This window comes from Macaca nemestrina, chromosome 1 (assembly GCF_043159975.1).
Source record: "Macaca nemestrina isolate mMacNem1 chromosome 1, mMacNem.hap1, whole genome shotgun sequence".
Classification (NCBI taxonomy): Eukaryota; Metazoa; Chordata; class Mammalia; order Primates; family Cercopithecidae; genus Macaca; species Macaca nemestrina.
Genome location: NC_092125.1, coordinates 19522270 through 19642623, shown reverse-complemented (window position 1 = coordinate 19642623; position 120354 = coordinate 19522270). Strand labels below are relative to the sequence as shown.

At 43.7% G+C, this 120354-nt stretch overlaps 2 protein-coding genes across 6 annotated transcripts; one reads left to right on the top strand and one right to left on the bottom strand.

The window, feature by feature from the left end:
• Positions 1–29995: 29995 nt before the first annotated feature.
• On the bottom strand, positions 29996–63622 carry LOC105499145 (TATA-box binding protein associated factor 5 like). Of its 3 annotated transcripts, none has more exons than XM_011771616.2 (5): positions 63092–63199; positions 51254–51398; positions 47003–47107; positions 39069–39793; positions 29996–31973 (listed from the first exon to the last, which is right to left on the bottom strand). In XM_011771616.2, the coding sequence occupies exons 2-5, from the start codon at positions 51393–51395 to the stop codon at positions 31176–31178; spliced, it is 1770 nt and encodes a 589-aa protein (XP_011769918.1). In that variant the 5' UTR covers positions 51396–51398; positions 63092–63199; the 3' UTR covers positions 29996–31175. The 3 variants fall into 3 exon arrangements, with proteins under 3 accessions (XP_011769918.1, XP_011769917.1, XP_011769919.1); XM_011771615.3 differs by lacking the exon at positions 63092–63199 and adding an exon at positions 63385–63622 and having other exon boundaries at positions 29997–31973; XM_011771617.3 differs by lacking the exons at positions 29996–31973; positions 63092–63199 and adding an exon at positions 63385–63622 and having other exon boundaries at positions 39063–39793.
• Positions 63619–103767, top strand: LOC105499146 (URB2 ribosome biogenesis homolog). Of its 3 annotated transcripts, XM_011771619.3 has the most exons (10): positions 63619–63837; positions 65094–65232; positions 69922–70098; positions 72559–75889; positions 80895–81055; positions 83184–83294; positions 84869–85111; positions 88712–88799; positions 91732–91871; positions 96570–103767. In XM_011771619.3, the coding sequence occupies exons 2-10, from the start codon at positions 65107–65109 to the stop codon at positions 96765–96767; spliced, it is 4575 nt and encodes a 1524-aa protein (XP_011769921.2). In that variant the 5' UTR covers positions 63619–63837; positions 65094–65106; the 3' UTR covers positions 96768–103767. The 3 variants fall into 3 exon arrangements, 2 of the variants coding, with proteins under 2 accessions (XP_011769921.2, XP_070930659.1); XR_011610543.1 differs by lacking the exon at positions 88712–88799 and having other exon boundaries at positions 96570–96706; XM_071074558.1 differs by lacking the exons at positions 63619–63837; positions 65094–65232 and adding an exon at positions 71218–71365 and having other exon boundaries at positions 69979–70098.
• Positions 103768–120354: the final 16587 nt, after the last annotated feature.

The window sequence follows — 120354 nt, the reverse complement described above, 5'->3', positions numbered from 1 at the left end:
TCACAATCCTGCCTCTCTTCTCTCGCTCTAATCCCAACCCTGAAAACTATTTACAAAAACTGCAGCAGCTGCCATTAGTTTGGCAGCTGGAAAATGGGAAAGAGAAAGTAAGAGGAAGATTAGATTTGGGTTAAAGTTGTCACTTTCTCTTCAACTGGAGAGTATCAATCCTTGATGTTTCTTTAGTTGGGCTCAAAAAGGAGGTAGCAGCCGGACGCAGTGGCTCACACCTATAATCCCAACATTTTGGGAAGCCAAGGCAGGCGGATCACGAGGTCAGGAGTTCAAGACCAGCCTGACCAACGTGGTGAAACCCGGTCTCTACTAAAAATACAAAAATTAGCCAGGTGTGGTGGAGTGCGCCTGTAATCCCAGCTACGCAGGAGGCTGAGGCAGGAGAATTGCTTGAACCTGGGGGGTGGAGGTTGCAGTGAGCTGAGATGGTGCCACACTGCACTGCAGCCTGGGAGACAGAGCAAGACTGTCTCAAAAAAAAAAAAAAAAAAAAAAAAAAAAAAAAAAAAAGAGGAGGTAGCAGCTGGGCGGTGGCTCACACCTGTAATCCCAACATTTTAGGAGGCTGAGGCAGGCGGATCCCTTGAAGTCTGGAGTTCGAGACCAGCCTGGCCAACATGGTGAAACTCCATCTCTACTGAAAATACAAAAATTAGCCAGGCTTGGTGGTGCATGCCTGTAGTCTCAGCTACTGGGGAGGCTAAGGCAGCATAATTGGTTGAATCCAGGAGGTGGAGGTTGCAGTGAGCTGAGATGATGTCACTGCACTCCATGCACTCCAGCCTGGGTGACACAGCAAGACTGCATCTCAAAACAAAAACAAAAAAAAACAAAGAGGAGGTAGCAAGATGCATGATGAAAACAATCCCATTTCTTTTCAGAAGTCTCCTCATAAAACCTGACTTTTAAAAAATTTTCAATTAAAATAAATTTTGCATTATTTGATTAATGAGACTTTTTAGCACATCTTTAAATTTTGTCCCCAGTAGAGTGCCTTAAGTATATGGTCCTGGTAGGTAAGGAGTGAGACGGGGAAAGGATCGATAATAGAAAGCGTGGGGTTAATCGGGCCTTAAGTGGGCCTGTGAAGTGAGCAGGAAGCATGTAATCGTCTAAAATCCAACCTCTTAAACCCAGGGGACCTGGAGTCTCGCCTCCCTCCCCCGCACCCCCCTCTACTTTCCTGCCCCCAAGGTGACTACAATTCAAGCTAGTCTCATCAGTGCAGAAGTTCTAGAATTGCAGGTGTAGTGTGAAATCTGCTCCACTGATATTTATGAGTAAGCATGTTCCTTTTAGCAAATATGTTATGCAGTGACTTCTGAAAAGAAGTGGGATCATTCCTCATCATGCATCCTGCTACCTCTTCTTTGAGCCCAGCTGAAGAAACATCAATGAACGACACTCTCCCAGTTGGAGAGAAAGTGACAATTTTAACCCAGACCTAAGCTTCATCTTTCTCTTACCCACTTTCCAGAAAACTCCTGCTGCTGCCAGGGCCGGGAAATGTCAGACTGGCTTTCCCTTCCTGCCTTCCCCGGCATGGCATCCCACTGTCTTTTTCTGCCATTGCTCTCTGAGGCCTCCAGGCAATAGAAAAATAACTCATGTGTAGCTGATTAAAAGACAAAATTTGGCCAGGTGTGGTGGCTTACCCCTGTAATCCCAACACTTTGGGAAGCCAAGGTGGGAAGATCATTTGAGGCCAGGAGTTTGAGACCAGCCTGTGCAACATTGGAGACCCCCCCCCCATTCTGTACAAAAACTAAAAACGTAAAAATTAGCTGGATGTGGTCATGTGTGCCTGTAGTCCCAGATACTTGGGAGGCTAAAGTGGAAGGATTCCCTGAGCCCGGGAGGTCAAAGCTTCAGTGAGCTGTGATCGGGCCACTGCACTCAAGTCCGGGCAACAGAGTGAGACCCTGTCTCAAGGGAAAAAAAAAAAAAAAGCCTGTAATCCCAGCACTTTGGGAGGCCGAAGCAGGTAGATCACCTGAGGTCAGGAGTTTGAGACCCGCCTGGCCAACATGGTGAAACCCCATCTCTACTAAAAACACAAAAATTAGCTGGGTGTGGTGGCAGGGGCCTGGAATCCTAGCTACGGGGGAGGCTGAGGCAGGAGAATGGCTTAAACCCAGGAGGTGGAGGTTGCAGTGAGCAGAGATCACACCACTGCACTCCAGCCTGGGTGACAGGGCAAGACTCCGTCTCAAAAAAGAAAAAAAAAAAGTCAATGGCTCTTAAAAGTACAATGGGGGCCGGGCGCGGTGGCTCACGCCTGTAATCCCAGCACTTTGGGAGGCCGAGGCGGGCGGATCACAAGGTCAGGAGATCGAGACCACGGTGAAACCCCGTCTCTACTAAAAATACAAAAAATTAGCCGGGCGCGGTGGCGGGCGCCTGTAGTCCCAGCTACTCAGGAGGCTGAGGCAGGAGAATGGTAAACCCAGGAGGCAGAGCTTGCAGTGAGCCGAGGTCGCGCCACTGCACTCCAGCCTGGGCGACAGAGCGAGACTCCGTCTCAAAAAACAAAAAACAAAACAAAACAAAAAAAGTACAATGGGGGATGAATATTAGCAAAAGGATCACCTGGACCTATATAGCCATCATACCAAAAAAAAAAAAAAAAAGAAAAGAAAGATGACCTACTCTAAAATATATATATATGTTTATATAACATACATAATTCATATATATGAATTATTGCCTTGTATTTCTATGACCATCTCTTCTCACTTGAAAATAAGAATACCTTCACTGCCTCTTTTTTTTTTTTTTGAGACGAAGTCTGACTCTGTCGGCCAGACTGGAGTGGAGTGGAACAATCTCGGCTCACTGCAACCTCCACCTCCCATGTTCAAGCAATTCTCCTGCCTCAGCCCCCTGAGTAGTTGGGATTATAGGTGCACACCACCACGCCTGGCTAATTTTGTATTTTTAGTAGAAAAGAGGTTTCACCACGTTGGTGAGGCTGGTCTGAAATTCCTGACGTCAGGTAATCCGCCTGCCTCGGCCTCCTAAAGTGCTGGGATTACAGGCATGAGCCACCGCGTCCGACCCTTCACTGCCTCTTTAGAAATTAGGATAAAGTTCCTAGGCCTCTGAAAAAAAAGAAGAAAAAAATGCTCTAAGGGGTGTTTGGAAAAGAATAAAACAAGCCAGTTAGATGTGATTGGATTAATAAAATACCAGAGCAAAATAAGAAAGGGCTGTGTATTAATGCCAAGAGAATAACAAACAAAAGTTTAAGTCCTGCCCACAAGAAAGACACAGAAGGCTCTTGGTGGAGGTGTGACAACCAAGAGGTAAACTCTGGCCCTCTGAATAGACTCTTAATAGGTTTAGTGGCTAATAGGTATTGAATTCTAAAGGGACTTCTTTTGATGTAACTTGAGAGCTGTTGGGATTATTTCAAGAGCAATTCCACCTGTGGGTGCTTGTCCCTCTCTAAGTGTGGCAAAGGAGGGAGCCCATGTGGACAGCAGGAACGGTACACGATAGCACAAGAAGCAAAACAAAGGCTCTCTGGTCGGAGTTTGCAAGCTGATTGGGGGTGTCATTTGACCCTTATTGGTACATTCTTTTTCTTTCAACTCAAGCCTGCAGCTCATCATGTCAAAGGTAGGGTGTCAGGACTGTGGCGGAAGATGAAGCAAGCAGCTCAGTAAAGCATGCACAGCAAAGGCGTGGAATCCACATGGGGCAGGAGTGCTTTGTAAATTCCTCTGAAGAGGTTAGGATCGAAGCTTTTGGTAACTCACCTGTACTGTGTGATTACAGTGAATGCTGAGGCTGTAACCTTAACCTCTTAGCTCTATGACTTAGGCAGCTGAGTGCACTGTAGATAGAAGGCTTCAGCATCTTTAGCTTTTACATTTCTTTCACCTTCTCCCAAAAGAGCCCAAAGAAAGGTTGATGTGGTTTGAATTGTGTTCCCCCAAGTAAGATATGTTGAAGTTCCTAACTCCCCAGGACCTCAGAATGTGACCTTATTTGGAAATCAGGTCATTGCAGATATAATTAGTTCACATAAGGTGAGGTCATATTGGAGCAGACTGCCCTTATAAGACAGCTATGCAAAGACAGACGCACACAGGGAAAACGCCATGTGATGAGGAAGGCAGAGGTGGTGGGAGTTATGCAGCTGCAAGCCAGGGGGAACGCCAGGGATTGCCAGCAAATCCCCAGAGGCTACGAAGAGACACAGAAGGACTCCCCTGCAGCCCTGCTGCTAATACCTTACTCTCTTTTTTTTTTTTTTTTTTGAGACTGAGTCTGGCTCTGTTGCCCAGGCTGGAGTGCAGTAGCTCACTGCAAAGTTCTGCCTTCCGGGTTCACGCCATTCTCCTGCCTTAGCCTCCTGGGTAGCGGGACTACAGGTGCCTGGCACCACGCCCAGCTAATTTTTTGTATTTTTAGTAGAGACGGGGTTTCACCGTGTTAGCCAGGATGGTCTCGATCTCCTGACCTCATGATCCACCCGCCTCAGCTTCCCAAAGTGCTGGGATTATAGGCGTGAGCCACCGTGCCTGGCTGCTAATACCTTAATCTCGAACTTCTAGCCTCCAGAACTGTGAGACTTTTTTTTGTTTGTTTTTGTTTTTGTTTTTTTTTTGAGACGGAGTCTCACTTTGTTGCCCAGGCTGGAGTGCACTGGTGCCTCTTGGCTCACTGCAACCTCCGCCTCCTGGGTTCAAGCGATTCTCCTGCCTCAGCCTCCTGAGTAGCCGCGATTACAGGCCTGTACCACCACGGCCTGGCTAATTTTTGTATTTTTAGTATTTTGTAATTTCGTATTTTTAGTAGAGACCGAGTTTCACCATGTTGGCCAGGCTGGTCTCGAACTCCTGACCTCAGAGGATCCACCTCAGCTTCTCAAAGTGCTGGGATTACAGGCTGAGCTACCCACTTGTTTTTTTAAGCTATCCAGTTCCTGGTACTTTGTTATGGCTTATGGCAACCCTAGCAAACGGATACAAAGTCCTGACATCAGTATCTTGAATAATACTGCAGTAGATGTTCAGTATTTGTCTATTTACTCACCTTTGGCCAAAAAAGCAACTGAGTTACTGAGGGTGCTTTGGATAGTCAGTTTGCTGATCATATCTGTTACAATACTTACCTTCATTTTACCGCAGGTATGTTCAACAGCCATCCAGATTTCAGACTACACAAAGAACCTTGCAGGATGTAATGAAATGTAGCTCAGGACTCTTCTACTACAGACAAGACAGTGAGCCTGCTTCTATAGGTTTTACAATATTTAGATACATAGCGGGGTGGGCGAAAAAAATTAGATACAGTATTCTTTCATATGTTAAGAGTCTGAGGTTGGACTCAGACAAATAGAAAAAGCGTCCATACCCTATCACTTGTTTGCTTTTTAAATTAATGTTATTTTTAATTGACAAGTCATAATTGTATATATTTATGGGGTACAGTGTGATGTTTTGATAAATGTATACAATGTGAAATGATTAAAAGCAAGCTAATTAACATTTCCATCACCCCACTTATTTTTGTAGTGAGAAATTTGAAACTTACTCTTAGCTATTTGAAATATACAATACATTATTATTAACTATAGTCATATTGCTGTGCAATAGAGCTCAAAAATTTATTCATTTCTAAGGGAAACAAATGTGTTCACCTTGAGAGTGTCATACAGAGCAGTTGCACTGCCCTAAACATTCTCCCTGCTCTGCCTATTCACCCTTCCCTTCTTTTTTTTTTTTTTTTGTATGTATATGGATGTGTATATATATATATGAGATGGGGTCTTATATGTAAACCCCTATCTATGTTGCCCAAGCCAGTCTTGAAATACTGGGCTCAAGCGATTCTCTCACCTCGGCTTTCCGAAGTGTTGGGATTACAGGCACGAGGCACCACGCCCAGCCCTTCCCTTCTTCTTAACCTCTGGCAACCTTTAATCTTTCTACTGTCACTATGGTTTTTTCTTTTCCAGAATGTCATACAACCGAAGTCATATAGCCTTATGAGAGTTGCTTCTTTTACTTAGTAATATGCACTTAAGTTACTGCCATGTCTTTTTTTTTTTTTTTTTTTTTGAGACGGAGTCTCGCTCTGCCGCCCAGGCTGGAGTGCAGTGGCCGGATCTCAGCTCACTGCAAGCTCCGCCTCCCGGGTTTTCGCCATTCTCCTGCCTCAGCCTCCCGAGTAGCTGGGACTACAGGGGCCCGCCACCTCGCCCGGCTACTTTTTTGTATTTTTTAGTAGAGACGGGGTTTCACCGTGTTAGCCAGGATGGTCTCGATCTCCTGACCTCGTGATCCGCCCGTCTCGGCCTCCCAAACTGCCATGTCTTTATGTGGCTTGATAACTAATTTTCTTTTTAGCACTGAATTATATTTCATTGTCTGGATGTATCAGTTTGTTTATCCATTCATCGACTGAAGGACATCTTGGTGACTTTCAAGTTCTGGCAATTATGAATGAAGCTGCTATAAACATCTTTGTGCAGGTTTTTGTGCGGGCATGAGTTTTCAGCTCATTTGGGTAGATTACATGGAGTGCAGTTATTGGATTGTATGGTTAGTGTGTATTTAATTTTATAAGAAACTACCAAACTGTCTTCCAAAGTGTCTGTACCATTTTGGGTTTCCACCAGTAATGAATGAGAGTTCCCTGTTGCTCCATATACTCACCGGCATTTGGTGTTGTCAGAGTTTTGGATATGAGTCATTCTAAAAGGTGTGCCGGCTGGGTGTGGCGGCTCATGCACCCTCCCAAAGTGCTGGGAGGCTGAGGCAGGTGGATCACCTGATGTCAGGAGTTCGAGACCAGCTTGGCCAACATGGTGAAATCCTGTCTCTACTAAAAATACAAAAAATTAGCTGGGCGTTGTGGCAGGCACCTGTAATCCCAGCTACATGGAAGGCTGAAGCAGGAGAATTGCTTGAACCCAGTAGGCAGAGGTTGCAGTGAGCCAATATAGTGCCATTGCATTCCAGCCTGGGCAACAAGAGTGAAACTCCATCTCAAAATTAAAACAAAAACAAAAACAAAAAGTGTGCCACTTCTAGGAATTTAAGGTACATTTAAACTCCCACATGTGTAGAATGATAAATATATACAAAGAAACTTTCTGTAATATTGTTGGTAATAGCAAAAGACTGGAAAAAGACTGGAAACTACTTTCCAGCATTAGTGCATTAGTTACGTAATTTGTAGTATACCCAGGCAATGGAAGACAATGCAATCCTCAGAAAGAATGAGGCAGCTATACATGTCCTCACTTGGTACCATACCCTAACATGTACAATGAAAAAGCAAGGTGCAGGATTGTGTGTACAGCATGCTGTATCGTACACACAGGATGAATAGGCAAAGCACATACTATATTTGTGTAAAAAATTAAAAATGTATCAATGTACACATACTTGCACTTATATTCATGTGTTCATTGAATATCTTTGGGAGGATACACCAAGACCTCTGGGGGGAAGTAAATATCTGAAGTATAAGGGTACGTGTTCCTTTGTAGCTTTCAAATTGTATACCATTTATTCAAAAATAAATAAATTTACTGATTAAAAAATAAAAACTAATAAAGGATAATCTCCTATATATTATAGTAAAAAGGGAAGAAAAGTGTAAAGATATCAAAGAATTGCTTGAAAAATACAAAGATTCCTAAATGCCAAGAGAAAATTTTAAAATAGAGCAAAGAAAACACATCACATGGGCGAAAACAAAGCAAACAATCATGTACACAGTAAAATTTTAACAAAAAATAAATGGGAATGGATTTAATCTATGAAATGAAAATATTTCCAATTTGGGTACAAAACAAGGCCAATTATATTCTGCATGTAAGAAAAAGGCTAAAAATAAAGGAATGGGGAAATGAAAACAAACGCTGTGGTCTTTTCTGGCGGGGAGATGTGGGGAACAGGGTCTCGCTTTGTCACCCAGGCTGGAGTGCAATGGTGCGATGACGGCTCACTGCAGCCTCAACCTCCTAGGCTTACGTGATCCTCCTGCCTCAGCCTCCCAAGTAGCTGGGACTATAGGCACGCACAACTATGCCTGGCTACGGTTAGTTTTGGTATTTATTTTGTAGAGATAGGGTTTCACCATGTTGCCCAGGCTGGTCTCGAACTCCTGGGCTCAAGTGATCCACCTGCCTCAGCTTCTCAAAGTGCTAGGATTACAGGCATGAGCCATCATGCCCGGACTCTGCTGTGGTCTTGATATTAAAGTAGAACTTAAGCCAAAATGCATCAAATATGAAGAAGTACATGTTTTAAAGCTAAAGCCACAATTACCAACAACGAGTACCTTTGGAAGGAAAAAGAACAGGAAATGCAAGGAGAAACAGAAGTATGCCAACAACAGCATGCTTTAACATGTCACTCTTACAAGACAGACCAAGGTCGACTAAACGTGAATGAGGACATAGAAAATCTAAACAACAAAATCAATAAGGTGGAGTTTATGGATATATATATTTAACTTTATACCCCAATATAATAGAGATTCAAGTGCAAATGATCACAAAAAATAGTCATATGTTATGTCACTAAAAAGCATAAGTTTCATAACAACACACTCTGATTACAATCCAATATAATTCAGAATTAATAACAAATCAGAAAATAAAAGCACACTTAACAGCGAAATTTTTTTCCAAAAAAACACGTTTCTATTAAACAACTCTTGAAAGGGAAATTATGAATAAAAATTACAGAATTTAAATAAATAAATTGTAATTTAAATACAAGTTGAGCATCCATAATCCTAAGATTTTAAATTTGGGCTAGGCATGGTGGCTTGTGCCTGTAATCCTAGCACCTTGGGAGGCTGAGGTGGGGGATCATCTGAGGTCAGGAGTTTGAGTCCAGCCTGGCTAACATGGTGAAACCTCGTTTCTACTAAAAATACAAAAATTAGCTGGGCGTGGTGGCAGATGCCTGTAATCCCAGCTACTTAGGGGTTTGAGGCAGGAGAATCGCTTGAACCCAGGAGACAGTGCACATGAACCCGAGAGGTGGAGGTTGCAGTGAGGGAAGATGAAGGGAGAGGATTGCTTAAGCCCAGAAGGTTGAGGCTGCAGTGAGCCATGACTGTGCCACTGCACTTTAGCCCAGGGAAGAAAGCAAGATCCTATTTAAAAAAAAATTAGTAAACAGACTCTAATACCTCATTAAGAAAATAATGCATCATATCCAGATACCATTTGATCCTGGAATGCAAGGTTAGTTCACTATTTAGAAATGCATTAATACCATATACTATATTAATAGATTTAAGAAAAAATACGATTACCTCCATAGAATCTGAAAAATAATTCAACACATTTCTGATTTTTGAAAACATTAAGAAAATAAAAATTGATGTATACTTTTTCTTTCTTTCTTTTTGGAGACAGAGTTTCTCTGTGTCACCCAGGCTGGAGTGCAGTGGCATGATCTTGGCTCACTGCAACCTCTGCCTCCTGAGTTTAAGCAATTCTTGTGCCTCAGCCTCCCAAGTAGCCGGGACTACAGGCATGCACCACCATGCCCAGCTAATTTTCTTTTGTATTTTAGTAGAGATGGGGTTTCACCATGTTGCCCAAGGTGGTCTTGAATTCCTGAGCTCAGGCAATCTGCCTGCCTCAGCCTCCTAAAGTGCTAGGATTACAGGCATGAGCCACTGTGCCCAGTCTGATGTACCCTTTCTTAATGTGCTAAAATACATATATCTTAGTTCCTTTTTTTTTTTTTTTTTCCAAAACAAGGTCTGGCTCTGTCACCCAGGCTGAAGTGCAAGCGGCACAATCTTGGCTCACTGTAACCTCCTAACCTCCATCTCCTGGGCTCAAGCCATCCTTCCACCTCAGCCTCCCGAATAGTTGGGACCACAAGCGCATGCCACCATGCCTGGCTAACTTTTGTATTTTTTTGTAGAGATGGGGTTTCGCCATGTTGCTCAGACTGGTCTTGAACTCCTGAACTCAGGTGATTCACCCACTTTGGTCTCCCTCCCAAAGTGCTGGCATTAAAGGAGTGAGCCACTGCATCCAGCATATATGCCTTAGTTCTAAACCAGCATTTTAGAGAGAAACGCTAGAGGCATGTTTATTAAAATCAGGAACAGGAAAGGGCACTGAGTGTCCATGAAGATGAGCCCATGTGTGGCGTCCATCTCTGGCAATATGGCCACTCCATTTATGTGCCTATGTTTCCCCTCGTGGGGTGGCTGATGACAAGGGTTGGTTAATGTCAACAGGGGGAGTCATTTTGTCTGTGCAGTTATCGGTGCGTCTTCAGAAGTGGACGCTTTCCACTGAGCACAGCATGTACTTCAGAGATCATCCCTCTTTTTACCCATTCCCATATGCCCACCCAAATGCCTTTTCCCCAGACCTCCATGGCCTTCCAGGTCCCTGACACAGGTCACTTGCTGCTTCCCATGAGTCCAGATGTGTTTTTATCTTGGGCTGCTTTTCTTTCTACACAACACACATACCCAGGTGCATGCTCAATGTTTTGCCCATTGGGAAGGGTTCCTCTCTCCACTGTCTTTCAAGGTCACCCCCGAGTGTGGCTACAGTGGTGCTGCCATCCATCTGTGGCTTGAGCCAACCCAAGATAAGTCAATTTCACGCATTTTCTTCCTGCTTCAAGTGGTAGTATGAGGCCCTCCCCTCTTTGCATATATCCATTAGTGCGAGTTGAGGGAGGGGTACTGGTGGGACCATGGTGGATGACCAACGTCTGGCTACCTGCTCACGTGGCTCACCTGTACCCTGTTGTCCTGCTTGAGCTCAGTCCAGATGTATGATTTCCATTTTATGATAGATTGTCTCTCGGCTTCTCTGATCTTATGATTTAATGAGTTTGTCAGAAGCCAGAAGTCATGACTAGCAGTTCTGGATTCACAGGCACTTGCTGTTCCATGGTCAAACATTCAGTCTCTTCCAGGGCCCAGTAACAGACAAGATATCCTTGTTCCAGGTCCCCTGAGCCTGCACTGTGACTCTCCCTCTAGAGCTTGGCATCAACTCCTCACTGAATCTCCTCCACTGTTGGTACTTCCAGCATCTTTAGGCCTGCCGAACCATATGGTCCAAAGCAAGGCTTCTTTGCCGGCAGCCTGGGCCTGCTGCAGAGCTCCTTCCTGTCTAGGCCGCATTCAAAGTGAGGAGTGTGCTGTGTCACTTGGCATGTGGACTGGAAAAGTAGTCCTGAGTGTGGATCTGTTGCCTCCAGGATCCAGTGAGGCTTCATTCCTTGTGGTGAGGGATGCAAGAAGTAGCAATTTGTCTTTTGTTTTGCAGGAGTATCTCAGTATGCCCCGGACCGCCATACCTCTCAATACCGTATTGATGAGGCAAGCCCCTCAATCTTTCTATGGTTTATCTCTCACCTTCCAAAGCAGGTCTTACAGAGACCTTACAGCATGCCTCCAGCATGTTTGCCACTTCTTGCTCATCCTGCTGGGAGCAGCATGATGTCATCATTTTAATATACCAATGTTTTGAGGGATGTAAAGAACTCTGCTGCAATCTCTTTTAAGCACAGACACTGTTGTTAGAGAGCACTTTAGTTAGAGGATGAATTATGTCCCCTGCAAAAGTTCATATGTTGAAGTCTTAATTCCCAGTACTTCAGAATGTGACTGTATTTGTAAAGGGCCTTTAATGAGGTAATTAATGTTAAATGAGGCCATTAGGGTGGGCCCTAATCCAATATAACTGGTATTCTTATCAAAAGAAATTAGGACACAGATGCACACAGAAGGAAGCCCATGTGGAGACACAGGGAGAAGACGGCCATCTGCAAGCCCAGGAGGGAGGCCTCAGGAGAAACCACCCCTGCTGACACCTGGATCTCAGACTTCCAGCCTCTAGAACCTCTAGAACCTCTAGAGAGAATAAATGTCTGTTGATTAACCCACCCAGTCTGTAGTGCTTTGTTATGGCAGCCCTAGACTAATATAGTGCTGATTACAATCATCAGGCAGCAGAAAAAAAATCTTCTTTCAGTGGATTACTTAAGAGACAGCATTTAAAATCACAAACTTAAGAAAGTACTGATACTATGTATTGTTTTTTATATATTTTTGTTTGTTTGTTTTGACATAGCGTCTCACTCTGTCTCCCAGGCTGTAGTGCAGCGGTACCATCATAGCTCACTGCAGCCTTAACCTCCTGGGCTCAAGTGATCCTCCTGCCTGCAGGTGTGTGCCACCATGCCTGGCTAACTTTTAAAAAAACTTTTAGCAGAGATGAAGTCCCCCTTTGTTGTCTAGGCTCTGATACTGTGTACTGGAATAGAGAAAAAGCGACGCCTATCAGTTCTTTGCTTGTAGTGGTGTTATTTATAACCAGACACTTTGATTATAGCTGAAATAGACTTTAGACATGATTGCCTAAACTTTCCAATGCACATGTGAGGAAATGGAAGCCCAGAGAAGTGACTTTTGCTGGAGTGATGCTATCAATGGTAATTTACTGAATGCTTTTCATAAGCTAACCCATTATATATCTAATATAATTTGTTTATTTTTTTTTCTTTTTTGAGACAGGATCTCTCTCTGTCACCCATGCTGGAGAGTCTCGCTCTTTCACCCAGGCTGGAGTGCAGTGGTGTGGTAATAGCTCACCATAGCATTGAGCTGCTGGGTTCAAGCAATCTTCTGCCTCAGCCTCCTAGGTAGCTGGGACTACAGGTGTGCACTACCACACCCTATTATGACCCAAGTGTGACCCCCATCATCCAGGCATGACCCTGTCATTTTTTTTTTTAGAGACAAGGTCTTGCTATGTTGCCCAGGCTGGTCTTGAACTCCCAGCCTCAAGTGATCCTCCCACCTTGGCCTCCCAAGTACTGGTATTACAGGTGTGAGCCACTGAGCCTGGCACTAATATAATTTTTATAATATCATCAGCCTGATAATCTGCATTTTACAGATGAGGAAACAGAGGCACAGAAATCATGCGTGGTTTGCTTAAGTAGGTAATGGCCCTGGGATGTAGATGGGTCTGACTCCAGACAAGTGCTGTCAGTCACAGTGCTGCCCCAAGTTGCTCTGCAGTGAGGACCTTGCTCTTCCCACCCCACCCTCCCGCCTTTTCAGGAGCTGTAGCTTGAGTTAGGGAGTTTATAATTTAATAAATGGATTCCTTGAGGCCTTAGGACATTCAAATACCTGGAAAGGTTGGCTGCCTCCTCACTGATTGGGTCAGGCTCATAAAAAGGCAGAAAAAGTGCAAATATCTCCACCATAACGTGTGTTTTTCGTTTTTTTTCTTTCTTTCTTTCAGTTTTTTTTTGAGGTGGAGTTTCGCTCTTGTTGCCCAGGCTGGAGTGCAATGGCACGATCTCGGCTCACCGCAACCTCCACCTCCTGAGTTCAAGCGATTCTTCTGCCTCAGCCTCCCAAGGACTCGGGATTATAGGCATGCACCATCATGCCCAGCTAATTTTGTGTTTTTAGTAGAGATGAGGTTTCTCCATGTTGGTCAGGCTGGTCTCGAACTCCTGACCTCAGGTGATCCGCCCGCCTCGGCCTCCCAAAGTACTGAGATTACAGGTGTGAGCTACCGTGCCTGGCCAACGATGTGGTCTTAAAGCACTACAAGAGTGATTAAGGAAAATATTTGGCCATGCTGATGTTTGGGGCCATATCATCTGATCAGACCACATGAAACATGACAAAAATCAGAGTTACGTTTCAGACTAAGTGATGAAGTTTTCCATAAAACTTGATTTTGAGCAATGTTTTAAAGAAATTGAGTTTAAGAGAGAGAGGAAATTTGTGTATCCTTATTAGTCTAGATCCAGGGCATTAATGTTAATGGGGATTTCTTAAACTGTTGGGCATTTTTATCAAGAAACAGCAAAACCCAAACAATTTATCAGGCAGGCTTAGCAAACCCAAACAATTTATCAGGCAGGCTTAGCAAACATTTCAATTTAACAGATGTCTGAGTAGCTATCGTGTGCAAGGTCAGCCTCTCTGTTAACTGAAAAATGGAGGTACCAATTGAACAAAGCTGCATGTGTGAAATATTCCCTCTCCATCAAATAGGCCTCATAAACTTCTTCCTGAAGTGGGTGCCATCTAGGAACAGTTGGAGGGCTTAGTTGAAGTAGTGCTAAGTGTAACAGCGTTTTATATGCTCTCATAGTTTCTGAACCACACTTAAACACTTTCCTCTTGCCAGGCGCTGTGGCTCACGCCTGTAATCCCAACACCCTGGAAGGTTGAGGCGGGCGGATCACCTGATGTCAGGAGTTTGTGACCAGCCTGGCCAACGTGGTGAAACCCCGTCTCTACTAAAAATACAAAAATTAGCTGGGCGTAGTGGTGGGCGCCTGTAATTCCAGCTACTCAGGAGGCTGAGGCAGAAGAATCGCTTGAACCTGGGAGGCAGAGGTTGCAGTGAGCTGAGATTGCGCCACTGCACTCTAGCCTGGGCAACAGAGACTCCGTCTCAAAAAATAAATAAAAAATAAAATAAATAAAATAAAATAAAATAAAATCTCTCCTCTTTGAATTTGCAGAACACTGCATCTAGAGGCGGGAGGCTATGCTCCACCTCCCAAAGTGATTGCCAGTTTCTCTGCCAGGAGTACTTTGGGTATTCTTCATTAAGAGGCTAGATCCACGGTATTACTGTCCAAAGGAATTTCTTGAACTATTGCAGACACAAGCAGGAGAATGTAGAGCAAACATTGCTGATGTTCAACCTACTAGCAAACATTTCAATTCAATGATGTTGAGTCTCCACTATGAGCAGGGCATCTATTAACTGAAAAATGGAGTTATCAGGTGAACACCACCTCTACCTAACTTATCAACGAATATCTGGTATCTAACACAATGCCTGGCACACAATATGTATTTTTACAAGTGGTAGCTTTTATTATTCCCTGATTTCTTCATTTCTTCTTTTCTTTTCTTTTCTTTCTTCTTTCTTTCTTTTTTTTTTTTTTTTTGAGACACAGTTTCACTCTGTAGCCCAGGCTGGAGTGCCGTGGCACAATCTCGGCTCACTACAACGTTCGCCTCCTGGGTTCAAGCGATTCTCCTGTCTCAACCTCCCTAGTAGCTGGGATTACAGGCTTACGCCACCACGCCCAGCTAATTTTTGTATTTTTTTTTAGTGGAGGTGGGGTTTTGCCATGTTGGCCAGGCTGTTGTTGGCCAGGTGATCCGCCCGCCTTGGCCTCCCAAAGTCCTAGGATTACAGGCATGAGCCACCATGCCCAGCCCCTGATTTCTTCTTGTGTCTACTCCCACCCTCCCTCTGAAAATGTCCCAGAGCCCAAGAATCTATTAGCATTTTACTATAGCTTTGTTTTGGCTTAACATTGATCATAACCTAAGGGCAAATCTGCTGCCACAGTATGGCAGCAAAGAAATGAAGTGTCCGGAAGAGCAGGGGAGAAATTGTGTTTCCTCCTTCTCAAAAGGTTCACCTTTCTATCTCACCTTCATCATTCACAAGAACGTGAAAGGATGCCAGGAGCGAGGAGGATCTACAGGACTTTTGAAAAGAAATGTACTGACCTTTGGCTGTAAAAACTGTGTCATGAGAACAGAAAGCCTTGGGAGAATAAGTCAGAAAATAGAGAAAAGGGGAAGGGAAAATAACTCCTGGCCTGCCTCCAATTCATTTAAATATTGCTCAGAGCTCAGCAGAGTGGGATGAGAGACACTGGCAAGAGGCTGTGCTGCAGTTAATGAGAGAATCTCAGGTGTCCTTATAATGGCACTGTTCTGGATCGCGGCTTGGATGGGCACTTCACATAAATGCAAGGCCATTTCAGGACTCCCCAGCTGCAGTCAGCAGGCCCTCTGTGTGCTTTGGCGTCTGCAGCTGGAAGGAAGCCTGCACAGCTCCCTTCTGTCCTCTCATTGTTCACAGGACAGCCATTCATGGGATCTATGGTGCACTCTGTGCTAGGGCAGAACGCCAGGGAAGAGCTGCCTGTCTTCAGTGCCCTTGCTGGGAACCACAGGCCAGAACCCGACCTTGCCATGCTTTGTGCTTCAGGCAGCAGGACCCCACCCCTAACAGAGTCTCAAGTCAGACACTAAGCGATGATCACGATTTGGGAACTCAACAAGGAAAGAAAAGACATACAGCTTGAAAACAATGTGGGAAATGGCCGAGAAAGAGAGGAAGATAAGAAAGAAAGAGGGCTCTCCAAAGAGTGAGCTGACCTTTGGTTGTGACAGGTTCTCAACAGCACCAAAATCCATGAACTTCTTTTTTTGAGGATTCAAAAAAGTTTATAATGAAAGAGAAATGTTTCTAACTAAAGAGACAGTTTTCTGTCCTTGGGAGACGGGGTTTGTTTGTTTGTTTGTTTTTGATTTCTCTGTTGTGCCTTTATATAACTAGCCCTTAGCGAAGGTAATAATCGTGAAGTAGATTACTACGTGTACAGCACACTATGCTTCTGGGCATTTACTTATAGCTTGATATCTCCCCAAATTGCTTTACCTTTTTCTTCTTAGCTTCAGCAGAAATTGCATTATCTTGTCCCTTGTTATACTTACCTATGGTTTTATGTATTTATTTAATTTTTTAGATGGAGTTTCACTCTTGTCGCCCAGGCTGGAGAGCAATGGCGTGATCTCGGTTCGCTGCAACCTCTGCCTCCCAGGTTCAAGCGATGATTCTCCTGCCTTAGCCTCCTGAGTAGCTGAGATTATAGGTGCCTGCCACCATGCCCAGCTAATTTTTGTATTTTTACAAATCCTTTTACAAATGGTTTCGCCATGATGGCTGGGCTGGTCTCGAACTCCTGACCTCAGGCGATCCACCCGCCTCAGCCTCCCAAAGTGCTGGGATTACAAGCATGAGCCACCATGCCTGGCCTATTCTTTTTTTAAAATCTAAATTTTATTTTTAGAGACAGGGTCTCACTCTGTTGCACAAGCTGAAATGCAGTGGCATAATCATGGCTCACTGCAACCTTGAACTTCTGGGCTCAAATGCTACTCCCACCTCTAACTCCTGAGTAGCTGGGACTATAGGCACATGCCACCATGTCTGGCTATTTTTAAATTATTTTATTTTATTTATTTTTTTTTTTTGTAGAGACAGGGTTTCACTATGTTGCCCAGGCTGGTCTCGAACTCATGGCCTCAAGCAATCCTCCCAGCTCAGCCTCCCAAAGTTCTGGGATTACAGGCCACTGCACCTGGTCTGGTTTTATTCCGGGAGGCAAAAGTATTTTACCAACATAAATTTATGAGCCATCAGAACAACTTGTGAGTTAGTTCAGATTTGAACTTTGTTTTATAGAAAGTCACAAACTTTGAGACATTGATAAATCCAGTAATACTGGCTTAATCAAGAAGAGCATTTTATGGCATGGAGTAGGTAGACATTAAAAATTGCCTTTCAAAAAAATTTTGGACACACTTTTAGAAGCATAAGTCTCATTTTAAAAAACATCAAAAGAAACAAGAATAATTCAAAACACAAAAGTTCGTGCATTGAGTTAATATTTGTGATCTTCTTCCAATAAATTCATCCTTAAAAGTCCTACAGGTAGTTGAGTTGAAGTCTCCTCAAAGTCAAAAGGAACCCAGACTGCAGTTTTGTTTCATGAATGAATAGCTATCTTTTGCCATACATTCATTTACTCAATCATTCGATAAGCATTATTGAATTATTGCCAATTACAGGCCATTGCATCTTACTTTTTCAATTTTGGGGGCTAACAACTTTATTGAGGTTGAATTCACGTACCATACAATTCCTCCTCTTAAAATGTACAACTCAGCCAGGCACAATGGCTCATGCCTATAATCCCAGTACTTTGGGAGGCTGAGGCGGGCAGCTTACCTTAGGTCAGGTGTTCAAGACCAGCCTGATCAACATGGCGAAATCCTGTCTCTACTAAAAATACAAAAATTAGCTGGGCCTGGGGGGTGCATGCCTGTAATCCCAGCTACTAGGGAGGCTGAGGCAGGAGAATTGCTTGAACCCAGGAGGCGAAGGTTGCAGTGAGCCGAGATGGCACCATTGCACTCCAGCCTGGGCAACAAGAGCGAAACTCTGTCTCAAACAAACAAACAAAACAGTACAACTCAGTGGTTTTAAATATATTCAGTATCGCACAAATATCACCAAAATCAATTTTCATTACCTCAAATGACCTTCCAAATTTAATGTTTTCTCAAGGCAAAATTGTTGGCTTTCCCATATTTTTAGTAAGAGATTAGACTTTTCACTTACCATTTCTAAGTTACATTATGGTGTCACTTGACTATTAAAGTTTAACCCTCTTAAATGCTACTTCAATTATTTTCTTCCCTCAGACTTGAATTGAATTTTTTATATGATCTAAGGAAGCAGAGGGTTTTACATAATAACTAAATGCATACCTATGAAGGGTGCTTGATCTTTTCTTTAATTTTTTATTCTTGGGAAATATAATCACATAAAAATTACCATTTTAACAATTTTCCTTCATTTTTTCACTTCATTTCTCAAAATATTACAACTCTCCCCACCTCCCAAACCCACGGTCAATTCAGACCGAGCATCTTCTTGTACAGCCAAAAGCAGAACAAAGCGTCAAGGAAAGGAGGGAGCTGGACTGCAGCTTAGCGGAACCAGAGGCCAGGTCCGCTTGTGCTCTTGAATCCCTGCTGCCCAGCAGACCGCCTGACATAGCTGGTGACTAGAGGAGGGAATATGGTGGTGGATCTCAGCCAGGAAGGTTGGGAAGCACAGCAAAATCCCAGGGAGGACCAAGTCAAGCCCAGCAGGCTCTCCTTCCTCCCACACTGTTCTGGCACAGTTCCACCTCCATATTTTGAAGAAGTTACCCCAGATGATTGAGTTATTGTGAGGCAGGAAAACATTAATATTGATATTGAGTATGTGCTATGGGTGGGGCCTATATTCTTTCTGTCATTTAATCTTGCCAACATACCTGGTAGGTATAAATATGTCCACATTCATAGGTGAGCCAACAGGCTCAGGGAAGCCAAGGACTTACCCAATGCCACGGGCACACCTCACTCAAGCTGGAATTCAACAGCACATGTCCCCTGTCCGGCCTTAGCATTCCATACTCTGCAAATAAACACCGGACCCCTCTCCCTGCACCAGCCCAAACTCAGCAACCCAAGTAAAACTCCCTTCCTCCCTCCCTAAAAAGCCCAGCTTTCTTCTATAGATGTGCACATTTCATAATATTTGAATTCAGTGTCTGCAGTGCTACAGAGAGTAAATTGTGCATACTATGGTTTTTCCTAGACCAGATTGACAGCAAAGGCTGCTGAGCTATGAGAAAATCAAGTCCAGGCAAAAGGAGTTAGAATTACTGTGATTTTTATCAGACAATAGCCAGCATCAGTTGAGCTCTCTAGAGCCCATCACACTCTTGTTTTATTTATTTATTTATTTATTTATTTATTTATTTATTTAGAGACACAGTCTCGCTGTGTCACCGAGGCTGGAGTGCAAAGGCGCAATCTCGGCTCTCTGCATCCTCCACCTCCCAGATTCAAGTGATTTTCTTGCCTCAGCCTCCTGAGTAGCTGGGATTATAGGCACGCACTACCACACCTAATTTTTGTAGAGACGGGGTTTCACCATGTTGGCCAGGCTGGCCTTGAACTCCTGGCCTCAAGTGATCCGCCCACCTTGGCCTCCCAAAGTGTTGGGATTTCAGGCGTGAGCCACAACGCCCAACCTACCCTCTTGTTTTAAAAAAGGCTGTTATCAAAGCTGAATGTTGTGAACAAAGCCTGATGCATAAGTATTAATCTGAGTGAACCAAAATAAACCACGTTGACTAAAGTGAGTGTAGACTGAATGGTCTCACAAGCTTATTCTTTTATTTACAACCTACCTCCCTGTCTCTTTTCTTTCCTTCTTCCCACATGGAACACTGAGGAAGAGCCTTGGTAATTCAAGGCCAGGCCTGCCCCCAGGACTTCTGACCCCAGCCTACTCCAATACCAGCCTCTTGTCTCCACTTCCCTCCCCACTATGCACACTGCTTATTGGTGTTCAGCTAGTCCCTACTGCCCTTTCCAGCTTGCACATAATGGCCTCACTAGTGGGCCATGGAATTAATTAGTGGGAAGTGACCAATATTAAAAATTTTACCTCACAGTACATCTCACATAGAAATGGTTTATTTATTTATTTATTTATTTATTGAGACAGAATCTTACTCTGTCACCCAAGCTGGAGTGCAGTGGCACAATCTCAGCTCAATGCAACCTCTGTCTCCTGGGTTCAAGTGATTCTTGTGCCTCAGCCTCCCGAGGAGCTGGGATTACAGGTGTGCACACCACTGTGCCCGGCTAATTTTTGTATTTTTAGTAGACCCGGGGTTTCACCATGTTGGCCAGGCTGGTCTAGAACTCCTGGCCTCAAGTGATCCACCCGCCCCAGCCTCCCAAAGTGCTGGGATTACAGGTGTGAGCCACTGCACCTGGCCAGAAATGGTTTTCTTATATACTACCCTTTGTTGAGCCTCATATGTAATTAAAAATTTGGGGGAACATTTCTGAAATCAGGAGAGGACAGGACTTATAATGGGATGGCATCTTGCCAGAGGGTGGTTGTGACATTTGACGTGGGTTGTTAGTCCAGGTGGCAGGACTGCATCACTCCCATCTTCATCAGCTGGGTCAGAAAAACACTGAATGACAATTTAAGGAAAGAATATAAAGCATGAAAGTCTCTGTTAACACCTTCTGCTAAGATCAAGGTTTTGGGGAGCACAGAGGGGAATAGTTAGACACTGACGACCAATTCAAAAAGTTGGACTTAGTGTGAGGAAGTTTTAGGAACACCAATACTAGTGGATTTCACTTATATCATAAAAACAATGTACGGTCTAAAGGAAAGGACTTTAAATAAGCACAAAATAAGTTGGGTGTGCTGGAGCGCATCTGTAGTCCCAGCTACTCAGGAGGCTGAGGCAGGAAGAGTGCTTGAGCCTCGGAGTTTGAACCAGCCTGGACAATCTAGTGAGGCCTTGTCTCAAAAAAAACAGCAAACACAGACATAAAATAAAATTAACTTCTAAGTGAAGACAAAGCATTCTTCATCATCTAATTGACAGTTTTAAAAAATGGTACATAAGATAACAGTGCATCTTCTAATCAAAGGAGTCTTAGATTCAGTAAACACAGCATATGTGTATGTCAGGACACAGTGTGAAGTACATTTGTTACTGTGGGTTGAAGTCTACAAATGTGGGTTGAAGTCAACAAGTGTGAAAGTCCCTGCTCTAGGAACCTTCATTAAAACAAATACATAAAACCAAAACAAAACCAACGAGCAGACAGAACAATTATTTCTTGCTTCCATGCCACCGTGCCACCTTCAGTAATCTCTTCATCTCTGCTCCCCTCAGCTGCCTGAAATTGTCTGCAACCCCAAAACCTCTCTCTACTCTTCATCTCCTTTTTTTTTTTTTGAGACGGAGTCCTGTTCTGTCACCCACAGATCTCAGCTTACTGCAGCCTCTGTCTCTTGGGTTCAAGTGATCCTCCTGCCTCAGCCTCCCAAGTAGCTGGGACTACAGGCATGTGCCACCATACCCAGCTAATTTTTGTATTTTTTTGATGGATCTGGGGTTTCACCGTGCTGGCCAGGCTGGTCTCGAACTCCTAACCTCGGGTGATTCACCCACCTTGGCCTCCCAAAGTGCTGGGATTACAGGTGTGCGCCACTGCGACCAGCCTAACGTGGTTAAATTTAAATGAATAAAATAAGAAGTTCAGTTGGTCAGTTGTATGAGCAATATTTCACGTGCTCAGTAGCAACACATGGCTAGTGGCTATTCTGCTGGACAGCAGAAGTTACAGAACATTCCCATCCTCATGGCACATTCTGCAGGACAGGACAGAACTCCAGAACATTCCTATCCTCACATCACATTCTATAGGACAGGACAGAGCTGTAGAACATTCCTCTACTGCAGTCACATTCTACACAAAGGCACACAACAACGTAACAGTCCCCTCCTCACGTCACATTCTACAGGAAGGAGCAGACGTGCAGAACATTCCACAATCACAGCACATCCTACTGGGCTTGCTCTCTCTAGACACTAGTTTGCTGTTGCTCGTGTTTTACAAGCATCTTTTCACATTCTGTAGCATGCCTTTTCATTCTTTTTGTGGTATCTTTGAGTAAGAGATGTTTTACAATTGGATCCATCTTTTCCCTTTTGGTTAGTGCTTTTTCGTTTCTTTAAAAATTTCTGGCCAGGCGCGGTGGCCCACACCTGTAATCCCAGCACTTTGGGAGGCAGAGGTGAGCGGATCACCTGAGGTTGGGAGTTCAAGACCAGCCTGACCAACATGCAGAAGTCCTGTCTTTACTAAAAACACAAAATTAGCCGAGTGTGGTGGCACATGCCTGTAATCCCAGCTACTTGAGAGGCTGAGGCAGGAGAATTGCTTGAATCTGGGAGGCGGAGGTTGCGGTGAGCTGAGATCACGCCATTGCACTCCAGCCTGGGCAACAAGAGCAAAACTCCGTCAAAAACAAAAAAAAACCCAAAAAACAAAAACAAACAAAATCCGGGCGCTGTGGCTCACACCTGTAATCTCAGCACTTTGGGAGGCTCAGGCAGGTGGATTGCCTGAGGTCAGGAGGTGGAGACCAGCTTGGCTAATGTAGTGAAACTCCATCTCTACTAAAAATAAAAAAATTAGCTGGGCATGGTGGCAGGCGCCTGTAATCCCAGCTACTAGGGAGGCTGAGACAGGAGAATCACTTGAACCCAGGAGGTGGAGGTTGGAGTGAGCTGAGATCCCGCCATTGCACTCCAGCCTGGGCAACAAGAGTGAAACTCTGTCTCAAGAAAAAAAAAGAAATTTCCTCCTATTTCAAGGTCACAGGGATACCCTTTTAAGTGCCTCATAGTTTTATATGGCCTTCTTCTGTTTTTCTTCCTTTGTTGGCTACTCCTTTCTGACCTCTGAGTTTTAGTGGACTCCACAGCATACGTCTAAGTTCTTATCCCTTCTCTCTCTATCCTGTTATCGTTGGTCATCACATTTATTTGCAAGGCTTCAAATTCCAATTACATGCCAGTGACTCTTGGGGAAGATATTGTGCTTGACTCCAATATTCACTTTTCCCCTAGTATGTCAGGATTGGGGGACCGCCCTCAACTTATGATAAGCCAGTATGACTATACCTTGTCAGGGACTGGTTCAATGACTGAAGGCCTAATCCAAACTGGAGAGGTTTAAGGGGCTGCGCTTAAGAGTGAAGAACAGGAGCTCACACTCTCCCTAGACATGAGTGAGGACTGGCCCTAGTTGCAGTTGGTAGCCCTCTCACAACCATGGGAAAAGCCAGCCACAGAAGAGGGCACAGGTGGGGTACAGAACAGAGGTAGGCTCATAGTGAGTTGCACATGAGACCCTCCTGAGCCCTCAGACTTTCCATTATGTGAACCAGTAAAACTCCTTACTTAAAAAGGCCACCTGGAGTCAGATTTCGGTCCCTCGTAGCAGAAAGCACTCAAACGGAAACAATTCCCAAATGAGCACAAGCCCAGACTTCTGAGCTCCAGGTATGTCTCCCCAAGTGCCTATCTGCTATCTTCACGTGGTTCTCTGACAAAGCATCTCACACTTAGGAAGTTGAAAACTGAACTCTTGATCCTTTCCCCTGAACCTCCTCTTGATCCGTTTCCCTGAACCTCCTCTTTCTGTAGTTGTGCACCATGATACATGGCAACCCTATCCAAGTTGCTCATAACAGAAAGGTGCGGGTCATCCATAATTCTTTTTTCTCCTCCCTTCCCACATTCAACCCTGATACAACGTCTGGCTAATCCTACCTCTAAAGTGCTCATTGGACCTGTCCATGCTCTCCACTTCCATTGTGATCCACATCACCCTTGTCCCTCCCTTTTATGACGATTGTAACCAGTCTCCTTGCTCTCATTCTTATGTCCTCCAATCTACGTTCCTTACAGTTGCCAGTGATTTAAAAAAATTAGTAATTATTTTATTTTCTATAGCATAGCAGTAAAAAGAATGGGCTGTGCAGCCAGATGGGATAGTTATGTATTGCTGCATCTCATCACTTCTGCCTGCCTGCCTTTTTCCTTCCTTCCTTCCTTCCTTCCTTCCTTCCTTCCTTCCTTCCTTCCTTTCCTTCCTTCCTTCCTTCCCTCCCTCCCTCCATTCCTCCCTCCCTCCCTCCCTCCCTCCCTCCCTCCCTCCTTCCCTCCTTCCCTCCTTCCCTCCTTCCCTCCTTCCCTCCTTCCCTCCTTCCCTCCTTCCCTCCTTCCTTCCTTCCTTCCTTCCTTCCTTCCTTCCTTCCTTCCTTCCTTCCTTCCTTCCTTCCTTCCTTCCTTTTGACAGTCTCACTGTTACCCAGCTTAAGTGCAGTGGTGCAATCTTGGCTCAGTGTGGCCTCAACCTCCCAGGCTTAGGTGATCCTCCCACCTCAGCCTCCCAGGTAGCTGGGACTACAGGTGCATGCCACTACACCCAGCTAATTTTTTTTTTTTAAATAGAAACAGGGTTTCACCAGGTTGTCCAGGCTGATCTCAAACTAATGGGCTCAAGGGATCTGCCTGCCTCAGCCTCCCAAAGTCCTGGGATTACAGGTGTGAGTCACCTGGTCACCTCATGGCTTCTGTGGTCAGGGATCTGGGCATGCCTGAGCTGGGAGCCTCTGCCTCCAGGCCTGCCACAAGTCTGCAATCAAGGTGTCAGCCAGGGCTTTGGTCTCATCTGAAAGCTGAAGTTGGGCAGGATCTGCATCCAAACTCACTCAAGTGGTTGGTGACAGGATTCACGTCCTTATGAGTTACTGGTTGGAGGCCTCATTGAGTCAATTGCCCCACGGGCTGCTGGTATCCATCATCAGCTGTGCCCTGACGTGTTTGGCACAGATCAGGCTCAGTGAATGTTGAGTTATCCTGATATTAAAGTGGAATTGCGGTTGTAAATCTGCTGTCTCTGTCCTCCTGTCACTGGTGATACCCAGGGATAGGCTGGATCACATCACTGTCCTCTTCAACATCCTGCAATGGCTTCCATGCCATTGAAGATAAAACCAAACTCCCGCTGGTGCCCAAGGCCCTGCCAACTGTCCAACCTTCTCTTACACTGCCTCAGTCCCACTGGGCTTCTTTGAGTGCACCAGTCTCTTTCTCATTTTGGGGTCTGCACGCCATTCAACTCTGCCTGACTAACTCCTACTTATCCTCCAGGTATAAGCTTAATTACTACTTCCTCAGAGAAGCCTTCTTTGAATACTTAATCTAAATTAGATCCCCTGGTATATATTTCCACAACACACTGGATTGTACTTACTATAGTTTGAAATTATATCTTTATGGTGTTTTTGATTAATACCTGTCTCTCAGCCGGGCTCCGTGGCTGACGCCTGTAATCCCAGCACTTTGGGAGGCCGAGGCAGGTGGATCACTTGTGGTGAGGAGTTCAAGACCAGCCTGACCAATATGGTGAAACCCCGTCTCTGCTAAAAACACAAAAATTAGCCGGGCGTGGTGGTGTGCACCTGTAATCCCAGCTACTTGGGAGGCTGAGGCAGGAGAATAGCTTGAATCTGGGAGGCGGAGGTTGCAGTGAGCCGAGATCGCACCATTGCACTATAGCCTGGGTGACAAGAGCAAAATTCCATCTCAAAAAACAAACAAACAAACAAAAGCAAAAACAAAAACCTGCCTCCCTCTCTAAACTATAAACTCAAGTCAGGGACTATATCAGTTTTGCTTTCCACCATATTTCTACCCACGGATACAATGTCCACTCATAGTAGAAGCTCACATTTTTTATATGCAAATTTCTTTTAGGCTAGGTGCAGTGACTCAGGCCTATAATCCCAGCACTTTGGGAGACTGAGGTGGGAGGATTGCTTGAGCCCAGGAGTTTGAGACCAGCCTGGACAATATAGTGAGAGACCTCATTTCTACAAAAATTTAAAAAATTAGCCTAGCATGGTGTGCAAGTCTGTGGTCCCAGCTACTTGGGAGACTGAGGTGGGAGGATCACTTGAGTCTAGGAGGCGAAGGTTGCAATGAGCCGTGTTCACACCACTGTACTCGTCTGGGCAGACAGAGTGAGATTCTGTCTCAAAAAAAGATTAAATAAATATTTCTTTTAGAGATTTCAGTCGATCATAGCTAAGTTAATACATTGTCCTTCAATTGGTCAAATTGGCAAGAAACATTTGTGTTCCTGGCTGGGCACGGCGGCTCATACCTATAATCCCAGCACTTTGGGAGGCTGAGGCAAGTGGATCACTTGAGGTCAGGAGTTTGAGATCAGCCTGGCCAACATGATGAAACCCTGTCTCTTCTAAAAATACAAAAATCAGCCAGGTGTGATTGTACATGCCTGTAATCCCAGCTGCTTGGGAGGCTGAGGCAGGAGTATTGCTTGAACCCGGGAGGCAGAGGTTGCAGTGAGCCAAGATCATGCCACTGCACTCCAGCCTGGGTGACAGAGTGAGACTTCGCTTCCAAAAAAAAAAGTGTGTTCCTTAAATTTTATAATAGAGACTTTCTGTTTAGCACAATGCAGTTTCAGACTCACTTGCTGCTATGTAGGTGTCAATAATATGAATTTTTGGCCAGGTGCGGTGGCTCATTCCTGTAATCCCAGCACTTTGGGAGGCCGAGGCAGGTGGATTGACTGAGGTTAAGAGTTCGAGACTGGTCTGGCCAACATGGAGAAATCCTGTCTCTATTAAAATTACAAAAAATCAGCCATGTATGGTGGTGCACACCTGTAATCCCAGTTACTCGGGAGGCTGAGGCAGCGGAATTGCTTGAGCCAGGGAGGTGGAGGTTGCATGAGCTGAGATCACGCCACTAGATTCCAGCCTGGGTGACACAGCAAGACTCTGTCTCAAAAAAAAAAAAAAAAAAGAAGAAGAATTTTTGGTCTGGGCTGGGTAGATAATGAATACCTTTCTAAAATATGTGACTGAGAGCCAAGTTGAAGCACAGACTAATCTTTTAATCCGTACACTTAAAACACCAATCTGGGCAATAACAAAATCAGAAGCCTACCATGCTCAAAACATTTTCTTATGCCACCAAGACATTTTAAACATGTAAATAAAACAAACAGAAAGGTGGTAATCATATCCTTAGAAGCTGAATCTTGAATACAAAAACTTTAAATTGTTCCCTGTTTCATCTTTATTCATTGCTTTAATTTTCTTCCATTTGGCCAGTCTCTTGCTAAATTAACATTACAGTCCGATTTTCTGAGTCTGTCATTCTAAGAAATTTCAGCTGGTTATTTTCACATTTTATTAAAAATTTTGTTTTTCGAGACAGGGTCTTGTGTTGTCTCTCAGGCTGGAGTGCAGTGGTGTCATCATGGCTCACTGCAGGCTCAACCTCCCAGGCTTATGTGATCCTCCCAGTTCAGCCTCCCAAGTAGCTGGGACCACAGTAGTGAGCCACCACGCCCTACTATTTAAAAAAAAATTTTTGTAGAGATAGGGTCTCACTATGTTGCCCAGGCTGGTCTTGAACTCCTGGGCTCAAGTAATCTTGCCTCAGCTTCCCAAAGTGCTGGGATTACAGGTGTGAGCCACCATGCCTGGCCTCAGCTGCTTAAACACTTCCTCACCTTATACACATTTCAGAAATTTATCATTGTGGTTCAGAATAACAAAATATTCTGAAGTTTCTCTTTTTTTTTTTTTTTTGAGATGGAATCTCGCTCTGTTGAGTGCAGTGGCATGATCTCGGCTCACTGCAACCTCCGCCTCCCGGGTTCCAGTGATTCTCCTGCCTCAGCCTCCCAAGTAGCTGGGATTATAGGCATGCACCACCACGTGGGCCCAGCTCATTTTTTAATATTAGTAGACACAGGGTTTCACCATGTTGGCCAGGCTGGTCTCGAACTCCTCACCTCAGGTGATCTGCCCGCCTTGGCCTCCAAAGTGCTGGGATTACAGGCATGAGCCACTGCGTATGGCCTGAAGTTTCTTTTAGCCATATATTATTTAGGTCTGTTCTTACTGCCAGGTCCTAATCCTGCTTGTTTCTGCTAGTTTATTGGGCAGAGGGAAGCAAAAGTCTTGTAACTTTGGCCGGGAACCTTTGGTTACTCCTAACCTCAGTTCCGTCTTTACCTGGTACTGCAGGAATGAAGGGAGACAACAGAGTAGGGACAAAAGCAGGAGCTCTGCAGCCAGAATGCCCAGGTTAAAATCTGGCCTTCTCGACGACCAGCTGTGACGCTTGGCAAGTGACTTAATCCTTCAGCACCTCGGACTCCTCATCTGTGAAATGAGGATAAAAATACACTCCCTTCAGAGGGTTTTTGAGATAAAATAAGTTAATTTTCATAAACCTCTTGGAGCAGTTTCTGGCCCATGGTAAGTACTACCTACATGCTTATTAAATATCCTTATTTCTTTTTTGGAGGTTTTAAAAAGTATTTTTCTATATCTATGGCTATACCCTCCTGCTAGAACCTAAGGATACTGAATCTATGGAGCATATTCAAGACCTGTGACTATTCCATGTCAGACGTGGAAGAGTAACAGAGCATTGCTGCGCATTAAGTACGTCGTCTACAAAACGGTGCAAGTCCCAAACGCCTACCCTTTGGAGAAAAGAGTGCAATCTCTAGAGTGTGACCGCACCTTCAAGCACTCGAGTGGACACAGGCACATGCACACATCCCTCTTGATACTTCTAGGAATTTGGGAGAGTTTTGATGGGCAGTCTATAAAGTCAAATTATCCTACATTAAAATATGTTCCTTTAAAAAAACGCAAAGCCCACTATGCGCATGAAGAACTTGAAGTTAAATCACAAGGTATGGACATGACTGGTGAGGTGAAGACTCATCTCATACAGTTTGTGTTTAATGGAGATTCTGCACTAACCGCCCCCCACATACAAAACCTTTCCAAATCATTCTGTCAGAGATATACCTTCACTTCAGAGAATAATTCCGTCCAACTTAGAGATTTTGTTGTTTCTGGTAATATACCACAGCATCTCGCCTAAGAGTTTGCTTATTACAGATCAGAACACATTTGAACACCAGGCTTTACTTGCAGAACACATGGACGGTGATGCCATCAGGCTACTACCAAAGGACCCTTCTTCCAGTGTCTCAAATACATGGATTTTATAAATAAGAAACATTTCTGATTAGTCGGCGTTGTAGGTTCAAGTAAAAAAAAACTGGCTAGAATTCTAGTCTTCCTACTTAATTTCTTAATGATTCTTGGTGTCTTTGTCAGAAAACTGTTTGTTTGTTTGTTTGTTTTGAGACAGGCTTGCTCTGTCTCCCAGGCTGGAGTGCAGTGATTTGATCTTGGCTCACTGCAACCTCTGCCTCCCGGGTTCAAGTGATTCTCCTTGCCTCAGCCTTCTGAGTAGCTGGGATTACAGGCGCCCGCCAGGCTAATTTTTGTATTTTTAGTAGAGACGAGGTTTCGCATTGTTGGCCAGGCTGGTGTCAAACTCCTGACCTTGGGTGATCTGCCCTCCTTAGCCTCCCAAAGTGCTGGGATTACAAATGTGAGCCACTACACCCGGCTGAGAAAATTATGTTTTGAAGTTCACTTTACTTTGAATGAGCCCTTTATCTGGAATTGTTCCATACATAGTTTGAATTTATTTAACAGCCCAGTTCTTATGCCCCTTGGAGATTTTATAGTGGGGTCTTTGAAGGAAGCGGGAAGTAGGATCTCATCAAATGACTCTAGATGGTAAAATACATGTTGTCTCCAGTCAGCAACTATCAATCTTGGATGTACAAATAGCATTAAATGCCATCAATAATCCAAGTGAATACTAAGGGAATCATGATTCAAAGTAAGCTAAACAGAATCCAAGAACAGATAAAAATGCACCTTCGTTGGGGACAGTGTGGCCTAGGTAACCGACGGGTTATTGCCCTGATGAGAGGTGAGAGGTATACCATCCCAGGACGGAACACTCACCCGCCTGTTCTCAGAGTTGAAATGAGATGCCAACACTTTTTTTTTTTTTGAAACTAAATACATTTTAATAGAAAACAAAATACAAAATAACTCTTTTCAGAAAACAGAAATATTTAATCCTTTTTCCACAAATTAGAACTTGCTTTATCCTCAGAGCATAGTTTGATATGCGTGCGTACATACTTACGATTCATTTCACAAAGTGTTCATTAGACTGGTATTGCAGTGCAGGACGTGGGAGCAGTTCATTGCAGGAGAAAAAGACGTGGAAAAAGCCACACCTCTGAATGGTGATTCGGAAATTCAACATTTTTCTAATTCTATCTTGTTACTTATTACTCCAAATTATTCTTTATCATAATCTTTCTTTTGAGGGGAGAGAATTATTAAGAGAAGTGCAGCTATGGAAAGAATTTTTCTTTCCCACCATCACTGCAGGAGCCCAAAATGTTCTCAATCAAACCCACCCACCCGCTTCCAGAAACATGTCAGCCGGAGTGATCAATCTGTCACCCGAAATTTCCCTTTCTCCCAATACACTGTGCTACCAAATTCTCTGAATTCCCTGAACCTCAAAATTCCAAGTATCAAAGCCAGTGCCAGGAGTCAAACCTGAAAGATTAAAAGCAGAGAAGGTGCCCTCTGCCAGTGCTAGGTTTCCTCATCTCAATAATAATAATAATTATAATTATAATAACAATAATTAAAAAAATCCTGGTTCTCTGTAATTACGGAAAAGGAAAGACTATTTGCCAGGATCATCCCCTCCCCTTTCCTCGTTCCCGCCCCGCATCCCTCTGCCAACAAGGACTTCCCTCGCACCCGAGGGCTGGACCACGCGTGACCCCTGTGGCACCGCTTCTCCTGAGGGTGCTCTACAGCCACCCTCTAACCAAACCCAGGCCCAGTCAGATGGGGAGAATGAGGCAGAGACAGGAAGGTGCTCGCATGCGCGAGGTCACGGTAGGATCTTCATGAGGACTTGTGAGTGACCTCCAGGGCATCCTAATTATTGGTCACTCATCATTGCCTCGCTTCTGCCCCCCTCCCCAACCCTGGCCTTCAACACTGTGGGGCTGAGTGATGGGGGACCTGCCCGGAAGGAGGGCCCAGGAGAGAGGGGAGGAGGGGGCTCTTTCACAGTCAATGATTCAATCTCAGCTCATTAAAGGATTGCAACTGGAGGCTTTCCACCGTTACCCCAGTCCGTTCCCACAAAGTTAAAAAATTAATGTTCCTGATTTTCTTGTGTAATTCCAGTCACCAGAAGAAGGTTACAGGCCATGAACTGCACGCTCAGGACGTTGCTCATCTGCCCGGTGTACACGCCCACGAGCTCGCTGGAGGAGCCGTCGGCAGGTGCACTGCCGTAAGTGTTCCTGATGTCCCAGACGCGCACCGAGTTGTCCATGGAGGCAGAGGCAATCAAGCCGCTGTCTGGACTGAAGGTGAGGCTGGTGATATTGTCTGTGTGGCCTCTCAGCTCTTTATAAAGGGTCCCAGAGGCCAAGTCCCACAGCTTCAACCGCTGGTCCTCGCCAGCAGATGCCAAGTACTTACCGTTGGGAGAGAAGGCTAGAGAAAGCACGGGGCCGCGGTGGCCTGTGAAAAGCCTCACCGAGTTCCCCTGCTGAGCGCTCCACAGCCGGACGGTCTTGTCGGTTGAGCCCGTGGCCAAGTAGTTTGAATTAGGGTGGAATTTGACACAGTCCACATCTGCCAGGTGTCCTGCATATATCCTCAGCGGGTACGTCCGATCAAATGACCACAGCCTGGCGGTGCGGTCGTGGGACCCGCTGGCGAAGTACAGGCTATATGGACTGATGTCCAGATCCCACACAGGATAGGCATGTCCTTGGTACAACACAGTGTTGGTGAAACTCCCCAGATCCCAGTATCTGATGGACATGTCTTCAGAACAAGAGAGCAACCCTGAGCTGTCCGCGAGGAACCTCGTGCTGTACACTGGTCCGCAATGTCCCCGCAGTATCTTCATCTCTGTGCCTGCATTATCATCCTCATCATCCTGGCAACATTGGGGTGGGGTGGGAAAATAAACACAAGAAAAAAATGTTCAGTGGTCTGACAAGGAAAACAAGTCCAGGAGAAAAAAAAGCAGAGAACTGAGACTGCTTGGGAAATAGCATCTATCCAGCAACTGACAGTGGCCTTGCCCCAGGAAGATAACTCATAACTGAATAAAAGTCTCTTACGACTTACAAATTGCTCTCCTTAAATTCACCTTGCAGCTCAGACTATATCAGATTAAAAGATGCAGAAATGCAAGGCCATTATAGAGTGATGACTGTGGACCTTACCCTTCGATTGAGGATAGCTTGTATGGTTACTTCTGATGCGTGCCATTTGAAAATGTTTACTTTCGAATTTCTGTGAGGCTCTTAGATTCTTCTATTCTATGGGCATTGCCTTCATCCGTCAGTTTTAGCTGCTTTATAAGCCATACTGCTCTCTGTTTTTACTCCATTTTACTGACAACAATATTTTGTCAAGTCCTGACATTAGTCCCTTACTCCCATGATGGGGGTTAATGATGCATGCAACACATGAAGGCAGATGTGGTATCACTTCAAGATTTTTGTTTTTTTTTCAGACGGAGTTTCGCTCTTGTTGCCCAGGCTGGAGTACAACATTGTGATCTTGGTTCACCACAACCTCTGCCTCCTGGGTTCAAGCGATTCTTCTGCCTCAGCATCCCAAGTAGCTGGGCTTACAGGCACGTGCCACCACGCCTGGCTAATTTTTTATTTTTAGTAGAGATGGGGTTTCTCCACGTTGGTCAGGCTGGTCTCGAACTCCCGACTTCAGGTAAGCCACCCGCCTCGGCCTCCCAAAGTGCTGGGATTACGGGCGTGAGCCACCGCGCACAGCCTCACGTTAGGATTAACACACAACTATTAGTTCAGGCATGGTGGCTCGCATTGTAGTCCCAACACTTTGGGACGCCAAGGCGGGAGGATCACTGGAGCTCAGGAGTTGGAGACCAGCCTGGGCAATATAGGGAGACTCTTTACCAAAAAAATTAAAAAAATTAGCTGGGCATGGTGGCGCATGCCTGTGGTCCCAGACACTTGGGAGGCTAAGGTAGGAGGCGCCCTTGAGCCTGGGAAGTCCAGGCTGCAGTGAACTTTGATGGCACCACTGCACTCCAGCCTGGGGGACAGAGTGAGACCCTGTGCCAAAAAAACCCCAAAACGAAAACAAATACAAACAAACAAAACCCAGAACCATCAGAGGAGTTTAGCCAAAATAAAACCTGGATGTTTTAATAATTAACAGTAAGCTAGAAAGGTACAGTTACTAGTAAATCACAGCCCCCACTGCCTGGTGACCAGCCACAAACTGCTTGGTGTCTCAAAATAAATCAGAATGAAGTTTTTAAAGTGACTTTCTGGAGGGTCTCAAAAAACATTTCCCCCAAAGTAACCAAACAAGGCGTGGATTCAGAAGTGCTTTAAGCAAAGCCAAGCGATTCATGTGATTCTTCGAAATAATTTCCTGTGTGTGAGGACAGAAAAGACGGCAACTAATGGTACTCGGAAAGAGTCCCCTTTCTTGGTCCCCTCCCTACAAGTATACCATCTGTTTTCAAAATTCATTTCCCTTTGTTCCCTCACAGATAAACTCCTCAAAACTACAGCTGTCTCTTCTGTCCCAGAATTCATCAATTAAAATGGGTTTTAATTAAATACCAGAAGAAAGGAGTATGATGAAGATTCCTGAACCAGTCAGCTTTGTTGGTTCATTGCGGCAGCCTTAGGTTCTTGTATAAGAAAAGGGCACCCTTTTTTTTCTACTTGAAAATGGTTAAATTCAAAATAAAATGAATGCCTCCCATGTGTACATATTTAAGAAAAAGTTGAGAGAAAATAAACACTGATGTTCATGAATATTCAAAATGGCTATTCCAAACACTCAACATTAAAAATACATAAGTATTTGGGAGCTGAAGGTTCTACTGAGTGCTACCAAAAATATTAGTAATTTTCCTTTCCAAAGAAGTTACAACAACACTTTAAAATTTCAAGAATGACTCACTGCTCTACACCAGAAAGTTTATATAAAGACTGTGGGAACAAAAATGACACCAGATGAATTAAACAAAGATCCTTTGAAAGTTAACTGTGAATTAAAGGACATGTTACTGCCTCTGAGGGGTAAGTGGTCTTCATTTGGAACAAGAAGCTATGGAAGTGGCCTTCACCTCCGCAGTCGTGAAGGCATCACAGTTGGAGATGGAGAGGTGCATGGGCTAGGAGCATGGGCTGGGAGTACAGCTGGCGCTCCCCAGGGATCTTGATGATAGTCCCGGGCTGGTGGAAACGTGCCCAGCTGACTCTGTAGACCAAGGAATGGAGAAACCAGAATGTTCCTGCTGGCTATCACTGTCAGCCCTCTGCCAGGACCACAGCTTAAAATAACCCAGCCACATTTTCTGTGTGGCTCAACCAGTCCCACGCGGGCCTCAGTGCAGTCAAGCAGCTGAATTACAAGGGCCCAACCCCATGGGTTCTCACTTCTCTCTCCTGCCGACAGGATAATACCATACCCTACGATTCAGCCTGAATATTCCACAGTAATTGGGTATGCATACCAAATAGAAATGTTTAATTTGTAAAGCATATTCATGTAATAATAAATCTTATTATGTACATTATGAAACATACATGAAATAGAAATTTAAAAAGAAAAATAAACAGAAAGAGATCACGTATAATCTCATGCCCTCTTGTGCTGTAGTTTGCTGCCCTTGCTCTGGACTATGGAGTCCCTAAAACCTCAGATTTGTTATGGCTGTCTGCTCCTGGACTCGGTGGCTCCAACTACCTCAGAGCTCACACTCACGTTTCCCCCAGACCAGGGGTCCTTTCTTGGGGTCTGGAATTTAGCCTCCATCTATTCTCTCATTAGCTGTCAGTGGAACAGGAAGACATTAAATTTGGCTGGACTTGTGAGTGGATCAGACTTGGAAGCAAGTGAATTACTGCTACCTACGTGAGAGATGACAGCAGCCTGAACTAGAACAGAAAAGTTGGATACTGGCTAGCATGAATCGACATGTGCTGTTCGTGTAAAATACGTATCAGATTTCTAAAACTTAGGACCAAAAGAGATGTATGTAACAGATTTCATGAATAATTTTTTTATATTGCTTATATGCTGAAATAATTTGTTCATATTAGTTTGAATGAAATACGTCATTAAAATTAATTTTAACAAATTTTTACCCTTTTTAGATGTGGCTATTAGAAAAATTTAAATTACTATAAGGCTCACACCATATTCCCATTGGATAGCATTAATCTAAATGACAATTTTATACACAGATTATAGAATTGAGTATTGATGCTAATATTGCCTTCTTTACTTTTCAAACCTAAATAAGACCAGATTGAGGGGAAAACCACCAGACATATAAATGAATTGCACACAGCTGTTTTATTGCTGAGTTAAGGTGGGAGGTGCTGGTAGTGGTGAGGGTAGCACACATAGCTGAAAAGAAAGAAGAGCAAATCCTTGGTTTGGTATCTCTGTGGTTTTGCCATGTTGCTCAAATATTAAAAATACATAGGTATCAATCAACAGGGGTAAAGGTTGGACATCATTTCTTTTTTTTTTTTTTTTTGAGATGGAGTCTCACTCTATCACCTAGGCTGGAGTGCAGTGGTGCGGTCTCGGCTCACTGCAACCCCTGCCGCCCGGGTTCAAGCGATTCTCCTGCCTCAGTCTCCTGAGTAGCTGGGATTACAGGTGCCCGCCACCATGCCTGGCTAATTTTTGTTTTAGTAGAGATGGGGTTTCACCATCTTGGCCAGGTTGGTCTTGAACTCCTGACCTTATGATCCACCTGCCTCAGCCTCCCAAAGTGCTAGGATTACAAGCGTGGGCCACTGCACCCGGCCAGATATCATTTCTATCTCCATTTCATATAGAACAAAAGATGGAGAATGAAGGTTTCACTTTTCATCTCAGTGTCTGAAACAGGAGGAGGGCTGCTCATACCAAGGTGAAAAGCAAGGGACTGCTATGTCACTTAACACCTTTCCAAAGGTTAACCTAGATGATCTTCGAGTGGGAGACAACAGAAGCTACAGGACAGTGCTGTGAATTCAGTTTTATTTGGCATAATTAACAGAAAATTTTATGCTTACATAGAAGATTTTGGTTACTGTTTTCCTTTTTTTTTTTTTAAACTGAGATATAATTACATACTATATAATTCTTTCAAAGTGTACAATTCAATGATTTTTAGTACATTCACAGAGTTGTGCAATGATCACCACTATCTAATACAGAACATTTTCATTACCTCACAAAGAAATGCCACACCCATTAGCAGTCACTCTTATTCTCCTTGCCCAGCCCTTGGCAACCACTCCTCTCCTCTCTGTCTCTATGGACGTGCCTATCTGGATATTTCCTATGAAAGGAATAACAGTAGGTGACCTTTTATGACTGGCTTCTTTCACGTAGCATAAAGTTTTCAAGTTCATCCATGTTGCAGCCTGCATCAGTGCTTCATTTCTTTTTATGGGCAAATAATATTCCACTGTATGCATACACTACATTTTATTTATTCATTCATCTTGATGGCCATTTGGACTGTTTCCATTTTTTGGCTATTGTGAATAATGCTTCCATGAATATTCATGTACAAGTGCCTGTGTGCACGTTTTCCATTCTCTTGGATATATGTCTGGAAGTGGAATTGCTGGGTGTGAACACCATTTCAAATACTGTTGAAATACTGTATTCACTGATTTATGTAATAGTTATTGCTTCAAAAAGATGAAAGCAGAGAGTGCAAGCTGGCTTTTTAATCTGACTTACATAGTGATTTTGTACTTTCTATCATCTCATTAATCCATGTGGCGTCACCACTTGCTTTTACCTCTTTGGTTTCTCTAGTTATATGAGTTTGTGGCTCCTGTATTAAGAGTCTCTCTTTTTTTTTTTTTAAATATTCAATCTTTCGTTTCAAAATAATAGTCTGTTTTAATTATGCACTCTACAAGGGAAAAAGAAAAGTCCAAATTTTCACTGGAGAAGCATTAAACACCAACTATCACAACTAATTTATGCCTGGCTTCCCCCCCAAATACTTGTCAGAAACCAAAAAGAAAACTTCCCAAATTGCTGTGATAAAATGGGCGGGCATGCAGAAATCCCATGCAGGAAGCCCCTCAACAACAGAATAGGAGAATCTCTGCTTTAGTTCTTAAGTTTAAAAAAAAAAAGTTTATTCTTAAAAAAGGCAGAGGCTAGCTAGCATCTACAGTACTTTCAGTACGAACAAGGATGGAAAGCCAGAAATGCTTAAACAAAACCACCATTCCAATGACATCTTTTGCTCTCTTCTTGATGGGACATCCAACTGTTTAAGCCTGAAACACAAATGTCACCATTGATGCTTCCTCTCCCTTACCCCTACAGTAACCGAATAACTGAGCTCTCCTCTAGTCTGTCCATGTCTCCTTTGCCACTGCCACTACTCTAGTTTGGCTGCCGTAATTGCTCATATAAGACAGTATCACCACATCACTTCCTGTCTTAGCCCCTCTCCTAACTCCAGCCATAACTTAGTTTCTTTCAGTTCCTGGAATTCCGCATGCGGTTCCTCACTTCTGAGTCTTCAGATACACTCCTGATACCCGGAAATACACACAGGACAAGTCACAGAGCTAGTTATCAGTAGTGGCCAGAGTCTTAAAATGTTTTATTTTGGTCTACTGTTATCAGATGTCATAATGCTATCTTCCTTAATATTAATTTTTAATGCACAGAATATCCACTCTGTATCATCAAAGCTAGTAAGGTCAGTATAAATAATTATTTTTTGTATTTACAGAAAATTGAAAGCAAATGCAGGCAGTATTCCTCAGTTTTATCAGAACTCCCAAAAAGAGAACTGTCTCCAAGGAAAAGAGATGTTTGAAAATTCAAATACAAATGTAATAAAAAATATTTTGGAGAGTACCATAAAATTCTAGTAAAGCTTCCACACAGGAATCTAGACTCTTTACTTATCATAAAGAAATCCTTCAATTACACTGTCTTGGTTGCAAGAATCAAAAATTCAAAGGCCATCCTAACTGGAAGCGGACTCAGAGAACAGGAACAGGAAAACACTGGTTTAATTTAGGGTACCCAATATTCTTAACATCCTTATCATTAACTGTAATTTAATTAGACTGATTTTTTTGCTCCTTAATTTTTCAACATTGTGTAAAGAATTTTTCATCCAAAGTAATGTGAGGCAAAGCTACCTGAATGTCAGTGGTGATAAGACAAAAATATTTTGGCCCACAGCCAGTGGTCCTGAAAAAGGACCACTCTGAAGGAAAGTTAATTCTGTGAAGTTTAATTTCTATCTTCCTTGGCCCACATTTTTTCTAAGGTAGTGAATTTTGGTGACCTGAAACCCAAGCTGCGCCTGCCGTTTTCAATGACTGTCCTAAACCGTTACAAGTCAAACAAGATTGAACACTGACTGACGGGGGAGCTGGCAACTCTACTTCTTGTGTTACTTCTCCAAGTGGGGTCTGGGAACACCCTGTAGTACATGAGCCACAGGATATGCACTGGCCTCAGAAAGCCAATACCATCCAGTGTGGTGAGGGTGCAGGAACGCCAGTGTTCTTACTACTGTTGCTGACACTGTGAAATGGCACAACCTTCTGTGGGGAAAATAATATTCATTATAGTTTACAATGCAGGCCCTTCGACTCAGTCATCCTACTACTGATTATTTACGCCTGAGCAAATGTGCACACACATAAGTGTATATTTACTGCAAATCTCAGCTAAAGTCAATATTAGCTAAAGTTCTTTCATTAGGCTTAGTGTTGTTATCCACATTTCACATAGTATAAATACTGAGCATTGACTAATAACATTAAGTTAATGTTGCTATAAATTGTTTTTGCATCTTAGGTTAGGCATGTGCAGGAATTCAATGGCTACAGGTTACATGGCATTAGTGTGGCTTCCGCTGTAGGATGAGGAAAATTAGGAAGTCCATTCTAAGATATGTCATGTTTGTAAGGACATTCTAACGAAATTAGGAAGGCAGGTACAGGGAAGAAAAAAATGGTATTCATACCTCCTCCTCCAGAATATCACAAGCCAAATGGATGCGGGACACGTCTACTTGATGGGGCTCTGATTTTAACTTCTTGGATCGTAAACTCCAAAGTTTTATACAGGAGTTGTCAAACCCAGCAGCAAGCAGCTTGCTATCGGGGGAGATTTCTGCAGTGTTCAACAGCTGCTCTGTGTTATAGAAGGCATAGAAGCAGATGGTAGTAAGGGAGGGAGGCCCATCCTTGACGCGCTTAATGCTCTCCTGTAAGACCTCTAGGGCAGCCTCGTTCTGCAGAATAGGGCTGGGCATGTCAGGGGGCTCCAAACCGTTGTTCTCACTGCGGGAGGAGCTGCCACTGGCATATAGCTGATAGTCTGTTCTCTTGGCAGGCTGCACATCAAGATGGATATGTAAGGTGAGGACTTTGCACAGGGCAGTATTGTTGTCACTTTGGAGGTAGCGGATAAGGTAGTTGTAGCTGTCTTCTTGGAGACGGACCACGTACTTGTTATCTAGGAATGCTCGAAGCTTGAAGTTAGACAGGATGTCCTGGATGGTTTGAGTGGTCTGTAGCTGCTCAATGACATCCTTCTGGCTAGCATTCTGCAGAAACATTCCATGGAAGCGGCTGTAAAAACTTTCCACTGTGCTCTTCGGACTGTTTTGGACCAGGTTGAGATGGAGGTAGACAAAGAGAGGATAGAGGAGAGGCATCACTTCGTGGCTATGCTGGGAATCAGAATCTACAATGAAAGAAAATGAGGGCTTTATAATCAGCATAATCTTACAGAATAATGTGATCCCTCCTGGGGATCACCACCATCACATAATGCTTTCTTGCCAGGACCCCATTTTTAAGAGTACTGATTGAACTATAAGCCCAACACAGGATTCTGGAATTTCAAGGCCTTTTGATTGAAGAAAGAGCATGAACTCTGAAGTCCAGCAAATCAGGGCCTGAAGCGGGGCACAACTCAGGAATTCAATGCCCAGAGTGGTTAAGTGACTTGCCAGAGTTCACAACAATATAGTGGCTTGTACCCAGGTCTTCAAGATTTAGTATTTTTTCCCAATACATTAGTGTTTCTTCAAATTGGGGACCTCAGATATCTGAGGGTACTTGGATATATTCTTGGAAGACTGAGTTCTTCACAATTTTTAACTTGATGATAATGTAAAAAATAATTAACACACAGTATATTCAGAATTATCTGGATGTCCGCTTAACAAGTTAAGTACTGACAAGTGATTTTAGTGCTCTAGTTTGTGTTTTGTAATTACTTTTGGCATCCACTGTCTCAAGTAAAATCAAAGCACTTACTTTAGTGGGTTCATTAACATGTCTGGCTATACAGGCTAGCGTGTCCCATGTTAACATGACAGCCTTTATCCACAATTGTCTCATCAGCATATTCATTCTGATTTTGCTGGTTAACAAATTCTCTTTTGCAGTGATAATTTACAAATAAGACCATTTTATGTCATTAAGACTCAACTACTTACTAATTTGAGAGTTTAGCACCATGAAACTATAAGACAGAGAATGTTATTTAAAAGGTGTACAGCTTGAATTCATGGGTGAATGAGAAAAGAACAGAGGTATATTTGACACCTAAATAAGTGCTCAAGGCACGCTGTGAGGGAGCAAAGGCTTTGATGTGATTCATACACAGTGGGGAGAGAGCAGGGCCTCTGCAGGGCAGAAGCCCCTCAGGGAGCTGAGACCAGCCTGTATGATAGTCACCAGTGCTGTCCTGATGCCTGCTTGCAGCAGCAAGTTGGTTCTGGCAAAATCCATTCGTTACATTCACTCAGTGTTATTTTCAACTTTACTGCTTTTGAAGTTTTGCTTGTTCCTTATCTGTAATGAGTCTGGGTTTCGTAAAGAAATATAACCATAAAGGTTTTATATCTAGTATAATGTTTGTACATATTTAAATAAATCAAAATAAAAATGTTTTAAGTCAGCACTTATGTTTTGGTAACATTTTTTTTTTTTAATGAAAAGACATCAATACAGGGTTTAAGACTGAGGAATACTGCATCAGTGAATCTTGCCCCCTAATGTGATGATAAAAGACATCTGCACGTTATTTCTGCTTAACACCCTATTTCACTTTATCACAAGGTGAATGAATCTGCTGTACAATATTCATAATATGCATTTTAGAATAAATGTATCCCAACTCAAATACATTATTTACAAGATGAAAAATTACCACCGTCCCACTGAACTGGAAGTTAAGACAGCTACCCAGCCACTTTGGGCTCCTCACACCTCTGAATCAATAGGCAAGGAAAGGAGTTACAGTGTTAGCTGGGGTGACTGATCCTGCCCAAGAGGAATTGGAACTACTACACAATGGAGGTAAGGAGGAGTATGTCTGGCTTAAGGAGATCCCTTAGGACATCTCTGTACCCTGCCCTGTGATTACGGTCGATGAAAATGACAACAATCCATACAGAACTGTGAATGGTCCACGCACCTGAAGAATGAAGGTTTGGGTCACCAGGTAAACCATGATCAGCTTGCAAGATGAGTGCAAAGGGAATACAGAATGGGTAGAGGAAGGAGGCAGCCACGAATACCAGCTACCACCATGTGACCAGTTACAGAAATGAGGACTGTAATTGTTGTATTTCTTATTTTGTTATGAATGTTTGGGTGTGAATATCTATATATAGATATACAAAAAGCAAGTATCTTTGTATTCTTTCCTTTCTTGTCCCCTTATCATATAACATCGAATTACTGACTTTATTTTTTTCAGATGGAGTCTGACTCCGGTGCCCAGGCTGGAGTGCAGAGGCGTGATCTTGGCTCATTGCATCCTCTGCCTCCTGGGTTCAAATGATTGTCCTGCCTCAGCCTCCCAAGTAGCTACAGGCATGTGACACCATGCTCAGCTAATTTTTGTATCTTTTTTTCTTTTTTTTTTTTTTAGTAGAGATGGGGTTTCACCACGGTGGCCAGGTTGGTCTTGAGCTCCTGACCTTAAGTGATCCACCCACCTCAGCCTCCCAAAGTGCTGGGATTAAGGGTGTGAGCCACTGTGCCAAGCCAGGTTACTAACTCCATATCACAGTATTTAAGTATTAAGTATTGCTTACCTCACAGTATCGAAATTATAGAATATCATGGAGAGGAGTAAACATCATCCAAGGACTTTGCATCCTCCTCTAGGGAAAAGGTTAGTGTGTTTTTTGGTTGTACACAGGATAATTTTATCAGGTTAGGTGGAAGTATGAACTTGTTATTCTCTTTATTTGGTGATTAAGTATGGAATAAGGAGATGCATATGAGTGTCAAGTTAACAAGGAGTGGACTTGCAAGGTTACTTTTACATGTCAAACTGTGGGTGGGGCGGGGGGGGGCACGGTACACAGTCAAACATTATTTTAAATGTTTCTGTGAAGGTATTTTTTTTCTCTTTTTAAGATGAGATTAACACGTTTAAGTCAGCAGACTTTGAGTAAAGCAGATTACCTTCCATAAAATGGGTGGGCCTCACCCAATCAATCAATCAATCAATCAATCAGTTTAGGCTTTAATAGAAAAAGACTTATCTTCCCCTAGTACAAGGAATTCTGCCAGCAGAGAGCCTTTGGATTTGAACTGCAACACTAACTCTTTCCTGGGTCTCCAGCTTGCTGGCCCGCCCTGATTTTGAAAGTGCCAAGCTTCCACAATTACATGAAACAATTCCTTAGAGTAAAACCTCTATATATCCATCCTGTTGGCTCTTGGCTCTGTTTCTTTGGAGAACTGTGACTAGATTTTGGTATTTCTTTTTCCTTTGTATTCTATTAGGATGAAGGATTGTTCTCAACTCCTTAGAAACAGAATTTCTGGCTCATTTTCTAAAATGAGAGACATTTTAATTGAGTAAGTTTAGAAAAAAACCTAGCTATCAAGAAATAGTGATGTACTACTTTAAAACTTACTGAAATTCACTGTTGCTTCAGCTCATAGTTTCAAAATTGCTTAATTGCTCTCTCGTGTCTGAAGAGAACAGTGTGCTGGGTATAAAACAAAACAATTGATCAATTTGGAAGAAGGTGAGATTCAGAATTCCAACTCCCATTTTTAATTATTCCCTTGTAATCATAACATACTCTATATTTTACTGAAAGTGTACTCACTTAAAATATATATTTTTCTAACTGCAAAAGTAACAAACATATCCTCTGAAAGTACACTTTTTCTTTCTTCTATCTATCCACTGAAATGTAATGAATGCCTACCTGGTGCCCAACTCTACTGGTGGTAAATGAGAGAACAATAGAGTTTTTCACGAGTTCATGGAAATTAGTAGTCCACGGAAATTGTTTAATTTAGTATCTACTAAATTAAACAAAACTAATCCTGTTGGTCCTCATTCTCCTCTACCTTTCTTCAGGGTTTGGCTCTACTGACTGGCACTCCTCTGTCCTTTATTCTGAAATCCAACACTACTTGGTCCTGCCATCACTCCCTTTTTGGTTCCTCTTCCTCCTGTCAATCCTCAAATGCTCATTTCACTCTAAAGAATTAACACTGGGTGTGTGCCTCCTAGGAGGCAGGCACTTTACATTCATGATCATGTTTAAGAGTCACAGCTGGCCCTGGTTCAAATCCAGAGGTTGCTTGACTCCAAAGTCTGTGTTCTTCCCACTACACCTCCTGAAGAAAGGACCTATGGCAACAGGTGAGCTCACAGAATCTCTCATCTACAGACAACCTGTGGAGGAAAAATACATTCAGGTGGATACAGATACAGATACTCTTATATCTTTCCCTAGTATCTTCCTTTGAGATTTTATCATTTCTTAAGACTTTTAATTTGCATCTCCATATAGCTGATGCTACACGTTCTTTATCACAAGTCTTTACCTTTCTCCTAAATCCTAGCCTCAAATTTCTCACTGCAAGCTATGCAGTAGGATGCCACTGTCATGACAATTTAAAAAACATAAACCCTTCTGACTTATATCTTTTCAATAAACCTTCATCTCCACTCCAGTCTTAAAGTCTGAGCCATTGCCACTTCTTCCTCCTTTACTTCTGAGCCTGGGAGATTCCACCTTGGTGATTTAACTATGAAATAAAGCTCCTGCCTTGCAATTCCACAATGCTGTCAAATTCTGGTCCTTTCTCACCTCATTTCTCAACATTGCCAAGCACTTAAATTAACAGTCAGTCTCCTTGCCATTCCTCTTACAAATAATTTTACAAACTGCTTTCAGACTAATATTCATTGATCTTCAGCCTGAAAGTCTTATTCTCAACAAAGCCTTAATTATTCCTGTAGAGTCGTCAAGCCTGCCTTTTTGCTCATGTTATTTCTTACCCAAATCACTCCTCTTCCTTCTCCTCTTCCAGTCTACTGAAACTCAGCCTATCCTTCAACTGCTGACTTAAATCCTACCTCCCGCTCAGGAAAGCCTTCCCTGACTACCCCCAACCAAATCACTTTCTCTTTCCATTCTGAATGCAATTCCTATATAATTCAGAAACCGATCTCATGCTGGTCTGTGAAAATGCTTATGTGATATTCAAATTTTATTTAAAAACTTTTACCTATAGTGTTTTTATGTTAGGACTGCTTCTAAAATAGATTAATGAGTATATCTTATACTTTATCTTGATGTTCAGGAAATAACTATTCATTTGATTTGGTTATAAGCTCTTTAGAGACCTGAGGGTAGAGAAAAATATTCCAGGAGCAGCAGTCCAAAGTGATCAACATATATTAACCCCTTTTAAGTAATGATCCTTTAAACCAAAGGATTAAAGAATCAAATTACAGACAAAATAACAGACAACTTTCTCAGTTCAGAAACAAAGAAAGAACCTAAAGGAAATGGCTGATAGATTATAATCTTTTGAAATGTAAAGTTCCGGCCAAATAATTCTTGTGGTAGTAATTTTTAATGGTAAAAGATAAGTATAAAGTAATCAATATATAAACCAAAATAATACACCTGGCCTTACACACTGAGTTATCCTAGTTTTTATATGGCCCCCATAATGGTTAGCATTTTAAAGCAAAGAATCTATATTTACTATAGTCTACAGTTGGAGAAAATGGTCAAAATATTTCAGGAAATAAGGGTTACAAAATCAAACCCTCTGGGGGGTTACCTTATCAGTTTCACGGTTGTTGGGTGATAGAATTCATAAGTAGAGAACAGTCTGTTTAATAGTTACAAAAACGAAAAATCATGAAAATTAAGGCTTTAGTAAAATAAGTCTATTACGTTTAAACTGAAAAGAAGGAAGTTTCATTAATTCTGCATATCATATCAATGTTAAATATTTCAGGGCAGTGATCAATTTCCACTAAAGATAAAAAAAAGAAAAACTGAATTTATAGTGTTTCTTTCATTCAGAGGTAAGAACTTAGAGATACTTTTTATCATTGGCATTGGTTTCTGAGGCGTTAAGCAATTTTAGGAAAAATTTAACTCAGTTTTTAGAAAGTTATTTTACTCAGTTAAAAAACTATGATATTATTCTCTCTATGACAGATTTATTTTCACCATACTAGTGGTGCGGAAGCTGGTTTAGAAAGAAATGTCTTGGCTGGGTGTGGTGGCTTGTGCCTATAATCTCAGCACTTTGGGAGGCCAAGATGGGAGGACTCCTTGAGGCCTGGAGTTTGAAATCAGCCTGGGCAACACAGTGAGACCCTGTCTCTACAAAAAAATTAAAAAAAAAAAAAAATTAGGTGTGGTGGCGCATGCTTGTGGTCCAGCTACTCAGGAGGCCGAGTTGGGAGGATCACTTGATCTCAGAAGGTCGAGGCTGCAGTGAGCCATGATCATGCCACTGCACTCCTGTCTGGGCAACAGAACAAGACCCTGTCTCAAAAAAAAAAAAAAAAAAAAAAAAAAGAAGGAAATTATCTGGCTTCTTTGAGCCTGTCTCCTTCATTCATTCAGCCTGTATTTATATTAAGTGCTGACTACATGCCAGGGTAGATACTGTCCTAAGATATATTGATATGGTCCCTGCCCTCATGGAGCGTATAGTCTAATGAGGAAAACAGACACAAAGGTAAATCAACAAATGTGTAATTTTAACAGAGATATATTCTGCCTCATGACAGTGAGATGGCTTTTGTCATGGATATGATTTATTTCCATTATGAGTGACACTCAGATGACCCTAATGACATTACATACATTTGTGTATTTTTTAATCATTGAAGCATAGGTATATAATAAAATAAACTCAATCGCATAATTTTATTGTTACAGAATTGCAATGATTTTTGCAGTGAAGTATTAATACACTTGGTTGATTGCTAAAGTGAGTTATCCTGGTGTAAATTTTTATGTTTACATCTCTTTCCCATTTATCTTCTGGGGCTCTTAATGTTTTTCTTCCTAATACGTGGTATAGTATCTTTTTTATTCTTATATCTCAAGTGGTCATTCTGCCACTCACAAACTGGTCTAAATGACAACTTTTAGTATTTTTGCCTGTTCATTCATAAGGACTATTTACTTGCACTTTTGGAAATAAGGGGCAAAGCCCATTGTGAAATGTACTACATTATTAGTAGAGATATAATGTACATTTCAAATGTGCTGTATTTAAGGATGTTTCTCTGCATGGCTGACAGTTTTTACTTATTCAATACAAGTCAAAAGTCACTATGCTGAAGGCCATGAATAAAACACCCAGAGCTCTGCCCTTATAAACTTAAACCTCATGACTGAACTCTTCAGGAATTCCAATAGACCATAAGTTTGAATGCAAGAACTGTGTTAAGAGTACCTTCAAGTCCCTAGTATCTCATACCAATCGTGGAATATAGTTGGTTCTAAGATAAACTTGCATCACTCTATTTTTTTCTTTTTACTGCTCCTTGTGGAGCAGGGCTAACTCATAAGCAGTGTGCCCAGAGTTGGTCTGTATTACTCTGTTTTCTTAATAAGAAAAGGTTCTAGATCTGAGTACTTACCAGTGAGAAAATTCCGCAGTCGTCCAAACTGTACTTCATATTGCTGGGGTTCTGCCTGGCAAGGGGCTGCAGACACTATGTTGGCACAACCAGATTCTGATTGCACTAAAGAGAAGATACACAAGACAGGGCAGGAAACAGAGAGATGATTATTAATCCAGTATGTGGCAGGGCGGAGGAGGGTGTTGTGCACACATGCACAGCAACTGACATTTCAGCAGGTTTCCAAAGTGTGCTGGGTCTTGGTTAAATACGACAGACTGATGACACTTGTTTCTCTCCCCTCCCTCCTGAAGTTCAATAAAATGAGGGCCAGGGAAGGAAAGGCATAAAGCACAGGACAAGGTGAATGAGAGAAGACAAGTACATAAATTCATGAGATTTATCAGGAAATGTTTGACCCTATGTTCTGACATTTCACAGGTGCCTTCGTGTGAGCTCATTGTCAACCACTGTGCTGGGCACTGAGTGGGCCCCTTCAATCTGGAAATTCATGTCTTCTAGTTCTGCGAAGTTTTCTTGAATCATTTTGATAATTCCCTATCTTCTGAGACTCCTACAATTTCAAGGTCGGATCTCCTGAACCAATCCTTTCATTTTTTTCTCCTATTATTCCATTTCTTTGTCTTTTTGCTCTACTTTCTGAAAGCCTTCCTCACCTTTTGGCCCTTCTACTGATTATTTCCCCCTAGATTACTTATAATACCTAATGAGTTTTTATTTTTTACTATCATGTATCTAATTGATAAGTTTTTTCATTCTCAACATTCTTTTTTTTCCCCAAACAGGCTATGATTTTTGAATCCTAAGTATCTGAAACAAGGTATTTTTGAAGTTTTCTTCTGTTGCTTTCCATCTGCCCTTCTTATGAGATATGTTTCTTCTAGGGTTCTATGGCCCCTGGCTGTCTTACAGTGAGGCGCTCTGGGTGGTGAGGCTCATCCTCCAGGGTGACCAGGGTGAGCAATGTCCCAACATCACTGTCTTTTGGTATTTCTTCTTGGGCAAGTTGGACTCCCCAGGGAAGGATCGTTTACTTGCCTTCCTGGAGCATGGGTGCCTGGCTGCAGTATCCCGGGCAGATGAATTGGTGCGGGGGAAACAAGGTTGGAGTCTCAATAGTCAGTATGTAAACACACACTTCATCTCCAATCTGAGAGTTTATGCTTTCTAAAAACAAAAACCAAAAACCATTCTCCTCCTGTTTACAAGAGGAGTCGGGAATACTGGGGAAAGAAGGTGGCTAAAAACCAAGGGAAGCCACCTTTAACCGTATCCTGAATGAAACATGAATGCATTTTGGACAACGGAATGTGGATGGAGAAATGGTGATGAATGCGGCAGGACTGAGGGAGGCATAACAGGAAACAGGTAGAAAGGGAATCACAGGTGAGAGGAAAGCCACCCTACTCCAGGAGAAGGAAGAGAAGCCAGAAACGAGGACCTGCTGCAAGCCTGCATGCAAGGGCGGGGCTCCTCCTGCTCCTTCTTGCCCCCACCTTTAGTTATTCTGTCACTAAATCCTACAGATTCCTAAAATTTATCTTCTCCTCTCCACTCCCATTACCACTTCCTCAACTGAGGCTGTCTTCACCTCTCACTGGACTGTGTCTTGTAACTACTTTCCCCGATTCTAACCTAGGCTGCCTTATCAATACTGCCACTAGACTGATTTTTCTAAAATTCACATTGGAAAACTTGGATACCCTCCTCCAATTTGTTCCCTGGTAAATATCTAATGGTTCCTTTGCAACTCAGCTCACTCCTTCAACTATTTACTGACCCCCAACTATGTCAGGAATCACAAAGCCTTTTGGGGCGCCTTCCTTGGCTTGCCAGCCTAATTTGGATGATCTTTTGTGCTACCACTGAACCTCCCCCCTCACAGAACTTACTATCTCATGCTCTTCTTCAATCACTGACTTACCTGCCTCACTTCCCAACTAGAACACTTAGCTTCTCAGAGCTAGGGTCAAATCATAGCTATCTCTAGAACTTTTCAGCACGTGGGCTACAGCAGATGTTCACTAAATGTCTGCTGAAAAAAGAATTCTTCAGATTACTTAATTAATGGAAAAATCTAGGACAAAATCTTCCGATAATCATATTTCATGTTTCTCACTTTTCCTGGTGGTTTTCCAGCAACACCACTTTGTCCTAATAAGCTATTCTATTGAAACTAAGACAACTTAGATGAGCAAAGTTCTTGAAGACTGTTTAATATTGTTCATTCCGACTTTGTATCAACAGCAGCAAGAATTACTGCTCCCTGGTTCCAAAGGATGCAGGGCAGCAGATTCTTGAAACAGCTGGGATGGCATGTTCAGAAAGAATTACTTTACAGTGGGAGAGAGGTGTTGTAAATGGACTCTCCTATTCGAACAATAAGGTACTCAGTATTCTATACCAAGCTCATAATCTGGCCCCTGTTAAGGGTATCTCTGAGGAGTTTGAAGGGAAGGAAGAACAGGTGGATCTGACCCTGAAATATGTGGCGGCAGGCTGCTGACCAGGCTTCTGTTAGTGTTTCAGAGGGAGTCAGGAACCACTCCTTTGAGAGCGTCCTCAGGTTGTTACTGTCCTAGCACTCTCTTCCTATGGCAATGTCAATGAACCCCGGGTCCTTGACTTTGAAGGTATATGAAAAGAGGGCGCTGAGGTAATTGCTGCTGCTAGGATGGAGAATGAAACCATTAAGAAATGGAGCAGGTGGTGACAGATACTTGGAAGAGCAGAGAAAGTCCAGGAACAAAGAAGAGAGACGAATGTAGCCTGAGCATGTAAGAAAGGGAACCAGGACTGAGCTGCAGAAATCACTGCTAACTCCACCTCCACACACAGTCATTAAAGTAGTTTATAATCACCCTAAAGCATCCCAGCATTTTTTTCCCCCCCAGAATCTCTAGTAAATAAGTTCAGTAAAAGCAAGTCCTGTTATGCTGGGTGCAGTGACTCACACTTGTAATCCCAGCACTTTGGGAGGCCAAAGTGGGAGGATCGCTTGAGGTCAGGTGGTCATGACCAGTCTGGGCAACATGGTGAGATCCCATCTCTAACAAGAATAACAAGCAAAAAAAAAAAAAAAAAAAAAAAAAAAAATTGAGCCAGGTGGTTGTGCATGACTGTGGTCCAAGCTACTGGGTAGGCTGAGATGGGAGGATCACTTGAGCCTGGGAGGTTGAGGCTGCAGTGAGCTGTGACTGCATCACTGCACTCCAGTATGAGTGATGGAGAGAGAGCCTGTCTCAAAAAACAAAAAACAAAAAACAAAAACAAAAACACAAAAAAAGAAGAAGAGAGTCATATTACATAGAAACATGAACTCACAAAATAGCTAACAACTACAGTTGGCCCGCTGTATCTGTGGGTTTCACATCCATGGATTCAAACAACTGCAAATCAAAAATTTTTTGGGGGAAAAAACCCAAAGTCCCAAGAAGCAAACTTTGAATTTACCAGGTGCTGAATACCATGATGAATCCATGTGAATGAGGTGATATGTAGGCATTGTATTAGGAATTATAAGCAACCTAGAGATGATTTAAAGAATACAGGAGGATGTGTGTAGATGTAACCTACTATGCCAAATATTATACCACGTCTTATCAGGAAGGGACTTGAGTGTCCGTGGATTTTGGTATCCATGGAGCGGTCCTGGAACCAATCCTTTATGGATACTGAGGGATGACCGTACTTGTTAATCCAGATGGAGTCAACTCAAGTTTTTCTAAAATAGAATCTGATTTCAAAACATTCAAAAACAAAACCAAATTTAAAAAACCTCAGGAATGTGTCTATAATATAATATTTCCAACTATGGATCCTGAAGTACTAATTCATTCAACAAACCTGACTTCCACATGTGAAGCTCCATGCTGGAGGAGAGGGGACCTGTGCAAGAAGGGGACAGAGGGACACCCTGTCCCTAAAGGTCTTGTAGGTTAATTGTTTACGGAAGGAAAAAGTTGCACATACTTTCAGGTACAGATAAAGTAACTGAATGGTCCTGAGGAAGGAAATGACTTTGGCCAGGAGAACCACAGAGGTTATCAGAAGTGGCATGTGAGCATGGCTCTGAATGACAGACAGGGTCTCTGAGGCCAACATCATTCACTTAACGTAGCTCACTGAGGTTTTTGGTCAGTCTGCTCTCTCTGGCACTGTCTTGAGAAGAGAAGCAATCCCACATGGATATTGACGTTGAGTTCTCCTGCTCCAGGTTCACCCCACCAGACAAACCCCCACCATTACCTGTTAGATTGGCCGCCATCTCTTCAGCAGTCTGTGACAGCCGCAGTCCTTGCTTCAGGGGACCGTCTGAGTCCACGTACTGCCGGCGTTTGAGGTAGCAGGACACTGCCATCTGAATCTGCTCGGTACGCACTCGTTTCATGACCTTCGAGGGAGGCAACCACAGGATGCAGAGACATCAGGGGCCTGGGAGAGCAACGCATCCAACTGCACCATCGCGGATGGGTAGGATACGGAGGAGAGGAAGACCAGCCATGTGGCTAAGTGGCCTAGTTAAGACGCAAATCTAAGTTCCCTAATACCAACGTGGTATACTCTTCCATTTTGTCTGTTTCTCCAATGACAATACAACGAACTTCAATTATAGAAAATATGAAAAGCATTGATAATAAAGTCCTTAGTTCACCCCCAAACGCTGTTTAATACCAAGACTCCAATCAGCCCCATGAAACTTTTCAGTAGAGAAGCTAACAAAGAGCAAACAGGGCCAGTCTGAAATTTAGGGCCTTTGATTTCTCCTGCCTACTCTGTGAGAGAGGTGTTAATTAGCAGTGAACTAGCCAAAAAAGCAGGCAGGAGGCAGTGCCAACTCAAAGACCACAGAAACTGGATAAATAGATGTTAACAAAGTATGAAGTTAACAATGGTGAAGGGGATTGTGATATTTTTGCTTAATAGCCAGGAAAAGGCTGCCAGCTCCAAGTCAGGGATTTGCAAAATGTGTTTTCATTTTAATTGTATAATATTATTTACCTTTTTCATTCTTTATTTTAAACCACAGGTACAGAAAGGTAGCACAACACTAAGAGGGTATGTTTATGTGTTAGCATATGTCTCATAAATTCCTGTAAGAAAGGAAAAGAAAGTGGTAGGAAGTGACCTGAACAGAAGTAAATTATTTTTGAATAATTCAAGCTAATTTGTAGGTTCACAAAAATAAAAAAAGGGAAAAAGAAAAAAAAAAAAAAGAGGCACTGTTTCCTTTGACTACTGAGTTTATTATCAAGAATGACAGGAACCCCTAGTATTGCCATGGCCTCAAACACTACTTTGTCAGAAATAAATACTGCAGTCCAGATGACCAAAGACAGCTGGATGAATTTTGTGGGTTCACTGCTGTCATGTAAAACATACTTTCCCCTCCAGGACCAAAATATTGTGTCCATTTTGGAATGCATTTCATGTACGCATACACACACGATCACCCCAACCAAAGCAACATTCTCTAAATCAAGGTTTCCCAGTTGTTTTGTGTGGGAGATCTGTTTTTGATCATTTATTTGCATGTGTTTAAGTTTCAGTACATCCATTATTATTTTCCTTTGAGAGTTCTTTCATTCTTTTATTTTATTTTTGAGACACTGTCTTGCTCTGTTGCCCAGGCTGGAGTGCAATGGCACGATCTCAGCTCACTGCAACCTCCACCTCCTGGGTTCAAGTGATTCCCTGCCTTAGCCTCCCGAGTAGCTGGGATTACAGGCCCACACTACCACACCTGGCTAATTTTTATATTTTTAATAGAGATAGGGTTTCACCATGTTGGCCAGGCTGGTCTTGAACTCCTGACCTCAAATGACTCACCTGCCTTGGCCTCTCAAAGTGCTGGGATTACAGGTGTGAGCCACCATGCCTGCCCTTCCATTCTTTTTTAAGACGTAAAATTCCACCTTTTCCAGAAATCTATTTATTTATTATATTTATTTTTTTAGTGGAGAAGAGGTTTTGCTATGTTGCCCAGGGTGGTCTCAAACTCCTGGGCTGAAGCAATTCTCCTGCCTTGGTCTCCCAAATTGTTGGGATTACAGGCATGAGCTACCATGCCTGGTCTTATTTTTCTTTAAACATAAAAAAATTATTTGTATCTAATTTTCGTCCAACTGCAGTTTCTTTTAGTGTGTGGTGAATAACTGAACAAATGTTTTGCCTAGTGACTGTAGCTAACACACTGTCCCAATACCATTTGCGAGTAATTATTTGCTTCTAAACTGATTTGTGGGAGCCCTTTAAAAATAATACTCTGAAGACCCACTTTTCAGTTCCCTAAAAGTCATACAACACAGCAAACTGTGAAGGCTAGAGACACAACCACAAATATATACACATATAAATATAAAATGTCAGGACATTTTATGTATATATTAAATCATATGCATAGAAAGATTACATTATCTGTGCATTTTCTTTCTTTCTTTTTTTTTTTTTTTTTTGAGACGGAGTCTCGCTCTGTCGCCCAGGCTGGAGTGCAGTGGCCAGATCTCAGCTCACTGCAAGCTCCGCCTCCCGGGTTCCCGCCATTCTCCTGCCTCAGCCTCCCGAGTAGCTGGGACTATAGGCGCCCGCCACCTCGCCTAGCTAGTTTTTTGTATTTTTTAGTAGAGATGGGGTTTCACCGTGTTAGCCAGGACGGACTTTGTGATCTGCCCGTCTCGGCCTCCCAAAGTGCTGGGATTACAGGCTTGAGCCACCGTGCCCGGCATGTGCATTTTATTTCTAGATCGCCAAAGAGTTCAAAATATTTGTTACAAAGAAGGGGTACTAGGTCTGTGACAGTTAAAAAGAAGGGACATTGTGGTTGTGAAGCAGTGACATAATGAAACACAATAATAAATTTCTAAATACTGAACTCTCTTCTCACTATGAAATTCACCTTGCTTGTGTATGGTGTGTTATTCTCTCACTGCATTGATGACTTGGGTTACTTTTTAATTAAGTTGTTTTATTAAATTGCTAATCCAGGGATTCTGATACTTCTGAGAGTGGGGTCCCTGCTCCCATTCTCTGTGGCCACTGATCAGCACTGCTCTACTAGCGATCCTCCAACCTGGCTAGACATAAGAATCCCGTGAGTGTGTGGACATGTCTAAATAATTCCAGCCCTGCAGATTCTGGTTCAGTGTTATATTTAGATGAAAAAAAGTTAAATGCACACAGAGGCTGTGACAGTACTGTCCTTTCCCGTGTGGCCCAAAGTCAAGACGAGTCAATCCAACCAGTGCCTCTTCCCATCACTTGCTAAAACTGCTTTTCACCTAACTTCAAGAGCTCCTAGTCTGTGGACTTTCCCAAGCCAGCCCAATTCCCTACTCTAGCCGAGACTGAAATCTTTCCGACTTCTACACTGCCGATCTTTTGCTGACTTGGGAATGCATGCACGTATCGATGTACATCCTTGAGCATTCTAGGCAGATGGGCCTGGATCTCTCAGATCACCTCTGACAGGAAAAACCCTTGCGTGTGAAAGACACACAAATGACTGATAGGGAGAACAGACTCTGTGATGACACAGTGTCCTCAAGGTGAGACAATATACCTTTGTGTCTGAGGAGGAAGGGAAAAGATGTGAAGTTATGAAAGAGTAAATAGAACGGAGTAGAATGAATGATAGTCAACACTGACTATATTTAAGATTGCTAGAAGCTAGTTTGTAAAACTGATTCTAACAAATGTGCTTAAATTAGCTGCCCCAAATAGCAGTTTCTCTGAGTCCAAACTACCATTTATGATAAGGGCACTTCCCTGAGTGGGGGTGGTGAGCCAACTGTAGGGCCATGGATCTTAAATGCAGGAATTCTGGCAGTGACTCTCTTGCATAACCATGCTGAACTCAAATACTAGATAACGGCCCAATCAACTTAGCTGGGTTTTCTTCCAATGTACCTATATTTCAAGTGGCATGGATAATTAATGAACCTGAGATAACTCGGTCCCCTCCACCCAGATTGATTTCCAGAGTTCTAATATCCAAAAGAAAAAAACTCTCCTTAAACTAGATCCAAGTCTCTGGAGAGACTCATACATGAGACAAACAGTGCAATTTCATTACCTGCCTAGCTTTTCCTATAATTATAAAATCTTTCAAACTGAAATTGGATTTAGATATAATTATACTCTTTGTTACCATTTCAGAATTTCTCATAATTTTCAATTTATATAAAATACCTAACTTTCAGAGGTAAAAACAGATGTCAAATACTCTGCTCTTCATATCACATTGTTAGTATTTCTGGAAATCAAAATGAGGATTTTGACACAATGTATATCTATTCTCATATATCAACAGTTGCCAGATACTTCAACCAAGTTGCTATATAAAATCCCACACAATCATTTCAATGTAACAACTACGCAGGGAAAACCACAGCCACACTTAACATTCAACTACAGAAATATGGGGAGGTGGACATACATGGACCCCAGGCATTCTCTTAAGATGCTGTCAGTGTGGAACTCTAGTCTGGTCAATCCCTTCAGTGGTTACACGCTGCATCCTATCCCTCCACCCCCACCCCCCTTAGGCTCTAATGTACACAGATGGTAGAGGAGTACTGGGAGGCACCCTCACCCACCACATCACAGGTTCAAGTACTACACAGTTCCATGAAATGCCAAAAGAGTACTACCTGGCTCCCCCATCCCTCCCCTTGCCCCAATAAGGTGGCAGTTTTGAGTAAGGGTGAGTTCAAGATAAATTCAGGCAAACTCACTACAGAATCCTCAAATCAGCTCTTCAACTGAGACTTCTGACTGTTGGCCTTTTTTGAGTAATTGTACTTTTTTCCCAATGGTAAATTTACGCTTATAACAGATGAAAAAAATTATTTTTGCATTTTTTGTAAAGTATCTACTAGGTAACTTATTAGTTCTCTTCACTCACAGCAACTAAATGGTTGTAATATCTATCAAAAGATCAGTCTAAGTTGGACCTAAAACCCTAGCTTTGCATTAATCATGATAAAGTATATTCAATTAGCTTTGTGAAAATATAAATCATAACTGAAAAATAAATGAGCCATAGTACTTTCCGTTTCAGTCATACCTCATATAATTTAAAAATTATGATAGCCTTTCATATTCAATTTTTGCTCAGACTGACAGAAATATACTTGAATTAGAAGCTGTGTTTTTTCCCAGGGTGTCCTAAGAAATAAAATGGCACATGGATAAGGCCGTAGCTGGGTTCAGGATGCAGTGAAGAATGTGGCGTTCTGGTGGGGATGGCAGCAGTGGTAGAAAGTAGGTGGAAATCATGAAATCCAGCAAACAGATGTCATGAGAAATAGATTTTCTCCAACATCAGCTGATGTTCCAGAAGTCTTGTTTCATCAGCTACTTACCCTACAGCCTTCCACCTACGCTATGCTAAACCTTCACCAGTCTCCTCACCCAGCCAGCTGACCCCGCTTCTGACCTCAGCAGGCTACTGAGACTTAGGATTCCTTAACTCTTGTCTGATCTAACCGGTCACTTTCCAGCACCACCCTTCATGATCTCTCAGCTGGATGTGATGCTGCTGAACTCACCTCCTACTTGAAACTCCCTTGGTCCCTCCCACTGCAAGCCTCTCTTGTGGCTCTGCCCTCCCAGTCCCGTCTGCCACTGCTTCTTCACATTCCCTGCTTCACCACACCACTATGCAAGACTTACAGTCAGATCACCTTCCTGAACTCAGTCGATTAACAGACATTTCCACCTGCAATACCTCTACCTTCTCCTGGTTTTCTTAGTCGGCTTAATGGTGCCATTATCCACCATCAAAGCAAAAACAAAACAAAAGAAAACCAAACCCCCAAAAAGCCAGTCATGATGTTAAGATTCTGTTCTCTCTCACCCTTACTTCGAAGAGGCCACCAACTCCTATTCTAAATGGGAATTCTCTCTCAACTTAAAAAAAAATGTGGCTAGTGCAACTCAACCATTTCTGCTGCCCTATCTTGACTGTTTGTTATTTGACAGCACAAATTGCTTCTCTCTCTCTCTCTCTCTCTTTAGAGGAGTGGTCTGGCTATATTGCCCAGGCTGGTCTCCAACTCCTGGGCTCATGATCCTCCCAGCTCAGCCTCCCAAGTAGCTAGGAACACAGGTGTATGCCACTAAGCCCGATTCTACAAATCACTTCTCAACTGGACTATTCCAATATTCTTCCACCTTTAGGCCCTCATCATATGGTCCTTTGAAAAGCAGCCAAAGTACATTTCAAATCTAATGACTACACCCAAGCCTAAATCACCCCAGCCCTCAGGCAGGTTGTCCCCTCTTGCCATCACTCTTCCTCAGTTCCCCTAAACAGATGGAGAGTTCCCTGAGGACAGGGCTTATCTTTGAAGCTCATCTTAAAAATAAAGTGAGTGCTATCTAGCTTCTTGGAATTCTTGAGAGTTTATTTTAAGCTCACGATCTTCTTGAATTTCTACTTTAATACTGTTTTACAGCACAGAAAAATTGCTTCTACACAAAACTTATTAACGTGGAAGGGTGTGGCACAATCTACAGAATGGCTTTCTACACTGCTTACTATGCTTGACTACATAAAGAAAACTTTCACAAATACTTTACTTGCAAACACCACTGCAGACAGAAATAGGCTGTCCTGTTCTCAAAATAAGGGGTAACATGTTTTCCTATGTTTATCACTGTTCCTGAAACTGAATTCAAATGCAGTACATGAGGATTTGGAGATGCTTCATTAAAACATTTATATGTGTGTGTGTGTCTCAAAGTGGATGGAATGATCTTCAATTTTTCATATCAGAGCAGTACTGTCCAAGAGGATTTTTGACAAATGACGGAAGTGTTCTAAGTCTGCACTGTTCACCACAGTAGTCACTAGCCACACAGGGCGACTGGGCAACGAAAATATGACTAGTGCAACTAAGGAACTGAATTGTTTTAATTAATTTTAATTTAAGTAGTCATATGTGGCCAACGATTACTGTATTGGACAACAGAGTTCTACAGCATGACATTACCTGGTGAAACTAATGCATCAGCATCTTAGCTTAAAAAAGTTAATTCACAAAGTTTTGCATAACACTTCTGCTTACTAATGACAAAGTCTCCAAAAGTCAGTATTTTGTTTTAAAAACACAGCTACCTTTTATTATTGCCAAACATTGTAAAGTTATTAAATATCCATTCACCTTGATACACCTTACTGGGGGGCTATCTTCTTTGACTACTAAGCAATTATAAATGGAAGTATTTTATAGTGTTTTCTTTTTTTTTTTTTGAGACGGAGTCTCGCTCTGTCACTCAGGCTGGAGTGCTGTGGCCGGATCTCAGCTCACTGCAAGCTCCGCCTCCCGGGTTTACGCCACTCTCCTGCCTCAGCCTCCCGAGTAGCTGGGACTACAGGCGCCTGCCACCTCGCTCGACTAGTTTTTTGTATTTTTTAGTAGAGACGGGGTTTCACCTTGTTAGCCAGGATGGTCTCAATCTCCTGACCTCATGATCCGCCCGTCTCAGCCTCCCAAAGTGCTGGGATTACAGGCTTGAGCCACCGCGCCCGGCCTTTATAGTGTTTAGAAACACTGACAACATACATCACTCTTCAAATCTTCTTCAAATTAAAAAATAAAGAAAAAGTCAATTTGCATCAGCAGAGAAACAGCAGCAGCTAATTTCTTTCTGTAAAATGTCCCACTAAAAGGTAAGCCCAAACCTATGACCACGTGTCCTTTGCAATAAGAAAATTAAAAAGAACACTTTTTAGTCAACTTTATTTTATTTTTTTTATTTTTTGAGACGGAGTCTTGCTCTGTCGCCCAGGCTGGAGTGCAGTGGCTGGATCTCAGCTCACTGCAAGCTCCGCCTCCCGAGTTCACGCCATTCTCCTGCCTCAGCCTCCCGAGTAGCTGGGACTACAGGCGCCCGCCACCTCGCCTGGCTAGTTTTTTTTGTATTTTTTTTAGTAGAGACGGGGTTTCACCGTGTTAGCCAGGATGGTCTCGATCTCCTGACCTCGTGATCCGCCCGTCTCGGCCTCCCAAAGTGCTGGGATTACAGGCTTGAGCCACCACGCCCGGCCAAGTCAACTTTAATTTAAAAAAAGAGAAACTCTGAGGGTTATAGATGAAAATCAAATGTCTAACTATAATCTCTATCAATTTACACATATCTAAAATATATAAGGCAATATATGAATTCACTAAACAAATTCACTCCAGCTATTCATGAATATTTTAAACACCAGTGTGTGTGATGAATTAAGTCACTATGAATCATCAAATTCCATTTCCAGAGCACTTTACCTTTCCCATCTACTAAATCAGTTACAATAAGGCACTTCTTAAATCCATATGCTGTTGCTGGAAATCTCAACCCAAGCCATCAATGCCTGTTCAGGTGAGCAGAACGTCTTTTCATTCACCATCATATATGTGCACACACACATATATATGTGTGTGTATATATATGTGCATGCACGCACACACGCTTTTTTTTTTTTTTTTTTGGCAATCTGGAAAAATTATGTGTGGCACTTAACACTTGTACTTTGTGATACTCCCTACCCCTATCAGGAATAATGACCTAATCTTTCCTATTTTTTGGTTTCACTTATTTGGTAAGATTGAATAAATATCCCAAACACCACCTTGTTGTTCAAAATAGACTGAGAAAGAGTGCCCTGTAACAGGGGAGCCCCAAATATGAGACTTTTGAGGGAAAACCTTGCTTGTGATCAAGCATATACAATACATACTTGAAGATAATTTTTTTTTTAATTTTATTTTTTATTATTATTATACTTTAAGTTCTAGGGTACATGTGCATAACGTGGTTTGTTACATATGTATACTTGTGCCATGTTGCTGTGCTGCACCCATCAACTCATCAGCACCCATCAACTCGTCATTTACATCAGGGGGGAGGGATTGCATTGGGAGTTATACCGGAAGATAATTTTTAAGAGGGAAGGCTGCCTGGTTTCTTCATGCCTTCTGTAAGTGCTGTCTAAGCTTTGAGATTTGGAATAAAATATCCAACTCTACCGCCATTTTCCTTTTGAAATCATGGGCAGACAGGGAACATCCAAGACTTTTTTAATTTTAATAAAAAATAAAAGTAAAATAAAAGTCTTTTTATCTTGAAACAAGGTCTCGCTCTGTCACCCAGGCTGGAGTGCAGTGGCACAATCACGGCTCACTGCAGCCTTGACTGAGCTCAAGGATCTTCCTGAGTCAGCCTCCTCAGTAGCTGGGGCCACAGGCATGCACACCATCACACCTGGTTAGTTAAGAAAAAAAAAAAAAAATTTTTTTTTTTTTTTTGGTAGAGACGGGGTCTCACTACGTTGCCCAGGCTGGTCGCAAACTCCTGTGCTCAAGTGATCCTCCCAAAGTGATGGGATTATAGGCATGAGCCACCACACCTGGCCCTACTTTCAACATAATACTATACTACTACAGGCACAATCTTTCCAAGGAGCTAATCTGATGTTATCTCTGCTAAGCTTAAAAACATTTACTGCCGCCAGGTGCGGTGGCTCCAGCCTATAATCTCAGCACTTTGGGAGGCGGGTGGATCACCTGAGGTCAGGAGTTCGAGACCACCAGCCAACATGGTGAAACCCCTGTCTCTACTAATACAAACATTAACCAGGCATGGGGGCACGCGCCTGTAGTCCCAGCTACTGGGGAGGCTGAGGCAGGAGAATCACTTGAACCCGGGAGGTGGAGGTTGCAGTGAGCCAAGATCACGCCATTGTACCCCAGCCTGAGCGACAAGAGTGAAACTCCGTCTTAAAAAACAAAACAAAACAAAATACTTTCAAATGCCTCCACTAGTGTGAAGGATAGAAAAATTGAGTGTCTACTGTGTCATTTCCAGGTTACTCTAATCTGCCTTTGTTTACCTCACTGGACCAATCCTTGGTTCTTCTTACTCTACTGGTGGGTCACGCTCCACCTTCTCCCCTCAGGGGCTCTCCAGTAGTTGGAGGCACTGCCACACTGGCACTGCAACCGGGTTTGACTAAATCCCACCCACACTTTGCAGCTCAGCTTAGTCATCTCTTCCTCCCAAAAGCTTCCTTGATCACAGTCCCTTCCACATTCGGACCCAGGGAACAAATCTGTTATCAGAGAACTCAACCCTACTCGTCTGTTTCACACACTATCACTTCGAATACTTAACACTGAGCATACCCGGCGCTAAGAGACTTCGGGCACTTAAAATTAAGTGCTTTACACAGATTGGCTTCTTTAAATTCACAACAAACCTGACGTAGGTAACATTCTTCAGACGGGAAAGCTGAGGCCCAATAAAGTCACACAGTGCCAGGATGGGAACTCAGGCCATCTGGCTGAAGGGTCTGAGCTCTTACCTTCTATAGCATCTTGCTGCTCAAAGGATTCTATATATGACCAGAGGCTTCCTGAGAGAGTACAACAGTGAATGCTTACTAGATGCTTGCTGAGAGAATGATCAGAACACTTACTACCTGAGAAGCCACCAGTCACATACAAAATAGGCTGGAAACTTGACTTATAGTACTGTCCATTGAGTAATGCTGGTTTAACAGATGATCCCTAGAGTACCCTTCCAGCAAAATAAATTAGCAAAAACAAAATCCCCTTTCTTTCCCCAGAGATGTCCTTCACAGGTGCTGACATATTGCTTGCAAAGTCAAAAACCAGTTACTGAGTAGTTAAGTGAGGCCTTTACGTAGTTTCACAGTGACAGAAGCTCACATAAGCCTCACATTTAGAGGCAGGAGCAACAAAACTATTCCAAGATACACTTATCTAATCTGTTGATGACAAAGAAAAATACTCAAAACAACCCCATCTTTTAATTTTCTAGCTTAACACTGATTTTTAAGGCAGGAAGGATTTACGATTCATTAAAAAATTAGCATGTATTCCATTTAACGCAAAAAACTTAGGACTACAGGGAACCTAGAAGGTATCTGGCAAAAAGGAAATCATAATAGCTAACATTTAGCCATTTTCATATACATCATTCTTTTTCTGGGTACCTTTAAAAAGGTTGTTTTTTGGGAGGCTGAGGCGGGAGGATTGCTTGAGCCCAGGCCTGGGCAACACAGACACACCCTGTCTCTTAAAAAAAAAAAAAAAAATTCCACGTTTAAGTTATTCCTCATCATTGCATTTTATAGATGAGGAAACTACAGTTCAGAGAGGTTACGCAGATGGCGACATGGTTTCCATCCTAGGTCTACTGTCACCAAGCTCTATCCACTACATTATGCTGTTCCAAAGTTTAAAGATGTGGCCAGATGCATTTAACCTATTAGGCACAAAACTCCCTTTCCTACTCCCACTTCCAAGTAGAGCTGTGATCAGGAACTGGGGAGCAGCCTCCGTGTCCTCTCCTACATCCCCAACTCAGGTGTTGGCACACTTGAATCGCCTAATGTAAGACATGCTCCGCCCTTACTGTTCCTCTCAGCACAGCTCCCAACTGCTTGTTAGCAGGAGTCACCATTCCGAGATTTCAATCTGCAAGGTCAGTTTAGGTGCAGTAATTTAAGACAGACACCGCATGGGACTGGCACTCACCTTCTGATCCCAGAACCACAAAGACTGCGAGATCCGCATTACAACGACTTTCACAACTGATGGGAGAACTGCATGTAGCGTTCCTGCACTCCACTTCCGCTAAGTCTAAAATGACACCACTGTTTCTAACCATCCACTCACTTCGGACCAACGCCTTATCGAATACATTTTCAAAAGCCTGGCAGCTTCGCGAGCTGGATGGTGAACCCGTCCCACGCCATGGGCGCACCAACCTTACCTTGCTGTCATGAGGCTAAGAGCCCCGAGAGACACTTTGCAGCTCGGCACTCTCCTGCAGCAGCTAGTCTAACTCTGGCTCCCCCGTGTCACACGCGGAGATCGACTCCACACCCACCCACGCACGATCACCATGTGCAAAGTTGAATCCCGACTTCGCCGCAAAGACATTTCCTTTTCCCCTACGTGCAAAGGAGCTGTGGAGCCGTGCTCCCTGCCTGGCTGTCGGGAACTGGGATACCTTCCCCGCGGGCGCCCGCCACCTCCTCCCCGAGCCCGGCATCCAAGCCGCAGGACCCACCCCTGCGCAGGAACGCGACGCCCGTCCAGGTGTAGCCGCCGACTGCAGGCCACGCCGCCGGCCGCAGCCCGCGACTCGGGAGGCCGAGGGCGGAGGCGCGGCCGCCGCGCCCGCGCAGAGCCGCTCACCGCCCCCCCGCCCCGCCTCCCGCGCCCCACCCCCACCGCCCGCCGGCGGGAGCCAAGGCGCGCCCAGCCGAGGCCCCACCGCCCCGGCCCCCGCCCGCCCGCGCGCGCGCGCGCGCGCGCCTCGCGACCCTCCCGGCCCTCCCCGCCCGTGCGCCCAGCACTCACTGAACATCCCAGGCGGCTCCGGCTCCCCCCGCCGCCGCCGCCTCCGGGATCGGGTTGCTTCCGCCTCCGTCGTCTCTGCCGCAGGGTCTCGCTCCGATGGTCGGCTCAGCTGGGCCCCCGCGCCCCGCGCCCCGCCGCCCCCGCCGCCGCTCTGGGCGGCCGCTCCATGACTGACTGACACGGAGCGGGCCGCGGGCTGGGCCGCTCGGGCCTCCAACGCGCAACCGTCTCCTCCAATGGGCGAGGCGCCTCGGCGCTCGGCTGGCGACGCCTGGCGTGCGTGCCGCCCCTCCCCGCTGCGCCGCCGGCGTCGGGCGGAAGGAGCGCGGGGCCCGGTCCCACGTGGTGGGGCTGCGGGACCGGGACAGCAGCCGCCGCCGCCGCTGCCGCCGTCCTCCGCCGTCTACCCGGAGCTGTCTCGAGGTCAGCCCCCTACCGGGCCTGGGTCCCGAGGTGAGTCCCCACCCGCGGTGAGCTCCTACCTGCAGCCAGGTTCCGATGTGAGTCCCCCACCCGGGGCTGGTCCTGAGGAGAGCTCCCTACCTGAGGCCGGGCCCGGGATGGGGGTCCCCCAACCCTGCCCTGTTCCGGTGCCGCCAGCAGACTCTGGGCGAGAGCCGACTGGGCACGCTCCATTCGCGAAGGCAAACTCCCTCCGGGCATCTAGCTGCTCTCCCCTGGTTCTTGTTGCTTGGTGTCTTTCTGCTGGGCAGGGAGTGCTGGCAGGGCTGTGCTGTCCGCCCTGGACTTCGCATTGTCCGGTAAGGGCGGTTGCAGGCCCGGAGAGCCGAACTCTGGCGGAGCTGGGGAGAGCATCTCGGTTGTCTTTGTAGCCAGTTCAGCAAACACCTGTTATGCACTTTGTAGCTGTCGCGGTGGCGGTCTATGGTATTGAACTTAGAAGTCAGGCATCGTTGAATTCGTTTGGGACATTTTGACAAAATAGGAAAACTGACAGCACTTGATGGTTCTTGTTCTCTGCAGTAGAGTGAAGGATAATTTAATTTCTAAAATGAAAACGTCTTAACGTTCCTTTTCTCTATAACTTTTAGGAAACTCAAAGCCAAGTTTACCAGTATTGTAGTAACTGTAGGTGTTTGGTATGTTTGCTATCCCCGAGACCTAACGGTTTTTTGTTTTCTCTTTTTAGTCTTTTCCTTGTGCAAGTATCTCTTGTATCTTTTTTGAAGTGTGTATGTGCGTTGTAAATTTATACGTGACTGAATAAAAGTCTTAGCGGAAGGTTACTGTCGCAGCTGAAATAACAGTATTCCTTTGGGGATTTCTTTTTCACTTGGAGACACATTACTTTCTCCAGATATTGCTTATGTATCTTTTCCTCTTTCAATTTGAAACCATGTATGAATGACTCTTTCCACAAGTAATGTAAACAATGATATTGGCCTTGTTGAATTCCTGCACACTCACCTTTGTGGAAGTGATGTTTGATCACAGTTGGAATACATATAGTCCATCTTCTGTGTGTGCAGTCCATCTTTTGCTTGCTTTTGTCTGAATTTCCCCCAGAAAATTCATGGAGTCAAGTATCTTGTATGTAGATTTACCCCGACAAATCTGTTGATTCATTAAAAACTTTTAAAAGAATACATATTAGGTAAACAATAAGATGCAATATTGTTGGCTTTCTGGTGCCTCCTCAGTCTGACCTTGTTATAGTATTTTTTTTTTCCATTGTTTTTAAATTGTAGATAAAGCCTAGCCATGGCTGCTGTTTATTCTGGCATTTCCCTTAAGCTTAAAAGCAAGACAACCTCCTGGGAAGATAAACTAAAACTAGCTCACTTTGCTTGGATTTCTCACCAGTGCTTTCTTCCAAATAAAGAACAAGTAAGTTTAATGTGAAACTCATATTTTTACAGTCTGTCAAGATAATTATCACTTGTATAATTTGGATATTGACAATTGGTTAAAATAAAAAAGTAGAGAAAAAGTTGGGGAGGGAACTTTGTTGGAAGTTAAATGTAATGACAATGAAAAAAGTAATCAGTCAGGTACTTCATTAATACTTTTTTTTTTTCCTGTTAAAAAACCTCATTTAGGTTGGGGGCAGTGGCTCATGCCTGTAATCTCTCTTTTGGGAGGCCAAAGCAGGAAGATCGCTTGAGGCCAGGAGTTCTAGACCAGACTGGACAACATAATAAGATCTCATCTCTTAAAAAATATATATAAATATATATGTATATAAATTAGTCAGACATGGTGGCATCTGCCTGTAGTCCCCACTACCTGGGAGGCTGAGGTGGGAGCATCCCTTAAGCCCAGGAGTTTGAGGCTGCAATGAGCTATGACTGTGCCACTTTCACTCCCAGCCTGGGCGATAGAGCAAGATCTTGTCTCTTTAAAATAAATAAATGAACCCACCGAATTTAGCATTTCTTTTGTTTGGAGACATTATATTACAAATTAAGTATATGCATTAATGAACACATGGGTAATTAAGTTACAGAAGTTAGGTTCTAAAAGTCCATTGATAGCTGCATTTGCTTATAAATCTAAAGTGATGTTTCATAATCGGTTGGTGGTGCTTTGCTAAAAATCCTCAGGATTGGATAAAAATTGAAGGTTGGGAAGTAAAGAAATGTTAATATTTGTATAAAGTCATTTTAGAAATAGGCTAGGTACCAAGAAAGGCATTGCATTTTGTTAGAATTTCTCAGGCTTTTTAGGCTAAAAAATAGTTGGCATGATAAACACCAGGATGACAAGCTCATGAAATTGGATTAATACACATCCAGTTCCTGTTGTCAAAGAAGACAGCACAGAATGCGTCCAAGGTGGATGACGTGTGAAGTGATGATCAGGTGTGGTGCGGAGAGCAGCGGTCATAGCCAGTGCTTTCTACACCTGGCTGCACGTGGGAGTCATCCTGGCAGCATGGCCATCACCTGGCAAGTCTGCCCAGGGTGAAACAAAGGGGAGGCTCTAGCAGCCAACTGGATCAAAGTTTCTGCCGTTGTTATACTGAGAGATTTTATTCCTTCTGGCATCTGTCACTGTTCATACTGTTATTGACAGTTCTGGGATCATGAGCTGGGGCCTCACCACCTTTCTTCAATGTTTTGTGAATAAGGAAACATGACACAGTAATGGAACCTGTATAGGCACAGTCCTCCTTTTCATAAAGCACTTGTGTGATTTCATATCAACTGTGTCTGTCTCCCAGATGATGTATAATATTAATAGTATTAGAGGTTAAGCTGCAGGCAATGTGGGGGAAGCCAGGACACAAATCCCAGACTTTCGACTCTTACTTGCTTTTTTGCTTTGTGTGTCTGATACATTCTATGGTCGTTCTGAGCAGTCTTTGTGTTTCGAACTTTTAAAACTTAGTTGCATATCTCAGAGATACTGCAGGTTTGGTTCCACATCACCGAAATAGATCACAATATTGTGAGTCACACAAAGTTTTTGGTTTCCTAGTGCATATAAAATTTATGTTTATACTGTACTGTAGTTTATTAAGAATGCAATAGCATTATGCCTAAAAACTGTACATACCTTAATTTAAAAATATTGCCCAAAAATGCTATTGGTTATCTGAGCCTTCAGGGAGTCATCACCCTGGAGGGTCTTGCCTTGATATTGATGATCTGGGTGGTGATTGCTGAAGGTTAGGGTGACTCGCAACTTCTAAAATAAGACAACAGTGAAGTTTGCTGCATTGATGGAGCTTTTCCTTTCATGAAAGACACAGCATTTTACCCACAGTGGAACTTCTTTCGAAATTGGACTTCTTCTCAAAACCTGCCACTGCTTTATCAACTAAGTTTAAGTTCTATTCTCAATCCTTTGTTGTCATTTCAGCAATGTTCACAGCATCTTCACCAGGAGTAGATTCCATCTCAAGAAACCACTTTCTTTGCTCATCTCTAAGAACCAACTATCCATTCAAGTTTTATTAGTCCCGTCTTCAGGCTCCACTTCTAATTCTAGTTCCCAGGCTGTTTCCATTATATATGCAGTTGCTTCCTCCACTTCAGTCTTGAGCCCGTCAAAGTCATCCACGAGGATTGGAATCAGCTTCTTCTAAAATCCTGTTAAGGTTGATATTTTGACCTCTTCACATGATTCATCAATGTTTTTACTGGCATCTAGAGTGGTGATTCTTTCCAGAAGATCTTCAGTTTGACTTTCTCCACATCCATCAGATAAATCATTATGGCACCTATAGCATTAGGAAATGTGTTTCTTAAATAATAAGACTTGAAAGTCAAAAGTACTCCTTGATCCATGGGTTGCAGAATGGATGTTGTGTTAGCAATCATGAAAACAACATTCATCTCCTAGTCCATCTCCATCAGAGCTCTTGGTCACCCAAGAGCAGTAATCTTCTGATAGGAATCGTTTGGTTGCGATCGGTCTCAACACGGGCTTAAAATCTTCAGTAAACCATGCTATAAACGGATATGGTATCATTCAGGCTTTGTTTTTCCATTGACAGAGCACAAGCTGAGTAGATTTAGCATAATTCTTAAGGCCCCTGGGATTTTGGGGATGGTAAGTGAGCACTGGCTTCAACTTAAAGTTACCAGCTGCATTAGACCTTAATAAGAGAGTCAGCCTGTCCTTTGAAGTTTAGAAGCTAGGCGTTGACTTTCTTCTTTAGCTATGAAAGTCCTAGATGGTGGCTGGGCACAGTGGCTCTTGCCTGTAATCCCAGCACTTTGGGAGGCAGAGGCAGGTGGATCACCTGAGGCCAGGAGTTTGAGAACAGTCTAGCCCACATGGCAAAACACCATCTCTACTAAAAATACAAAAAAAAAAAAAAAAAAAAAATTAGCCGGGCGTGGCGGTGGGTGCCTGTAATCCCAGCTATTCGGGAGGCTGAGGCAGGAGAATCAAACCTGGGAGGCGGAGGTTGCAGTGTACCAAGATTGCACCATTCTACTCCAGCCTGGGCGACAAGAGCGAAACTCCATCTCAAAAAAAAAAAAAAAAAAAAAAAAAAAAAAAGAAGTCCTCGATGACATCTTCCAATAGAAGGCTGTTTTTTCTACACTGAAAATCTGTTTAGTTTAGCCAACTTTGTCTGTAATCTTAGCTAGACCTTCTAGATAACTTCACCTGGAACTTTTATGTTATGAAGATGACTTCTTTCCCTAAACTTCATGAACCAACCTCTGCTAGCTTCTAACTTTTTTCTCTGCAGCTTCCTTACCTCTCTCAGCCTTCATAGAATTGAAGAGAGTTAGGGCCTTGCTCTGGATTAAGCTTTGGCTTAAGGGAATGTTGTGGTTGGTTTGATCTCCTATCCAGACCACTAAAACTTTCTCCATATCAGCAATAGGGTGTTTCACTTTCTATCATTTGGTCTTCACTGGAGTAACACTTTTAATTTCCTTCAAGAACTTTTCCTTTGCATTCACAATTTGGCTAAGTGGCTCAAGAGGCTTGGTTTTGGTCTATCTCACCTTTCAGCATGGCTTCCTTACTAAGCTTAATTATTTGTAGCTTTGGATTTAAAGTAAGAGACATGCAGCTATTCCTTCCACTTGAACACCTGGAGCCACTGTAGGGTTAATTGGCTTAATTGCAATATTATTGTGTCTCAAGGAATGGGAAGGCCAGAGGAGAAGGAGAGAGGGGAAAATAGCTGGTCAGGGTAATAGCATTTTGGTGGAGCAATCAGGACGCATAGAACATTTATTGATTAGGCTTGCTGACTTAGAAGGACACAGTTCATGGCACCCCAAAACATTTAGAATAGTAACATCAATGATCACCGGTCACAGAGCACCATAACAGATAGAATAAGAATGAAAAAGTTGGAAATACTGGGAGAATTACCAAAATGTGGCAGAGACATGAAGCAGGCACATGCTGTTGGAATAAAGGATCTGATAGACTTGCTTGGCACAGAGTTGCCATAAACCTCCAATCTGTAAATGCAATATCTGTATCCACAAGGCACAATAAAATGAGGTATGCCTGTATAATCTCAGAAAAGGGGGTAAGACGTGTTAGAGTTTCACCTGAAACTTTTAATTTGCCCTAACAAGACAAATTTGTTTTCCCGTTCTTATCCTTTTTTTTTTTTTTTTTGAAACGGAGTCTCGCTCTGTCGCCCGGGCTGGAGTGCAGTGGCCGGACCTCAGCTCACTGCAAGCTCCGCCTCCCGGGTTCCTGCCATTCTCCTGCCTCAGCCTCCCGAGTAGCTGGGACCACAGGCACCCGCCACCTCGCCCGGCTAGTTTTTTGTATTTTTAGTAGAGACGGGGTTTCACCGTATTAGCCAGGATGGTCTCGATCTCCTGACCTCGTGATCCGCCTGTCTCGGCCTCCCAAAGTGCTGGGATTACAGGCTTGAGCCACCGCGCCCGGCCTTCTTATCCTTTAATAATAAACATTTTAAAATACCTGAACACTTAAGTAATATTACCAAAGGTAAGTTTTAAAGGAGAAGTTCGCCCCCGTGGCAATTGGATTTGGTTATACCTGTAATGTCCCTTTGATGTCTAACATCTTTCTCTCTTAGCAAATAAGTTTATTGTCAGTGTATGTTTCCTTCAAATTCAGGTATTACTTGACTGGGCAAGACAATCATTGGTTGCCTTTTATAAGAAAAAACTTGAGCTAAAGGAAGATATTGTTGAAAGGCTTTGGATCTACATAGATAACATTTTACATAGCAGAAAATTGCAGAATCTCCTCAAGAATGGAAAGACCATTAATCTTCAGATTTCCCTAGTCAAGGTAATTCACTCTTCTGTTGTCCTGTTATGTGTTGCATGCATCTCCATTGATTTCTTCTTCACACTGGAAACTTGTTTTAGTGTCAGTTGTATGAAGATATAGGAAATATTAAGGTAGGGGAGAAGCATGTAATATTGTTGGAATTATAATAATACTGTTGAATGTGTATCATAGGCTGTAAGCATTTTGTTATTTAATATTCAAAAAAAGCTTAGAATGATTTCATAAACCGGTCATTGATTACCTTTTTAATTGGAAAAGGTAGCTAGCAAATTATGCTTCTCTGATTTGTTTTTCTCCTTCTTCACCTTTCTTTTGGCCTGGAGGAAGATCAAAGGCCAAAATCCGGACAGAAATTTCCTCAAAGGTTTTTTTTTTTTTTTTACCCCACTATGGCCTTTGAGCCACAAGTGCCACTGGTGGCTTGGCCGGCAACTTGGGGCCTCCACAGTTTTTGACTGAAAGTGATTTTAAAGTCTCGGATCAGAAGTAGGAACTTCATTGTCAAAACTGAGTGTGTTTATACACCACGAGAATAGCTAGATACGATAAAAACTACTACTAATTAGCACTTAATGTGTGCTAGGCTCAAAGAAGTTTCACTTTCCTAAAGTCACATGGCTAGTTAGTGGCAGAGCTGGGATTTGAACCTCACTCTGCCTGAGTATAAAGCCTGGGCTGTGAAGCCATAACACTGCCTCACCCTCATGAGTGTGCAGGCAGAGAGAAAATCATTAGAGGCTAGTAACGGAGAAGAACGAAGGTTGAGCTGCCTGATGGCACATAAGGCTTAACAGTTCTTGAGATTATGTTCCAAACTGGGTCACTTTTGAAAATAATAAACCAGTGGTCACTAAAGTGGCTTGTTTCGAATGGTCTTTTGGAATATGGGAAGAAAATCTTAGAATGTCTCGTTTAAAAAGCCATACTTAATTTTTATTTTTATGTATGCTTCATAATTATATAAAATGTTAGTGCTGTAGCATATGTGGATAATTTATAAATAAATTACACTTATTGAGTATAAATGCAGGAAAAATCAATGAGTTGTATAATCAGAAATTTGGAGATCACTGTAATAGTGCATTGATGTTTAAGGATTTGTCATCTTTGTTACAGCTTTTCCAGAGTAACTTTAAAAGTCCACGACCAGCAATTACTTGAATAGAAATAATAATACCTATCTCATTGGGGTACCTGATAACTTAGCACCTGGGATAGGTTTGGTTCTCAGGTTCCATAAGGCTGGGAGCAAGTCACCTAACCTGTGAGTGAATGAATCTGCCTGGTTCTCATAATTTCTGGTGTTTGTGAATTTTGGAATTTTGAGAGCAGTAGACAATAGATTTGCTGAATAATAAGCAGTAGCAACATAACCTTTGCTTTCCTTTTAAAAAATTTTTTTGAGGTACAGTCTCTGTCACCCAGGCTGGAGTGCAGTGGTGTGATCTTGGCTCACTGGAACCTCTGCCTCCTGGGTTCAAGCGATTCTTGTGCCTCAGCCTCCTGAGTAGCTGGGACTACAGGTGTGCACCACTATGCTCGGCTAATTTTTATATTTTCAGCAGAGATGGTGTTTCACCATGTTGACCAGGCTGGTCTCAAACGCCTGGCCTCTTGTAATCTGCCTCGCACTCAGCCTCCCAAAGTGTTGGGATTACAGGCATGAGCCACCATGCCCAGCTGCTTTCCTTTTTAAAAGAGTGTCTTTTGCTTTGGCTTTTTTAAATAGAAAAAGTATAATTGACTATAAACATGTATTTTTTTTTCTTTTTTCAGACAGAGTCTTGCTCTGTTACCCAGGCTGGAGTGCAGTGGCTTGATTCCAGCTCACTGCAACCTCCACCTTCCCGGTTCAAGCCATTCTCCTGCGTCGGCCTCCCAAGTAGCTGGGATTACAGGTGTACGCCAGGTTAATTTTTTCATTTTTAGTGGAGTCGGGTTTCACCATGTTGACCAGGCTGGTCTCAAACTCCTGACCTCAAGTGATCCGCCCACCTTGGCCTCTCAAAGTGTTGGGATTACAGGTGTGAACCACTGTGCCTTGCCTGTAAACATGTATTTTGGACCACAAGGTCATAATTTAAGTGCTATTTTCCTTCTGCCTGGTAACATCTAAGCTCAGTTGCAGGTTTAGGGTCCAAGGGAAAGTGATATTTGGCATTTAAGCCCTTTAAAACCCAGCTTTAAAAAAAGGGACAACAAATTTACAAAGGCACAGATCCTTTTCTAGATTTGCATTGGTGGAAGATGGATGTGTGGAGGAATTGAAACAGGTGCTTTGCCTTATTTTGATGCACTAAGCTTATGTCAAGTTTATTGAAATATGGTAATCTGGGCATTTCTTTCTTACCAAGATGAGGGTAAGGGGTGAGTTTGTTGATTTTTTTTTTTTTTTTTTGATACTTTTCTTGTGTATATGGGTTTAAGGTCAGTAATGAATTTTCTTTCTTTCTTCAGATCATAAATGAAAGAATAACTGAGTTTTCTCTTCGGGGTTCCCAAAGAAACATCTGTGCTGTCCTTCGATGCTGCCAGGGCATCCTGTCAACCCCTGCCCTTGCTGTCATCTACACGGCCAAACAGGAGCTGATGGTGACCTTGCTGAGCCAGCTTTGCTGGTCGGCCTGCAGGCAGCCAGAAGGAGCCGTGGTAGCCCAGTTGTTTGAGGTCATTCACCTGGCCCTTGGCCATTATCTCTTGATCCTGCAGCAGCAGGTCAACCCAAGACGTGCCTTTGGGGATGTGACTGCTCACCTGCTCCAGCCGTGCCTGGTCCTGAGGCACTTACTCTCCGGGGGCACATGGACGCAGGCTGGCGAGGGCCAGCTGAGGCAGGTGCTGAGCCGGGACATCAGAAGTCAGATTGAGGCCATGTTCCGAGGAGGAATTTTTCAGCCTGAGCTGCTGTCATCCTACAAGGAGGAGCTCTTGGACCAGCAGCAAGGGGATGTGAAAGCGGGAGCCATGAAGAACCTTCTGGCTCCCATCGACACCGTGCTCACCAGGCTGGTCAGTGCTGGCTACTGTGCAGCATCCCTTCATACCTCTGTTGTGGCCAATTCAGTGGCCTTACTGTATAAGCTCTTTCTAGAGTCTTACTTCAAGGAGGGAAACCAGCTTCTCTGCTTCCAGGTTCTCCCCAGACTGTTTGGCTGCTTGAAGATTTCACACCTGCAGGAGGAGCAGAGCAAAGCCCTGTCCACATCAGATTGGACCACAGAGCTTTTGGTTGTGGAACAGCTACTAAACTCAGTGGCCAACAACAATATCTACAACATCGCTGCCGACAGGATTCGGCACGAAGAGGCTCAGTTTCGCTTTTACCGGCATGTGGCTGAGCTGCTGATAAACCATGCACAAGCACCCATACCAGCCTGGTTCCGCTGCCTGAAGACTTTGATCTCTCTGAATCATTTGATTTTGGAGCCAGACCTGGATGACCTGCTGGCTTCGGCATGGATCGATGCAGAAGTAACAGAGTTTCGAACCAAAAAAGCCCAGGAGACGCTTATTCATACTGTCTTCCAGACTTATGCCAAACTCCGACAAGTGCCACGGTTGTTTGAAGAAGTTTTGGGGGTGATCTGTCGTCCAGCTGCTGAGACACTGAGGCAGCCTGTGCTGGCCTCGGGCCCCTCCACGGTACTGTCTGCATGCCTCCTTGAGCTGCCTCCGAGTCAGATCCTGGACACGTGGTCCCTTGTGCTGGAGAAGTTCCAGTCTTTAGTCTTGCCCTATTTGCAGAGTGATGCTGACATGGCCCTGAAGTCACTGTCACTGAGCTCGCTGCTGCACTGCATCATGTTCAACATGAGGAGCCTGGACAGCAGCACGCCCCTGCCCATCGTCAGACGGACGCAGTGCATGATGGAGAGGATGCTGAGGGAACTGGTGCAGCCCCTGCTGGCCCTTCTCCTGGACCCCCTAGGCCCAGAGCCAGAGCTGTGGCTGCAGAAGGTCAGTGACTCTGCACTCTTGCTTGCTTACACCTGGGCCCAAGTGGACGCTATGTTAAGTTTGAACTGTAGCCAGTATCACTCTATGTCTGGGGCCCTTATAGTTGTTGCTGTGGAGATCTCGAACGTCCCTTCATTGCTCCCAGGTGTAGAAACACAGCATTGGAAGAAGCTAGAGAAGTTTACAGCCCAGTTCAGCTCTCTTGGTAGATATTGCTTGGAACAGCTGTACCTGCAGAAAATGAGAAGGACTTTAATGCACACTAGTTTCCGGTCTGAAGAAGCCCTCCGAAGTTTGAGGTGCGATGCTGCCTTTATTATTGGTTCCAGCAGAAAAAGCTTGAATCAGAGAACGATGGCTTCCTGGGATGGCCAAGTTGGGACAGTGAGTGGACTCACATACCCTGTAGCACACTGGCACTTGATTGTGTCAAATCTCACCATTCTGATATCCTATCTGTGTCCAGATGATGTGAGATACCTGGCCAGTGTCCTGCTGAGAACTTTACCAATGGGCAAAGCCCAGGAAGGCTCAATAGAGGAAGAGGCATACGTCACACTGGAAAAAATTTCCAAAGCCATCCTTCATAGCCCTCTCTTTCCAGAGATGCAGTCCCTTCATTCTGCTTTCTTAATGTGCATAACCGCAAGATGCTCCAGCATTCTGTGTTCTGGTGCCCAGCGTGACTCAGGTCTTGTCAGTCAGCAGCTTCCCTGGCTTTTTGAAAAGGACCACATGGTTGTGGGTCATTGGGAAAACAGATTTGCAAAAGCTGGACCCGAAGGTTTAGAACCTAGAGGAGAAATTGCCAAGAACTTACTATCCCTGGTCAAGAGTGACTTCCCCATCCAGCTGGAGGGAGAGCAGTTGGAAAGCATCCTGGGGCTTTTGGAAGTGATTTCTGCTTTACAGCTGGACAGCCTCTTACCACCATATCATGTGCATTATTTTCTTCTGTTACTGTCCATGGCCATCACCAGACTAGGATGCTCTTGCTCCTCCTCACTGGCTCTCAAGTTCTTGATGACTTGCTACCAGCTTCTTAGTTACCTGCAAAAGGGGAAAAGTGCTCGCTCTGTGTTCAAGATCATGTATGGTAGTGATATTTTTGAGATTGTACTGACTTCATTGTTCAGAGCTAGTGGTAGGTTCCCTATTGAGATGGATGATCCCACTTGGCTGGAATTCCTCCAAGTGATAGGTACATTCTTAGAGGAGCTAATGCAGATGCTCATCCAAATGAAGCTGAGCTTGTTGCTCAATTTTAGAAAAATCACCACATTCCTCTCTAGTTCCAAACCATACATGGAAGCAGCTTCTGGCAAACAATTGGAAAATCAGAACCCCCAGGGCAGGCAGCTCCTTCTGGTGTCTTTAACCAGGTTGTGCCATGTCCTGGGACCTTTCCTCAAAGAGCAGAAGCTGGGCCAGGAGGCCCCAGCAGCACTGTCCGAGCTGCTGCAGCAGGCTGTGCTGCAGATGGGAGCTGTGCTGCAGCTCTGCTCAGTGCGAGGGGCCCAGGGCTGGCACCTTCCCTCTGTCCTCATCTCATCCGTCAGCGCGCTCTTGGAAGCCGACCTCGGTCAGCACTGCAGGGGTGGAGGAGCCAACATTTCCCACGTAACCGACAGGACGCTGCTCTCCCACGCTGCCCTCTACCAGGGTGTTTACTCTCAGATACTGTTGGAGCTGCCAGCTCTTGCGGGACATGATCAGTCTTTTCGGGCAGCCTTGCAGTTTTTGACTCTGTTCTTTTTGGCCCCAGAACTCCATCCCAAAAAGGACTCCGTGTTTACCTCCATGTTTCATTCTGTGAGAAGAGTTCTTGCAGGTAAGATATTTTCTCTTGAGCTAATTCTGTGTTACAGAGGTCTAGTTTCCACTGCTCCCCTTTTTGGAACTGGGAATAAGTGAGCACGTGATGTGTTCAAAAGGTACCACATGTGGACAGTGAGAAGATCTCTCTCCTAGGCCCAGCACGCACGACTTCGTGCCCTCTATTTACATTCTAGGCATACATTAGCAATTACCGCTACAACTAGTTCCCTACTTTCTGTGCAAACAGCAGCCTCCTCCGTATGTTGCTCTGTACCTCAGTTGCTCACTTCTTTTGGAGGTTGTTCTGTGTAAGTTTTTAGTTTTGAAATCTGCTCCTCTTCAGCTTTTTAGCCTTTAACTTGTCCTGGCTGCAATGAGATACATAGATACCTGCATCCTTAGTAGACTCTTATGTATCAGACTTTCAATGCCATAAATTGACTTTAAAAAGGTATAAAAATCTTTCATATCTTTTTAAAAAAGTACAAATCAGAGCCAGGCGTGACAGCTCACGCCAGTAATCCTAGCACTTTGGGAGACTGAGGGGGCAGATTGCTTGAGTCCAGGCAACATGGCAAAACCCCATCTCTACAAAAATTGGCCAGGTATGGTGGCATGTGTCTGTCGTCCCAGCTACTCAGGATGTTGAAGTGGGAGGATCACTTGAGCCCAGGGAGGTCGGTGCTGCGGTGAATCTTGATCCTGCCATTGCACTCCAGCCTGGGTGACGCAGTGAGACCCTGTCTCATTAAAAAAAAAAAAAAAAAAAAAAAAGTACAAATCACTTAATGTCTTTTTTTTTTTTTTCTTTTTTTGAGACAGAGTCTCGCTCTGTCGCCCAGGCTGGAGTGCAGCGGCATGATCGCGGCTCACTGCAACCTCCACCTCCTGGGTTCAAGTGATTCTCCTGCCTCAGCCTCCCAAGTAGCTGGGACTACTGGCATCTGCCACCACGTCTGGCTAATATTTTTGTATTTTTTAGTAGAGACAGAGTTTCACTGTGTTAGCCAGAATGATCTTGATCTGATCTCATAGAGAGTTTCACTGTGTTAGCCAGGATGATCTCCATCTGACCTCATGATCTGCCTGCCTCAGCCTCCCAAAGTGCTGGGATTACAGGTGGGAGCCACCGTGCCCAGCCAAATCACTTAATTTCCAAAGAGCCTCTTACAGTTCCTTGAGGGCAGGACTGTGCCTGCCTTAGTTCACACACACAATCACCCCCACCCCGCCCATATTGGGGTGCTGCCAGGTACAGGTGCTCACTAGACCAAGGCTACCTACGATGTCATCAGAGTGTTTGAGTCTGAAGGCAGCCTTCCAGGCAGCAAACTAGGACCTCATACACAGTCCCAAAGCGAGAGAGCTCATGTCTTCCTGCACAGAGTCGACCTTTACAGCCCCCTTGGTGAAAGGTTAATGGGTTACTAGGCAGCCATTAAAATTAAAATTCTGAAACCTCTTATGAAGACAAGGGCTAGAAATATATAGAAAATATTGTTAAGCAAAAAAAGTACAATATGAAATGTTAAATATGCCACAGTTACAGCTATGTAAAATATATATTCATGCAGAAAAGGGCTAGAAAGGCATCCAAAAATTAAAATAATTATTGCATTAACATGTGTTGTATTAGTGCAGTGTAATAGGTTGTGATTGTTGCTATTTTCTTATTTTGTACCACTTTAATGTTGCATTTTAATAAGAATAAATCAAAATACTTTTCTATGATTTAAACTTGCCATAAGCAGGGAATAGATGATAATGTTTTTGGAGGCCCATTTAGAGTTTGTTGAGGTTTTCCTCTAAATATAGTGAAAGATGATTAAGATTTGTTACCTTTATTAGGGTATACAAATAAAATACACTTTTACTCCTCTCAAACAAACAGTTAATGGAAGAGATTTCTTCTGTTTTAAGATGGCACACACCACAATTGTGGGGGGTCTTTTCTTTTTTGTTTTGGTGGTAACAAAAGGGCTGGGGTCAGGTCAGTCTTTTGAGGTGAGGTCTGCAAGTCAGCCAAATCTGACCCTCGTTAATGTCACGTTAACGTCCGTGTTAAGCACACGTTAAGGTCTGTGTTTCTGGGTGGAGAAGCTGTGATGGATGGGGCCACAGGCGTGCCTTTCAGTACGTGAGGGTTAAATGGGTTCTCGCAGAAAGTAGAGCCATCTGGTCTGCCTGTGCCAGCGCCAGAACTGGAGTGCCACGGGCCAAATCACGCTGCTGTTGTCTCCCTTTCAGTAACTGTCTCTGGCTGGATTCTGGATTAACCGAAAGGCTCTGATTTGTTCTGTCTTACTGAGTCAGGGTGTCTTTTAGTGAATGGTGTTCACCTTCTTAATGGGGGCTAAAATCGAGTCTTTTATTAAGCCTAATTATAGTATTCTAAGTGACTGGCCCAAGAAATGGCAGCCGGTGGTCTGAAGCTCTGCCCTTGTGCCCTTTGGTTAAACAGAATATTGTGTCCTCCTTTTCCTCTTCAACCCTGCTGAGTTGAGGCAGCCTCTTTTTTTCCGAGACAGAGCCTCGTTCTGTCACCCAGGCTGGAGTACCGTGCACAGTCTTGGCTCACTGCGACCTCCGCCTCGCGGCTTTGAGCGATTCTCTTGCCTTGGCCTCCCGAGTAGCTGGGATTATAGGTGTGTGCCACCACACCCAGCTAGTTCTTGTATTTTTAGTAGAGATGAGGTTTTACCGTGTTGGCCAGGCTGGTCTCGAACTCCTGACCTTAAGTGATCCGCCTGCCTTGGCCTCCCAAAGTGCTGGGATTACAGGCATGAGCCACCGTGCCTGGCCGAGTTGAGGCAGTCTTTAAGTCCTAACTGTATGTCCCTGAACTTTTGGTACCTTATTTCCCCAGGGACAGAGCCCCTCGGTCACAGCGTGGTCAGGGTTGGGCAAGGCCAGACTGGTACACTGTGCCCTCAGTTCATGGGCCTGGGGTGTTGCTGTGTCCAGGCCTCTTCCATCTGAGCTGTTAGACACTGTCCAGGGAAGTGCCAGAATTGTGAGTGCTCCGGAAGAAATGCCAAATGAGGAGTGGCCCAAGGCTTTGGGCAGGAAGAGGGAGTGTGAAGAGGGACCGTGCAGGTGCCCCAGCCATGGAGTTCTCCCTGTGTCCTTAAAGGTGGCTCAGAGGTGGGCTTTTGAAAAGAATGCCTTCTGATAGTAGAACAGAGGGCCTGAATTCAATTACAGAAACCAACATTTCTAAAAATGCTTCTTGGCTGGGAGTGGTGGCTGGCATCTGTAGTCCTGCACTTAGGGAGGCTGAGCCAAGAGATCACTTGAGGCCAGGAGTTTGAGACCAACCTGGGTGAAAAAGCAAAACCCCATCTCTACAAAAAACCCGTGCGGGTAGCATGCACCTGTGGTCCCAGCTGCTCCGGAGGCTGAGGCGAGAGGACCCCTTGAGCCCAAGAGGTCGAGGCTGCAGTGAGCCATGATTGTGCCACTGCATTCCAACCTGGGTGATGGAGTGAGACCCTGTCTCCAGAAACATAAAAAAACAATTAAAATGCTTGTATGTTTGAGGCTGTGTCCTGCTCTGGAGATGAGTGAGGTATTGATTTTGGCCTGTGTAATTAAGTAAACAGACATTCGCACACATCACAGGGTAAAGGTGGGGGAGACGCCGTAAAGTGATCCAGAGCTATGGGACTCGGTGGAGAGGCCACATACAGGCCACGTGTGAGTGGCCCTTGAAGCGTAGCTAGGGCAGGTGGAAATGGGAGCCTTTCGTGTGAAGGCACTGTGTTGTGAACTCTGTGGCCTTTTTTTATTTGCCAGCCACAGGAGTTGGTGCTGTTATGCCCACTTCACTGATGAGGGAGTTGAGGCTCAGATAAATCATGGGTCTAGGGTTTTACAGCTTATGGGAGACTTGGATCTAGATCTTTACCTCCCAAAAGTCCACTTTCCCCCAATGCTGTAAATAGTAAGCAAAGACGGGAAAGCAGGACGGTATTCTGGCAATGTGGAATAGGCAGGTGGGGCTGAAGCGCTGGCTGGAAAGATGACCTGGGGCCAGATGATAAAGGGCCTTGAGTGCCCTGGCTTTGGGCGTTATTGTGAAACTGTGGGCCTGAGGACACTGGGGATGATGGGAAACAGCTGGGTGACTTCCTGACCGTCATCCAGGCCTGAAAAATGGAGCTCTCTTAATCTTTATGACTTTCTCATCTGTTTAAAATATCACCCACTCTTGCACCCCTACCGATTTTATAAAAGAAACACAAATAAAGTAGAGAAATAAAATACTGTTGACCCTTGAACAACATAGGGGTTAAGGCACCAACCCTCGGCACGGTAAAAAATTCCATGTATATCCTTCTGAAACAATTCTATTTAAAAAATCTTATATTACTTTTGACTCTCTGGAAATTTCCAAACTACTGATAGCCTACTGTTGACCAAAGCCTTACTGATAATATAAACAGTCGATTACCACGTTTTGTGTATGTATTTATGTATTCTTACAATCAAATAAGCTAAAGAAGATGTTATTAAGAAAATAATAAGGAAGAGAAAATGTATTTGCCATTCATTAAGTGAAGTATATTATCATCAAGGTCTTCATCCTCTTCATCTTCACATTGAGTAGGTTGAGGAGGAGGAAGAGGAGGGGTTGCTCTTACTATCTCAGGGTGCCAGAGGCAGAAGAAAACCCATGTGTAAGTGGATCCATGCAGTTCAAACATTGTTCAAGGGTCAACGGCACAAAGCAATAATCACTGTCTTCTGTGGTTCGGAGTTTACCTCCTAAGCATGGGTGTTGTCTTCTGTGTTTGTGTGTGTACACACAGTGCACAGGTGCAGCTGTGTGTGTGAGAGCATGGCATCACACTAAATACGTGTACCTGCTTTTTCCACTAGTGCTTGTATCACCATGCCCCTAACTTGGTGATGTTTGTTGGCGGCCATAGCTGTGCGCAGTTTCATCATGTGGCTACTTGGTAATTTATTTCACCTGTCTGTCACATCTTAACAGTTTTGGTTTCTTACCCACACAGATCCTGAAATTCCTGTTCGGGTCACTCAGGATATTGAGCCTCATTTGGGAGCCTTGTTCACCCAAATGTTAGAGGTTGGGACGACAGAGGACTTGAGGCAGGTGATGCAGTGTATTCTCCAGGGACTGGACGTCAGTAACATGTGGAAAGCAGATGTGCAGGTGGGCGGCTTCTCCCTCCTTGTGTGGCAGGCTCAGAAATCATGTCGGCTCAAATGGGAAAACTGATTTGAGATGTGGTGTCACCCTTAAAACTAAACAAATTCTAACTGGTAGAGACTCTAGGCAAAGAGGGAGTCTGTGAGAGGGAGCCCTGGCCTGTGGGACAGCCCAGGCTGCGGCGTAGGGAAGGCCTTAGTTTTCAAACGGGAAGTCTTCAAATTACAAATGTGTGGTCTTATTATGTCAAATACTAAAAGTTACACGTTCACAAAACTGATACATAAAAAAGTTAAATTCTGCTCATTCTTTGCTGAAGATCTCTCACACCATGCTTTTCGAAACATGTGGCCTGATTGGGCCATACTGCCCTCATGCCAGCATCTGAGAAGCATCTCAGTTAGCCTGCCCCGTCAGTTCTGACAGAAGTCACCGACACAGCCTGCATGGTGTTGCACTTGCTGAGTGCCTTTGCACAGAGCTCACATGCTGGGATTTGCTTCTCTGAATGCCTGTGGGCACTGGACCGGTCAGACGTCTCTTACACAAGGAAGAAGGCCACAGGCCACAGAGCCAGTGGTTGGCGGGGCGGAGACTCCAGCCAAGGTCTGTGGTCTAGGCTGCCTCGTGAATGGCTTGTTGACTCCTGGTCATATACAGCACACTGGTATTGGGTACTGATTTGGGCAGGGGAAGAAACAACCCCAAATTTCTGTTTGGACCAGTTGGTCAGGAGACTTCCCAGAGGAAGTGAGACTCCAGCTGTGCCCTGAAGAATGCAGGAGACTTGGTTGGGGAGCAGAGGTGAGGGGAAGGGAGGCGTGCACCGTGCAGGCAGCGTGTTGGGCTGCCAGGAGCAGGGGATGGGATGTACAAGTGTGAGAAGATGGACAGGGAGAAGTGGTGTGGGGGGGTGGGCCCTGGTGGGGAGATAGCCTGTAGGTGGGCAGGAGAGTGGGAGTGGAGATGGGGCTTTGGGGTGTGCATAGTCAGAGGGAGCAAAGAAGGGAAGAGAGTGAAAGGCAGAAACCAGGACTTTGGCTAGGGTTGTAGGGTGGGCTGCACAGCATTCGGGGAGAAGAGGATGGTGTGAGGCTGAAATAGAAACTCACTGACAGTGTGAAATGCCTGGCACCCAGTAAAGGCAGGGCTCTGCCTATGTCTCATGGTTTAAAACCTTATTTTTCAAAGGGGAAGTTTTTCAATTACAAATGTGTGGTCTTACTGTGTAAAATACTAAGTATTACATATTCACAATACTGATACATATAAAAGTTAAATTCTGGCCGGGCGCGGTGGCTCATGCCTGTAATCCCAGCACTTTGGGAGGCCGAGGTGGGTGGATTATATGAGGTCAGGAGTTCGAAACCAGCCTGGCCAACATAGTGAAACCGCATCCCTACTAAAAATACAAAAATTAGCTGGGTGTGATGGTGGGTGCCTGTAATCCCAGCCACTTGGGAGGCCGAGGCAGGAGAATTGCTTGAGCCCAGGAGGTGGAGGTTGCAGTGAGCAGAGATCATGCCATTGCACTCCAAGCCTGGTGACAGAGCGAGACTCAGTCTCAAAAAAAAAAATTAAATTCTGCTCATTCTTTGCTTAAGACCCCTCCCACCATATGTTTTGAAACATGTGACCTGATTGGGCCATATTGCCCTCATATCAGCATGTAGCACCCGCGACCACAGCACCTAATCCGATTGTTTTCGTGTTTTCCTCCAGCCTCTCCTGTCTGTAAGCATGCATCGTTGCTCAGTGAAGTAACAGCCAGTGTCCTCTGCGTGGACAGAGCCTTGACAACACAGGGTCTCCATAATTAGGTCACAGTGTGTAACTCTTGTGCAATTCACTGTCCTGGCCCATTTACGTGCTTGGTTTAGTGAGATGCTGCTGAAAGACCCTGACTTTGCCCCAGCTCTGCTCATCTTCACTTCCTTCCTCTCTGCGTGCTGATGTGAAGGTTGTCCCTCCTAGGACTTAACCCCAAGCAGGCCTTATCCACGTCCCCTGACACCAGGGCTCTCAATCCACTCCCATGCTGCAGCCCCAGGGAGCAAGCTCCTTCCCCAGGCGGAGTTCTTAAGAGAGAACAAGCTATCTCTGCTGCTAAGTTTTTTCTCTTTTACCCCAGGCTATTGTGTCAGCTATTACATTGCTGAGGCTGCTACTGAACTGCCCCCTCAGTGGAGAGAAAGCAAGTCTGTTGTGGCGTGCATGTCCCCAGATAGTCACGGCTTTAACAGTGAGTACCCTCTGGAGATGTGTCCTCCAGCTCCTCCCCTCCCTCTTCCTATAAAGACAGAAGTCAGCCTTTTGGGGGTCTGCTGCCCTGTGGCTTTATGCAGAGCGTGTGTGTGGGCTGCTTCCTGAGGGCAACGGTGAGCAGGGTGCTGAGTTTGTGTGTCCTGCCTGAACACATTGGTATCAACAGTTGGAACAGTGGAAGGGAAGTGGTATCAAGGGACATTTAGTAGCATTGGGAAGCATCAGACAGGCAGTAAAAACAGGGATGTAGTGATAAAGGGAGGCTATCGTGGAGGCCTGCTTAATTTTTAAAATTTTATGTTTTATTATTTTTTTAGAAATAGGGTCTCAATGTGTGGTCCAGGCTAAGGTGAAGTGGCTATTTGCAGGTGCGAACATAGTGTTCTGCAGCCTCAAACTCCTGGCCTCAAGTGATCCTTCTGCCTCAGCCTCCCAAGTCACCAGGATTATAGGTGCATGCCACTTCAGCCAGCTTATAGATGCCTATTTAATCAGATGATAATACAAGGAATTCTGGGGCTTTCTTTGTCCCCACAAAATGTTGTGGTTAGTTTAATGCACTCATTTATTTGTAGGAGTTTTGTGTGTGTGTATGTGTGTGTATGTATGTGTATGTGTGTGTTTAAGGCCTATGATACAGTGAGAATAAAATGCTTTATAGGATGGGATCGTAATGTTGCAGATAGAGTTTATTTTGTTACAATCTTACTCAAATGTTAAAATTTGTGACCAGTTGTTGCTAGGCTGTTTGTTTCACTAGAACAAAAGTCTGGCTCAGATTGGGACTGTCTCCTGCCCTCTAAAAACCCTGACCTGGGTGTTCTTACGCTTAGGTGTGAAGAAGCAGTATCTATTTTACCATCATCCTCTGCCCTAATTCTAGCCGTTGCTACCTGAGAGAATTGCCCTGGGTTAGCATGTTCCTGGGGCAAAAGGGCCTAAAAAACAGACTTAATATTCTCTCTTGTTTCCAATTTGGCTGCTTTGTCATTTTCCTGAGCATCCGTTTTGGTGGACGGCAGGGGTCGTCATCACTAAGCATGTGTGGTGAGCATCAGGAGAGGCATGTGGGCTATATACGGGGGTGACCCATGCTGACGGGCAGGCAGTGTTGATGATGTGTGTGGTAGGCCCTCACTGATGAGAACACCAGGCTAGAATCTGCTTATGTCCACCCAAAGGGTATAGCAGGGGTCTACACAGCCAGAATACCCAGCAGAACAGTGAGCATTGTAAGAGACAGCCCTCACCAGGGCTGCTGTGTGTCTGAGAAGGAGGGTCACAGGTGAGCTGTCCCAGGTTACGTAGGTAAGACTTTGAGCTATCCTTCCTCTTGGGTCTGTTCTCTGTATTTTCTAAATCATTAATTGAGTATCTTTCACTAGAGCTGATTTGTAAGAAGTTTAACAAATGGTATTTAACTGCCCACTGACTACATCGATTCATTTTGGAGCACAGACGTCTTTACCTCAGTCACTCGGTGCTACAGTGTTTGTGTTATTTCCTTGGGGAATTACTTTCATTTTTCCTCTATCTCATCTTGCCCTTTAGCTCCTAAACCGAGAAGCTTGTCAGGAGCAGCCTGTGTCCCTCACAGTGGTCGGGCCTGTCTTAGACGTCCTGGCGGCACTGCTGCGGCAGGGGGAGGAGGCCATCAGCAACCCCCACCACGTCAGCCTGGCCTTCAGCATCCTTCTCACTGTCCCTTTGGACCATCTGAAGCCGCCGGAGTATGGAAGCATCTTCCTGAGGCTGCACAACGTGCTCTTCTCAATCCTGCAGTGTCACCCTAAGGTGAGAAGGAGGGCGAGAGCAGCAGGCAACTTTTCCTCTGCGAGCAGGGTACTTGAAGTCTATAGAAAAGTGGCAGCAAAACTTTACTATTGCAGGACAATAATACAAATAATGAATTGCCAGGCAAACTTTCTGTTCTAGTAAATTTCAGAGCCAAGTGGTTTCTCAAGCATAAAAATGCTTGACCTTCATACTGGGCTTTGTGAGCGAGTTTTTCTTCACTGGATCTGGTGCTTTGAATAGTGTTTGTATACTACAGGTTGAACACTTCTAATCCAAAATGCTCTAAAACTCGAAACTTTTAGAGTGCTGACATCGTGCCACAAGTGGAAAATCCCACTCCTGACCTCACGTGACTGGTCACAGTCATAACACAGTCAAAACTTTATTTCATGCATAAAATTATTTAAAATTATTGTAGAAAATTATCTTCAACTGTGTGTATAAGCTATATAAAGTGAAACATAAATGAATTTTTAAATTATGTTTAGATGGGTCCCATCTCCAAGATATCTCATTTTATTTATATGCAAATATTCCAAAATCTGTAATCTGAAACACTTCTGGTCCCACAGCTTTAGGATAAGGGATACACAATCTGTACTATTTAAGGAAGCTCATTAGAAATTATTCTGTTTTTGCTCACCATGTATTTAAATAAGCCACTCACTTGCATAGATCTCTTGCTGGGCTTTTAATTCAAATGGATATAGGGAATGAGGCATCCTGAGTTCCAGTTTTATAGTATGCTCCTTTTTAAGTTAAACTGAAACTGGGGATAAATATCCCACAGAAAAAATTACAGTTCAGCTAACGTTTATTGAACATTTGATATGTTCCGCCCCATAGCAAGCCTGTGAAGGGGACACTAATCCCATTTTATTGATGAATAAACTGAAGCTCAGTGCCACCAAATGATTTGACCAATGTCACTTAGCTGAGTCTAAACCTTAGACTCAAGACTTGTTATCTTTGACCAGTGTTCTTTTCATGGTGCCACCACTGTATGTATGGCTGACTATATGTGTAGGAACTCATAAATATGACAGTTAATGCATCGCTTAATGACAAGAGACATGTTCTGAGAAGTATGTCGTCAGGCATTTTTGTTGCGCAAACACCATAGATCATATAATACTTTCACAAACTCAGATGGTACAGCGTACTGCACACCTAGGCTATGGGGTATAGCCTGTTGCTTCTAGGCTATAAACCTACAAACCTATACAGCGCGTGACTGCTGAATCCTGTAGGCAGTTGTAACACAATGGTGAGTATTTGTGCGTTTAAACAGAGAAATGTTCCATTAAAAATACAATCTTATAATCTTATAGGACCACCGTTGTTTTATACAGTGTGCTTTTGACCAGAATATGGTTTTGTAGTGCATCGCTGTGTATCATATATTCATGCATATTCAGATATTTTTAAGTGTTTTGATGTTCTAAGGATAGAGACCTGCCAGCAATGCAGTTTTTAAGAAAAATACTCTCTGGTAAGCTAAATACTCATGAAATTGGATCTAACTCTAAAGCCTTCCCCCGTTAACAGTTGCCTTTGGCCCTGTTTATCCTGTCAGCATCTTTGTTTTAAAATCTCTCTGCTGTTGTTAGATTTGTATGTGACTGTACAATATAAATGCAATGCACATAAGTTACAAACTGAAATTACAGGTGTAGGATTTCATGAAGTTGATGAAAGTAGTATTAGAAAGCAGCTTGATTCTTCTGCTTGCAAAACCATTAGCAAATGACCATTTAGTGGAATTAGATCATGTAACGAATGGAGAAAATTGACCAGGATAATGACATGGTATTACAGTAAAGAATGATGTGAATTAATCAAAGCTCACTCTCATCTGTTGGGGTCGTGTAGGGAATCTGATGCCTGACCACAGCATCAGCAGTGTGCGTGGCAGGCCCACGCGGATGTAAACACGCAGCCAGAATCGCATCAGCAGTGTGCGTGGCAGGCCCACACGGATGTAAACACGCAGCCAGAATCGCATCAGCAGTGTGCGTGGCAGGCCCACGCGGATGTAAACACGCAGCCAGAATCCTCTTAGGTACATTTAAAGGGTATAGCAAGAAGTCAGCACAGCCAGCGTACCCAGCAGAATGATCAGCAGCTTGTGCTGTTCCAGGCACTTTACATGGCTTAGCTTGTTCAGTCCTTGCAACAACCTATCATCTTCATTTTGCAGATGAGGAAACTGAGGTGCACACAGACAAAAAAGAGCTAGATGATTTGTTCAAGATCATAAGGAGCCAGAGTGTGAACCCAGATAGTTCCAAAAGGATTTGTGTGCTTTTCATCAATGTGATAGCAAAGGATTAAGAGAGGGTCCTTGGGGAACTGGATGAAACACTGGAATACTTTTGCAAAAATGACTTCTTTCAGAATATGCTGCAAAAAGTCAGTAATTTGACATGAAGAATGTGGTATTATGCTATCAAAAATTTTGTTGGACAAATTATGCCAAAGAGAATAATCCCAACACTTGACTTACTCTCTGTTCACTCTCACACGTGGTGCAGCACTGTCCAGCAGTGGTTGGCAGTGGTGGGCGTGTGCTGTGTCTCCATCGTCCAGCATGGTAACCACTGGCCACAGCTGTCTTGACCACTTGAAATGTGGCCAGTATGACTAGGAACTGAATATTTAATTGTATTTAATTCTAATTAATTTAAATGTAAGTAGTCACATGTGGCTGGCGGTGCTCTGCTGGACAGTGTGTGGTTGTGATTCAGACCTAAAGATGATTGAGTACAAAAAAGGCATGTTCTGTCATCAAAATCTCATTTTTCTTTTTTTTTTTTTTTTTTGAGATGGAATCTCGCTCTGTCACTCAGGCTGGAGTGCAATGATGCGATCTTGGCTCAGTGTAACCTCTGCCTCCTGGGTTCAAGCAATTTTTGTGCCTCGGCCTCCCAAGTAGCTGGAATTACAGGCACCGGGCACCATGCTTGGCTAATCTTTGTATTTTTAGTAGAAACAGGGTTTCACCATGTTGGCCAGGCTGGTCTCCAACTCCTGACCTCAGGTGATCCGCCTGCCTAGGCCTCCCAAAGTGCTGGGATTATAGGTGGGAGCTGCTGTGCCCGGCTGAAATCTCATTTTTCAAGATGGAGTTTTCAAGCAGAGCTTTTCACCACTATTAATTGAGAGGTTTTGGTCACCATTTTAAGTGCATTTGCTTTAACATAATCTTTTTTTTTTTGTACCAATGATACTTGAATATATTAATTAGTATTGTTCCTATTATTGTTTATTTCTACCCATTTCCAGAATGAATTAGCACCAGCTTAGAGTAAAAGCTGATTCCAAACCGGGATTGCCTGATAGACCTCCTGAAGTTATGCAGTGTGGGGGTCTCTACCCTCGATAGTTAAAATAAGGGTCAAAGAGTCTAATACAAGATGAATGAGCAGTGACACCAGCATGTCCAGGTGAAAAGATGTGGCTACCCCTGGGCACACACAACTGGTTTGAGTGTCCCGATAGACAAGGCTAAGAAATAAATAAGTATGAGCTCCTTTAAAGTAGAAAAACTTAAATAATCACATGTGTACTTTTACATTCTGTTATCTGTCATCACAGGTAATGCTGAAAGCCATCCCTTCCTTCTTGAACTCTTTCAATAGATTGGTGTTTTCAGTTATGCGTGAAGGGCGGCAGAAGGACAAAGGTAATTTGGAGTAACATCAGATACAGTTTCAAATGTATTTATCATGAGGTGTTGGCTGCTGGCCACATATGTTACTGAAAATAAAACTACTCAGTTGTGTTTAAATAAGAGAAATGTTGATATCAAATGAATACTCAAATTTTTTTTTTTTTTTTAATTTCAAATGGTCACATTTTATCTTATCCAAAACAGTGGATGAATCAGGCATCTCCTTATTGAAATAGTTCCTTTTCTGGGAAAAAAAATATCAGATTTAGGAAATGGTTACTGAGCATGTATATCATATAAAGGGGATATAGAAATGACTTACAACCGCATTCCTGCCCTTAAGGAACTTGTAGTTCAACAGGGAGATGAAAAGGAACAGGCAGGTATAGAGCAATCTCATTTTATAAAAGGGATAAGGTCCTTCCGCTCACTGCTGCAGCCTCACCTTGGCAAGGGTGTGTTTGTTTACTAGGGAAACACTAACTGCCATATGGCAATAGCATATATTATGTGTACAATTCATTTTTCAGCTTTGAAGTTGATTCTTGTTGAATTTATAATTTGAGGGAGACTTTCATTATTTTAAAAATTGCTGGCTGGGCGTGGTGGCTTATGGCTATAATCCCAGCATTTTGGGAGGCTGAGGCGGGTGGATTACCTGAGGTCAGGAGTTCAAGCCCAGCCTGGCCAACATGGTGAAACCCTGTCTCTACTAAAAATACAAAAATTAGCTGGGCATGGTGGCACACTCCTGTAATCCGAGCTATTCGGGAGGCTGAGGCAGGAGAATTGTTTGAGCCCGGGAGGCAGAGGTTGCAGTGAGCCAAGATCGCGCCATTGCACTCCAGGCTGAGCAATAGGGCAAGATTGCGTCTCCCCCCCCCAAAAAAAAGAAAAAACAGTGTGAAAACCAAAATTGCATGACTTTCTATTTTATATTGCAGTATTTTGAAATTGCATAGCATGTACCAGCCCTGTACTGTCTGATGTGCTAAGCGGTAGGTCAGGGTATCAGCTCAGATGCTCTGGGACCATAACTCAACTCAGGGTGTCCGAGAAGACCCTGTGACCGCGGTTCTGGGCAGACTGGAAATACACAAGTGGTGCTCAGCTTCTCTCTCAACCTTGTGGCTCAGTTTTGTAGACCTACGCAATAGCCCTTTAACCAGACAACTTTTGAGAAAAGGGAAAGGGCATCGTTAACACTAGGCTTCAATGCCTCTGCCTGGTTTTGGGATCAGTCAGTGGCACAGTTAGATATTTCACTTCCTCCTGTGTCTGATGCAGAGCATGTCAGCTTAATATTGTGAATCGACTTAGGAGCAGCCTTCGTAAACAAGTTTCCCCTCCCATGTCAGCCTCAGCCAGTTGGTGGTGGCTGCCTGCAGTTCTGTGTCAAGGCCTCTCCCATCATGTCTGAGCTCAGCCAGGAGGAATCCCTGTACTTGTTGTCATGTCTGCCTGGATGGAAGGGGACTTGCTCAGTGGTGGTGGAGCACAGCCTGGTCACACTGCCACAGGCGTGTCCTTTGTCATGTATTTGAGGAAGCACAGGAGCACATCACGCTTCTGGTACTCTGTGCTGTGTTCATGTGAATGTAGCTTCATCATCTTGTCTGCTAAGACCTGGTTCTCAGACATATTCATGGCTTAACTGAGTAGAGTTTTAACTCTTTTATTCTCTCTTTTGTTGGTATCTAATATGCTCTTTCTAATGGGCATGCATTAAATTGGTGGCCAAAATAACAAGTGCTATGTATTCATGTAATATGTTGAACAGTCTGAAAAGAGAAGAAACAGTTGATGTTAGATATTAAAGCATATCACCAAAGTATATTTTCTGTTGAAATGCTACATGAAATGCTACACGAATGTTAACAGTAATATAGTTTAGTACAATTACATTGATCTAGAAAAATTACATCTATAAAATATGTTTGTATGCTTATTCAGGTCTTCAAAAAAGGTATGCATTCCAAAAATCAACTTTATTGAGTTATATACATGTATGCATAACAAATTGCTTCTGTTTAAGTTATGCAATTTAATGGGTTTTATGTATGTGTGAAGCTGTCCCCACAATCAAAATACAGAATATTCTCCATCATCCTTAAAAGATTCCTCTGGCTTCTTTGCAGTTTTTTCTCCACTGTGGTCCCAGCCCCAGTCACCCATCTGCTTTTTGTCCTTATGGATTTGTTTGTGTTTTCTGGAGTTTTATAAAAACATGCCTACCATTGTGCTGAATGACAGCAGGGAAGGTGCTCTGGTGTGTGCTGGAACTTCCCCATGGGCTGTAACTCAGGCTGTGGGGACGCACATGCAATTAGGATTCTTGGGAGGAGTTTGTTAAGAGGCCCTGGATGGTCCTGAAACTATATGGTAGGAAAAGAGCTAGGAATCAGAAGTAAATCTAGGAAGACAGTAGAATGTCTACTAATGATAATTGAATCCTATGTCTGTCCAGCTATAAAAGGCACATACACAAACAATTTCTGAAACTTAAGGAGGCAAAGACATAATTTAGGGTATCTCATTTTTTAAATCATGTGTCGGTAAATGATTTTCTCCCCTTAAGATAATTTTTAATTTTTTTTTCCATTTTATGCCTTTCTTATAGAACTCCATCTTGGTTTTTTTTTTTTTTTTTTTTTTTTTAGTAATCCTAGATTTCATCCTAAAAATCTTGATTACTTTTCTGGTTAGACTCTTAAAAACACCTGAGCACTCTTGAGTTTTTAAAGTGTCCTTCCCTTTGTTGTGTAGATAACTGTTTGGACATATCTGTTCTCCCTTATTCTGTCTGCAAAATAAGCCAATTAAAGAGTCTGGGAAAACGTGTAACACTTGAGATGATTTTCACCTGTATTAGAAGTCTAACATAGAAGAGCTAAAATGTGCTGTTTTTGAACTAATTGGTTGGGAAACCCTTTGCTGTCTGTAGGAAGCACAGATGACCTGCCCACGGTCCTAAAGTGTGCACGCCTGGTTGAAAGGATGTACAGCCACATCGCCGCACGAGCTGAGGACTTCACTGTGTTTTCCCCATTTATGGTGGCCCAGTACGTGTTGGAGGTACAGAAGGTAAAATCGGGTTCACTGTCTTTCACCAAGTGCTGTGTTTATGGTCCTTAAGCCGGGTTTCTCAACCAAAATGGCAAGTGATGTTGTGGGTCTGACAGTTCTCTGTTGCTGTGTGCAAGTTTTAGACAGGGGTTTGCTCTCTCACTCAGGCTGGAGTGCATTAGTGCGATAATAGCACACTACAGCCTCGAACTCTTGGGCTCAAATGATCCTCCTGCCTCAGCCTCCCAAGTAGCTAGGACTACAGGCATGTACTATTACACTCAGCTAATTTTTAAATTTTTGTAGAGATGGGGTCTCGCTATGTTGTGCAGGCTGGTCCTGAACTCCTAGCCTCAGGCCTTCCTTCCTCCTCAGCCTCTCCAGTCTCTGGAGTCCTGTGTATTTCAAGGTGTTAGCAGCATTCCTACAGGGTTATTGTAAGGATCAAATGAAATGACATACAGAGGACTCAGTGGTGCCTTGTACACAGAAAATGCTCGATTATCTGTCTTGCTCCAGCACAAACCCTGGGGTCTATTTTGGTTGGTTTCTTGAGTTATATAAAAGGAGAGGAAATATTACTCAGGTCCAAGAACAGGAGCTGTCATAGGACCAGGCTTAATGGAGACTGGAAAGAGGGGTTCTAGACCTCAGGGTTCTGGGGTCCCCTCAGCTGCAAGAGTTCATGTATCTTTACTCTGGAGGTGTGTCATTCATGTGACTCAGCTGCTCTCAGACACTCAAAGTAGATGACAAGGTGGAGATAAAGGTGGTTGTTCAGATAGATTGAGAAAAAATATCTTTGTCCAAATTAATCTGACTTTCTGATTCAGTGTTCTGGATAATTCATTATTCAAGCAGTTATCTTCTATCTTTTTTTTTTTTTTTTTTTTTTTTTTTGAGATGGAGTTCTGCTCTTTCTCCCAGGCCAGAGTGCAGTGACACGATCTCAGCTCACTGCAACCTCTGCCTCCTGGGTTCAAGCAATTCTTCTGCCTCAGCCTCCTGAGTAGCTGGGATTATAGGTGCCCACCACCATGCCTGGCTCATTTTTGTATTTTCAGTAGAGACAGGGTCTTGCCATGTTGGCCAGGCTGGTCTAGAACTCCTGACCTCAGGTGATCCACCCGCCTTGGCCTCCCAAAGTGCCAAGATTACAGGTGTGAGTCACTGCGCCCAGCCATTTAACAGTTATCTTACTTTGGAATGTCACCGTGCTATTTTCAAAATTCCATAGGACCGTCTGTGACCCATAGTAAACTCACTACAGAACTTTATAAATCTAGGCTGTATAAATCTTGGTTTAAATTGACTGTCACAGGCTTGAGTAAAGTGCGGTGTATTTTTTTGTCTGTCTTCTTCTGTATGTATAGATATACATTTATATTGTGTTCAGTCTCTCTGTAAAATATCCATTTCCCCTTTGTAAATCTTGTAAGAACGATAGTAAAATCACGAGTAAGCTTGTTAGGGTAGAGGTGTCAGCATTTGTCCAGGGAGGCTGGGTTGAATGGGCTTCCTTAGAAAACCTGGAGCTGCATAACTTTTCATCCCTGCTCCTGTTTTAGATACATCTAGAACTACTAAATAATTTCTACCCCGCTGGCCTTGCTCACCTTGGCAGGTGGGTAGGGACATGGGGGCAGCCTGGCCATGTGAGTGCACACACCTTACCGGGTGTGGGGCCCACACCTGGTAAGAGCTGCAGATCTTGAGAACACCCCTTCAAGTTGTCCTTTGACCAAGATGTGGGCTTATAGTTTGGTTTCCTTGCAGTTATTTGGCCTTTTTATGGAATCTTAATGTTTCCCAAGCACACCAGTCATTAACATGTGAGCTTTTGATGAAAGAAAAGCTGGCATTATTTTCTGTCTTACTGAATAATAAAATGAGACATAGTAATATCACTTCACTAAGGGCCAAGAAGAGAAGCAGTAATTTGAACCCTTAAGTCGCTAATTATTATTCTGAAATTTACTTTATGAAAAGTCTCTGGCTTCCTGGCCTCATTATTCATCTCTAATTTATGCTCATTAGTTATATTTTATTTTTAATCTTGAAAGCCAGAGGCCTTGGGAATTAGCTAGGGCCACAGCCTCCCAGAATCCACTGTCTCCACAGTCTATGTTTTATCTTTCATTTGTTTTTAAATTCAGTAATGAAGAAAATATTCCATATGCATTAGCGGCTTCTACTGAGAGAGCCATAAATCTTTCTAGATCAGTGTGTTTTAAGTTTAATTAAATGCCAGATCTAATGCTAAATAGGTCTCCTTTGCATTTTCCTTGTACTTCTGCAGAGTTGAGTATTGCTGGTGGGACCTGTCAGTAGTCAGGGAAGACGACCTGGTGAGATGTGTCAGTCAGGAGAAGGGGCAGCTCCAGAGGCCCGCTCGTCTTCTTTCCTCCAAGCAGTAATGAGTCCCCGTGGAAACATGCGGGGAAATTATGGTTACTTTCATCTTCTTTTTTACCTGTAGACCAAATTTTCAATGTCCCTCCGCAGACACTCCTTGACTTAGGATGGGGCTGTGTCCCGATAAAACCATAGTATGTTCAAAATATCATAAGTCGAAATGCATTCAATACTTGATAAACCCATCGTAAAAGTGAAAAAATCGTAAGTTGAACCATCGTTAAGTGCAGATGCTCCTCGACTTAATGATGCAGTTACATCTGGATAAATCCATTGTTAATTCAAAAAATGTTAAGTCAAAAAGTGTTAAATTGAACCGTCTTAAGTCAGGAACCATCTGTATGTTGATACCTTAGAATGAATAGTTTGTGCTGCTCATCTTATCTAAGGTTTTTAAAAGCTACTTAGCGACGTTTTCATTTGGTGGCCAATGATCTTAGTCTTGTAGAAATTGACTTTTTTCTTGTTTTATAAATAAGTTGTCTGAAACCTAAAGATTTAAAGTGGTTGTGTTGTCTAAAACCTACTGGCCTTCCTAGCTCTTTGTTAGAGGCTGTCTGGCTGCATTTTCACTACTGAGAAACTGTGCGAATAGTTCAGAGCATGGGCTCTGGGCTCAGACTGCCTAGGTTCAAGTCTCAATGCTGCCAGTTATTAGCTGTGTGACTTTGGGGAGGTCAGTGAACCTCAGTTTTTGCCTTTGGAAGTGGAATTATTTATTTAGTAAGTGATAAATGAATGAACGAGTATGAACAAGTAGTCCACTTACAAAGCTCTCACCCTGCCAGTATGATCAAGGACTTTGTTTGTGTTTTTGTCTATTTTTTGTTTTGTTTTGTTTTTTTCTTTCCCTCCCAATTACCTTGCTGTAAAATTCACAGACATGCCATTCTATCTTCGGTCCTTGAGTGTTCCTATCATCTATAAAATGGTAAAATTCAAGATGATCACTTGTCAGAAATTTCTGAACTATCACATGAAAAGGATCATAACTTTGAAGAATAGCATCATCTTAGAGACAGAAACAAATTACCTCTTTAGGAATGTACTTCTCAATGGTTGCCTTTGTGAATCAGTTCTTCTGGTTAATAAAATATATCCTCATTATAAGCTGTGTTTGCAGAGACACATTAACTCTTTCAGGTTATCAGGGTAGCAATAAATGATCAGCCAAATTCCAGGCCTGTCTGCTGGTACTTTACCACTGTTTTGTTTTTTTTTCTACTTTTTAAAAGTAATGGTAAATACATCTAGTATAAGGTGAATTTTACCAGCTTAACTGTTTTCTGTGTGCACTTCAGTAGTATTACATACTTTCTTATATTGTGCAGCCATCACTACCATCTGTTCCCAGAACTCTTCATTACTACTGCTTTTTAGTTTCAGTTACTAGGGTTTCAAGCTCTGTTCAGCCCCCATTTAGTTGAAACCTGAATGGATGTGGTAAGTGTGAAGAGAACCTGCTCCCCCAGCCTTTTAGGTTGGTTCGATATTAGTCTGAGTCTCTTCTCTGGAAGTTTGGGTGGAGCATCAGATATAGCCAGGTTGGAGCTGGCTGTGACGCCCACTCCTGTGCTCCAGATTTTAGTTAACCGTGAACTTCAGGGGAGAAGTGCATCTTTAGGCATGAGGACCAGTTCACCCATTCCAGGGCTATTAGGAATTAAGTGCATATTGTGCTGTTCTTGACACAAATAAAAAAAGAATCTATTAAGTGGCAATCATGAATCACTTCTGCTCTTGGGTGATATGATGTGATCTAATTACTAGTGTGGGCTTATCAGTGGTCTGTTTTGGTCATGTCAGAGCCTGCCTGCTGCCTTGCTCTGGGGTGAGATGGGGTCACAGTGTTACAGTGAACGTAGTCGTCATTGTCCCACAGGGTTGGCAAAGCTTCCAAGGTGATTGATGGCGTAGAAGAATTTGACACAATGGGCAGGCAGCTTACCTTCTTATAAGGTTTTTAAATGTAAAGACTCCAGGTTTTTTAAATGCCCCTGGTAAACATGTAAGCATCATTTACTGAACAGGAAAGCCGCCCTTGTGCTTTCATGGAGTTTCGTTCCAGGTTTCTGTTTGCTTGAGTTAGCTTCTATTTCCCCAAAATACAAACTAAAAATATGAGGATTTAAATATTTGACTTAGCAACAAAATTATGTTTTGAAAGTGAATGTCGATCTTGTCTCAGTTTGGAGATCAGTTTGAAGTCACTTCTCAGTCCTTCCCAAGATACTGTCGGCAGGTGGTGCGGCTTGATCTCTGCCCCCAATCGTTCTCACAGAGGTTTGCCTTTTTCCCCAGGTGACCTTGTATCCAGCTGTGAAACGTCTGCTGCAGGAGGGCATTTACCTCATCCTGGACCTCTGCGTCGAGCCTGACGTCCAGTTCCTGCGGGCCTCGCTGCAGCCGGGAATGAGGGACGTCTTTAAGGAGCTCTACAATGACTATCTCAAGTACCACAAGGCCAAACATGAAGGAGAGAAAAGATATACGGCCTGAGGCCATGGGACAGAAGTGCTGCCAGGGGCATTGTCCAGAGGCTTTGGCTGCATGGTCTGAAAGAGCTGGAGAATGAAAGACTTACGATGTTCTAATTCGTAATATTGGTATACATAGAAAATCCTTTGGGTTTTAGGTAGTATATTTTGATGTATTTTACATCGTGTTTTTCTTACTATTTTTTAATACATAGTTTTATGCAGTAAATATTACAATAGAATCCTGAAAATTGACCCTGGGATGAGATTAATTCAGTAGAAAAATTGCGGACTCTCGGAACCTTTCCGTGTTTGGTTCTCGTCTTGGTTCAGCGGCTTGGTGTTCCCTCATCCACACTAGAAACTGCATAAAAGTTGGCTTTTTACTTTGGGTACATGGGTATATAATTCAGCCCTGTTTAACTATCTTTGCCTTTCAGATTCTTCAAGAAACATGGGAAGTATTCTTGAAATGTCACTTTTTCTGCCTTCCCTCTAAGTATGCTTTCTGAAGAAGTCAGGGAAAGTTAGAGTCTGTGGCCCGAGGTGTGTGCTCTGGGCAGGGATAGCGGGCACCTCAGGCAGGTGGGTGATCTTTAGCACAGGTGCCAGGGTTCCTGCCTGCTCCTCCTGCATTAGCTCTGTGAAGTTCATTTAGGAATTTTTTTCCTATTCAGTTTAATAAATAATCCTCATTGCTTTTGCTTATTACCTAAGCAATATATTTTTATTATAGCAACCTCAGAAAAGAAAAATAAAAAGATAATTAAAAAAACTCATTCATAGTCTCAGTTACCCAGATAAGCCTCTGTTGTCACCTTGGAGTATCTAATTTTAGTCCCTTTACTATGTGTGTGTATATAGATGTGCATATCAATATATATAGTATCTAAATTGGATCATAAATGCATTTTTTAAGAGTTACCTTTTTTCCTGTGTGATATTTAAATAACTTTGGGTCAGTGAAAACATTCAACATATATTTGTTACTGGCTGCATGGTAGTCTGTTGAGTAGATACTGTTGTTTTATTTAATAAGTACCCCATGGTTAGACACAGGTATCTTTCCAAATTCCCTTTTATAGATGGTGCTTGCAGCTGAACTAGTTTCAGAAGATGAATTCTCATGAGTTGTAGTATTTGTCAGAAAGCCACATCGTTTTTAAAGGATTTATATAAATATTGCCAAATTGCCCCTAGAATATGTACTAATTTATTTTCCTACTAGTGAGTCAACTTTTTTTTTTTTTTTTTTTTGAGACGGAGTCTCGCTCTGTCGCCCAGGCTGGAGTGCAGTGGCCGGATCTCAGCTCACTGCAAGCTCCGCCTCCCGGGTTCCCGCCATTCTCCTGCCTCAGCCTCCCGGGTAGCTGGGACTACAGGTGCCCGCCACCTCGCCTGGCTAGTTTTTTTTGTATTTTTTGGTGGAGACGGGGTTTCACCATGTTAGCCCATGTTGGGATGGTCTCGATCTCCTGACCTCGTGATCCGCCCGTCTCGGCCTCCCAAAGTGCTGGGATTACAGGCTTGAGCCACCGCGCCCGGCCGTGAGTCAACTTTAATAGTATTGATTTTTGTTTGTTTCTTTGTGCTTCCTTGATAGGCGAGAGATGTTATACTGTTTCGAATTTCTTTGATTACTAAGAGATTATACGTTTTTGTATTTGCCATTTTTATTTCTTACGTAAATTATGTTTATATAATTATCTTCTGTAATAGCACATTTCTCAATTGGGAGATTTACTGTTTTTCTTACTCACTATCTTTGTGGGATTCATGTTGGAATTCCCTTTTTAATTAGTCCAAAATGCAGACTTTTAAAGTTATTCGAAGGATCATCCTTAAACAAAGACTTTTTTTTTTTTACACTACAGTTTCAAGCAGATGTGATTGGAGCAGACAATATAAAATGAATGTCTTTGATACCTAAGAGAAATTGCCCGTGTTTTACACCCTACGTTTGATTTTATTTCCTGTGCTATCTTGTGGGGGCTGAGGGACAGTCCTGCCTTACGCACTGTGCAAGTCATCCGTTCCCTTCCTTTTCTCATCTAGACTGTGTGTGCGGACAGGCTTTCGAAGCTCTGGCCACCAGAAGTGGCTTGGGCTGGTCTGGCATCCTTTCACTTAATGCTTTGTGTTGACAGAGTTTTGTTTCTGCAGTAAACTCCCTGCAGGAGCCTGGAAGAGAGTCTGGTGGCGCCATTTCTTGTTCACAGTTGGAGATGGGTGTTGGTGTGAGCGGCGACCTTTCAAGGACACGGGCTGTAAACCAGCGGGAGCTAAAATCACGGTCTTAGGTTTGCCCCTGGTTCAAGTGCCCAGACCGGAAACTCACTGTCTCCGACGCCTTCATGGAGCCCTGGCTAGTTTTTCCTGTGCTGGAAATTCCTCCCCTGCCTTGGGAATGCTGGGGGAGCTGACACATGTGGAGCAGTTCGTCAGGCGTCCTGGCGGTGGCACTGCAGGGCCTTTAGAAGGGAGTTGGCAGCGGCTGCCAGGCAGTCAGCCTTGAGGGAAGGGGAGGAAGAAGAGAAGTCTGGGTCTCCACCTCCTCCCTGCACAGCTCTGAAGGGCTCTCTGCTGTGTTCCTGTTTCAGGGGAAGCGGTCACAGGTTCCTCACAATCGTTTCTATTTGAACTCCAAGTGCTCCTCAGCAAAGAATTTGTTTTAACTCCATTTTGCTGATTCATAGGGTAGAAGAAACATTTTTCCGGCTGGCGAATATGGAGGCTCTGTTGTTCATTTTTATCCTGTTGGAATAGATCTCACAGGCAAAGAGAGTTGGCCCAGCCAGCTCTCCACATGGCAGAGTCAGGGACTCAGCTGCCGGGACAGCGAAATGCTGGGCTTCAGAGAGACTGTCCCCACCGGACTTGCTGTGGCTCTAGACCCCTCATCACCTGACAGATGTGTGTGAATCACCTGTCTGTACCAGGCACGGAGACACGGCCCTGGTCCTCAGGGAGCTTTCTAGCAGGGGACATTGACAACGAGCCAGGAAACAAATAGGCCACGGGGTGGTCACAGGGTCGGCAGCAAAGCAGACAAGTTCAGCGGCTGGAGAAAGGGGTGATATTTGAACTGACACCTGCCTGGGTGGTGAGAGGCGCCCCTGGTAGGGCCTGGGGTGTGATCCTTAATGCCTGCACGGAATCCACGTGGCACCCTGGTTTTGGCTGAGAGCGGACACCTGAAGGGAGGGGTGGGTGTAAGGGGAGTTGGGCAAGAGAAGGCTCAGCGGGGTGACTCTGCCTGGGATGTTGCCTTGGGCGGTCCTGGACAGTAGCACATCGGGGACCCCCAGTGGCACAGACAACACACAGCCCCGTTCTCAAGCTTGCCCTTGACCGCTGCTTGTGGACCACAGTGGGTGGGTCTCCTTCATAGCCTGTCTTCTGCAGCTTCCTGGACTCGGCCTCCTACGGCAGCTGTGGAAACTGCCCATTGTTAAGGAGTGATGTGAAGTCTCCAGAAAAAAAGCAAGCAGGGGGTGTGTACTTGAAGGGATTTGGGTATTTTTTTTTTTTTTCTTGATTTCTCTTTTTCATTTTTCTTTGGAGACAGGATCTCACTCTGTTGCCTAGGCTGGAGTGCAGTGGTGCCGTCCTAGCTCACTGCACCCTCCAACTCCTGGGCTCAAGCGATCCTCTTGCCTCCAGCTTTCCGAGTAGTTGGGACTATAGGTGCACATCACCACAACCAGCTAATTTTTAAGTTTTTAGTAGAGATAGTCTCACTATGCTTCCCAGGCTGGTCTGGGACTCCTGGCCTCAAGCAGTCCTCCCTTCCTCGGCCTCCCAAAGTGCTGGGATTACAGGCGTTAGCCCCTGCACCCGGCCCTGGTTTCTCATAACTCATAGAGGTTACTTTGATTTATTGCCAGTGTGCCAGGCTATAGCCTGAATTCTTTTGTCTAATAAGCTCACACATTTCTGCTTTATGTCTCGTAAAAGCCACTGTAGAGGCAGCAGCGGTGTCATTTTTGATTCCTCATTCCTTTGTGTAACTTCTGAACACTCCTTTTTTTTCATTTTACTTTGTTGTTTACCTTTTCCAGCTCTTCCAGCAGACAAGTTCAGTGGCTGGACGGAGAGGTGATATTCGCCCTTTCCCCCTCAGCCTGTATGTCTCCCGTGTGTCTCTAATGGATGTTACTTCTGTTGCCCTGTGCCCTCTTGTCCCCATGTCCTTCCAACACCATTCTGCCATCCCCACTCACTGACTTCTCTGCCCTCCCTCCCTGGTGTGTCTGGGCCACCTCTCCTAATCACTCCTGCTTGCTGGTGACCTCTCTTCTTTCCCAGTCTTCCCTCTTGTTTCCTGCTGGTATTTTTTGTAGCCTCATGTCCACAATGGGGACCCTTCTGAGACATCCTGACCCACGTTCCCAGGACTGCCACTCCTGCCCATCTGCCGTTGCTGATGTGAGAAATCATACTTGAGCCTCCCCGTTGGACTCTTCCTGGCTTCCCTTGCTCCTTTTTTTGAGAGGCTGAAGTACAGTGGTGTGATCCTAGCTCACTGCAGCCTCCAACTCCTGGGCTGAAGTGCTCCTCCCACGTCAGCCTCCCAAGTAGCTAGGACTACAGGTGCATGCCACCATGCCTGGCTAATGGTTTTTAAGTAGAGATGGGATCTCGCTATGTTGCCCAGGCTGGAATTGAACTCCTGAGCTCAGGTGATCCTCTTGCCTCGGCCTCCCAAAGTGCTGAGATTACAGGTGTGAGCCGCCATGCCTGACCCGATGAGCCTGTTTGTAATGTCCTTTCTCTGGCCTGCCCTGTTGTCCCTCTACCCAGCTTGGTCCCCATTGCCAGCATGACCACTGTGCCTCACTGGCATCCCTAGGTCTGGCACCTCCTTCCTCGGCTTTGGAGTCCCCTGATTGTTCTGCCCTCCCCTCAACTCTAGAGCCAGCTCTGTTGTGGGAGAAAGGAATGGAGTCATGGGGATTGATTCTTTACAAAATCCTGTTCCCTCTCTCCTGCTGGGTCCACCTGTTGGGAGGAAGATGTCTTTTTTCATCAGAGGAAGAAACATCCGTGAAGCAGCATAGCTTTGGGATGTTAGGAGCTTGTGGAGACTGGATTGTTATAATGGTTTTAATGTGAAGTTCTGGTTGATGGTAGAACATAAATGTTATGGACAAGGGGAAGGAATTGTGAAATGCTCCATAATGAACACAACTAGTAGTGAGAGTGGCTTTTCATTACAAAGGAGGATTGAGGGGATGTGACTCAGTAGAAATGGCACAGACCAGGCTCAATGGAGGTGAAAGTGTGTTGGGGCCTGGGGCAAGAAACACACTCAGAAAAATGAGGCCATGGGAAATCCCAGCAGTAATACCTGGCCGGATGCCAAGGTGGTGATAAAGAAGCACCCACAGAGAGCACAAATCAGTGCACGGTCAGCCCTGCTTCTTCCTGTACCTTTATGTCATGCTGGAGGGCATGGCCAACTGTTTCTCAACTGTGGCCATTTCAAAGACTGAGAATGGATGTTCTTGTGGGGACAAATGTGGGTGTCGGTGACATTCAGTGTCTGGTATTCTCTGACTTGGCATGCAGCCTACACTGGTATTTTCTGTAAGCCCTCTTTGAGCTTTATAACAGATTAAATCAGGCACACAATCTCTTGCCATCTAACCGTAGCCCTCTGTCTCTTAAGTCTCTATGACTTTCCCTGCTGCTGTTTACAGACACACACAGAATACTCTTAATTTATCTTAAATATCGATCCTATTATCCTCCCACATGTCCATCAGCCTTTTCTCTTGACTACCCAACAATTATAAGGAGTCTACCTTTGTTCCTTCGTTATCCTTCCCATTGAAACTGCCCTCTGAAAGATGACTGGGTCAGCTTCAGCCACCTGGCTTCACGAATGTGTGGTAGGTCCTTGACCATCGCTGGACACCCTTGGCTGGTCAGACCCCCTGCTGGCTCTCTGCATCCTCTAGGGCCTCAACTATCTCTAATGCTCTTGCTTACCTTTTTCTCTCCCTTCCCCTAAAATACTGGTGTCCTCAAGGATTAGTTCTTGACAATTCTCTCTAGACTTTCTAACTTTCCTGACCTTCCACTCCCCAGCATCACCATTGCCTCCAGGCAAGTCCTTCTCAAACTTGCCAATTTCTGGTCATTGAATTGAGTTGAAAATCTGGAGGACATAACCGATTCCTCACTCTCCTTCAGTCCCAGCTCTCACTAGTGTCTTCCCTCTTTTCTCTTACTGCCTGCGGTCACTCATCCTAGAGATTGTTTCTAAATAGTCCTAGTGGTTGTACCTCCGTCTTCCTTCAAAACCTCCAAGGAGTCTCCTTTCCAAAAACACTTTTTTTTTTTTTTTTTGAGACCGGGTCTTGCTCTGTTGCCCAGGATGGGGTGCACTGGTATGATCTTGGCTCACTGCAGCCTTTGCCTCCCAGGTTCAAGCAATTCTCCCACTTCAGCCTCCTGAGTAGCTGGAACTACAGGTGCGTGTCACCACACTCAGCTAATTTTATATTTTTTTGTTAGAGACGGGGTTTCACCATGTTGGCCAGGCTGGTCTTGAACTTGTGGCCTCAAGTGATCCACCATCCTTGGACTCCAAAAGTGTTAGGATTACAGGCGTGAGCCACCGCGCCCGGTCTTATCATGACTTTTGGAAACTCCATCTAAAATCCCACCCACCTACCTTGACCATCCTGTCTGCTTTTCCCTGCTTCATTACTTTTTCCTCAGTATGTTTTGCTCTCCAATTTACTAGGTGTTTTGCCTATTCATGTTGTCTGGTGTCCTTTTTCCTAGTAGAAGTTAAACTCCGCGTATGCAGGGATCCTGTTTGTGCTACTCACAGCTATGAGTATGGACTGGGAATGGGCACCTGGCACATAGTAGGTGCTCAATTGGATGAAGAATGCCCTGGGAATACTGGACTTCCAGCAGAGTAGAGCAATTTGAAAACTGCGCTCCACCCACTTGCTTCCATAAGTGTCAATGAATGCATCTTTGTAGAATAAATGTTGGAAAAACAAGTGACTGTGTGAATTAAATTTTCCATGCACTGTGTGCGTCTGCATGGCCTGACTGTATGGAGGCTGCAGTTTACCACAGCAAAGTGTTGCTGATGCTCCCTATTACAATGTGTCGTCGTTTCACTAAACACCCACAGCTTACGTTTTCAGAAGATCTGGAAATGTGACATTAGCTTCCTGATTGTGTCAATTTCCAGATGCATTCATCCCTAATCCAGCAAATGTCAGGAGGGCTGCTTTATGACCCAGGGCTGAGGTTTTCATCACCTGTTTGCCAGGTGCCTAGTTCTGATCGTCATTGGGATTGGAGATACAGGCAGAAGACAGCTCTGCCAGATTCGACTTTCTGATGAGGCTCCTGTGACAGGTACCACTGCTGGCACTGGCGTGTGGTGCTGGAAATGCAGGGTCTGGTGGCTCCCTTTGCAACGGGAAGTTTCAGAGGAGCTGGGCTGGTGAAAAGCAGCTGTTCATCCACAGCACGTCTGCGTGGAGCAAGGGCGCTGGGGAGACTTAAATGTCCACTTTCTTCTGGGATTCTCTGGTTGGCATTTGGACGCCAGTTTTGATTGACAGGTTGTCAAAATGATAGCATGAATGTCCAAGGCTGGTGCCTTACGTGTGCATGCAGCAATTGCTAATGGTTTCCTCCAGCTTCTTGAACGCATATTCATCACAGATGGGGCATCAGTCTGGGGGATTCTTCTTCCCTCCTTAGAAGACAATGGGGAGAAATGCCAAGATTCCTTTCAAGGTCTCCAAAAAGGCAAACGTTTCTGTCTTTGGAATACTCACTTTGGAATGCTTTATGGAAAACTGTCCAAATCCCAGGTGGTATTTTCTTTTGCTGTGTGGTGGGAGCAGGTGCAGTGATTCACATGGCTGCATGCATTGGACAGACACCTGCAGCAGGGCAGGCAGAGCTGTGAGCTGGGGAAGTAAATAGCTGTTCTTGCCTGTGGGCTTCTGGAGTTCGCAAGGTTTTGTAATTAACCTTTTGTTTATCTTTTGGAGCAATTTTGTTGCTTCTTGCTAAGATGCAAAGGACTTTTTGTGAAAAGACTGTGTAAGCAGAGGTTAGGAGATGGCTGCTTAAAACCCAGAGAGTGGTGGGGGTGAAATGCCCTCTCTCATCTCAGAATGCATTTTAAATCTTCATCTAGTTCTTCAGTAATCTGACGGCTGCCTCACTCTGGCCAGGCTTGGGCTTCTGGCGAGTGTTTGAAGGCTGCTGTCTGCTGTGTTGAGCTCCCTTCTCCATGCTTAATTCTTGAGCTCTCTCAGAATCAGAGACCTGGGGTGCGTCCAGGAATAAGAAAAAGCTAACATGCTTCTACTGAGGAACTGTAACTTCTACCTTTCTCCTCAAGGCTGAGGTTTTAAAACTGGCCTTCAGGGGAGCCACAAACCCACTGAGACCCCATGTCAGTTTCTGCTTGTATGTGCACTTTTCTGGGTGGGCCCCTGGCTTCCATTGATTCTACCTTAGTGCAGGCTTCCAGAAAACAAAGTGAGATACGGAGGACATAGGTGCTATTACTTTATTATGGAGTTCAATCTCAGAGAGCAGGAGCGAGGGGCGTGGGGCACCAAGCGTAGAAAGAGCTAATAGGAGGGCGTGTTCTACCCCTGCCCTGTGGGCTGCACCTGCATTGTCTGGGCGCCTGGTGGGGGAGTGGGGAGGAGGCCTCCGTCAATAGAAGAACGGGGTAAGAGGTTTGGTGCAGTCAGGTTGTGTCTGTAGGAGGTCACAATCCACACAGCTGGAACGAGAGACAGGTGAGGTCCAGAGGCTCGGCAGTGGGACAAAGAGGTATCTGATGCAAATTCTCCAACTGCCTGCTTAACTTCAAGTCTGCTTCATACAGTTGTATGGTTTGTGCACTGCCCAAAGGTTCCTGGCTGAGGGAACAAGTTGGGACCAGAATCTGACCTGAGCTCTCTTTACAGAGGCTTGTACCTTTGTCCACCCAGAGCAGGTGCCTCTTCCAAATTAGCTCAGGGGGAGCTCTCTTCAGCTGGTTTTCCAAAGTGACCGGTCAGGGGTAGGTTGCCCCCTGTATTAGTCCATTTTCATGCTGCTGATAAAGACATACCCAAGACTGGCCAATTTATAAAGAAAAAGAGGTTTAATGGACTCACAGTTCCATGTGGCTGGGGAGGCCTCACAATCATGGCAAAAGGCAAAAGGCACATCTTACATGGTGGCAGACAAGAGAGAAAATGAATACCAAGCAAAAGCACGTTCCCTTTATAAACCATCAGATCTCGTGAGACTTATTCACTGCCACAAGCACAGTATGGGGAAAACCGCCTCCATGATTCAATTATCTCCCACTGGCTCCATCCCACAACATGTGGAAATTATGGGAGCTACAATTCAAGATGAGATTTGGATGGGGACACAGTCAAATCATATCACCCCCTCCAGCCTCTTTTTTCCTTAGCTCCCTTCACATTCTAGTTTCTACCCGTGCCATCAGGCCCTGTGGCCCAGACCAGGCGTCTTGGACAATACCCCAGACCCTCCTCACGAGCAGAATCATTGTTCATAGGTGCTCCTTTTTCCACCTGCCCTGCGCTCTCGTCTGGATTCCGATTTCTTGTGGTGAGTTGGTGTTGCCTTGGATTTCTTGTGCCTGCTCAGATCTGTGGATTCAGCCCTAGGTCCTTTTTCTTTCTTCCTGTTGGCCTCAGCTCCCTCCCTCCTTTCTGCCAGGTGCTCCCTGCAGTCCTCAGCATCAGGGCTACCTCTATTGACAGGGGATCCTTGGGCATTGAGGCCGTAGGTTTTCTTTGGTGAATAAATATGTATGGCTTATAAAACATACGTGTTTGTAAATTTATGAAATTATATGTATGTGTATACATTCATTCATGCTTTCATTTAACCAACATTTATTTTTTTACATAGCAGAAACCACTTCGTAACTGTGAGACTCTGGATAAATCATATAGTTTCCTGAGTGTCATTTTCTTCTCTGTGAAATGGAGGTAATAACGATTGGCTCCAGTGTGGTCCTGCACCTTGAACAAGATAGTGAATTTTAAAGGGCTTCATCAGATGCCAGCCCAGAAGGTGTCCAGTGGGTACGAATGTCCCCCCTGACGCCATCCCCACACGTGGTTCCTAGTGGGGAATATGATGAAGCGGCTGCTACCCAGGAGCTCATGGCCTTTCTGCCCAGTTCCAGTGCACACGAGCTCCCTGGGGATGGCACCTCTCACTCTGCCATGGAGTGGTGAGAAGTAAGTATTCTGGAATTGTTTTATCTCAGCAGTACATACTATCTTCAGCATCTGTGTTTCATTTTTCTTCTGGAACATGCCTCCCAGAGTTGTTGAAAGAATTAAGCTAGGTGCTGTATGAAGAGAACTTAGAACAGTGTGTGGCACATAAACAATAAGGGTTCAGTAAATAGTGGCTGTCGTCATCCTTGTCATCCTATAGCCAATGAGAGAAGTGAGTTGAAATAAAACCTGGCTTAAGAGCCAGTCGTATTTGAAATTATTTGTGTTGGCCTGTTGCCTGTGGGTGGCTGGAGAAAACCATCGGTTCCAGTTCCTGGAAACAGACCAAGCCAGTGCAAAGGTTTCTTGATGTAAGAACACAGTGAATCTGGTCCTGCAAGTAGGCAGCTGCCTTGGACTACTGTCATGGTATGTGGCCTTGTCATCTGGGGTCTTGAATTAGGGTTTTCTTCTCTCTGGGTTCACCTCGCACTGCTGCTTGGTCTTTAGAATAAAGATTGAGGTTATCAAGACCTAGAAAAATGACTTTTCTGAACTTGAAATATTTCTTTTGAATGCTCAGGAGGCAATATACTTTTGTTATTCAGAACACGAATTCCAAGTTAGATATACTCAATTTGAATCTCACCTGTCATTGATAAAATTATCTGTGTAACTTTGTGAAAACCACCTAACTTCTCTGTACCTTAGTTTCATTGTCAGGAAAAACTGGGGTAATAATTATAACTACCTTGTATTGTTGTTTCAAGGATTAAATATGAAATGCACAAAAATCCTTTAGTACAGTCCTAGGTAGAAAATAAGCACTATTATTATTTAAAAAATTTTGTTCCCAACTTTTTATTGTGAAAATTTCAAAATTATAGAGGTTGAAAAAATAGTGTAATAAACATCTATACACTCTATCTATGTTAAAAACTTGTTACTATTTGACATATTTGCTTTATTTCTTTCTCTCTCTCCACACACACACACACACACACACACACACACACACACAGACACACACACAATATGTTTTGCTAACGCAGTGTGAAAAGAAGTTGCCAACATATTTCACTCCTAAAAACTTCATCCTGCTCCTAGTGAAAAGGACATTCTCCTACATCCCATAATGCCCATCTCTTACCTAAGAAAAATCAAATTCCATAAAACCCTCTATTGTCCAGTCTATAGTCAATTTTTTTCACTTGTTCCAAAAATATTTCCATGGTACTAAAGAATTACCCCGAGGATTACTTGCTGAGTATGATTAGGGAAGAAAGTATCTTTATTATAGAAATATCGGTCCATGTTAACAATAAACACTACCGTTAAATAGTGGTCTGTGGCAGTCTAACATGAAATGCATACCACCATCTAAGATGTATCACAGCCAAAAATTTTACCTGTCATCTAATCAAGCCTGTAGACCCGCACTGTTCAATATGGTAGTCACTAGCCATGTGTGGCCATTCAGTGTTGAAATGTAACTAGTCCAAATTGAGATGTGCTGTAGGCATGTAATATCTAAGTTTTAAAGACTCAGGATGAAGAAATAATGTAAAATCTCTCAGTGATTATTTATTTTGAGATGGACTTTCACTGTTTCGCCCAGGCTGGAATGAAGTGGCACCATCTCGGCTCACTGCAACCTCCACCCTCCTGGATTCAAGTGATTCTCCTGCCTCAGCCTCCCAAGTAGCTGGGATTACAGGAGCACACCATCATGCCCAGCTAATTTTTGTATTTTTAGTAGAGATGAAGTTTCATCATGTTGACCAGGCTGGTTTCGAACTCCTAACCTCAGGTGATCCACCTGCCTCAGCTTCCCAAAATGCTAGGATTACAGGTGTGAGCTACTGCACCCAGCCTCTCACTGATAATTTGAAAATGTTGTGTTGAAATCAGCATTTTGTGAGTTAATGTTAATAATTATTAAAATTAGCTTTACCTATTTTACATTTTTTAAAACGTGGCTACTGGATAATTTAAAATGTATGTGGTTCACAGATATTTTCTGGTTTTTTTGGACACAAGGTCTTGCTCTGTCACCTGGGCTGGAATGCATTGATGTGATCATGGATCAAAGGATCCTCCCATCTCAGCCTCCCGAGTATCTGGGACTACAGGTGCATGCCACCACACCTGCCTTTTTTTTTTTTTTTTTTTTTTTTTTTACTTTGTACAGATGCAGTTATGCCATATTGCTTAGGCTGGTCTCGAATTCCTGGGCTTAAGCAATCCACCCACCTCAGCCTCCCAAAGTGCTGGGATTGCAAGTGTGAGCCACTGCACCGGGCAGGTTTACAGATTTCTATTGCACAGCACTGCTGTAGACCTAACTTTGAGAAAGTCAGGGGGTGGAGGAACAAGGCAAATGATATCACAAGGAATCAATCAGATAAAACCAGAATGTGGGGCATTTTGAAACTCTTCAAAACATCAATGTCATGAAAGAAAGGAAAGAGTGAAAGGGTTATTTTAGATTAAGAGATTATGAGATAAAACCAACAATATTTAAACCTTAATGGGAACCTTCCCCTCTCCACCATCACTAAATCAAAAGCCATAGGAAATGTTCTTAGAAGCTGTTATTATTAAAGATAAGCAAGAACTAGATGGTGAAGGTTAGGTTGTGCGCTTCAATGAGGACATTCCAGGCAGCTTAAGAGAGGGTTGTTAGTAGGTACGGTTCTTCCGGAGGTTTTGATTGGAAAGTGCGTTGTTGATGTCTTAAAATGTCAAGGTTGGAGTGATTCTAGGTAGTCAGACAAGCTCTATTCCGCCCACTTGGGACAGAGTGGCGCAGGAGAAGGACATTTGTGTTGAGACATCACAGAGCTTGAAGACAGGGTTTGGTGGGTTGTCTCTGTGGACACCGAAGTTGGTCTCAAAGGTCAGAAGTTGGGGTTTATAACAGAATCAGTGATGATAAAATACATAATGGAATTTAAGAAAAACCCCGACCTTAGCTACTATCCTTTTTGTGGTCTTTGCCATTGGTTCATTAAGCTTTAGTTGCTCTCCATAGCTGTAGGCAATAAAGAATGTTTTGGCACAGGAAAAGAAAAGAAAAGAAGGGAAAAGAAAATAGAAAAGAAAAGAAAAAAGAAAAGAAAAAAGAAAAGGCTGCCTTTTGGAGTTTCTAATGTGGACACAATCCTACTGGAATCAAAATCTCCACCACCGAGCCTGGAAGCCAGAGGCTGATGATGCCGTACATGTCTCTGCAGGATTTGCAGGTGTTTCATTTTTATTTGCTACCTCTTTGAAACAGCTCACTTTCTCAGAGCTTTGAAATTGTTTCTGCTCTATTTCATTTTAGAAACATCTGAAAACCTACCGACAGAGATGAGTTTTATGCCAGCTCTGGGCTTTTCTCCACCCAAATTACACATTTATTGAGAATAGCTATGTTTATAATTTCCATAGAACATGAAAAGATCATTTAAGAAAATTGATAGGCAGGGTGCTGTACACCTTTTATTATATTTGCAATGTATTTCTGACTTGGGTTTTTGGTAAAGTTTCATTATTTTATTTTCAAGGTATCATGCTGGCATGAGATCTGTTTCTTTTTTCTCCCCTGGTCAATGAATTTCAAATCAGATGTTAAATCAGAACTACTGGAATGGTCCTATTTTTCAGTGCTGGGGAAAAGGCATTTGGGAATTCCTGTGTATTTGCCGTAAGAGTTTCTGTGATTCTTGGTGATGTCAGTAGTGCTTCCTATCCCAAAGGGATGCTGCTGTATGAACATGCTCTGCCTCTACAGTGCAGCTTCTGGTTGGAAATCATGCTGGTGTAAACATGTGTTTTCAGGCTATGAGGTTGCACAGTATGAGAATAACCTGTTTCTCTGAGACATGCCTGCAATAGAAACCACTTAGAGGGAAGTTAGCTGGCTGCATGCACAGGCAGGGCTCACAGTGTGGCAGGCCCCTGATTCAGAGTCCCTATGTCCTGGGGACTCGATTAAGCTTATTAGCAGCTTTAGAAACTTACTATATTAGTAAATCAGCATCAACTAGATACTTAGAGCTAACTTACAATCTCATGATAACCAAATAAAAAGAGTTTTCACCATGGACAAGATTCATCAACAGTGACCGTGCTATTTAAGCTCTTAACTAAGGCACGAGCTCTACCTGGTTTCATAATCTTCGGGAAGCTGGACTCATCATCTGGGGGGTTGCTTGCAGAGGATGACGTTATGTGAAAGGAGCTGCATTGTTCTAAAGGGTATTTCATGTAGGCCTTTCCACCAAGATTAGGTTCATTTTCTCAAATGTGCTACCTGCAGCTCTCCTCTTCCTTCAAAACCATATCAAAATGAAACACGATGAAAGATACATAAATCGCAAATTGCAAAAAACCATTCACAAGCTTCAATGTTTTAACTTTTATTGGTGCCACATTACCTGGAAAACACCTTACAAATGATCCCAACATACCTGTGACCTATGCTACACACTGTCCCTGGATCTGTCCCCCTCTTCTTCCGGTATAATGAAGTTTAAGCCAGGCACATGGCTACCAAACATAAAGACTAGATTTCCTAGTCTACCTTGCAGCAAGTGATCATGTGGCCAGTGGGATGTGAGGTGAAGTAATGCACACACCTTTGGGGTCATTCCTTCAAAATGAAGGGAAATACATTGTCCTTCCTGCTTTCTGGAGTGCAGCCACCTTGGATCATACAGATGAGGCAAATGCTTGGGGGATGGTCGATGACCAGGGAGAAGGAGCCTGGGTCCCATGCCTTGAGCGCCATACCTGCTGAGGCACTGACATTGATTACAGTTTGCTAAACACCCTCGAGCTCCCCGACTCCCCTCCAGCAGTCAGGCAGAGCTATGTTCAGTTGTGACATACCATGGCTTCTGGGCTGCAGCACACACAACTCTCCAGCCTGATCCTCTCCTCTGAGACAGGTGGGGATGATGGAGATGCAGGCGTAGGTAACAGCTCCACATGACACCCCAGTGAACTTGCACTATCTACAATGACCACCTAGGCACCAGCTTGCCCTGCAGTGAATCTGAGTCTTGCCAGAATGCCTCATGGCCCTTTCAGAACACAAGAAGTTGACAGGCTTGTGTGAGCTGCTCTGAGCCCCCCACCCACAGCCTCCCTCTGCTCCTGCTCAGCTGTTATACCCTTTCCCATTGCCTCCTGGGTTCTGAGGAGGTGTGGGGCTTTGTGCACTATCTCTCTCAGAATAAAGCTGCAGACTATAAAACCACATGGTTAGAGGTGGGAATTAGCTCCTCTGCAACGGGGTGTCCTACAACTCGTGTTGTATTCACTGGGCCTCTTGTTTCAGAGTCATCCTTTTGGTGTGTGGGACAAGGACTTCTGGAGTGGGCACCTTTGGCTGTGTTTCGTTTCACGGCCTATGTACGTAGTAAACTGTCAAAATCAAAAAGGGGCTTCTTGTTGCTTTCCTGGCTGAATTTGCTAGGGGTTTGGCCATGTCTCTAAGCCTGGTGCTTGATAAAAAGGCAGCATCAATGTGAATCCTTGCACCACTATTGAATGAGCTTCCCAGAGGAGCAGTCAGATCCACAGCAGCCACTGGCATGAGCAGGGGAAGAACCAAAGAGTGTTTCATTGTTAAGACACTGAGATTTCAGGGTTGTTTTTCCTGCAACATAGCTTAACTTAACCTGAAGAGCACATTGACTCTTTGTGGAGTAACTTCATGGAGCAGAGCCACCATACTATTCTAGACATGCACACAGGAGAGAAATACAGTTCTACCCTCTTTAGACCACTCTTAGTATTGTTTTAATCACAGCCAACTGGTTCTGTATCCTAATGACCTCCCATGAGTCTTGATATCTCATTTGAGAACTATTCAATAGCAAGTGCTCAATAACTGTTTGTTAATAGAACCAAGGCACGGTAAAGTCCAATGACTTATCTCTCTTTTAAAATAGAGTATATCATTCTGGTGACCAGAGCCCTCTGCCAGATTTCATAATTTTCTCCTGAATCGTGCTGGATTAGCATGGGCAAGTTCTTTGATACATGAATAAATGATCAAATAAATCTCTGTTCATCCACTCATCCCTCCATCCCTCTTTCCCTTCACGCTTCTCTCCATCCACCCACCCAACCATCCATCCATCCATCCATCCATCCACCCACCCATCCACTTACCCACCCATCCACCTACCCACCCATCCACCCATCCATCCATGCATCCATCCATCCATCCAAACAGGAAAAAAAGTATATCTGCCTTCATGGAGCTTATCTGTTTACTAGTAAAGGAGCCAGGGAAATAAAAAAATTTCATTTCTTATTCCCTATTCCCCAGGACTCTTCCATTAGATATAGTCTTCTAACAACATGTAAAAAATTAGGCTTTTATTTTCTTGGTTGCAATCATGTTTATATCATGACTCACTGATACAATATCCCATATCTGATTATACTCAGGAGCCCTAAGTTTCCTTATTTTCATATATATAGATAATCTTTTAAATTATTTAATTATATATATAGATAATCTTTTAAATTATTCTTTTAAAGACAGATAGCTATCGTCTTTTCGTATGTCCTACTTGCTATGAGTTTTATTCTCAGGGGTTAACCTTATTTCCCAGTTTTGGGGACATTTTACTTCTGTGTCTAAATGACATATCTTACAGAAAATTCACTCATTTATTTAACAAATACTTCTAGAGCAGCAATTACGCACCATACTGTTATAGGTGCAAGGGGTATAGTAGTGAAGCAAACAGACGAATCTGCCTTCATGGAGCTTACATTCTAGTGATGCCATGAAGATTAATGTGCCATCCAGCTATGTAATTACAAAGGTATTATGTGAATGAGGCTATAAGGAAAGTATTTTGACCAAATTATTTTAATGCTAGTAAAACTGAATTTAAGGAATTCATCTAAAATCAACATCATAATTTTTTATTTTATTTTAATTTTTTGTGGAGTCTCACTCTGTTGCCCAGGCTGGAGTGCAGTGGTGCAATCTCAGTTCACTGCAACCTCCACCTTCCAGGTTCAAGTGATACTCCTGCCTCAGCCTCCCAAGTAGCTGGGATTACAGGCACCTGCCACCACGCCTGGCTAATTTTTGTACATTTAGTAAAGATGAGGTTTCACCATCTTGGCCCGGCTGGTCTTGAACTCCTGACCTCGTGATCCACCTGCCTCGGCCTGCCAAAGTGCTGGGATTACAGGTGTGAGCCACTATGCCTGGCCAAATCAGCATCATAATTTAAACATAAATTTATAATTACCATACGCAACCACAGTAAAAATGTTGCTTAAAAAGTTGATACAGGTTCACATTTTTCTTCAATGAACTTTCTCTGGTTTCTGTAATTAGTCCTATCAAGACGTCAGCCCATTCTCCCTAATTGTCATTTCATTTTCTTTCTCATTAAGATTTGCACTCAATATATTTCACTTTTGTGGAGCCCTTGGATCTTAGCTACCATTAATTTCAATCTATATTATGCAAACCATTTCATGAACAAAAATGATCATAGATGATTCTCAAATGAATTTAATAGTTTTGCTTTTATGTTGAAACCCAGGGATATCTTTTGATGAGCCAAATTGTGACTTTTTAACTTTTTGGTGGTAGGCTTATTAGTTATTTCTGACTTAAATAGAAACATCTGAATATTTTGTTCTATATTTCAAGCTGCATGATGAATATTACCTGGCTGACATTTCAAGTAATATTTTATTTGACAACTTCATATATTTTGATGTATGTATTACTAATACTTCTTTCTCACCAATCCCACTTTATTCCAAATTCTTTTTATTCTTACTGCTTTATTTCAATACCTAATAAAAATCTTCATTTATAAGGCACTTTATTTCCATTATAAAAAGAGAGAAGAGCATCTTTCAAACCACAATGCTGTATTGCGTAATCAAAGCTATAGTTTAAAGGGAGCTGTCTCATGTGCTTTTACCCATAATATGATTTCAAGTCCTGGTCATTATTCACGAGATTAAAATTCCTATTTACAATTAAACAGTAAGAGTCACTCCTCTTTATATTTTGAAAACAACAGAAGGAACACAAAATAGCACTGGCATATGGGTTCACATTTTACATATTTCTCTTAAAATTGGTTAGAATAGGTTAGAATTTTGCTTATTGACATTTAAAAATAATATTTATGAGATAATGTTGATTCATGTTGATCAAAAGCAAATTATAACGTTTAGGTAGGATGACCCCATCCAAGTAAATTTTTTTTTTTTTTTGGGCAATTTCTCAACATGTTAAATTCTTTAAAAAAAATTTTTTTTGTTATACTTTAAGTTCTAGGGTACATGTGCACAATGTGCAGGTTTGTTGCATGTGCCATGTTGGTGTGCTGCACCCATTAGCTCGTCATTTACATTAGGTATATCTCCTAATGCTATCCCTCAACAGGCCCCGGTGTGTGATGTTCCCCTTCCTGTGTCCAAGTGTTCTCATTGTTCAGTTCCCACCTATGAGTGAGAACATGCAGTGTTTGGTTTTCTGTTCTTGTGTTAGTTTGCTGAGAATGATGGTTTCCAGCTGTATTCATGTCCCTACAAAGGACACAAACTCATCCTTTTTTATGGCTGCATAGTATTCCATGGTGTATATGTGCCACATTTTCTTAATCCAGTCTATCATTGATGGACATTTGGCTTGATTCCAAGTCTTTGATATTGTGAATAGTGCCACAATAAACACATGTGTTCATGTGTCTTTATAGCAGCATGATTTATAATCCTTTGGATATATACCCAGTAATGGGATAACTGGGTCAAATGGTATTTCTAGTTCTAGATCCTTGAGGAATCGCCACGCTGTCTTCCACAATGGTTGAACTAGTTTACAGTCCCACCAATAGTGTAAAAGTGTTCCTGTTTCTCCACATCCTCTCCAGCACTTGTTGTTTCCTGACTTTTTCATGATCACCATTCTAACTGGTGTGAGATGGTATCTCATTGTGGTTTTGATTTGCATTTCTCTGATGGCCAGTGATGATGAGCATTTTTTCATGTGTCTGTTGGCTGCATAAATGTCTTCTTTTGAGAAGTGTCTGTTCATATCCTTTGCCCACTTTTTGATGGGGTTGTTTTTTTTCTTGTAAATTTGTTTGAGTTCTTTGTAGGTTCTAGATATTAGCCCTTTGTCAGATGAGTAGATTGCAAAAATTTTCTCCCATTCTGTAGGTTGCCTGTTCACTCTGATGGTAGTTTCTTTTGCTGTGCAGAAGCTCTTTAGTTTAATTAGATCCCATTTGTCAATTTTGGCTTTTGTTGCCATTGCTTTTGGTGTGTTAGACATGAAGTCCTTGCCCATGCCTATGTCCTGAATGGTATTGCCTAGGTCTTCTTCTAGGGTTTTTATGGTTTTAGGTCTAACATTTAAGTCTCTAATCCACCTTGAATTAATTTTTGTGTAAGATGTAAGGAAGGGATCCAGTTTCAGCTTTCTACTTATGGCTAGCCAGCTTTCCCAGCACCAATTATTAAATAGGGAATCCTTTCCCCATTTCTTGTTTTTGTCAAGTTTGTCAAAGATCAGCTGTTGTAGATGTGTGGTATTATTTCTGAGGGCTCTGTTCTGTTCCATTGGTCTATATCTCTGTTTTGGTACCAGTACCATGCTGTTTTGGTGTAAATCTTTATTAGTTGCTCAAGTTTAACCTCTGTCTCTCTCTGGGGCTTTGTTTTTTTTGTTTTGTTTTGTTTTGTTTTGTTTTTTGAGACAGGGTCTGGCTCTGTCATCCAGGCTGGAGTACAGTGTAACCTCTGCACTCCCAGGCTCAATCCGTCCTCCTACCTCAGTCTCTCGAATAGCTGGGACTACAGGTGGGCACCACCATGCCCCGCTCATTTCAGTATGTTTCATAGAGACGAGGTTTCACCATGTTGCCCAGGCTGGTCTCGAACTCCTGAGCTCAAGCAATCCACCTGCCCCAACCTCTCAAAGTGCTGGGATTACATGGCACTGCACCCGGCCTGGGACCGTGTTTTAAGTCAGCAACGTAGACTACCTGTACTCCAGGTTTTACCTCAGAAATCACAGCCATGGCCCTCTATATAATTCTTATTAAAATATGTATGGTAAGTTCTCCGAAGAAAATACAATCCATTTTTTTCTTAAACAGACACACACACCACAGAAACACATACATACACATACATACAACCTTGGTTCAAACCAGTTCTCCAGAGAGCTGTGAATGAGACGACGTTTGTTTGGCCTCATACAGAACTTCCTCAACTCACATTATCTGACTTTATACTGACTGTGATTAAGTGAGTGAATTGCAAATGCATGAGTATAAAACGGGTCATGGTATTTTTTTGTAAAGATGTTGTCAAAGACATTATCTATGACATCACATACTATTCTCTTTATAAAGACTCATGGGGTACTGAGAGGTATCAAAAAAATTGGGGCCATCCTAAACTTTTATTAATCTTAACTATATCACAATTTTATAATTCATTTTCTTCCTTTTTTGCATTGGCCACTAGGAATCTTTAATTTTTTGGTATATTCTTGGCTTCCAATCAAGACAAAATGAGATATAATTCTAGAGGATAATCCGACTGTAATTTCTTTTTTTGGGTGGGGGGTGGGGGGATGGAGTCTTGCTCTGTTGCCCAGGCTGGAGTGCAGTGGCGTGATCTCAGCTCACCACAACCTCTGCCCCCTGGGTTCAAGCAATTCTTCTGTCTCAGCCTCCCAAGTAGCTGGGATTATAGGCGCACACCACCATGCCCGGCTAATGTTTGTATTTTTAGTAGAGATTACAGGTGCCTGCCACCACGCCCAGCTAATTTTTAAATTTTTAGTAGAGACAGGGTTTCACCATGTTGGCCAGGCTGGTCTGGAACTCCTGACCTCAGGTGATCCACCCACCTTGGCCTCCCAAAGTGCTGGGATTACAGGTGTGAGCCACCACACCTGGCCTATTATTTATTATTCTAACCTGTGTTCCAACATACTTTGATGACTTGCTTGTTGAGTGGCTTTCAGAAGGGAGGCTTTGCCTTTCTTCCTGGGATAGAGTCATCTGAGTGCTTATCTTGGCTCATTTCTAAGTGACTGGTCTCTTTACCTGTCATCCCCATTGCTGGGTTAGATCTAGGCAGCATCCCATGAGACTCAATCCTCCCTGGAATCAGAGGAGTGGACAGGGGGGTGGGCCCTGCCAGCCTAGCTGAACAGTCAGATGCTCTCCCTGAGAATCTGGAATAGGGATGCTTCTGATTCTGGGGACTGACTTGGTTATCTACAGGTTCCAAGTACAGTTATGTGGAGTCGAGTTTCATGATGACGCTTACTTAGGCAAAGCAATAAGCAAACTGAAGTTGTGAAGGAGCAGAAACCCTGAACAGCGAGGGGAAGCCAGTCCATAGGGAGGATATGGGAGCAGGTGTACAGAGAGAAGCCAAGATGAGAGATGATGTGGCTTGAGAAACGGTTGCCATTCATTCTCTTGGTTCCCTGGAGACCCAGCTGCACTTCCTACAGCTGGGTTGTTAGATCGCTCTGTATTTTGTACAATAAACCTTTTGCTTGAGTTGGCTTGCACGGGTTTCTGATCCTTCAGCAAAAACTTCCTGCGATTCTAGCAGTCCCAAATTGATTTCTCCCCAGATCTTTCAGCTGACGTGATTTCTTCCCCTTTTGTTACCTAGTCTGTGAGAATGAAGGAGATTCTGTGGCATCAGTGATTTTCTTTTTCCAGCTGTTGCAAAGGTATTTTACATTTGCTAGGGGTTAGAGGCAATGACTCAGTAGTTTCTCAGACAGAGGGGGAGCAGATTCATTGGTGAAGTCAACGATGGCCACTTACAAGCAGTTCCACATAAGCGGTGCATTGCAACACAGAAGTATTGAATAATTGAAAGCATGACCACACTAATAGGATCTATGCCTGGCTACATGATAGGCCATGAAAAATATCAGACCAGGAGCCAGGGAGGCAAGGTGCATAGTTCCAACCCTGCCTCTAATTGGCTGCATGATTAAAAGCATCAGGGGCGTTCAGTGCACCTTGGGGTTTCGGTGGCCTCCTCCCCTTGCTCACAGGCTCAAATGAGACAAGGTATATGAAAGCACTTTGAAAAAGTACAGAGTGCCTTACCCTGAGATATGTGAAGGACTATATTTGGTTGCTGGGAGCTGCAAGGGGCTAATATCTTTCCCACATGTCCTATCAAAGACACATGTGCAGGACAGCTGGCAAATACAGATCGGTGAAGCGTTGACCATGGCTGTACTTTGGAATCGTAGTGGTGCTTTACAGATAGAGAGGGGCCGCCTTACCCAGTCTCTCTGAATCCGAAGTTCCTTGAGCAATGCTTGGCAGCCAGGACTGAGAATCTCTTCTGCTGAGCTGTCTCCCAGTTAGGCACAGAACTCTGGGAGGCAGCAGGCCTATGTTGGCTTCTGGCGCTTGGCTGTCCCACCGGGCCCCTGGAGGTCAGAGCCCAATAAAGAGACAGCAGGAACCAGAGCACCCAGCTGAACACAGACGCTTACTCATCCTCCCCCTCGCTGGTCACACTAATGGGACTGGTTAGGAGAGAAACTCTTCAGTGCTAACAGGCTGCAGCTGCTGTTGTGGCAGCAGCCAGGTGGTGAGTCGGCACAGTGGATGCCTGGCTTAATTTGCAGTGGGAAGCGGGGCTGGGGACGGTCTGCTTCGTCTGCCTCTCTTCGTCCCCAGCAGAGCCCTGCCTCCTGGTGAGTGGTGCAGCTGGCAGAGGTAATTGGATTTGATGAACATCTAGTCCTATGGAGACAGAACACTTTAGGTTTTCCCATGAAGGTCAAAGGCAGGCCAGATGGTTTTAAGATTCCACCTCTGGCATCTGCAAAGACAAATAATGGAAAGTTTTTTGTTTTTTTTTTAAATGAGTTTGTGGTTGAAAGTTTGGCTATTTCAAATGGCTAGGAGGATACACAAAATGACTGAATTTAACCCCTGAGAATAAATTCTGGACTGCTATAGAATCTTCTAGAGAATGGCCTGGGCCTTCCCACCTCTCTAGCCTCATGTCTTTTTTTTTTTTTTTTTTTTTTTTTGAGACGGAGTCTCACTCTGTCGCCCGGGCTGGAGTGCAGTGACACGATCTCAGCTCACTGCAAGCTCCGCCTCCCGGGTTTACGCCATTCTCCTGCCTCAGCCTCCCGAGTAGCTGGGACTACAGGCACCCGCCACCTCGCCCGGCTAGTTTTTTTTATTTTTTAGTAGAGACGGGGTTTCACCATGTTAGCCAGGATGGTCTCGATCTCCTGACCTCGTGATCCGCCCGTCTCGGCCTCCCAAAGTGCTGGGATTACAGGCTTGAGCCACC

What these genes read in the sequence shown, in the direction of transcription:
- LOC105499146 (XM_011771619.3), top strand. Translation starts at nt 65,107, where the DNA reads ATGGCTGCTGTTTATTCTGGCATTTCCCTTAAGCTTAAAAGCAAGACA. An exon ending in TGTGGAAAGCAGATGTGCAG is followed by an intron (nt 81,056 to 83,183) that starts GTGGGCGGCTTC and finishes CTTTTACCCCAG; the next exon opens with GCTATTGTGTCAGCTATTAC. An exon ending in ACGTGTTGGAGGTACAGAAG is followed by an intron (nt 91,872 to 96,569) that starts GTAAAATCGGGT and finishes CTTTTTCCCCAG; the next exon opens with GTGACCTTGTATCCAGCTGT.
- LOC105499145 (XM_011771615.3), bottom strand. Translation starts at nt 51,395, where the DNA reads ATGAAACGAGTGCGTACCGAGCAGATTCAGATGGCAGTGTCCTGCTAC. An exon ending in GATGGCGGCCAATCTAACAG is followed by an intron (nt 47,108 to 51,253) that starts GTAATGGTGGGG and finishes TCTTCTCTTTAG; the next exon opens with TGCAATCAGAATCTGGTTGT. An exon ending in GTGATATTCTGGAGGAGGAG is followed by an intron (nt 31,974 to 39,068) that starts GTATGAATACCA and finishes CAATGTTGCCAG; the next exon opens with GATGATGAGGATGATAATGC.